This window comes from Theropithecus gelada, chromosome 6 (assembly GCF_003255815.1).
Source record: "Theropithecus gelada isolate Dixy chromosome 6, Tgel_1.0, whole genome shotgun sequence".
Classification (NCBI taxonomy): Eukaryota; Metazoa; Chordata; class Mammalia; order Primates; family Cercopithecidae; genus Theropithecus; species Theropithecus gelada.
Window position 1 is genome coordinate 53,724,096 of NC_037673.1, and position 144,179 is coordinate 53,868,274.

Here is a 144,179-nt window from a genome sequence, read left to right on the forward strand (position 1 = left end):
TGTCATATCAGTCATATAAAAGCCAGAACTTTACATATAATATTCAATTTTGTCTTTATAAAACTATACTTATCAAAGTGGAACTCTAGAACATATTTTACTTACTGTTGGCTTACAGTTTAACTTGTAAATAATTAAAAATGTTGTAAGGGGCCTCCATCTGTATTCTCACCCTGCCCCTGCAAATGTTAGGAAAAGGATTGGCCCAGGGGTGGTGTAGTGAGGGTTTTAGGGGTGAAGTGGATTTAAGGAAGTGTTTTCAGGAGAAGAGGAAAGACAGCACAATATATTCCTAACTAGGGGGAACAGATATTTGTGGCTGGAGCCCAGCCCTCAGGATAGAATGTACTATGGTGAGAACTGAACTGTCAATGGTGGAAAGTAAGGGAGGTGATAGACTGGGAGTTCCATGAGGGTAAATGTCATACCTACTTTGATCTCTAGGGTATGCACAGTGTATAGCACATAGGAGAAAATGCACTTGATGTTTGTTTAATGAATCAAAGAATGTAGATTCCATACAGTGTGGAACCATTAAAGGGTTTGAGGAGAGAGGACAGAATCAGAACTGTAATTGAGAAAGGTAACTCCAACAGCAGTGGCTAAAATGTATTTGAAAAGGTAGCTAGTAGAGGTGGAAAGACTAATTTTCTTAGTTATGTGTTACTACAGTCATGCATCACTTAATGACTGGGATACATTCGATACATTATGAGAATGCATCATTAGGTGATTTTGTCATTGTGTGAACATCATAGAGTGTATGTACACAAATCTAGATAGTATAGCCTACTACACACATAAGCTATATGGTATAGCTTATTGCTCCGAGGCTACAAACCTATATAGCATGTGACTGTACTGAAGACTGTAGGCAGTGTAACACAATGGTAGGTATTTGGGCATCCAAATATATCTAAACATAGAAAATGTACAGTAAAAATATGGCATTATAATCTTCTGGGACCACCATCATATATGTGTCCATCATTATGCAGTACATGACTATAATTTATATCTAATGCATTTCTTCTTTATTTCCTGAACATATACATGTGGATTATTTTTCTTATATGTTAATCCTGACCTAATAAAGCATTTAACAATTCATAAAACTCATTGGTGTTAGGTACTATAGTTCTAGGTCTGCACTGTCCAATATGCCAGCTACCTGCAGCCTTTGAACATTCAAAATGTGGCTAGTCTGAATTAAGATGTTAGAAATGTCCTGTCAGTGTAAAACACACACCATATTTCAAAGATCTAGCACCAAAAAAGAGAAACTATCTCATTCGTAATACGTTATACACTGATTGATTACTCATGAAAATAATTTTTTGGATATGTTACGTAAAATAAAATACATTATTGAAATTAATTTCACCTGGTTTTAAACGTGTCTACTAGAAAATTTAAAATTATATACTTGGATTGCACTATATTTTGTTAGACAGCATTCCTCTAGTGCATGACAATTTTTGAAAATTTGTATTTATTGATTTATTTTTAGGGGCAGGGTGTTGCTCTGTGGCCCAGGCTGGAGTGCAGTGGTGTGATTCTGCAGTCTGGATCTCCTGGGCATAGTCCATCTTCCCATCTCAGCCTCCTGAGTATCTGGGAATATAAGCGTGTGCCACCATGCCCAGTTACTTTTTTTTTTTTTTATTTTTGTAGAGATGAGGGTCTCACTATGTCACCCAGGCTGGCCTGAAACTCCAGGTCTCAAGTAATCCTACTGTCTCGGTCTTCCAAAGTGCTGGGATTTCAGGCGTGACCCACTGTGCCCAACCCCATGCCAACTTTGTATACCTCTTTATAGCAGCTTTGGCCACAAAACAATGGAAATCAATTGCAAAGTGAAGGTGCAAACGTTGCAAAAGATGCAGAAGTGAACAGAGTCGATGAAAGTGGTCCTGAACTGCTCAGGTCACATGCAAAGCCTTGTGAATGCAGGATTCAGCAGAGTTGTACCAGGAAGTTGGTAAAAGGAAGAAAAAACTGACAAGGACACTAGTCTAAAGAAAGCAATTGAGTATTACAGGAGGATCTTGGGAAAATGTATGAACCCTTCAAATATTGTTTGCAAAAATGATAGCCCTGATTAAGCCACAAAGGTCAAATGGAAAAAGAATATCTCAGTATGCATCAAAAAATAGCAACCACGATGGCCATTCAAAGAATTCAATCAGTGCAGGATTGTAAAGTGAGAAGAATTTTGCTTACTCTGAGGCAAATTAAATTTAATAAGTTACAGTTGTATTCTTAAATATAAAATTCCAATTCAAGTACTTTTCATTATTTATCACGAAAATTAATTTCTAATTTTAAGAACATGCAAATACATGCAAAATGTTTAGAAAGTTTATTAATAAAAGGGAATCATATATATCTCTTAAGTATTTTACTTTAGCTTAAAACATATAAACAACAGTGTTTTGTTTTGGTTGGTTTGGGGTTTTTTTGGTCAATATTTGGCTGTAGGGCTTTAGTCTTTAGAATGTGGGTCCACCGTTTAGAGTTCCATGTATCTTTCACGTTGTCTACAATTTTCAGTTTTAGTTTCTTTAAAGCAAAGTGACTCTTGATAGATACCTGCAAAGTAAATTCTAGGCTTGAATGCTTTCTTCCCAATCTTTCACAATGGTCATACCCACAACTAATTTGACAAAGATTTTTTCAGTGCCTCGCCTCCAATACTTCCTACTAACATATGGTAAAGGAAGAACACCCTTTCAATTAAGTATGTCGTCTCATTATTTTTCTCTTAAAAAATCAGTGTGTCCATATGCAAATGCACAATGATAACCTGAATATTCACATAAGTGATTAAAATAAAAATGACTACAAGCATCAAAAACTATTGGAAAGACCGGCACTTAGGTTTCGCCATGGTGATATGTGGTGGCTGGGAAGAAGTTAGAGAATTGTTAAATTGACAGTGTTGCACTGGGTACCGCCTCACTTTGATCCCCAGTTTCAATCATTTTCTCTCAAAGCATTTCACTTCATTTTCACTGGAACTTTTTTTTTTGCACACACATACTCATGTTTTATTAATTTAATAATCAATTGTGTATTATTTAATTAAATTTCACAAGGAACATTGTAATAGGCGGAATCGAGTTTGGGAACAAGTACAATGGATTCTCACGGGACCCATAACTCACCTAGTGGGAACAGAAGTATGCAGGTGCACACCAGCCACTGGCCTGAGCATTTATTGTGCTGTGTCATCTGCATGTTGTACACCACACAGTAATGGCTGGTATCTGTTACTGGATGAGTCAGCTAAATGGAGGCTGGTTAAGAGACCTTCTACTATAATGTCATTTACAGTGCCCTTGTAGGGAACCAATTATCCCACTGATGACAGGATTTTCTGACTTAGAACATCTGAAAACACCTGGGAAGTATGTTGTCTGGAAAGAGCATGCAGAAACCAAATCCTAGGCCCAGCACTCCTGCAAGTATTCCATAACAAATATTTGTAAGCTTGAAAGAACACCAGCTTTTACCCTATTCTCAAGGTTACATTATTCTTTTATGTTTATCTGAGGTAAGAACTCACAAACAGCCATGAATATGTGAATACACTCACATACTGATGGATCTGGAATTCTACCAGTCAGCCTGATAAATACCCACTAATAAAAATATGTGTAGATCGGAATATTTTGTTTATTCATTTTTGTAGAAATTAAAAACAACAAACAATATCCTCAGAGGAGAAAAATTCCTGCATGTGCACAGTAGGTGCTTACTAAATATATGATGAATCATGTACAGGCTGAAATAATTCTCCCAATGTATATTATGTCTGCTCATTCTAATATTTGTGATATTTATGCACAGTGAGGAAATGCCCAGTGTCAAAAGCGATCCTCAACGTGAATATGGTGTAGGAACTGAAGTGTGATGTAGTTTCCAGCAGCACTATGTGGAGGCAGTGATCTGTAATGCAACGGTATAAAGGTTACTGAAATTGACATGAAATTGCATGCGTGAAATCATTGCAAGGTTTACGTCCCAGTGAGGATGGAAATGAAGAGCTTTGAAATAGGAACCGGAGCTTTCAGTCTAGAAACAACCTTGGAAGAAATACAAGTCTCCTGAATGTCATTAAAGAAATCATATTAAGAGAATTCAGAGCCTACAGTACTTGATATTTGACATCCACCTCTCTGCAGTAACATAGAGCAGGATTGAACAGCACCAAAACCAGAGCTAGAGTCTTCATCATGCATAAGACTCAGAAACTTTGGTAGCAATCCCATACAGTTAAACACTCCTCAAAACTTCTATTAACATACGGCGGAGGGAGAACACCCTTTTCAGTTAAGCATGCCCTTTGGTTCTCTCTTTAAGAAATCAGTGTGTCCATATGCAGACGCATAATGACAACCTGAATATTTACGTAAAAAATTAAAGAAAAAAAATGACTCAAAGCACCAAAAACTGTGGGAAAAGGTCAACACTGAGGTTTCTCCATAGTAATATGTGGTGGCTGGAGGAAGTTAGAGAATTGGGTCTAGTTGATAGCGCTGCGCTGGGTAGCCCTCTCCCTTTGATCCCCCCCCAGTTTCAACCACTGTACAGAGAGTCAAAAATCAAAGTTTTGCTGGAAACTCCTTTTTACTTTGCTACTCTGGCTAAAGTCTTCCACTTACTTTTCTGACTTACAGGTACCTGAATATGTGCGTGCAAATTTAAAAGTCTTTAGATCAAAATAGGAACAAGGAAAGTTTATCTGTTTCAGTTTAGGATTTGGTGGGTGTGACAATCCGGGAAAACCTAGGAAATAACTACTGTTTGGTTTGAATGATACATTTGAGTGCCATTAAAAGAGCATATAATTATAGCCTAACTGTAGACTTAATTTTTAACAGATTTATCTGAACTTTCAAAATTTGTACCGTTGAGTATAACGATCTGAAACTATCTTACGGGAGATGTTACAGCAGTTTTCAAAACATTGAGCTAATATGAAATCCGGACTTTTTAAAACCTCTCTGATCTAACCTGCTTACGCAGTTAACATTATATCTGGGAAAGGGGCTTTCATTTTACCTAGTCTCAAGAAGTCAATGGAATTTTTCTGTAAATAGTTCAGGCTTTTGTCTAAATATGTGAAGACTGACAAGATTACCTCCGTGAGAATCCGTACTCCCCACCCCTAACTTCCCCCCTCCTTAATCATGTTTCACAAAGTAAATCTATAGACGCTCCTCCTGGGTTTTGGGAGATTCCCCATCCTAAACAAACCAGCGGGAGGAAAGGCAAGGAAGGAAGAAATATACGCAACACAGAAGCTCTCCTCAGTTGACAAAAGGTCAAAAATCATTGACGTGTAAATGTTGCTTTTTCCATCCCAAAGCACCTTCTCACGTAGAGTCCAGGAACTAGGGGCAGCCCGGCCCTGCAGTGGTGGGGACAGAGGGAACCTAGCCTGTGGCCCGACCCTGCAGGGAAGAAGGACGTGCGGCGAGAAGCATCGGATTCGGGGAGGGCCGACCTGGCCGAGGGTGACATTGCCGAGCACTTCCTGGCACAGCGCTGGTCCCCTCCCCAAACGCGCTCTATGTGGTCCTGTACGCGACTGTCTTTCCCAAAGACAGCCAAGGAAAAACTACTAAAGATCGACCAGGACACCCCCTTCCTTTCCTCCCCACCACAGTTTCTCAGAGGCTGTGGGGACTTGGTGCGGGAAGGGGGTAGTTGTCCCAAATCAGCAGCTTCAGGATGTAACGTATTACAGAAAACTTTGAAGTTTTGTTATTTGTAGCACAGGGATAGGAGTGGGACAATAGAGGAGTGTTTTCTTTTCAAAATAAAACAAAAACAGAACTTTTATTTTTCTGGTCCGCGGCAGCCTGCCTGCTAAACGTTGACTTGCTTTCGCTTTGCAGCAGGCGACGGTCCCGGGCGCCACCTGCGCGTCGGTGGGAGGCTGGTCCGCGCCCTGGTCCCTCGACGCCCACTGCAAAGGGCAGTGCGAATGACAGACTGTAAACCCTCTGGCCTGCGTCCTTTTCAAGCACCAGAAACCCAAGTCGGAACTAATTCTTTCTTTCGGAAGCCGCAACTCCCCCCCGGCGAGCTCCCGCGGAGCCGGGCCGAGATTGCGGAGGAAGCGGCGCGGCGCCGCCGCCAAGGCTCCTCCTGTCGCCGGTGAGGCCGGGACTACCTGGCGGCGCGGCGCTCGCAGCGCTGAGTCCAGGGCGCCCCCACCCCCTCCCTCTCCCGGTCCACCTCGTCCGCCCGCCCTCTCGCCCGGCCGAGAGCACAGCCCACTCCCTCCCACCTGCGGCCGCCGGGCCGCCCTCCGCCCGCACCTCTGCCGCAGGCCGGACACAGCGCGCCCGCCCGTCGGTCAGTCCAGGCCAGGCGCCCGGCGGGCCGCACTCACGCAGTTGGCGCAGGAGGCCTTACGCTGGCGGCGCAGTGCCCGCCCCCTGCGCTCTCCCCGCCCCCTCCCTCCCTCGCAGGGGCCGAGCGAATGTAGCCCGCGAGAGAAAATGGCGGCGGCGGCGGGGAATCGCGCCTCGTCGTCTGGATTCCCGGGCGCCGGGGCTGCAAGCCCTGAGGCGGGCGGCGGCGGAGGGGCCCTCAAGGCGAGCAGCGCGCCCGCGGCGGCCGCGGGACTGCTGCGGGAGGCGGGCAGCGGGGGCCGCGAGCGGGCCGACTGGCGGCGGCGGCAGCTGCGCAAAGTGCGGAGTGTGGAGCTGGACCAGCTGCCTGAGCCGCCGCTCTTCCTTGCCGCCTCACCGCCGTCCTCCTCGACTTCCCCGTCGCCGGAGCCCGCGGACGCAGCGGGGAGTGGGACCGGCTTCCAGCCAGTGGCGGTGCCGCCGCCCCACGGAGCCGCGAGCCGCGGCGGCGCTCACCCTGCCGAGCCGGTGGCCGCGCCGGACAGCGGCGCCTCGAGTCCCGCAGCGGCCGAGCCCGGGGAGAAGCGGGCGCCCGCCGCCGAGCCACCTCCTGCAGCGGCCCCCGCCGGGTGAGCAGCGCGGCCGGGGCACGGCGGGGACTTGGGAGCGGGCGGAGGGCAATGAATGAACCTTGGGCACCATGCACGGCGTCCCGGGGCTCAGCGCAGTGAGGCTACGCGCCGCTCGCCGGGACCCGCGCCCCTGAGCACCCCCCGACCCCTCCGGAGTCGGGCGGCGCCCCGGACCCAGAGCCTGGGGGACCGGACGGGGACGTGCGGAAGAGTTTGTTATTGTTTGCAGACATGTGACAGGCGTGCGAGCCTCTCTGCGGGGAACCGTTGCGAAAAGGTGTAGGGGGCCACGGCTGGCTTTGTGGGACTCCTGGAATCGGGGCTCTCCGAGGAGTCCGGGGCCGGGGCATGGCCCTGCGGCGGCGCCCCCGAACGGGTGTCCCCGGGGTAAAGGCATTGGGGGCGAGGCCCGAGCCTGCGGCGGGCGGTGGTCGGAAAAGGGGCGGGGTGGGTGGGAAGCCCGAGGTCGGGTGGGGGACTGAGAGGGCCGAAGAGAAAGTAGCAGGTCCCAGCGGCCGTGACAGGCAGAGCCCCTCGGCCCGCCCGGGACTCGAGACCCTAGGCAGGTATCGCGGGCCAGGCCCGGACGCAGGCGGCGCGCCCCCAGCGCCGGCCGCAGGGTTGGAGGAGGACGGCTTGGTAACGCCTGTCAAAGCGGTGCGGCGGGAGGCTGCACACTCGCAGGGGCTTGCAGTCTTTTAGGAAGTGCGGTTTGTCTAATTGCGGCCCCCAAGGGGCTCTGAGTGTTCCTGGGAATGCGAACTGCACTGCTAAGTCACTTGAGTGACTTCTGTTTGGAGTTTGAATTTGGCCTTTGAAGTTTGCATTTGGCGGAGTGGTGTAAGAGCCAGGACCGGATGTGTCAGCCATTCAGTTTCAAAGCAGTGGTGACTGCTCCCCGCAGCCCCTCCGGCTTGGTCCGCGGACCACGTCGCGGGTGCGGTGCTTCCTGCTCGGGGTCCCGGCGCGGGCCGCCCGCTGAATTCCAGGGGCCACAGTGCGGTGGGCTTCGGTTCAGATGCGTCTTCTGGTGCATATGAAGTACAGTATGTGTAAGGTAATTTAGACCAGCGGTTTATTGGCCTCTCCCATTTTTGGCTACTGGAAATTTTTATGTTAAAGGAAATTATTTTAAGTGTGACAGCTACGTCCTTGTTTGCTTTTTAAAAATCTGATTAACGTATGCAAAGCACAAAGTCTTGATGGGTATTTTGAGTTGCTGGAAATGTTTTTGTGATAGTCCCTCGTTGCCCTGTAGAATTCCCTGACCTTTATTATGAGAATAAAGCGTGTCATTTTGTGAGACGAATTTGACAGTAGGAGTCCTTGGTTTGGATTAATTATCTAAAGTGCTCTGGCATTTTTTGTGCACTTGATTATTTGCTTAAAATCACGATCCATTTAATATTTAGATGTCCTCTTCCACCCCCCCAAGAACTAAAAAACATGCTCCGCAGTGTGCCATGGCACTACTGAGACGAAAGGAGATTTGTGACTGATAACAGTTTTCTGTGCACTTGTACATGTAATTTATTCTTACAAGAGTTATGAACCTCTATAGTTTTTCCGTTTCTGTGCAGATTGTATTAAAACTTAACTAGAATAATTCTTTGAAGGCAACTTTTACTTTAAATGAACTCCAGATAAAAATTTTTAACCCCAAATTTAAGAAAATTGTATCTAAGGAGACCTAACTTTTTGGATACAATAAATAATTTAGCAAACGTCAGCATTCTACTCCTCTTAATGAGCTGTGAATATAGTAGAAGAGCATCCATTGTAAAAATAATGTACTGAAATTGCTTAGTGTTGTCTCGACACAAAACAAGAGGTCTAAGGTGGAGGCAGATAGAATTTAGGGACTAAGTAATCCATGCTTAGTATTTGCGTTTTATAACCGAGGTTTTTTCAAACCCTTTGCTTAAGGTGTAGGTTATAATTGCACAGTATAAGAAAATAATGGGCTAGTAAGAATAATCTTTTTTAAAAAAAATTATTTTTACTAGTCAGAATGCTGTTGTTTTATCCCAAATGTCATATGTAAAGATTTCATTTATAGTAAAATGTTGATTCCCTAACCTTATGAAATATTATAGTGAATTTTTTTTCCTTAACAATTGGGTTGAAATTCATTTGAATCTGTTGGTGTAAGACTTTGTGGGGAGACGGCTTGTATCTTATTTGTGTGTGTATATTTTGTGTTGCATGTTGGTTATGATACATGATTACTTACCATTTAAATTAAAGCTTTAGAAAAAAACCCCTTGATTATAGCCAACTCAATAAAATGTCAGTTGAACTTTATGTTTTACTTTTTTTTTTTTTGACAGTTGTTAAGTTACATTCATACTTCCAAGAGGAAAATCTAAGATTTTGAAATATTTGAGAGTTCTGTAGTTTTTTTTTTTTAATTTTAGAATTTCCTTCTGATCTTTGGATGTAGAAAATACACTTTGAATTAGAAGTTATATAAATAATACTCATATTTAAATAGAAGATTTTAAGTTTGTTCCTCTTTTTCAGGGTTAATAGCTGAAATCAGTGAAAGCGCCTGTAAGTGGCGCCCAAGGGTTTGGAATTTTTCCTTATATTACAGAATTTAGGGGCTTTTTCTTCCTATTTACTGTCTTTGAAGAAAAATTACAGTGTTACTCTCCATTGAACAGGCTATTGTGAGTTTGGTAGATATAATTACCCCATCCTATTTTTGTAACTTAAAAAACCAAACTATCAATTTGCTGGCCCCGTGAAAGAACAAGATATGCTGTACTTGTTAATGTTAGTTTTTGTTTAAAACTAAAGATATTTCACAGGCTGCTTTTATATCCTCATATAGCCCTCAGATTTCACTTCCTTTTTAAAGCTGTTAGGCTAAAAATATAATTTAGTGATCTTTTAGTGAAGAGGAGTTATAAGAGCGTTACTACCGAAAAATTACTCTTAAAATATTAAGTTGGTGACTTTATAAAAATAAAGGTAGTCACATAAGTTAGTATTCCATGAATTTGTAAGGTTTTAGTTAAGCATGGTCTCAATTTCATTTTAAATCAGGTAAGAAAATTAATGCATTCTTCAAAGATGAACCTTATTAAATAAAATTCTGGAAGAGAAATATCAGAGCTAGAATTGTTGCCAACTTTTATTTTCTTTTCATATCTGATTTTGGCAAGAATGACTGGTTAACCAACATTCCTTAATATATGATTTCCAATGCACTATAATAACTCCATTTTGTTAGATATGAAAAACAGGAAGTAGCCCTGTTCATTGGTATTCTTTTACGACTTCCATAGCACCTCGAGCATAATATGTTGCATGTTTTAGAAATGGCCACTGAGTTGTCAACTTGCAGATTTCAAAATGTAGGAAGAAAGGAGTGTTCTTTTGCTTTCAACAAGAGCAAAAAAAAAAAAAAAAAAACTAGCTACAGCTTGCCTAGGCTGAGTCGGCTAATCAGTCCTTGACACTGCCTGTGTGCATCCCAAAGGAAGAAATGATGGAGTGGCAAGTTAGTTAATGGGGAATGGATTACCATGAGGAAAAATATGGGACATTCAGAAATGCTCTAGAAAGCACCACTTTTGCATTTTGTACTCTAGTCATCTTCTTGGGTTGAGGGCTATCTCTTACACAGAAGGCAATGGGAAAATGTGTCATGGAAAAGTAGTAGTCTCTAGAGGCTGCTTAGGAACTCCTTGTATATTACACCTTTAATCTTGGAATTCTTTGCTTCTATCAAATATGTCAAGTATAGACGTGGTTGTTTCCTTAGTCCTAGCCTCTTTTCATATCCTAAGTTAAAAGCTTAAGCAACTTAAAGATGTAAATGGTAGAATATTAATGTGAGGAAATGTGTAAGATTAGGAGTAACCCAAAGTTGTCTTTAAGAAATTATTTAAGAACATGTTTAATCATGAAAGAAATAATCAGGGCCAGAATTAGTAGATGGTTCATTGCAAAGTGTGAGATTAGTCAGGTACTCTTTTCAGATTGCAAAAATATATTAGGATTTTATCTGTGGCTTAAAACATATTCATTGAGCATATAGATATGCCTAGATACCTTTTATATAATCACCTTTTTTGCCTTCTCTGTGTGTATATAATATCTATTATATGTATTATATATATGTTTTTATATAATCTCATTTAATCATCACTGCAGTCCCCTAAGATAGTGTAATTTCTGTTTTCTGAAGGTGCAAACTCATCTGAAATGGTAAAGCCTTATGATCACACAACTAGAAGAAAGCTAGGATTCAATCCCAAGTCAGTCTGACTGCACAGTCTGTTTCTTTCCACTACTCTGCTTCTTCTATTTTCTTTTTCAAATTAATAATCAAATTAATTATTTTTAAGGAGAAATTTGTTTTGCAGGAATTCTAATAGATAATGAGCTAGATCTCTACCCTCTGCTAAGTTTGCCAATAGGTATGTTTCTGTAACCTGGCCTTGTATATGTAATACAAGTAAACTGTATTTAGATCACCCTATCATGTCTGCCAGAGAGGATTAGTCATTAGTGTTGAATGTTTCTTAGATTTATTGATTTGTGCTGTATTAAATCATAAATGAAAGGAGATAAAGAAGCTGAAATTAATGTGATTCATTCATGATAATCACACAGGAAGAGAAACTTTTAGTATTGCTATACCCTACCCCTTTGTTATTGTTTTAGACTGCATCCGTTTAACATTTATGAACTTCTGCAAGGTAGTGGTCTTGGGTGGTGGAGAAGAAGATTATGAGTGCACAAGCTGTTTCTGTCGGTAGGTTGTAGTATGAACATGTTTCACAATACTGTGTTAAGTGCTATAAGAGAGATGGGGGATACAGAGGGGATACAACACACTGGTTTCAAACTATTTCTGCCTACTCTCGTAAGAGGAATATATACAAAACTGCATGTTCAGGCATGATTTTTTTTTTTCTTGCAAGAGAAAATTAAAAAGGAGATATGGGGAGCAAGAAATTCAACATCTGCTGATGCTAGTTCTGAAATTCAGTCTTTATTATTAGTAACAGCAACTCTACTAGTTATGAAAACAACATGGAGAAATGTAAAATAATGCTCTAGGGCGTAAGATGATCAAGAAGGTAGCCTTGTCTTTATTTACTCTATGGCATGCCATAGGTGATTTAGTTATGTTTGGTACGGAAGGGAGTTCTGTATTGTTAGTGACTGAGTCCTTTGGAATACGAGGCTGGTTTGATACAGATGTTAATTTGATCGAGATGTTGTAGACTTCTAAGGGGAATTGTTAAAACTCACCAAGTGTATAATTCTGCAAGTACACATCAGTCACCTGGGAATTAACTAACCCATCAGACCTCTTGAAGACTGGAAAAAGTGCCTGGAGCCACATGGTACAGCCTACACAGTACTGTAGTTAGTGCGTTAAATAAGTTTATCACCTGTAAGCATAATGATGATGGATAGGTGTGTAGTGAGAAGAGAGTCAATACTGGGGTGTAGGTGGAAGCTTGCTCTTGACAGATGTTATCATTACTTTTTTTATTTTTAAATTAGAAATGGGTTCTCACTATGTTGCCGAGGCTGGAATCGAACTCCTGGGCCCAGGTGATCTTTCCATATAGCTGGAACTACAGTTGCAAGCCACTGTGTCCGGCTTTACTTTTCTTCATTGCCTAAACAATAATTTAAGTGATATGTTATCACATAATCTTCAAACTGGTCTTATGGCATTCTGAATACTAAATATCAGTTGTTAACAGAACAGGAGTTTTATCTGATTCTTTGCACCATCTCCCAACATCTAGACTAGTGTCTGGCGCCCATGAATATTAGGTGCCCAGAAATGTTAACATGAATTAATTTTCCCAAAGTGGTTAAATTAGTGTTATCTGAAGATTAAAATAATGTAGTGTGATTTTAATCATGTTCTAGCTTAAGACAAGTTTTGAAGGCAAGAACTGTTTTTTATGAGTTTTTGTACAACGTTTGGTATTTATTTATTTATTTTTGAGACAGAGTCTTGCTCTGTTACCCAGCTTGGAGTGCAGTGGCGCAATCTCTGCTCACTGCAACCTCTTCCTCCTAGGTTCAAGCAGTTCTGCCTAGCCTCTCGAGTAACTAGCTGGGATTATAGGCATGCCCCACCATGCCCAGTTAATTTTTGTATTTTTTTGTAGAGATAGTATTTCACCATGTTGGCCAGGCTGGTCTTGAACTCCTGACCTCGAGTGATCCGCCCACCTTGGCCTCCCAAAGTGCTGGGGTTACAGGAATGAGCCACTGTGCCCAGACCATTGCTTGATGTTTGATAGCAGTAGTTGGCATTTAACAAGCAGTCATTGATAATATTGACCAATTTTATATTATGTGAGTCTTCTAATAATTAGTGTAGTTACAAAATAATAGGAGCCATGCTCAAACTGTCAAATATTGAGAAAATTGAATTCCTGGTATTTGAAAGTGTCTGGTTACTTGAGTTAATTGGTAAGCCCTCCTGATTTTCCTCTTAACTATGACACTTCTTCCGTGGCGCCCATCTTCATCCTCTTGAACGTTGATACTAGAAGATCCCCAGGGTGGTCCTAGGCCTTCTCTCATTCTGTCTTGTCCATCCCCACCCCAGTCTTATTAATACCCTTAGATCAGTTATGGACCATTTACAAATGATTGCAGAGTTTATTGTCCTAACCATGACCTCTCCTCAAGTGCAGACCTACACCTGGCTACGTGACACCTGTGCAGTCAGATGTCTAAAACCAAATTCAAGGTCTTCCCTAAACCTCCTAACATGTTCCCTGCTCGTTAAATGGCAGAACCAGAACCGAGAAGTCACCCTTGACACCTCCTCCTCTCACCTCCTCAGATTCAGTCCATCCTTAGGTGCTGGCAGTTTGACCTATTATCACACCCCTAGCCAGGTGCCCATTGTCTCTCATTTCCACTAACTTAGTAGCCTCCTTGCCTGATTCTGTGTCCTTTCTCCTTTGCAGTCTGTTCCAATCTGTTCTCTGTATTAGGTGGCCAGAGTGATCATTTCAAAATGTAAATCTGATCATAACTTTCTTCCTCCAGAAAAGTAAATGTAATTTAATTTTAAGATGTTCAGATGCCTTCCATTTGGATAAAGACCAGGAAATCTTTAACGTGCCTTACTGAGTCCCTGCCTGGTCGGGCCCCTGCGTGCTTCTCCAGGCCCATCTCAGCTCACACTTGCCCTTGTTCCATGGCAGGGTTGCCTGCTTTCATTTCCTCAGACTCACTGCCTTCTGCTATAGGGCCCTCACATGCTCCCTCTGCCAGGAACACTGTTTCTCCATAAAGTCAGCTCCTCATTGTTAAGTCATTGACACTTCCTCAGGGAAGCTTTCCCTGATCCGCCCGGACTGGCTTTGTAGCAGGGTGTCCCTACTGTCAGTGTTGTGCTTGTACATTTGTTATCTCATTTGATGAATGACTACCTTCCCCAGAAGACTGAAGACTGAGTGGGCAGGGCCTGGACCTAGCACCTAGCAAGATGCCTGGCATAGGGTAGACACTGTGTAAATATTTGTTGAATAAATGAATGAGAGGGATAATGGCATGGCATGTTCAAATTAGTGGATCCACTGTTTTTCCTGTTTAGTCAGATGTAATTTAGGACATAACTAAAAAGGTGTTAAATGACAAAAGTCTAGACTATTGGTGTTTCCACATTGTAGATTTGTGATAGACTCATTGAGAGGTATCTGGACTTGCAGACATGCCTAGTGCCTCGAGTGAAATAGGACAGCTTAATGTAGTAGAGAGCAAATAGCTATACTGCATGACAACTTTATAGGTAAGAAGAGTCTGCTATGTATGTATAATTATTCTGTACTTAGTAGGGAGTTAAGAATGTGTGTGTGTGTATATATATGCATTTATATATTCACACATACATCTGTGTGAATGAATATACACATAAAGGTGTCATGCATTAATATAATTCTTATTTTTTAAGTTCTCAGGATGTCATCTAAACTCAAGATACCATTTTTAGAATTCTTGTCTTGATAACCCTACTTCATCCAAAATTCATTAATTTGATCATAATTCAACTTGGGATAAATAAAAGTTCACATTTGCATTTCAGATAGTATTTGTTAGGCAGGTACTCCACGAGATTGCAGAAGCCAAGAACCTATATAACAGAAAACATTTTAAAGTTTACTGTTGGTAAGTAAACCCAGCAGCCTCTCTTATCTAGAACGTGAGTTAGCACTAAGAAGTAAGAAAAAATGCTCAAAGCAGCCAAACGACCTGTAACAAAATATGTGCTTTGAAGCACTTTGATTTTACACTTAGAAGAGTTCCCAGGGCATATGCTCAGGATTGATACTTATTTCAGAGGTTGTTCATGCAATCTTGTTAATGTGGTGTTCCTAACATGCAGCAATTAGAAGCAGCCAGTTAGAGGCGGTGGCAGTGTGAGTCCTGCAGGAGGCAGGTTCCCCAAAGGCAGCAGTGTTGGCACACCTGACAGAAGAGAGGGAGAAGAGGATGTCAAAACATTGCAGTCGGGGCCACCTGGCATTGGTACAGTTAGTTCCACGTGGGTAGCCTCTACCGTTTAAAAATATACTCAGTGAAGTTGGGCAGCTTGTAATATAGATTAAGGAAAGTTACTATCCAAGATAGTTATAGAAAGTGTCTTGACCTTTCAGTGGTAAGCCTCTAACTTTTCTGTAAGATGTAGTTCTCTAGCCTTGATGATACTGAATAAATATGTACTTTAGAATTATATAAAATTGGATGCTGCTCACCAAATGTCTTAACGATTATCTGTGTGGAAAAATCTTTTTTGTTACTGTTGACCTGAGTCATTTTATACCCTACAGTTTCTTTAAAATGCTTAATAATCACCACTATCACTAATATACTGATCTTTTCCTTTTTTTTTTTTTTTTTTTTGAGACAGAGTCTTAAAGATATTGTTCTTGTTCCAAGGGTATAGATTCTTCTTCTTCTCTTTTTTTTTTTTTTTTTTTTGTTTGAGATGGAGTTTCGCTCTTGTTGCCCAGGCTGGAGTGCAATGGCACGATCTCGGCTCACCACAACCTCCGCCTCCCGGATTCAGGTGATTCTCCTGCCTCAGCCTCCCGAATAGCTGGGATTACAGGCGCCTGCCACCAAGCCCAGCTAATTTTTGTATTTTTAATAGAGACAGGGTTTCACCATGTTGGCCAGGCTGGTCTTGAACTCCCAACCTCCGGTGATCCACCCGCCTCAGCTTCCCAAAGTGCTGGGATTACAGGTGTGAGCCACTGCGCCCGGCTGGGTCTAGATTCTTAAATAACCAGATTTCAAGTTTTGTACAAAGATTGAAGAAAAGCTAGTCTTTAACCAGAAAGAAAGGGTTTGTCGGGAGATTATCAGCTGTATCTTTGCTGACTCACTGATATTGTGGTGCCTAAGACATCTTGGCTTTTATGACGGAATCCTGCTTACAACTTTCTCCAGGATAGTTCCTCCAGGAGGGACCCCTCTGCCAGGGACTGTGGCAGTCACATGTCCAGGCTGCGTCCCTGCCCTGCTCAGCCTCTTCATCCTTGCATTCAGATCTCCATGTGATTTAGGGTGCCCATCAGGGTAAACACTGCTACTGTCACTTTAAATGCTGTGCTCTTACTCTTCTGGCTTTCACACCTTCAGCTTCCAATCAGTCACCAGTTCTTGTTGTTACCACTCTCCTACTAGACTGAGAATCCACCCAACTTTCTTCACTGCCATGGCTGCTAACCCAGGGTCAGGCCACTGTCAACTCACTGTCAACCTTTTCTTCACCCTCAGAATAAAGTTCAGACTCTGTAACGCAGTTCAGAAACCCCTAGCTCTCAGGCCTCTGCTCAATCTCAGCAGTCCCTCAGAACAGTCTGCTGCAGTCATTGGGCACCATGCTCATAGTTTTAGTCCCTCAACTGACCCTTCTTTTTTTTTTTTTTTTTTTGTTTTAGAAAACAATTTTTATTTAAACATTTATTTTATAAAAAGTGTTGGCATGAATACATAGATAAGGCATTTGAAATGGCTTCTCTGGTTGGACTGTTAACCAGCTGAATTCCAGCTCTGTCCTGCAGCTGATCACCCTTTCTCGGCATGCCCAATGCTGTAACCTCTATCTAGAATACTCCTTCCAGCTCTGTGGTGAGGTTTTTTGTTTGTTTGTTTTGTTTTTATTCTCTTTGCAATAAAGAATTACTGGTATTCCACTAAAAAACAGACGTGGCTTTGTAGAAATCAGTGCTATACTGTGAATTCTGCTGAACTCTGGTTTTAACGTTCCTCGATACCTGAGGTAGATTTGCTACTTTTAAGCCTTTTTAGTGTTTTTCTCTATCATTGTACATGTAGTCAGGTCTTTCTGAATGACAGTTTACAAAGAGATGTTTGTAAAGCACACAGTATTGTAAAGTGAATCAGATTTTCTTATTTTGAGGTAAAAGCTTAGAGGTGTGGTCTCAGGGAAAAAATGTTGCTGCCAACCTACATATTGCCGTCCTTGAGAACAAACCGAGGCCTTCACAGTTCAGACAACAGATATACTTAAATACTTCAAGCAGAGAGCTTGATGACGATGTAGGCATCACAAGGTTTATGTCAGCTGCTGGACCTGCACAGACAGGGTCCCAGCAAGCTGACAGGTTGTAGGTGAGCAAGCATGTTAGATGTGCAGGTCACTCACATCCCTTTTTGTCAGATCTGTGGATGTTCTTTCTTGAGAAAGGAAAGGTCAGAGTAGTAAGCATGCTAGAGCGAGTGTCTTCAGTCCTGCTATCACTTCTGAGAAGGAGATGTCCATGCCCCCAGGAAACACTCCCAGAGCTGTGAGCCAGGCACCAAGGTGCTGGGGACACAGCAGGAGGGACGTCTCCATCCTGTAGTCACTTGCCTGTGGAGGAGCTTACCTGATGACAAAGACAGTGCAGGCCCCAGTCCACTGGGAGTCAGGGAGGCATTGGGGGCTTTTTTGGGAAATGTGAGGTGGAGCACCAAGCCAAGTCCTGATGAATGTGGAGGAGTGAACCAGGTGAAGGGAACTTACAAGGAGGTTTTGTGGCCTAGGGGTGGGTGGAGAACACACAGACCCAGAAATCCGCAGTCTTAGGATGGCATGGAGGACTGCAAGTATAGTTCTGGTAACTCGGTCAGAGTGGAGGCAGGGTGCAGAGACCCAGCTGGGACACAATGTCTGGCTCTGGCCAGAGAGAGAGCCACGCAGAGCTCTCTGCCTTGTATTGCCACTACTGACCAATCCTTGGATCTCAGCACTTAGGACCAAATAAAAAAGCCTTTGTAATTTGACAGGTAACCACAGAGTGTTAGGAAGTGGGTCAGGAGGCCCCAGGAAGGATTTACATCAGAGCTGGGACAAGACAGTCTGGGGTCACAAATCTGGGAGCTGTGGCTTTTGCACTTCAGTAGCGCCACATAGTTTCAGAGGTTCACAGATTGGGAAGTGTTCTCATGGCAAAATGAATTCCATCCACCGTGGTCCTGAATTTGGTTTTGGAACTACATGTTGACATTTCAGAGACCATATACTGTAGTGATTAAGAACCTGGGTCCGGCCAGGCACAGTGGCTCACACCCGTAATCCCAACACTTTGGGAGGCCGAGGCGGGTGGATCACCTGAAGTCAGGAATTCGAGACCAGCCTGGCCAACATGATGAAACCCCATCTCTACTAAAAATACAAAAAAAGAACCTGGGCCCTAGGAATTAGACCTGTTAGCTACTTGGACCCCAGGGAAGTCACTTCTCTGAACCTTGAATTTCTTATCTCTAAAATGGGATCGTTGGTACCATTTTAGTGGTGCTTTTCTGGATCAAGCACCATTCTTGATCCAGAAAAGTATTCAGTTAATACTAACTATAGATAGTACTTTTGCACATAACTATCTATTCTCACTACTTAAACCTTTAACTGTACAGATGAGGATGAGGTTAAGAGCCTCCCCCAAGGTTGCCGTGCTACTTACCACTAGGTCAGCAAAGGCAGTTTGTGTAGGTAATGCATCATCTTGATAACAATACATTTTCCCGTTATTTTGAAATGATTTACTAGAAAAATAGAAAATGACAACTTTCAAAATTCTGTGATATGGGATAAAGCATCTCAGGGTTCTCATCTCTGTGACCTAATGCAGGTTTATTCGTCTTGTTTTCTCATCTGTGAAAAGAAAAGGTTGGTTTACATAATCTCTCAGTTCCCTTCAAGCTCTAGCAACTCTCCAAAAATTTAACTTGGAAATTACTTCTTGTGGCTAAATTTAGCTGTAATTATTGAAACAACAATTAGTTTTTTGAACTTATAAACTCTTGGAATTTTAAACCTGGGTAACAACTATAAAGAGAAATGCAAATGAAAAGCAACAAAGGCTTAGAAAAAAGAAATCATATTTGTTAAGCAACATTAAGTGATGAGAAAATATGTTTTTAAAAAAGCTTATAACTGCTAGGAGAATATTGTTTTACAAATTGGAAAAAATAAATTAGGTCAGAGTTATTAACATGTTTGTGTTTAGCAAATACTACCTTACTAAGGGGACAGTTTTGAAAATAACTTTAATTTTTTGACAACCTTGCTATTAAAAGCTATCTTTTTCTTCTCAATGTTAATTGTATAAAGAAGGGACATTCTTGGATATAACCTCTAAAAAAGCCTCTTCTTTGACTTCTTCCTATGTTTATAAAGACCTTTTTGTAAGTAATATGTATGCATCTTTTTTTAGGTTAAAAATGCATCGCTTGGTAACAATCATATTGCTTCCTAATTGTCAAAATTCACACTTAATTATATTTTGGGAGCTCTTTTCATGTAATTTGGATAAAGTTGACAGCTACTAGAAAATGCAAATGCATTTCACTGTTAATCCTATTATTTTGGGCTCAAGTTCTAAAAAATTACGACTTTCAAATAGACTTGGAATAAGACTGTTTAACTGATTTAATCATTGTAATTGCACCAACTTGAAGCGTATTCACACAAACCACCTTGCCTATTGCTGTTTTTCTTTTCTTTTTTTTTTTTTTTTTTTGAGATAGGGTCTCACTCCTTAACCCAGGCTGAAGTGCAGTGACACGATCATGACTCACTGCAGCTTCAACTGTCCCGGACTCCGTTGATCCTCCCACTTCAGCCTCCCAAGTAGCTGGGACCACAGGCGCATGCTGCCATGTCCTGCTAATTTTTTGTTTGTTTGTTTTGTTTTGTTTTGTTTTTTAGGGACGGGGTTTTACCATGTTGCATAGGCCGGTCTCCAACTCCTGGGCTCAAGCAATCCGCCCACCTTGGCCTCCCAGAATGCCAGGATTACAGGCGTGAGCCACCATGCCAAGCCCGCATTGCTGTTTTTTATACACAGAACTGAAACTGCTCATAATTCATTGCAGAGCACACGGACATTCAGCAGTAATTACTTTTTGTCTTGGATTCCTGGCAGTAAAGAATGCTTGAGCCTTCCTGCTTCTACCCCAACCCATGCTAGTTCTTATTGTTGTGATCAGTTATTAGATATTTATTTGGGGCACTTACTCTGTGCTGCTAGCATGTGATTTCCAGATAAGGCTGTGATCAGGAATAGAGCAAAGTCTTTTGAATCTTGGTCACCTCAGCACCATTCTCTAGCTAGTTGTGGCTGATGGTGATACCTGACTGTACATTTTGTTACTAGTAAATAAGGCAGCTAAGCTGTCATCTGCACAATGCAAACTGAAATCATCCTGCAGTTTTTTAAGTGGATAGTAGGACATTCCCTCCACTGCAAGATGATTTGCTGGGAGAGTTTTAAATAGTGCTGAAGACACATGAGAAGGAAGCCTTCCCTTTTTGGGCTCAGGTCCAAAAAAAGCAGTTTTGGCATTAAAGAGAAAAGGTTTATGCTCAAGAACTTCTTGCTTTTTCTTCTCCCTCTTACTTCTTGGACCAAGTTTTGGTGATAAGACACAAAACCGTTAGTGTCTGAAGTACCTCTGAATCCAGCAGCCTTCTAAAGAAATGTGGTCAGAGTTATATTGTGTAATATAATGTTTTCTTCTTGTTGAAGATGCCCCCAGAATACTAATAGATGTCACAGATTTTGCAGATTTTAGTTGTAAATTTAAAATTTTAAAGTCATAGATTTTAATTACTAAAAACAAATTAGTAGACATTTCTTATCTGAGTAGAAGATACTGTTGGCCATACCCTAATCCAAAATGAAATTTTTTTCCCCAAGTTCTGTTTCCGTTTCATGTTTCACCTTCCCTCTCTCTTTCTTAAACACATACATTTACTACCTCCCCCACCCCCATACATATACAGATCTTGCTAAATTATTGCCTTTTCACTCTACATGGCCAAGTTGTTTTGGGACTTGGTGTTCCGGGATCTTCAGTAAGCCTCTTACACTGGGTTCTGTGCTATAGAAAAGTTGCTATAGTGCTGGTATACACACATTTTCCTGTAAATTTCTCAGTTCTTTATTTAAAAATCAATATTTTATAAACCATTTATTGAGCATTGATAGGGTTTGTGTTTGTAATCAAATACTACCCATCTGCTTTATACTTTGGATTACCTGTACTGTACTTTTTTACTCCTAGTCTGACTTCCTGTCCTTACACTATTGGGTTACTTCTGCCCCAGCTATATCATTTTGTGTGTATTTAGAGCGCATGAGCTAAATCTTATATTGGTTAAAGAGTTTAAAAATCTGTCACAAAATTTAGCCCAAAGACACAAAATTTTATGTTGTCATTTACTGTTTGTTTTTTTAAAAATACCTAATCTAGGTTTGATTTTTTTTTTTTTTTTTTTTTTTTTTTTTGGTAACGCACTATGAAAGATTGCCTACATTAAAACCATTGGTAACAGCACTTAAATGTTTTGTAAGAAGTTTCTGCGTAAGGAATATAATATATTGAAAATGTTAATTCATTCTTTCCCATATGCTTATTAGCAGTAGCCATGTGTGTCAGGTCTTTTCAAGTACAGTATTCTTGCATTAAAATAGCCTAGAAATTTTATCATTTTTGCATTCCAGTTCTGTCTTCTATAACTTTTTTTTTTAACCCGTGAAAATGGGATAAAATGTTGGGTTTTTTTAGGATCATGTGTGTGAATTTGAGGTTCAGAGACTGCAGTCACTGCAGAAACCTGAAAGCCATTACTCTCGCTCCTCTGTGATTATATGTGTCCCCTGTGATTCCCACCTGCAGGATTAGGAATGGGAGGGAGAGCAGGGGGTAGAAAAGGGAAGGTGGCAGAATCCATCGCAAACCGGTGAACTCCAAAACCTAATCAGGCTTCTTTCTAGGCAGAGTCTATGAGAGTGGAAGATAGACCACAAAAAAACTAGCCCTAATTTTTTTTTAACCCATGATTTCTAATTATCTATGTGTTCATTTTGTAATTCGAGTTTAAGCAGACCAACTATCAGGCAGGCATTTAGTTTGCACTTTCAAAAATTGAAATTTATGCCTTTATTAAATGATATCCAGTGTCATTTACTTTTTCTTTTAGAACATTAAACGTTAATCCTTTTGAATATTCACGTGTATTTCAAGATACTTACGATTGCTTATGTAGGACTAATGCAAAAATTAAATAAGTTCCATGAGAATTCTTTTTTGACCTCACAAGAGTTAAGGAGACCTACTTTATGTGAAGGTGAGATTTTTGTAGATAATACTTTGAAAACCAAAATTACTTTGATACTAAACAGTTTATTGTGTCTGTTAAAGTAAAAAACCTAATTGAATTGCAGTTGAAATTCAAGAGTCTAGACATTCCTTGTGGGCATATTTGATTTCCTCTTTCCGCTTTTAGCTGTTGGAGAGGGAATTGCCAGGTGTCTTTAGTGGAAAGATATTTAACCTGCTGTCTGACTGCTTATTGTGGTAGATGAAGTGTTAGCACTGGCTCAGGCTTGTGAGACTGTTCCCCATTACTGTCCTAACACTTTGGCAGGATTTTGAGTAAAGTTACTTTATTTGACCTCTTTTGAGTTTGACCTCATCTATAAATTAGAAATAATGATACCCTTCATACTTACAGAATTTGGGAAGAGCAAATGAGATGATGAATATAAAAACCTACCCTTTCAGAAGGGTAAAAATAAAATACTACGATTTATGATCATAGCATTTTGGAATTCAGAAGGACAACCTCCTGACTCTAAGCAGTAAAAGTGGCAAGGATAAGGGGTTCCGCCATTGTTGAGAGGTTTCCTGCTTCAGTACAGTGCTGGGTCTGGGACCCAACCTCAATCATCCTAGTTCATTGTCACTCTCCTACTGTACTTATCTGAAATGGCAATAATAGTTAACTTCCTCTGTGCTTGGTACACTGGATGCCTTATGTAGTTTGTCTCATTTAAGTCTTACATCATCCTTGTGAATTTTGATTCCCATTTTACATATCAGAGACTGTGAGAGGTGAGGTATCCTGGCAAGGTGGTAGCAGAGCTAGTGGGCGGCGAAACCTGAAACTGAACCTTAGCAGTTTGACTTCAAGCCTGCGTTCTTAACCTTTATGATTATCTTTGCATTTTTTTTTTTAAATCAAGAGATAAGTTTGTTTAATCAAAACACAGGTTTTATTGTATTGGAAAAATTATTCATTTACTTGTCTTAGCTTTTATTCATCACATAGTGTATTATGAAGTCAAAATCGTATGTAGTGATGACTTTTTAAATTATCTGTTTAGGTCTTCCAAAAATACAGAAAACATTAGTGAAGCATTTTAAGGTTTTTTTTTTTTTTTTTTTTTTTGAGACGGAGTCTCGCTCTGTCACAAGGCTGGAGTGCAGTGGCGCTATCTCAGCCCACTGAAACCTCCACCTCCCGGGTTCAAGTGATCCTCCTGCCTCAGCCTCCCTAATAGCTGGAATTATAGGTGCATGCCACCACACCCAGATAAGTTTTGTATTTTTAGTAGAGACGGGGTTTCACCATGTTGGCCAGGATGGTCTTGATCTCCTGACCTCATGATCCGCCTGCCTTGGCCTCCCAAAGTGCTGGGATTACAGGTATGAGCCCCTGCACTTTGCCATCATTTTTTTGTTTTTATATGAAGTTCTTATAACATAAGGCAAGTTATAAACACAAATACATTTAGATTTCAGTGTTTTTACCATGCCAGGGAAGAGACGAGGCTTCAGGGAAAAGTATGGTTGAACTTTGTTAATATATATGTTTTTTGCCAGCAGAATTGGAGATATGCTTGGTGTGCCCATGCATTAAAAGCCGTAATTGTTAACACTTTTGGAGTACTTCACAGAGTGCCTGCCCAGAGTGTCTCACATGCTTCACACTTGGTGCCTACGCAGCCTTGCAGAGTGGTAAGGGGAGAGTGAACGCTCATGACCTACTGCTGTCTATGCACACACTCCCTCCCCCACAGTGCCTCAGCTCACACCTGCGTATCTCTGTGCATGCTCCCAGGGAGCTTCCTGCATTGCCTCAGGCATTCTGAAATGTACATCTTTACAACAAGACACACTTGTTAAAGCTCTTTACAAATGGGCCTTGGCGGGGCAGGGAAAGCTGGTTTTCATTTCCAGTTATTTTAAATTTAGGCTTATTTCACACTTCAGCATTCTTTTAATTAATGTGTTTTAATTAAGAGAATTAATTATTCTTGGTAGGTAATGCCCTTTTATTAATTTGAGTAAAGATGATATCTAAGGCCAGCATCTAGTGTTAAGTTATGCCTAGATGGACTTCTGTTCATTTATTCTGTTACTAGTAGTTGTTCTTCACTAGTGAAGTAAGTTAACGAATGCCTGCCTGTCACATGTGGGGCCTTTATTTTGTGTTCAGCAGGCACCTTCTTTGATAATTATAAAAGAGCTTAGTGGCTCTGAGAGAATTCAGTAATCTTCCTGATCCCTATGCCTTCCCAACAAAGGAGATTATCTTTTAGTTTATAGAAAGGTCACTCAGGTAAAACTGAAATCTCCTTCGAGGCAAGATAAATATCTTTATCCTTAACTGTGTCTCTGACATGCCATTATTTTTTCTTCAATAATAATAGTTTGCTGGCCCGTAAGTCTTTTATGTGAACTGCTTATGGATGGAAACTTAAACACTGTCACTTCAGCTCGATACGTGTTTATTGACATACTTTCCTATGTGTGCATACTGTGCTGGGAACTGAGTAAGCCCCAGGTGTAAATGCTGGAGCCAGGGAAGATAAAAAGAGAGTTTAATTTTTGTGTTCTCTAGCTAGTTATTGATTACTTGTAGCTAATTTCATAAGAAACTCTTGGAGGAAGCTGAAAGGGTAGTTGAGGTTCTACCTGGATTTGACAGGATTCTGTGTGTATGCTGAATATGAGGACAACTTGGTGAATACTGCCTATTAATTTGCTTTTGGGCAGATCACAAGGTCAGGAGTTCGAGACCAGCCTGGCCAACATGCTGAAACCCTGCCTGTACTATACAAAAAATTAGCTGGGCATGGTGGTAGGTGCCTGTAATCCCAGCTACTCAAGAGGCTGAGGCAGGATAATCACTTGAACCCAGGAGGTGGAGGTTGCAGTGAGTTGAGATGATGCCACTGCACTCCAGCCTGGGCAACAGAGCAAGACTCCGTCTCAAAAAAAAGAAAGAAAAAAGATGAGAGAAATATTGTTGTGCTTTAAGGAAGCCTTTTAAATTAAAATGTGAGTTGACACCCCAGCCAGAATAAGGGTGATGGTGTCAGGCTCCTGAAAATTATTTTATTATGTGTATATTATTTATATACAGCTTTTAAGAGAATAACTTGTATAAAATAAGATACTTAATTTTAGATATTGTGATAATAAGTCTTATAAGTAATAAGATATAAAATTAAGTATATCTTAATTTTATAATTAAGGACGTGCATTAGTGGAGTGATGGGAGTGGGACATACTTTACTGAGGGATAAAGGAGGTGCGGAAGCATAGGCTACTCTGGAGAAACCTGGAGAAGGAGGGAGATGGGAGAGAAGTAGAAGCCAGAATGTTTGCAAAGATGAAGCATTTTAGGGTTTGGTGGTTTTTTGTTTTAAGATAAAAAGGGGGGGAATTTTTACAAGTTGAGATGGCACAGAGAGGAAAAAGTTTAATTTGTGGTTAAAGTAGTGAGCATGCTTTTCTGAAACATCATCATTTCTCAAGGAGATGGCGGCTTGGAGGGGGTCAGCTGATGGTTAATAGGAAGCCAGTCTGTAATGAAAAGCTTGCTCTACCTTTGAAATAGGAAATTTGTAGATAGAAATGTTTGTGTTTTCTTTGTTTAAATTATTGTAGCTTGTAGTATAACAAAACATTCACTCAACAAATTTTGTGAAGAATTGGCTGTATGCAGATACTGGGAAGATGGCAGTGATGAAACAGACACAAATGCCTGCTCTCAGAGAGATAACATTCTAACAAAAATGTGTTTATAAGTGTGCTCAGAACCCATTTCATGATTTCTGCTTGGTTTGTGGACTCGACTGAGGTTGATGTGAGCAGTTCCTGTAAAGGACCATCTCTGTCCCAGGTTGTTGAGAGAATTGTTTTCTGTCCGAGCCCTCTGAGTGGCTCTTGTGTTTGTCTACCGTCTTCCTAATAGTCGCTTTTAAATACCTCATAGAAATACTCTGTCTCCAGTTTTCAACTTGGTCAGTATGTGTACCTGACTAGCAGCCAGTCAAATTTTGATGTTGATGACATGGGTGTGGCAGTGCACCTGGGAAGGTAATTAAGGAGTACTTTTTTGGCAATAATGAAATGTCAGAGTGTTAAAGTGATTAGTTTTTAGAGAAATAATTTCGGACCTATTTAGAAATACCCATATAGATATTACTTATTCTCTTGCATACTGGTAGGCTTTCTTGGATAGGGAAAGTGGTAGAGATGTGATTAACACTTTGGCATTTGTGTGGTTTATCTTATCTCTGCTTCGGGTCGGGGGTGACTTGTTACTATTTATTTATGGCTAGTTGTGTGGCACTCCCTAAACAGTTTATTGAAGTTTTGTCTTGTATATGTGACTGTCATATTATGATGGCAGAGTTGTTGAGAACAGCTGCTTCAGCCTATTGTCAAACATTTTGGCCCCATCCACCCAGCACACTTCTTTTAGAGGACTGAAGAAAAGGGACCCGGAGTGTCCGTGCAGACGGTCATCCTAGTAATGCTTACTTCAAACAGTGAACAAAATCGATTCACGTCTCAGGTCTTTTGATTTATCTTAATCCATTTGAATTTTGTATTTTAGCCACCTTTGTATCTTTAACATAAAACCATGACAGGGTACTCCTTTCAGAAATCTGGGAATAAAATTGACACTCTAGAAAATAGATGCTCCATTTTTCATGCTTATGCTGTGATTTCAAATGTGTCCTGCCAGCAGTATCCCCCTACCTTAAGCTAGGAGAATCTAGGTTTGAGGAATATGGATTCGGGAGTTCCAGGACTGCCCCCCAGACATGTCCGTTCACTGACCCCCTGAGCTAGTTCCCTTTCTTCCTCTCAGGTTGCTTCCCTAATAGGATGCAGCTCATGGCTTTTGCATCTCCCCTCCCAGCCACAAGATCTTTGAATCTCTGAGGGTTTTCTTCAAGGCATTTTATTCCTGCTAACCACAGGAAAAATCAACAGCCATTAACAAAATTATAGACATGGATAAGGTCCTAAGTTAGGTTTTCACTGAAATATAGATGAATCTAGACTCACGGTTCTTAGCTTCTTTACTTAGTTTCTTAGTCTTTTCCTGGGGTTGAAAGCTGTCGTTTTTCCCAAGAGTGGTGTGGGAGCTCTTTTCTCTTTCTGCAGTGCCCCAGGACTAACAGTGGATACTTGGCATACACAAAGACCTCAGTGAAGCTTATTTACATCTCGGAGATTTTTCTGGTGTAGAACCTCATATTGGAAAGGCATTGCTTCCTCACAGCCTGCTATGTACAAATACTGGGCATTTGGGAGTCAGCACAGCTGGATGAAAGATGAGTAAGACAAAGGCCTTGTTCTCAAGTAAAAGTCCAAGGGGAAAAGATCACTTCATTATTTTATTCAGTGCATATTTATTGATTACCACCCTTGTGCCAAGCTTTTTGCTAGGGCAGGAGACATAAACATGAGACCCATTTCTGTCCTCAAGGACCTCAAAGTCAAGAATGGGAAACAGATAAGAGGCCTTTGTAGCAGTGCTCCTTGCTGAGTGAGGACTGAGGAAGATTTCTTCACACTGAGTTTTAGGGGACATGGCCAGTCGGAGAGGCTGAAGGCAGGACCTGGGATGGTTTCTCCAAGGGGGACCCTAGAGCTTCAGTAATGAAGTGGACCCTACAGAGTACTGACACCAGGAAATATTCCTAAGGAAAACTGGATAAACTGGGGGTTTTGTTTTTATTTTTTGCTGCTTCTGTATGCTAGGCAAACTCACATTTTATTAGCTGTCAGACTGCTTTCATTTTTCAGTTTAAAAGTTTTCAGGTTGATAACTTTGGTCCAGTATCAGAGTGATGATGAGTCAAAGCTGTTCTTTTAAAAAGAATATTCATATGCGTGCTTATGAAAAATAGCTGTCTTGTTTTGAAATGGAGTAATACAATTTCTGTATTACAAGTACAGTTCTTTGCCCCATTTCCATTCAGATTGTCATTTATATCTGAAATCATTAAAATTAGAAAACAGTTATGATGAATGTCTTTTGAAGCATATAGCAGGAAAAGTCATAAGTCAAAACCTGCCAGTTTAAAGTAAATGCAATTATTTGGTTCTATGAAATTGTAGCTTTTGCTATAGTGAAAAGAAATTGGCATATTTATGAACAACTCCAGGATCTCATTGAAATGAGGCAGACATCATTTAGGAAGACAGTAATGATTCAGACTATATTTAGGACAGGATGTTGGAGTTAATGTGCCTTCTCTTTTAAATGATTAGTGGGCAGATGACATCTTTGATATTAATAGTTGCCTGGGTTAACATTTATAAGGAAAGAGTGCCACCTACTGAATGAAAAGCTTTTGTTTTCTCCCATTCAATTCCAAGAATCTTGTTTCACTTTGAATTCTTAGTGGGTGGCATTTGCTGGGCAGTGATCCCATCTTCCAGTGGATTGACTCAGGTAGCTAGGATTCTTAGAGGGAGTTTATGCCCCCCAAACCAGGTGTAGAAACAAAAACCTAAGCATCAACATGATTCAGCACTTGGCAAGTCTCAAAACCTTACCATCATGTTAATGTACTCACTGGCCAAGAAGGTTTTTTTGTTTTGTTTTGTTTTGAGCTAGGAGCAAATGGCTGGGAGGAAATGAACTATTCCAAAAAATAATTGAAGGGGATTGAAGAGCATATGACATTGGTCGAGATCTTCTGGGGAGACTTCATTTTCCTAGAGGATAATATTAGTACAGAGATTGCTTGATCACAACTTGGCCATAGGTCAGTGGAGGGATTCCTGAGGTCAAGTTGCGAATCCAAAGGCCTACTTCAGAGTAATCCATATGGTGCTCTTTTGGTAGTTCCTAACAGTAATACATTATATCATCAGTGAAAGGTTGACAACATGAACAGCAGCAAACACACCAGTATCAGAATTAAAGGACATCATTTGAGAATTTCACATGGTCATCATTTTAGTATATTGGCACATTTTTGATGCTGTGGCTTGACTGCTAGACATCAGCCATCTCCAGGTTTTTCCACTTGTCGATTGGATTATGCAAGTAATGAGTGATATTTAAAGGAGGTGGACTGTATGCTAAATTGATTTATTCTTGCTTATGTGTACAGATTAATTGTATAGTCCATGAGGGGTGATATATTAATATCCTGAAGTGAAAATATATATATATAGTATCAGGTATTAGCATTTATTCCACATAAAATATTTTATGCTTTCTAAGCCAAATATGTCAAGTTTGTGTCCTGAACGCTAGATGTTATTAACCAATGCTTAGTTGCCTTTTATTTTTCCAGTTTAAAGTATAGCAGATCCTTCAATAATGTCATTTAGTTCAACATTTTGGACAATTTTGGTAAAAAGTTGATGAGGGAAAAAAAAAATCTCTTCTGGCAGAGGCTACTGTCTGTATGGAGTTTGTATATCCCCCCCATCTCTGGGTGGATTTTCTCTGAGTACTCTGGTTTCCCCCTGACAGGCCAAAGATGTGCTCGTTATGTTCGTTGGCATGTCTGCAAGGACCCAGACTGAGAGAATGTGGGTGTTTGTTAGTGCACCCTGCAACAGGATGACATCCTACCCAGGGCTAGTTCAAGTCTGGCACCCTGAATTGTGGGGACAGGCTCTGGCCACCTGTGACCCTGAACTGAAATAAGTGGGTAAATAATTATCTTGTTAATGTTTCTTAAATGTATGTTATAGCTCACATTTTTTCAGTGTTTAGTGTTAGAAGTGTTTGGGGTCTCTAGAAGTTTGGTGATATTTTTTGTGACCAGAAATACGCCATGGGAACTGTCCCACTTGTTTACATCAATTGGCCTATGGTAAAGTTGGTTTTAAAGTCGAAGTTTCTCTTATTGTGTAACATGCCATTGACATCTACTCATGTTACTTAAATAAGGGTTTTGTTTTGTTTTGTTTTGTTTTGTTTGTTTTTTGTTTCTTTGAGATGGAGTCTTGCTCTGTCACCCAGGTTGGAGTGCAGTGGCCTGATCTCGGCTCACTGCAGTCTCTGCCTCCCAAGTTGAAACGATTCTCCTGCCTCAGCCTCCCAGGTAGCTGGGATTACAGGCACGTGTCACCACGCCTGGCTAATTTTTGTATTTTTAGTAGAGGCAGGGTTTCAGCATGTTGGGCACGCTGGTCTCAAACTCCTGACTTGAGGTATTCTGCCCGCCTCGGCCTCCTAAAGTGCTGGGATTACAGGCGTGAGTCGCCGCGCCTGGCCAAATAATGAGTATTAATTGGCCGAATACCAAGTATTCTCTGAAAACATTATAGCTTTTAATAATACAAAAGCAAAAATATTTTAGCAATAACTGTGTTTTCAGATTTGCACTCAAAAAACTAGTATGATTTTTAATATTGTGTCCCAGCTTTTCTCCTTTTTAAAAACAGAAAACCCTAACTTGTGTAACTTGACCCAGATTAAGCATATCTGATACCATTATTCCAGATTATGAGAAAAGTCAGCTGTGTGGCTACAGAGAGCTCTGGCCTGAAGTAGTTATTAATAGAATTCACACTGGGACGTAAGAACAACTGGAACTGAAACTTGGTCTGCGAGCCGCCACGTTTCATGTCTCATTTCAGGCTACTGCTTTGCATCTTTTTGACTTATAGCACTTAAATATGCAAAATTGTTAAGTTTTTTTGTTTTTTTGTTTGTTTGATTGTTTAAGATGGAGTCTCGCTCTGTCACCAGGCTGGAGTGCATGGCGCATTCTCAGCTCACTGTAACCTCCGCCTCCTGAGTTCAAGCAATTCTCCTGCCTCAGCCTCCCGAGTAGCTGGGATTACAGGCGTGCACCACCACATCCAGCTAATTTTTGTGTGTTTAGTAGAGACGGGTTTTGCCATGGTGGCTGGGCACGGTGTTTCACACCTGTAATCCCAGCCCTTTGGGAGGCCGAGGCAGGTGGATCATCTGAGGTCAAAATTGTTAAGCCTTTTAAGGAAGATAAATGTGTGGCTTATTCATTTAAAAAAAGCTAGAGGGGTTAATACTTTTCATGTAAAACAATCTTAAAATCTTTGTGCTCTCTACTTTCTCGAATGTTCTACTTGACAGTTGTCTGAACTTTCTGAGAGCTTTGATAGAGTCTTATACATAATCCCTGCCTCCCTTAGTAATAAAGTTTGAATTGCTATGATAGTGAATATTGGAGGAGTCTGAAAGTTCGTAACAGTGTGTCCCCCATACTGATATACTGCCTGAGTTAGTACAAGGAGTCTCCAGATCCACATAGCTACCACGTAGATGGTGATGATACCTTAAGAAAGGATTTTCACATTTGAAAACATGGAGAGCCACTGGATTATAGAATGACAAAGAATATTTTACTCAAAAAAATGTTGGGAAGTACTCTCCAGATTTAACAGTTAAAAGGAATTTGTTGTGCTATTGAGCTTTCTATCTTCTGATGGTGTCTATCTGCCTGACAGGAATAATATTGATGTAGCAGTGGTGATAAATGAATTGTATGTTCACACTGCATGATCCTAAGCTGTCATCTTGTAGTCTGATCTGATTTCATAGGTTCTTAAGTTCCAAAAAGATTGTGAATTTCTTAAGAGCGTGTCATGGCTAATGGCACAATCAGGACTTGATTATGAATTTCCAGACCCCTGAATCTTGTCATTTTCTTTAGTTCCGTGAAGCTTCCCACAGTGTGGAGTAGTAGTTGAGTGGTGCGTGTTTATTTTTAAGGAAATATTTCAAACATACAGAAAAATACAGAGGGAATATATGAGATAATAGTATAATAAACAGCCAGAAAACCTTCACCTGTATTTCATAAATGTTAATATTTTGTTGTACTTGCGGCAGTGTGGTTGAATGTGTATTTTTTAAAGGAACTAATATTAAAGAAACAGTTGAAGCCTTCTTTGTCTTCTGGCTAGACCTTCTTCCCTCCCTCCCTACTAGCAGAAGCAGCCTTGTACAGCAGTCTTCATATTCTAGATGTTGCTAGTCAACATTGTTACCTTCTGAAACCAGAAAAAATAGTTTTATTTTGCTACTCTCATCTGTTTTTCAAATAACTTGTTAAAAGAAGTTATAACAACAGCATAGTGGAGGAGGAGGAGGAGGAGGACAGGACTTCGAAGTCGTAGAGAGCTGGTTTTGAAACTCAGAATTGTCACTTACTGTGGAGAGTTAATCAAACTACTTAATCTTTCTGCAGGTTTCTTTATCTGCCCAGTGAAGATGAGGAGTCTCACCTTGTAGCTTTGGTGAGATGTAAAGCCACCGTATGGACAATACCTAGCATAGTATTTACAACAGAGGAGGCACTGCAGAGGCTAGCTTTAATAGTAGTAGTAGTAATAGTAGTAGTTCAGTTTATCGTGTGCTACCGTGCCCTCGGTGCCATTGTAAGTACTTCATCCATATTCATTTAAAAAGTGAGGTAAGAATTAATTATATGTAAAAGACTTAGAACAGGGTATGGCAGATAGTAGGTGGATCATAAGTATTAGCTATTATTGTTATCCCCATTTTATAGGACAATAAATTATTGGGAGGAACTCTAAGAAGCTAACTTTCTTCTAAGTACTTTACATATATATTAATTTATTTAATCCTGATAGCCACTTTATGTGGTAGATACTATTATCCCTATTTTATAGTGAGGAAATTGAGGCAAAAAGAAGCACTTCTACCAAGATTGCACAGCTAGTATCAGAGCTTATATCTCAACCCAGGCAGTCTCGCTCCAGAACTCATGCCCTTGATCACTGTGCCATACTTCTTGTGTATGTGGTATGGCTTCTTACCTTATCTGTCCAATCCTAGGAACATATCTTTCAGGTGGTATGATCTCTGTTGACTAAGAAGTCCTTCCTGGTTTTGTTGTAGATGCAACGCGTTTCCTCATGGTGACCCCAGCCTGTTAAAATGGGGTCATTTTGATAGAAGCTACCCAGATTTGATTGATTTGGGTGACTGTTGCTCCATAAGTACCTTTAACAGTCTCCTCACCTCCCACCCACCAATTCTTCCTGAAGTGTCCCCAGTGTGGGTCTTACATGTACTGAATTTGGCCAGTGACCCAGTAGCCGTCTCTGGTCAGCACTGCTTTCTGGCCATTGCCATCACCTCCTTCAGCCACATTGGCCTCGCCCCCTTGGACCTGCTTCACCCACGAGTCCTGCCAGTAACACCACCATGAGTGCTGAAGATGTACAATGTTCCCACTATGCAGAGCTCCAGGGTCTTTGCAATGAAATGAGAACCATTCCCCAGACCCGTTTATTTTATTTTGTATTCTGGGACTGACTTGTAACCATACAGAGACCTTTAGAGAAGATAAATTATCAAGGTTTTTTGGTTGTTTTTATTTGTTTTGTTTTGTTTCTCACGGCTTTTTTGCTTTCACCCCAGCCCTAAGAGCTTGGCAGAGAATGAGTGGACTGGACCAGGGGCAAATCTTTGTGACAGACTATGGCCTCTGCTAGTGGTTGAATTGGGCCAGGCTTGACTGTCTGATGCCCCCTTCTCTTAGGGTGGGTTCATACAATGAGACTATACATCTCGCTGGCTGTCTAAATAATATTTTCTCCCTGTTTTCATTTTAAATTATTGGAGCCTTAATTGCGCTACAGACATGCTAAATTTTGTAATAGCTTAAGATGTATTAAGACATTAAGATTCCTGGTGTGGCCGGGCGCAGTGGCTCAAGCCTGTAATCCCAGCACTTTGGGAGGCCGAGACGGGTGGATCACGAGGTCAGGAGATCAAGACCATCCTGGCTAACACGAGGAAACCCCGTCTCTACTGAAAAATACAAAAAACTAGCCGGGCGAGGTGGTGGGCGCCTGTAGTCCCAGCTACTGGGGAGGCTGAGGCAGGAGAATGACGTGAACCCCGGAGGCGGAGCTTGCGGTGAGCTGAGATCCGGCCACTGCACTCCAGCCTGGGCGGCAGAGCGAGACTCTGTCTCAAAAAAAAGAAAAAAAGATTCCTGGTGTTAGTTTTTTCTCTGCAATTTTCTTCTTAGAAATATTTACTTACTGGAGCCAGAGGGTCTGTAGAGATGAGCCCGTACAGGTTTTTTAGAGTAAGTTCCGAGAAACATCGCACTATCAAAGATGCTCTGCTAAAAAGGACTTCCATGCCAAGTGAATGTGAGGAATGCTGCATACCTTTTTCCCCTTGGAGATTCATGACACATGGAGGTCTTATTAGAGGCTCTGTGCTGTCCTGTGATAAATAAAGCCAACTAACTTCTTTTTATCAAGTGTTCCCTAATCTGCAGAATCATTAGATGTTTAGTATTATAGGATATTATTTTTGCCAAAGCTGTGTCTTCTGTTTAGAACATCTTTTGGCCTTCATCAACTCTTGTCTGCCAGTTCTGTTCTTTAGGATTATTCGGACATCACCTCCTCTGTGGATCTTTTCAGGACTCTCCTAGATAAAATTAAGAATGGAGATCACTCCACCTTTGCAACTATTTATGGGATGTTAAATTACAGCAGAGATGACGTTGTGTTTTCTTGCTTCTGCAAGACAGAATGATTGGAGGAACACAGACCCTGTTTTATTTATCTTTCGTTTTTTAATTTTTCTTCTCTGCTGCCTGGCCAGTGCTTATCTGTGGTAGGTGTGCCAGCATTCATTGAATGGAGTGGGTTTGCTAGCATTCAGAGCATAAAGAAGAAAAGCTGCATTTGTCAGGAAGTCATTCTTCCTCATTCTGAGCATCCCAGTTAACATGCCTTTCCACCAGCTGGAAGGAAGTAGTATAGTACTAGCTGTTCTGTAGAATTTGTAAAGAAATCCTTCTCCCAGCAAAGACTGTAAGAGGGCTTTGTGTGCTAATTCGGGGTTATCCCCTCTTCATCTCAGAGCATTAAAAACAAGGGCTTTTTAAAAATAGGAAGTATTCACTCAAAATATCACATATCTAAAACTTCTTAAAATACAGAAGCTATAAAGTTTGTTAGTGGGCTAAGAATTATAGTAAGTTGTATTATGCCATAATCTACATATACTAACAGACCACTTTCGTAAGTATGTACTAGCCCTGTTGAGTTGACCACTTAGAAGTATACTCAAACTGCACTGCCACGTTTCCCCAAAGATAACGAGTAAACACAGGAGAAACGTACACTGCAGCCTTCATGTAACACTGTCTTGGGATCTTTTTGATGAAAACCCAAGTGGTGAAAGAACAGAGGTTTTCATTTCACTGTGTCATGCATTCTGTACCAGTGCCCCCGAATTAGGGCAGGATGTACTGCCTTGCTGAGAACACCCCCTTCCCCCACAGTAGTAGCATAGGAAGTTCCAGCCTACTTCTGTAGTGTAACATCTCCCTTGGTTTATGCATCACTTGTCTTGTAGACATTCCCAGCCCTAGATTTGTCAAGTAGCAAGGGGGGATTCTTAAAAAGAAATACACGTTTAGCCAAAAACCGTTTTGTTTTGTTTTTAAAAACATCCTTCTTTCTTACTGATCTGTGTTCAACAATTAGGGAAGAGGATACTCTCAATGTTTCATTTCTCCCCCAAGGTTTCTAAAAGTTTTTCCTCAAGTACCAAGGACACAACAAAGGAAAGAATGAACAGTGGAATTTTTAGCACAGAATATCAAAATAATACAAGCTTTTGTGGGTTTTTGTTGGAAAGGAACAAGTGGGAAATGGGACCGTATTAATCTTAAACTCCCTCTATTGGGTGCTCAGAAAATAGTTTACATTAAGCCTGATGGATGTTCTGAGTTCCTCCCCCCAGGAAGATGGGTGAAAGAGTCCTCGTATTTAGAAGTACGGTTACAAAGCTGATTACTCTGATGAGTGATAGAAGTGTTTTAAAGCAATATTTAGTCTGAGTAGTAAATATTCCTAAGACAGACAGTAATTTTACAATTCATCTGTTTTGTCTTTTTTTTTTTTTTTTTTTTTGAGACAGAGTTTCTCTATTTTTGCCCAGGCTGGAGTGCAATGGCGCAATCTCGGCTCACTGCAACCTCCGCCTCCCGGGTTCAAGCGATTCTCCTGCCTCAGCCTCCCGAGTAGCTGGGATTACAGGCATGTGCCACCACCCCGGCTAATTTTGTATTTTTAGTAGAGACGGGGTTTCTCCATGTTGGTCAGGCTGGTCTTGAACTCCTGACCTCAGGTGATCCACCTGCCTCGGCCTCCCAAAGTGCTGGGATTACAAGCGTGAGCCACCACGCCCGGCTTGTCTGTCTTAAATAGCAGAACAATGTTGTTTTTCTGTCGCTAACGTTTTTATATATTTTCTAAGATGATGAATCGTACAGAATCACCAAACTCATATTTCTGTTCAGGTCTGATCATTTTTACAGTTTTCACTTGCCTATGTAAATATTACCTACACATTATAGTTCATAATTTGTGATATGTCATCAGATTTCATTGAACTTGAGTCTTAGGTCACAACAGAACTAACTAACAACATACTGGCTTCATTCTAGTCTGATTTGTTTTCTTTTATGCCTATACACCAAGAGTGTTCGCTTGAAAACATGTCTTCCTTGACCTCCTACCTTTTCTCCTCATCTGCTCTTTAATTGTACCAGACTCAAATTGATAGTCTTCTAGGATTTTCATTCGCTAACTCAAATTGCTAGTCTTCTAGAATTTTCATTCACTACCAAGTTAACTTGCTTACTAACTTGAATTGTCTTATCTCTTTTAGATTTATTTTAAAACCCTACCAATTTTAAGAGTCATTGCATTTTCTGGATTGTCTGCATGGCTGTTTCTCCACTGTCCCCCTCTCCGAATTCTGATGTATATTTGACTTGTCTGGATTATATTTCCTCCTGGCAAGTTTTGACTTCTGTTGCAGTTTGACATTTTCTTGACCTGTCGTGCTCATGATTGTTTCCATGGCTTAACAAAGTCTACATATTTAGTTTCATTCTCGTAGAAATTTGTTGATTTCTCTGTTCATATATTAACACATTTAGAAGAAAGAACTCTTCTTTTTCCAGATTTGGACAGAACATCTCAATTCTGTTATTGAGTGATGATGTGCTCAGTAATGTGTATTGGATTGATTTATTGTGGTACGTTAGTAATTTGAATGTGGTAGTTTTTAATAGAATCTGCAGCTACATTTCTGAGAGACATGAGTGTGCCAAAGAAACACTATAACCAAGCTTTTGCACTGCTGCCTTACTTTCTTTCTGGGACTAGGCAAGTGTAAAGAGATGATGTAGAAAACCTTTTCGCATTTTATCTTTTTCTTAGTGTTTTGATGATATTTACCCATATATAGACATGGCCACCTGAAAGTTTAGCCTTAGTGTTTTACCTTAAATATGTCAGTGACTTCAGAAACTGTTGAAGTACATCCATAATGTTTGTATGTTAGTTTAAAAGTAAAAAAGACTTGCCTGGGTATGGTGGCTCACACCTGTATTCCCAGCACTTCAGGAGGCCGAGGTGGGCAGATCACTTGAGGTCAGGAGTTTGAGACCAACCTGGCCAACATGGTGAAACCCCATCTCTACTAAAAATACAAAAATTAGCTGGGCATGGTGTTGGGCGTCTGTAATCCCAGCTACTAGGAAGGCTGAGGCCGCAGAATCGCTTGAACCTGGGAGGTGGAGGCTGCAGTGAGCTGAGATCCTGCCACTGCACTCCAGCCCGGGTGACCGAGTGACACTGAATCTCAACAATCAAAAAAAGTAAAAACACTTTTCCTGCAAGGCAGTTTTCTCAAATTCATATTTGAGAAGTCATATTCTTGTGACTATTTGTGGTCAAGAAAGATGCCTTTTAATCATAAAATAATCTTGAATTGAGTTTTTAAAAATGTACTTCCTGTAAGAAGACAAATGAGAATCTTTTCCTTCACTTAATAATGTATTCTCTGCTCATAATAATGCCCTGGTCTACATTTGTCAGTATTTTATGCAGACATTGTTTTATATGTTCCAGTGGTGTCTGAAATTTATAGCACACTGAGTCTGAGTAATAATTTACTTAGAAATCCCTTCAGGTTTATTCAGTATTCAGTAGAGGATCAGTTGCTTTAACTATATTCATACATTTTGAGCATATAAGAACACTTAGTGTAGGAGAACTGTACAGTTAATACACATTTTTTGATTCACTTTTCTTCTCTAAAGGGAGATTTGGGCTTGTACTTTATTTCATAGACAGTTTCAAAGGTAACTGACTGCAAAAAAAATTCATACAGAGTTGCCATTTTTAAGAATAATTTGATACTGACTAGTAGCTCTCTGCCTTTTGTAAATTCCCTCTTATTATAGTTGCCTCATGATTGTTAAACCAATCTCTTACAAATTTACTAATTTGGAAGTAATAAAACCTTTTGAATATTCTTCCTTTCCTCATTGAAGTTCTTTACCTTTTCTCTTTGAAGTTATTTGCATGTCTCTAGAGGCACTAATTTATGGTAGAAGTTGTTAAGGGCTATTTTGTCCATTAGGAATGATGGTGTAACATCTGCATGGTGTTACTTCTTAGATCTTTGTTGATTAGAAGTGATAACCAGCTACTCTGACTCTGACTCTGAATCAGGGAGTGTTTCTCAAGCCTGTGACATCTGTTGTTCTGGGTGCTTTGTTCCTAGCTGCAGGACAGAGAAAAGGCCCTGCCCTCAAAGAAGTTACCCTTTCCTTTTCTAGTTCAGCCAGTGATTGTGTGTTTATAATATGATTATCTATTAATACATTGTCTTATTTTAATTTTGGTTAATTTTATGTATATTTTATATATATTTTATGTTTCTATACTGTGTTCTAGTTTTCAACATCCTATGATTGTGCTGGATAATACTTTTAATTTTAAAACTCAAATGGAGTGGTGTTTTAATGGAAACTAATCCATGATTTAGGGTAGATGGATTTATTGTGCATGATCATGTGGATATATGATAAATATGAGTCGATCAGAATCACTAAGGTGGTATTAAACTGCTTATATGTATTGTTTATAATTAGTTGTGTTATTGTCTTTGTTACTTGTCTTCCATATTACTTAACTGTTGATGTGGTTAATCAGAACATGAGCTTTTTGAGGGTGAATTCTGTGCCCATATCTCTCAAAGGCCTAAATAGGAAGGTTTGCACACAATGCTTAAAATAGTTTTTCCGCCAATAAAGATTTCTGATACAGATTCAACATACTATAAAACTGATTTTAGCCGGGTGTGGTAGCTCATGCCTGTAATTCTAGCACTTTGGGAGGCCAAGGCGGGTGGATTGCTTTGAGCTCAGGAGTTCAAGACCAGCCTGGACAACATGGAGAAACCCCATCTGTACAAAAAGTACAAAAAAATGAGCCAGGTATGGTGGCTCGCGCCTGTGGTCCCAGCTACTCAGGAGGCTGACGCTGGAGGATTGCTTGAGCTGGAAAGTGGAGGTTGCAGTGAGCCAAGATTGCGCCACTGCACTCCAGCCTAGGCGTCAGAGCCAAACTGTCTCTGTCTTAAAAAGAACGAATCAATCCTGTGTTCTGCTAAAGAGAGGATATTTACCCTGTGGGGAGATGAAAGTAGTAGTACCTGTTTCTTGTTATAAATAAATAGAAGTTGTGCCGTCTTTAGTTCTCAGGGTCAAACTTTACTGAATAGAACCTGGAATGAAATCTTGTGGGAACTAATTTTCAGAATGTGAGCCATTTTTATACATTGTTACTTCTTATGTAAACCTACCTGTGTTATAAATGTTGCATCATATAAAGATGGAAGATTCCCCCTTCCAATGGTTTATTTAATCCTCCTTGCTTAGAAGAAGGAATAGGCCAACAGTTGGCAAAGACTGTATAGTCTCTGGAAAAACTGTCTTACTGGAAAATAGAATTGTCTTAGTATTGAGATAAAAGATGGTTTGGTTTTGGTTTTGGTTTTGTTTGCAATCTAGGTCAACAGATTAAAAGTACTTGTACATATTCATTTTCCTTTTGTTCTTAGAAGACACAGTCTGTGAAGTCACTCATCTGAGTGTAAGTCATAGTGTTTTTTTTCATACAGACTTTATCACCTTGAACATGTAACTGAACCTCCTGTATCCTTTGTCTCATCTGTAAAATGGAGTAGTAAGAGCCGTGTCTCAAGAGAATTGACTGAGTAGCCCATGTGGCTGTTAGCCCTGTCCGTGGAAAGGAATCGTCAGTCTTCCTGTTTCATTATGCTCTCCCTATCCTCAGTTACTCAGGAGAATTGACTGAGTAGCCCATGTGGCTGTTAGCCTTGTCCATGGGAAGGAACTGTCAGTCTTCCTGTTTCATTATGATCTCCTACCCTCAGTTAAGTCATTCCTGCTCCTGCCCTTTACCTGGAACCTTACACTTTAAGGGTTCCACAGTGGGCTACGATTGTTTCGGAAGCTGGGTCCTCCGTTGCTCTCCTCTTTCCTCAGTAATATGGCTTATGAGTTTGGTAGCGTGTGAATTTCTTCTGCTATGAAGGCTTCATGAGTAGACTTTAGTTAGCTCTGAATTGTGCCTGTCCCAAATGATCTAATGTATTTTCTAGGGTTCCTTGAAGTTCCTTGGACACTAAGAGAATCAAGATATGGAAATCTTTATTTATACTAAGGTTGAATCTCATTGACTTCCAGAAGGGCTTTCTACGAAAGATCATTACAGTCTTAGTTGCCTCTATTGTGGTGAAATGCTCTAATAATGAAGAGAATTAATATGCTTTTTAAATTATTATAATCAAATAGTCATTGTTGTAAAAACTTACAAAACTTCTTTGTATTATCATCATATAGGTATCAGCACAAGTGCTGACTTCTTGTAAAAACAAACTCAGATTGGACAGTGAACACTCATAGCAGCAAAGAGCACAGGCTCTTCAATCAAACCTGTGAGAGTTTGAATCTAGCCCTGCCCTTCACTTATAAACTGTATTACCCTGCGCATAAGCTAGCCTCCCCAAGCCTCTGATAGAAAAGACTTCACAGGGTTGCTGGAAGGGTGCAGTAAATTCATACATGTAAAGCACCTAATCCATTGTCTGGCATGTAATATAATTTTTCTGTGATGACACTCTGGCAGTTATTTCTCCGTTATCACTAGTTGTTGACAAACAGTATTTCCTTCCTAAAGATGAGCCATTTAATAACTTAAAAATTACATTAGACTGGTAGGATTCTTTTTGTTTATTTTTTTGGAGATAGAGTTTTGCTCTTGTTGCCCAGGCTGGAGTGCAATGGTGCAATCCCGGCTCACCACAACCTCCCCCTCCTGGGTTCAAACGATTCTCCTGCCTCAGCCTCCCGAATAGCTGGTATTACAGGCATGTGCCACCACACCCGGCTAATTTTGTATTTTTAGTAGAGATGGGGTTTCTCCATATTGGTCAGGCCGGTCTTGAACTCCCAAACTCAGGTGATCTGCCTGCCTCGGCCTCTCAAAGTGCTGGGATTACAGGCGTGAGCCACTGCGCCCGGCCAGGATTCTTATTTTTAAGTGTTTATTAAACGTCCCCTGTGTGCCAGGCATTGTGTAGAACTAATGTTTTAGTCAGACTCTTTGAGGTTGCAGGGAACAGAGATGGGTTAAAATTTATTTCATTCCAAATTAAAGAATCCACCAAGAAGTTTCCTCCATTGTACACTTGGCTCCTGGAGAACTAGTCATTCATTATCCAGGGTGGTACAAAAGTGGCTGTCGTCATCTAACAGCTTATCAAGGGACCCAGGTACAAGTGTTAGGTTGGCTTTTGTTACTTCTTCATCCCTGTCTTTCTTCTAATTTCTCTCTCTTCTCCCTTATTTCTGTCTCAGTGTTTCTACTTATTACCTTGCTCTGTTTCCCTGTTAAACGCCACTCTTCCTGCAGTGACACTATTTGTGTGTTTTACTTTCAAACTCTCAGAAAGGGAGATCTGACTCAGGCATACAGTACCATTCAGTATAGAAGGTCATTGGACCAAGGAACATTCCTGGACCAGGCAGCTATAGACGGTGGGTTGGATTCAGATGTTTAAAGCACCTTAAGCATTAGCCACCACCCTTAGGACTGGGCAGACCCTCTGGCTTCCCAGAAGGGGGCAGTGTGTCAGGTACCTTTTTTGGCCCATCCAGGACCCTGGGCAGTGTGATAGAACAATGAATGAGAGGTAACTTATCCTGAAAGAGCTCACAATGTGGACAAGGAAGCAGATACTTAAACATATACTTAATTTTATGATATAGTTAATATTTACCATGCAGGGAGAGAGCGGCTAACTGCCTTAGAATGGTGGTAGGAAATTCTTCATTGAAGCCATATTGAGATGGCAAAGGATATTCCTGGCAGGAAAAAAAAAAAGTCTTCTGCAGAGATGGGTGCAAAATATCATAGTATATTTATGAAGTTTTTTTGTGCTATGAGAAGAGGGCCGTAGTTGGTATTTAAGGGGCTCCAGGAAGAAGGTCTAATTTATGGTACTGATGAAGATGATTAGACACAGAACTAGGAAAAAAAGTCCTCATAGAAGAGTAGAGGAGAGACCTACAAGAGAGTTAGCACAATCAACAGTGGCTGACACCACATTATAAAGGGAAGACTGACTACAGTTTCCCTGAGAAGGGACCCTGAAGCATCTTGAGTTTTAGCTGGTGAGTTTTGTAGGTCTAGGAAGAGTCTAGGACTAGAAACCTAACCTCAGGGAGTAAGCGTTCTTGAAGTTCTATGTCAGTCACAAATTCATTCTTAGGAATGTCTGGAAGCCAAAACCAAGAAACCTCATGTTTCCTAAATAAACAGGAAATGAAGATAAAGCTTGATCTGTAACAGTTCTTAAGTTTCTCATATTTTTCTAACCACAATTTTGTTTATTTTTAAGTCCTCAAAGTAGTTTCTCAAAACACATTGTTTTGCTAAAAAATCTGTTATTTTTTTTAAGGTCAGAAGTATATATGCTATTATTTAAAATAGGTATGTTTCTTGGTAATGTGTGGCAAAAATAACTCCCTGAAACATGCATGTTTAACCAACATGAATTGGAGATGGCTCTCATCTCCCAGTGACTTTACAGCTATCTGTTTAGATTAGCTTTGGTTAAAAAAAGGTTTTTTTTCCTGCTATGGCTGTGATATATTAATTGGATGGCAAATCACTGCTATATCCATACATACACATACACACTCATCTGGTAAAAATAACCCTATATATGCCTGGTTTAATGGAAGATTATATGTTAGGATTATAACAAAAACAATACAAGTATGTAAAAAAAAAATTTCAGAGTTTGGTTCCATTTCAGAGAGAAATTAAATAGAGTAGATATGATTTATTCCTGACAAATATAATAGGATTTACTGTATATTTCATTGATTCAAAGATCCCAGTGGTTGTAAGTTGTACCATTATTCTATTTACCATGAAGGAAAAAAAAAAAACCTGTCAGTTAAATTACAGTAACATTTGATTGCAAGAGGCATTCAGATTTCAGATATTAAAATGTGAAAAAATACAAATTTTAGAATTAATGACATATAATTATTACAAAGAGACTAGGAAAAACACTGGTTTATATTTGCAGATTAACTTAGGAACAGTGAAAATTGTTCTGAATAACATCTAAATTGTAAATTTAGTCTTAATTAAATACAGAATTATTTAAAAAGTTAATAAGAATAGTCATTAAAATTTAAAACTAGGAAGGCTGTAGGACTGCCAGAGTTAATAGGTGAACATTCACTTAATATATGTTCATACCTATTATGAGCCAGACGTGTTTAGATGTTAGATGTATAGATGGATATAACACGTGGTCCCCTCACTCATGGAGCTTACAATTCATAAGAGAGGAACATTTTGCAAACTGCATTAACCATGTTAAAGGAAAAATACAAGTGCTGTGAAAGAATGGAACTGGGAGTTCTTAATTGAAATTGGGAAAGTCTGAGGAGTTGAGGAAAATCTAGAGAGTGGGTAGAAATTAGGTAAAAAGTAGGCAGAAAAGGAAGCAGCCTGTCCAGAAGCCCTGAGTAGGAAAGATGATTGTGGGGTTATTGAGGCAGTGAAGAAGCGGGGGCGGGGGGCAGGTCTGGTGACAGGAATTGAGGTGAGACCACATGGTGCAGGGCTACTTAGGTTGGGCTGAACATTTTGGATTTTAGTCTAAGCCCGGGGCAAGCCACTAGAGGATTTTAATGGAGGAGGTAACCCTGGCTGCACTGTGAAATCTGGGTAAGATTCAAAGTTAAAGAAGCCTTGTTAGGAGCCTGTTGCTAATTCAAACCAGGTAAGAGCAGCTTGACCTGGGTGGACGTGTGAATGGAAGACATGTTTTTTAGAAGATTATTTGCCCATATTATCAAAAATCTTCATTTGTGTACATTTTTTACCCAGCATTTCCATTTCTGGGTGTTTATTCTAAAGAAATAATTTAGGCCAAACGTGGTGTAATCCCAGCACTTTGGGAGGCTGAGGTGGGTGGATCACCTGATCTCAGGAGTTCGAGACCAGCCTGACCAACATGGTGAAACCCCCGTCTCTACTAAGAACACAAAATTAGCCGGGCGTGGTGGCACAGGCCTGTAATACCAGCTACTTGGAAGGGTGAGGCAGGAGAATCACTTGAACCTGGGAGGAGTAGGTTGCAGTGAGCCAGTTGCGCCATTGCACTCCAGTCTCGGCAACAAGAGCTAAACTCCATCTCAAAATAATAATAATCTCATAGCCCTTAAACATAAATAAGGTAAAACAAAATTTAAAAAAGAATCTCAGATGTTTGTAAAAGTTCAGCTACTAGAATGCTTATCCCTATTATTTATAATAAAAGAAATTGGTCTAAAAGATTATAGTATTTTCAAACAAATGGAAAGGAAGGAGACAAATTAGACTTTAAGGAGGCCACGCCATCCAGGAAGATTTGTTTAGACAAGGAATGTCCTTTGTGTGTTTGACTGGGGGCCAGGAACAGAAACTGAAAATCCGTAACAGAGAAGAGATACTCCTGAAACAGATTTGTGGGAAGAGAGATAGCTAGGACCAGAGGAAAGACGATCGAGCACCTTGGTCCAGGAGCGCAGGAGTTTCTGGTATAAAAATGCACTGCAGTTCCACTATGAGGCTTATTTTTTGGGAACTAGCCTAGGAACCAAACCACCTCTTGCAACATTGTTAACTGGAGGGAGAAAGTGCTTTTAATACTAAAGACTTGAAAGTGAATTTTTGGTATGCAGTCACCACATAAATTCAGTTGCCTACAAATCTGAGCCTCCTGGAATAAGTACCAACTGAGCAGGATGGATTTTTTGGAAGACACTTTATCCCCTGTGTTCCTCACCCCTACCTTCCTTTCTCTCCCTTCTTCTCCCTCCTTTTCCTCCTCCTCCTCCTTTCTTCTCTGCTTTCTTCCCTTCTGTCCATCCCCCCTTCCTCTTTCCTTCTTCTCCTCCCTCCCTCTCTTACATTCTTCCACACATCCCCTAACATTTATATTTTATAATCAGCATAAAAAGCAGCCAAGCACGTATAAGTAAATGAGATAATCCTCCTTTTTTCATACTTTTTGAAAATCTCATATTGTTTCTATATAACAGTATTTGTGTGTGTGTGTGTGTGTGTGTGTGTGTGTGTCTGTAAGGAAATATTTTACTGTGTGGTCCTAATGCCCATTTGCAAGTTTCAAACCAAATGTTATGTATTCTTTGTATTTCTAAAAATATCTAGGCCAGTCGCTGATACAGAGGTGTTTAATATTTTGGCTTTTACTTTCCTCACAGTCTTGATGCTTCAGTGAGACCAGTTAACTGTTTCCTTTCTAGTGAATATTTATTTTTAAGTAGTTTCTTCTTTTTTTTCTTTGGCTGATTCTCTGAAGATTGTACTTCATAGTTGTGATTAGCTGGAAAATTCCTAGAGGAGTTTGAATTTGTCTTTTTAGTAAACTTGAGGTTCTTGTCTTGGGTATTTCCTTGAGTATTTCCTTTTCATATCAGTGTAGAAAAACTGTTGTCTAGCTTTATAAACTTTTCAAAATAGTTACTGAAATTAGCTTAGTATTTGTAAAGTTGTTACTAATCCCAAGGTGCAGTTGCTTTAACTACATGCTTATGAATCAGGTTTTCAAATCTGTGCATATCGTGTATGCGTGTATGCTCATGGGGATGTGGGTATATTTTTAAATTAGTGATTTTCGTGAGCTTGATGCTTTGCCTATTAGGCTTCGTAGAGTTAATTCTCAAACGGTTCTTAGTTTAGAGATTGTTTTATTCTGGTAAATCTACACCATTTAATGGAGTAAAGATCAAATGTTTGTACTGATAATTTTTATTCTTTTTAGAGTACCCCAAGTGCTTGTCAGAAATCACTGTTCTCTGAAAATAAAAATTTAATCATGTAGGCTATGAAAAATTGTTTTGGGATCATAGATGATGTAGTTAAGTTTCACTTCACTTATTAAATATTTATTGAGCTTATTTCAGATAAATGAGCATATCCACCAGATTCTGTCTGTATTGACTTAATGTATTGGAAATCCTGGGATAAAAGCGTAATAATACACCCTTCTAAATATTTGTTATATACTTGGGTGGTAGAATTGAAAACAATGCAGTCTTAGTGAATGTATTTGTTAATACAGTGCTTAATGTCTTGGGATTCATTTTGTTAACTACAGTGGAACAAAGGTCTGCATGATATATGTCAGTAGTATATAATTCAGAATCATTTCAACCTTTAAGTCATTTGGGGTTTTTAGCAGTTAGCTTTTTTATTACATGTCCATTGGAAGTATAAAATGGAACCATTTGTTCTTGGAAATTATCTTTCATATATAAATTTCTCATTTTCTTTGTTTCTCCATCCATTTTAGTCGTGAGATGGAGAATAAAGAAACTCTCAAAGGGTTGCACAAGATGGACGATCGTCCAGAGGAACGAATGATCAGGGAGAAACTGAAGGCAACCTGTATGCCAGCGTGGAAGCACGAATGGTTGGAAAGGAGAAATAGGCGAGGGCCTGTGGTAAGTGGCTATGGGTTACCAGCTGTAAGGAAGAAAGCATAGGAGGAAATGGAAAAGTAAGCATAAATAGATCCTCTCGTAAGCTTTTCTTCTTCATTTTAAATGTAGTAGTTTTAATTACTTGATATTGCGGTCATTTGGAAGAAACCGTAATTAAAACTACGCTCATTAAACAACTTAAACTGTTCTGGGAACTTAACTGTTGTGTTTGGTGGAGGGGTAAATGCTTCAACCAAGACTACCCTCTCATGTCAGTATCTAAAATCCTTTCATTGGAGTTTTATACTGTACTTTCTAAATTTTAAAAAGAATTTTTCCAATTTGTTTTAGATGTTTTATCTCTAAGACAGGATCCAAGGATCTTAATTTCAGAAATCTTCTAGGAAAGAAAATATTTAATTGCAGTAATTCGTAAGTGTAATAATTGGGTTTTTACATGCATGCGTAAGATGTGCATTTCTCCAACTTTGTTACAATGTCAGCATGTTACCCTCATTTGACTTGAAAAAAAAAAAGTTTAATAGACCCATGGAGATTAAGATAAATTAAAAATGTATGGGGTTTGGTGAAAGAAAATCTAGAGTCCTAGATTTTAAAAAGCAGGGATACTCCATCCTTTGCTATAGGTATAAGAATATATATTCTTACAAGAATACCATCATGAAATGTGTGTCTTCATTCTTACAAAGGAAGAAGTATTACAGTATCCTGGCACTTACCTGTATCAGCAAGTTTGTGTTTATTTTGTTCTTTTAAAACAGATACGGCAACTTAAAATTTATCTAAACTTTGACAAGGGTCTAAAGTACACCCCTGCCAAATGATTGTCTGCCCTGCATTCATCCCATATGCCTATTTAAGTTTAGATTTAAATTAATTAGATGTAAATAAAAGTAAAAATGTAGTTCCTCAGTCTCACCAACCACATTTCAAATGCTTAGTAACCACATGTGGCCAACGGCTACCCTTTGGGGAGTGCAGTTTTAGCACATTACCATTGCCTCAGAAAGCTCTCTTAGATGTGTAGTACTGACTCGTGTCTGACTTAACTCCATAATCCCTGCGGCTTTCGGTATCCTCATTACTGAGCTGCAGTCTGTCAGGAATATTTTACCCGTTGGTTCTCATTCTAACCCATGGAATTCTACAGAATAAATCTAATTGTTCCTTTCCATACCAGCACTTTAAGTTACTATGGGCTCATGAGTCTTTGTCTTTACAGCTAAGTTTCTACATTTCTTCCATTTATTACTCATGTGAGGTGGTGTGGTGGGAACCCCTCACCATTTTAGCTATTTGTGCCAGAAGATGAATATGAAGAAATTAAGGATTTATCTTAGAGAAGAGAAAGTGCTGTTGAAACATCTTGTAGAAGGTTGGCAGTTAAAAGGGCGTATTACTACTCAGTTAATATAAAGAACTTTTAAACAAACAGAGCCATCTGAAGTTTCAATGTGCTGCTTTCTGAGCTCCTTTAGATGGAGGCGTTCAAACAGAGCCTAAATCTTTTGAGAATACCGTAGGGCATAAATCACAACTTTTTAAAAACGAGCCAGCCGTTTGTTTTTTATTACGTATGAACTAAGAATATCCATTTCTCTAAGACAGAATTTTAGTTTTTATACTGTTCACTTTCTAGCAAATACGTACCTTGTCTGTATATAAGACATGCATGAAGAGGGAGGAGATGTGTGGAATAAGATGCATAACACAGTCCTTAAGCTTAATTATGCCACTCTACATTTTATGGTTTACAGATTTCATATTATCCTTAAGAAGTTTACTGTTTACTTGGGAGGTCTGATTCTGTTTTTATACTTTAAGTAAGTTGTGTCAAATCATTCTTGAAACATAAAGTGTAAATATCTCCAAATGGGAAAATTAGACTTACATGTAATAAATAGAGTAGTACATGAAATATCACAAAGCAACTTGTGACTAGGTGCCAAATGTGTGGGATGGGCAGAAGAGCAATAGGGACTTAGGAAAGAGAAAGAATGTCATGCTGGTAGACTTCAGGGAAGTTTCATAAAAGGAAGAATTTTAACTGAGTCTAAAAAAATGGGTAAATTTTCCTCTTGTGAAGGTGTACTCCTGGGGTGCTGCAGGCTGGAGATGAGTATTAAATTAGGAGGAGAGTAAGTGGAAAGCACAGGAGGAGGAAGGGTCAGGCAAGTTTGGTGAACACAGCAACTGGCTATAGAACAGGAGCAGTGGGAGAAAGTCCAGAAAGGTCTGCAGTTGTACAAGGCTGTGGAGTTTGGCCTTTGGTCATGGCTAGATTAGGTCTGAAAGCCTTAATTTAAAAAAAAAAAAAAAAAAAAAAAAGCAGGTCTTCTAAACTGCATTTCTGCCTGAGAAATTGATCTTTAAAATTCTAACCTCTTTTGGTTTTCTGAGATACATATCTAACCTATTGTAGTAATATAACGTAAAAAACCACACACACACAAAAGCAGGGCAAAATGATTGCATAGTCATCAAACTATTTGAAATTATGCCCAGTGTTGTTTCAAGGTTCTACATTTTGTCGAAACAAATAAAAACATACCGAGGTCTTTGATCTAGTAGTTGAATGAGTTGACTATAGAAGTTATGAGTGCTTATTTTTCACATTTGTTTAATAACCTTTGATTGTTACTTTTGAGTGTTAAATGAGTTAGGGTATATAATAACAAATAATACCATTTCTGCAGTTTTGTATGCATTACAAAATTGTAAGGGAAGAGGTTGCATTTTAACTAGTGTTAAATCCTAAATGACTGAAATTTGTGTAGGTAAAAATAGTCTTTTACATTAATAGCTTAAAGTAATAATAAAAGTTGATATGTTGTCTGGTATACTGGTATATTTCATAACAAAAGCTCATTAAGTTTATTTCCTAGTCTATGATATTTACATTTACTTACCTTTTATATTTTTAAGTAATCAAAATACTGGAATACTTTGATTCAGGTGGTAAAACCAATCCCAGTTAAAGGAGATGGATCTGAAATGAATCACTTGGCAGCTGAGTCTCCAGGAGAGGCCCAGGCGAGTGCGGCTTCACCAGCTTCCAAAGGCCGACGCAGTCCTTCTCCTGGCAACTCCCCATCAGGTCGCACAGTGAAATCAGAATCTCCAGGAGTAAGGAGAAAAAGAGTTTCCCCAGTGCCTGTAAGTTAATGTTACAACGGATATGTTAGTTTTTATAATTTTTAGATTCATTTATAACAGAGAAAAGACTGGCCAGCCATCTGTTAGAACATCAGTTTTCAAAATATGATCTGCAGACCCCTGAGGATGGAGGGAGGGAGGCAGTTCCTGAGACCCTTTCTGGGGTCTATTAGGTCAAAACTAATTTTGTGATAAAACTGTGATGTTGTTTGCCTCTTTCCCTGCATTGATATTTGCAGTGGTGGGTAAAACTATTGGTGCCTTTTCCCAATTTAAGGCTACAGCTGTAGAAACTATATTCATTATTGCTATGTATCAGCCATTAAAGAAAAAAAAAATGGCAATTACACTTGATAATGCCTTTGACAAGGAAATAGAAATTAATTTTATTAAATCTTGACTCTTAGTAAATACATGCCTTTGTAATATTGTGTGTGATGAAATGGGATGCATGCATAAAGCACTTCTACATACCAAAATACAATAGTTTCTCAAGGAGAAGTATTTGTGTGGTTGTTAGAGTTGCAAGCTGAACTAGTTCTTTCATGGAACATTAAATGAGTGACCAACAAACTATGATTATTTAGATTTGGGTATTTGGAAGATATTTTTCTTAAGATGAATTAGACTGTCACTTCAAGAAAAGCAACTTAAGGCCAGGAGCGGTGGCTATAATCCTACCTCTTTGGGAGACTGAGGTGGGCGGATCACCTGAGGTCAGGAGTTCGAGAGCAGCCTGGCCAACATGGTGAAACCTCATCTCTACTGAAAATACAAAAATTAGCCAGGCATGGTGACAGATGCCTGTAATCCCAGCTACTCGGGGGGCTGAGGCAGGAGAATCGCTTGAACCCAGGAGGCAGAGGTTGCAGTGAGCCTAGATTGCACCATTGCATTCCAGCCTGGGCGACAACAGCGAAACTCCATCTCAAAAAAAAAGAAAAACAACTTAAATATTTTTTCACCAGTGTTAAAAGATGAGATGTCAAAACAAAAATTAGAATTTTAGAAAGCTGTTATCCACCACTATGAGCTTGACAGCTTCCCAGTGCTTAGACTTTTCTGATAAGATTGGTGATAGCAAATGTGATTCTTTTCATGCTATATAATGAAATATGTGAACATTTGGAAGATCTGCTTAACTTAACCAGTATTTTCCACATGATCAGTGTATTATAACAACAAAATCATTCATAGGTAAAAGATACATTCAAAATGTAAAATAACACCATTTGGATTTTTAATGTGCCAGTAGGAAAAGTTTGTTGATGTGGTTTCAGATTCCACATTAAGAAACTGTGTTTTGAGCTTTGGTATAGTACCAAAGAATATTCATTATTTGAACAGGCGGCCAAGTGCAGTTGCTTACACCTATAATCCTATCACTTTGGGAGGCCACGGTGGGCGGATCACTTGAGGTCAGGAATTCAAGACCAGCCTGGCCAACATGGTGAAACCCCGTCTCTACTAAAAATACAAAAATTAGCCAGGCGTGGTGGCAGGCACTTGTAATCTCAGCTACTTAAAGAGGCTGAGGCAGAGAGAATTGCTTGAACCCGGGAGGCAGAAGTTGCATTGAGCCGAGATCACACCACTGCTCTTCAGCCTGGGCGACAGAGTGAGACTCCAAAAAAAAAAAAAAAAAGCTATTAAAATACTCCTTCCTTTTACATCTGCGTATCTGTGTGAGGCCAAATTTTCTTTCATATACTTTAATCAAAACATCATATCACAGCATATTGAATGCAGAAGCAGCTATGAAAATCTTAGCTGTCTTCTATATTAAGCTAAACATCAAAGAAATTTGCAAAAAGATAGGTGGTAAATTCATGTGAGAGAGAGACTTCTAGTGGTGGAAATGCATGTTAAGACTCCTGTCTCCACTAAAAAATACAAAACAGTTAGCCGGGCATGGTGGCGGCCGCCTGTAGTCCCAGCTACTTCAGAGGCTGAGGCAGGAGAATGGCATGAACCTAGGAGGTGGAGCTTGCAGTGAGCTGAGATGGCGCCACTGTACCCCAGCCTGGGTGACAGAGTGAGACTTCGTCTCAAAATAAAATAAAATAAAATAAAAAACACTCACTTTCTAACTTTGAAGAACAAATGATTGATTGGAAAAATGGTTGAGATAGTGACCACAAGAGGAATTTGGGTTTTTGTTAAGATCTGGAGTTATTAAGGTACATCAGTTCATTAAAAAATACATTTAAAGCAAAAACATTTTATAGTAAAACCTGATGCCCAACAGTGGTTGTTGGCTATATGTTAAAACACCTTTAAATTAGTTATTAATTTTTTTTAACTTAAAACTAATCAGTTATTAGCTCATGAATCTGCAGATTGGGCAGGGCTCAGCAGGCTCAGCTTCTTCACTCACATGCCTGTTGCTTCAGCTGGGATACTAGAACACTTGGGAGGCTGTTGGCATCTCTTCATCCTAGCATGAAGACTTTTAAAATCTCGGTCATCCCCATAAATGTTGATAAATATCTGGCTGAGAGAGACAACTATGTGGTAATTTTATAAATTATTCTATAAACATTTGAGTTCTTTGAAACATCTAATATGAACCAAAACAAAAAGCATAAAAAGTATATATCATAAGCAGGCAGAATGCTGTGTCTAGTAGTAAAAATTAAACATCCAGCTTTCTGGGATCTATTGAAGGCTTTATTAATCTTCTTTAACTGGAAATTTACAAACGCTGCCGTGGAATGCCTCCCAACATACACTCTGCAGACTCTTAATAAAAACAAATTTGTGGAAGCTGACAAAAACTCTCCTATGGTGAGGGTAATATATAACACTCTCACTGTACTAATTTTCTTAGGACTTGGTCTTTACATCAATGTCCAGTGGAAATTCCAGTTTTTTTGGATACCTAATTAAATAATTAAGGGTAATAAATGTTCAAGTGATTCTCCTGCCTCAGCCTCCCGAGTAGCTGGGATTACAGGCGTGTGCCATCACACCCGGCTGATTTTTTGTATTTTTAGTAGAAACGGGTTTCACTGTGTTAGCCAGGATGATCTGAATCTCCTGACCTCGTGATCCGCCTGCCTCGGCCTCCCAAAGTGCTGGGATTACAGGCATGAGCCACCACGCCCAGCTGGATAATAGTTTCTTAATTAAGAAATGAGAAACATACCTAATAAAAAAAAAAATGTTGTGAAGTTTCAGAGTGGCAGAATCACACCACCCCGAAGAGCCCCTTCACCAGATGGCTTCTCACCATATAGCCCTGAGGAAACAAATCGCCGTGTTAACAAAGTGATGCGGGCCAGACTGTACTTACTGCAGCAGATAGGGCCCAACTCTTTCCTGATTGGAGGAGACAGCCCAGACAATAAATACCGGGTGTTTATTGGGCCTCAGGTAGGATTTGTCACCATTTTATTTTATTAGTTGTAGTATATGGTACTACCTCAAATTTATATACTATAATGTTCTTAAATTTGGATCACTTAATTCCCTTTAGTAGACAAAAGTAAACTTAAAATGTATTTTAGGCTAATATTTTTCTTTAATGTATTTATGAGGTTTTTACTATCTTAATATACCATAGAATAGAAATTTGATCTATTTAATAAATTCAATGGAAATGAGAGATTAAATCATGGAAATAGTTGTAGATTTTTCTTATATACAAAGATAATGAAGAATATGAATTAATAGAAACTTTAGTATAAAAAGTTGGAAATATTATAAAGTGATGAATTTAGAAGTTCTAATGAACCACGGATGTATTAACCTATAGGTTTTCTTTTTAACTCTTCAGAACTGCAGCTGTGGACGTGGAACATTCTGTATTCATCTGCTGTTTGTAATGCTCCGGGTGTTTCAACTAGAACCTTCAGACCCAATGTTGTGGAGAAAAACTTTAAAGAATTTTGAGGTAGTTTTTAATAAATGCTTAGAGTAAAATTGTCAGCATATTCTTATGATATATTCTTAAAATTTCTCCTTCTTTAAGTTTAGGCAGTGACCTTTTGAAAGGTGTGAAGGTATGTAAGAATTAGTTGATGCTTATAAATAGTTCTCATGAGATATTTACTAAACTTTTTCTTCTAGCTTGAAAAAAACAACACTGACCTGCCGTATGAATGTTGTCCTTAGTAAACTATAATGTGTTTTTATTTTTGAAGCTCTTAAATCAACTTTAGGAAAAACATGCAAATAAAAGATAAATAGCTCAGTCTCTAGAACTCTTCATATGTATAATTATGGCACAAATATCACTGTTACTGTCTTTTTCCAATGTTAGGTTGAGAGTTTGTTCCAGAAATATCACAGTAGGCGTAGCTCAAGGATCAAAGCTCCATCTCGTAACACCATCCAGAAGTTTGTTTCACGCATGTCAAATTCTCATACATTGTCATCATCTAGTACTTCTACATCTAGTTCAGAAAACAGGTTAGTACTTTTTAAGGATTTCAAAGCATTAATCCAGTGTTACTTTTAATTTTAGGGGTAATTTTTTATATCTACTTGTTAAGTTGCTCTAAAATGATTTAATTATTGAATCTTGGCTTTCAAGTTAAAATCAAGGGTGAAGATATTAAAGGTTCTCTGGGCATGGTGGCTTGTGCCTATAATCCCAGCATGTTGGGAGACTGAGGCAGAAGGATCGCTTGAGCCCAGGAGTTCAAGACCAGCCTGGGCAACATAGGGATACCCTGTCTCTACAGAAGTAAAATAATTAGCTGGGAGTGGTGATACCTGTAGTCCCAATTATTCAAGAGGCCAAGGCAGGAGGATCGCTTGAACCCAGGAGTTCAAGGCTCCGGTGACCTATGATTGCACTACTGCACTCCAGCCTAGGTGACAGAACAAGACCCTGTTTCTTAAAAAATATGTGGGTGTGTGTATGTGTGTGTGTATATATATATGTTGTTAAAGGTCATGTGAGTGTGTGTGTATATAGACATTTTGTGCTAAAAACTGCAGTATTCATGTGAATCTTATTTCTGTTCTGTATATCGCTTTATTGGTTTTAGTGTAAAAATTAGATTTTTAAAAATTACTCCACAAAGGAAGTGCTGCTTCTCTTACCAGGGCACCTTCTGTGTTATTCCCGAAGTGCCCAGTTTGAGAAGCACTGTTCTGAGCGGTTAAATCCTGTCTTTATCCTATCAATCTGTTAAGTATTGTAACTACCTCAAAATTAATGAAGAATGAAAAAGTGACAGGGTCGCAACAAGAGTGCAGTGAAGAGAAGAGAGGTTTTCTTCATCTGTGGAAAAAGTAAATGTTTGGATTTTCTTAATTTTGATTAAATGAAATAATTTTAGAATCCTAGAGTTTTAGGAGTTTTTGGACATTGAAGATTTTCTAGTTGGCATGGTTCAGTGACAGCGGTAAGTGAAGCCAGGAGGTTATGCAGTTCATTTGAGGAAAGGTATAACCAGAACCTGGGTATCTTTGTTTTACCCCTCATCTCTTCTAAATAAAATGAAAAAAATTAGCTGTATTTCTCCAGCCTACTGAACTCCTAGCCCCAAGCATTCCTCCCACCTCAGCGTCCCAAAGTGCTGGGATGACAGGTGTGAGCCACCACACCCAGCTCCTTTTTCCTTTTGAGTGACATTTCTGTAACTTTTTATTGTGGGGAAAAATAACAGATGCTTAAAACCAAGTAGCCAAAGTTAAAATAGAAAGTTTCTCTCTGAGGTTAAAAAAAAAAAATTATTTGGATTCACATATCCATGGGGGGGAGCCACAAAAGTTATCTTGATTACTGAGATTGTACTATGTAGATGGGTAGATTTTTGTTTCGTGTAACCACTATTTTTGTATCTAAAATCAATAAAAAGAAAATACAGAGGAAGCGTATCTGGAGATCTGATTACATACGATTTTAAATGGTATGCCACAAACAATAATAAAACAATTAGGATAAACAAATTTAAAATTCAATTGAAAATGAAGGGCATAAAGAGAATATGCACCAAAAAAGAATTCTAAGGGGCTAAGAAACACAAAAACTGTTCATTCAACCTGATAACTAAAGAAATGTTCATTTTTTAAAAAAAGATACCAGTTTTTACTGAAATAATGGAAGACTTTTTAAATGATGTCATTTAGTTATTGTAAGGATGTGCTTGATTGTATATAAAGCAGTGTAGCCTTTGAAGAAAAAAAGTAATATGGGTTTTAAAAACATTTCATTGATCCAGTAAATGTTCTTCTTAAGTAAAAGTTTAATCTGAGAAATGCACAAGCCTTACATATATCATATATGACTGTTTCTCATAGTATTATGGTGAAAAATTAGAAACAATTTAAATATCCAGTAGCAATTGAATGATTAAATTAGTGTATGCCCATGTTACGAATGTCATGTAGGCATTAAAATTATGCTTTTGGAGAACATTGAATGACCTGGGAAAATGTCAATAAGTAAAACCAAATCTAGGTTATAATAATATATTATGCATGAACCCAGTTTTATATAGGAAAGGTATTACAGGTATGTAAAAATCGGAAGAATAAGAACTTCACTGGTTATTTATAGGAGGGGTTATTGTAGGTAACTTTTTTTAAACTTTAAATATTTTTTTAATAGTATTTTAAATTTAAATATTTTTTAAGTATTAGTTTAAAAACTACTCAGCTCTGCCCTTATAGTCTGAAAATAGCCGAAGACGATATATAAATGGGGATGGCTATGTTCAGTCAAACTGTATTTACACAAGTAGTCCACAGGCTAATTTGTTTTCCTTATAAGTTTGTTACTCCCTGCTCTATACTCATGTAATTTTGCTTCAGAAAAAACTATGCTAAAAAAAATCTGAAATGTCAAAAAAAATGTGTACAAAGATGTTTGTAATGGTTTCTTAAAATGTAAAAATATGGAAACAGCTTATATGTCCAACATTAATGGATACTTAAAACAGGATCTTTCTAGTCAGTGGAAAATTATGGCGGCATTAAAAATTATGTGGTGGAAGCAACCCAAGTGTCCATCAATGGATGAGTGGATAATGTGGGATATACACATAGTGGAATATTACTCAGCTTTACAAAGGAAGGAAGTATGCTACAACATGGATGAACCTTTAGGACATTATGCTAAGCAAAATAAGCCAGTCACAAAAAGACAAATACTGTATAATTTCACTTACATGAGATACTTAGTCAAAACCATAGAGACAGAAAGTAGAGTGACCCTAGGTGGGAGGATTACTTGATCCCAGGAGTTCCTGACTAGCCTGGGCAACATAGTGTGACCCTGTCTCTACCAAAAAAAAAAAAAGGGAGAAAAGAAAAGAAAAATTAGCCAGGCATGGGTGGCATGCACCTGTGGTCCCAGCTACTCAGGAGGCTGAGGCAGGGGGATCTCTTGAGCCCCGGAGTTCGAGACTGCAGCGAGCTATACTTGTGCCGCTGTACTACAGTCTGGGAGACAGAGCAAGATCCTGTCTCAGAAAAAACATAGAATGGTGGTTGCCAGAGGCTGGAGGAAGGAGATCGTGAAGAATCGTGTTTAATGGGTATAGGGTTTCAGTTTTACAAGATGAATACTGGAGACACATAGTGGTGATGGTTGCACAGCATGAAGGCATTTAATACCACTGACCTGTACACTTACAAATGGTTAAGATGGTAGATTTTATGTTATGCATATGTTGCCACAACAACAAAAAAAAAGAATTATGTATATGAAGAGTTGAAGTGCAATTTTATAATAAAAATTTTTTAAATATGAAATAGTGCATATATATATATACATAAATGATCTGAACAATGCTTACAAAATATGTACTTGGAAAAAAGATGGACAGGAAATACCCCAGAATGGTATTCTTTTTGTTGTCAGAGAAGTATTTAGTAAGTTGCACTTGTGATTTGACTAAATTTTGAAACTTTATTTTCCTCTTATGAATAAGCTTAATTTTGGTGTAATTATATGAAGAGTTAGTTGACCTTGGATTATTTTTGCCATGAATATTTTTATTATAGATAGTTGTATACATCATTTCTGTAATGCTACTGTTAATTCTTCATTACTAATGCATGCATATTCTGACAGTTTTTCCGCATCCTAAGTAGCTCTACAATTAGGAAAAGAGAGGGGGCAGGTACATCAGGAGGGAGAGACTAGTAAGTGTGCCTTCATCTCAGGAATCACCCATGATGACTTTGCTGACTTGTTTGATTAGCTTTTTTGGAAAGCTTTTTGTGCATTTGGGGAACTGGTTATTTTGCTGCTAGTTACTCAGATCTGTTTTTTCAGGGAAAAGTAATTGCCGTTTTTGCCATTACTTCTAATGGCAAAATTAGGATTCAAAAAATTAGAAGTAATGGCCAAAACCGCAATTACTTTTGCACCAACCTAATAGTTGAAGATAGTAGAAGTGCAATATTGGGCCTAGCTTAGCAGACTCTAAAATTTAGACGTTGTAAGTTTATGGCATGTTCTTCTCAGATAAAAGTGTAATGATAGATCTGCCACAAACTGATTTTGATTTGAGGCAACTTATTTAACATCCCAGAGCCTTGTCTTTATTTTATAATGGAAATACGGCTATTGATTTTTAAAAGTCATCCCTCACATCATGAAGATTTAATTAAAAACATTTATGAAATAGAGAACTAAAGTCCTCTTTCTCTAGCCTGGGTGCACACAAAATAACTACTGTTAACTATTTAATACAACTTTTAAAAATTACATAAATCAAGGAGTGAAACTCTTCTTTGCACACTCCGTACTTCGGCCGACAAACAGATGCATGCACGTTCCCCCATCCATATTTCTCTCAGCTGTCTTACTGTTTTTAAACAAAGTCATGCCATATATTCTGGTGTGCAATTTTCGTTTGCTTTTACTTTATATATAAAGAATATTTTTCCACGTCATTACCAGATTACATACTTTTTTCTTTTCATGGCTGTATAAGGTTCTGTTGGTACACCATAATTTATTTAGCCATTGCCTTAATTAATGTACATTAAGTACACCTCCAGTTGTTTGTTTACATACTTAAAATATGTAGGGATAGCATCCTAGGAAATAGGATTTTTAGGTCATGAATATATACATGTAGTATTTTAAGAAATACTAACAAAATTTCCTTCCATAGATTTTAGTTTTTACTTCTACCAGATATGAGAACCTGGTTTTCTATGCCATTATGGGGGCTAGATGTTACCAATCTATTATTTATTCCAATTGCCTTTTTATTTCCTTTGTCCATTTTACTATTAGTATTTTTCTTACTGATTTTTTAAAATACTTTGTATATTAGAGATAATCAAGTATATGCAATATAATTACCCATTATGCTGCAATTTTGCCATAAATGGAATCATTCTATACATGGTAGTTTTATTTTGACCTCATTTATGGATCTCTCTGTTCCTTTTTAAAGGCTTCAAGGTGCCTGGGTTTGCTGTAATTTGTTTAACCTCCTTTTGGCATTCATTTGGTTGTTTTGATTTCTTTTCGTTATTCTAAATAATACTGCAGTGGACATTTTCATACATACATTTCTGTATATTTGTCTTTTTATTTTCTTACGATACATTCCTAGAAGTCTAGGTGAAAGATTGTGTACCCTTAAAATGTGACGTGTTCCTAGATTCATTTCTAGGAAAGTTGGACCAGTTCATACTGCCACCAGAAATTTCTGAAATAGGCATTTAAATTTAGGATGTGGAATCTTTGAGCTCTAAGGTCCGCCAGCACTTAAAATCTTGAAACTAGTACCATGTAGTATATTTTTGTACGTACTCAAACCTGTTGGTTTATTCAAAAGCTACAGTAGCAGAATTTGGGAGATACAAATGTTCTTTCTAAGATTACAGTCTGTATTGTTTTCATCACAAAGAAAGTTAACTCACACCTACAGTCTATAAGTACTGGTGTGTTAATCTGATTTTAAATTACTGTATATTAATAGCATAAATATGTATCTCTTAGTATATAAGATGCTCTTAAACAAGAATTTCTACTGTATTTATATTCTAAGCAAGCAGAAAGTGTTTTTAGCATATCAGTTCTGCTTTATATTCTTTTATGTTTAATACTTTTTCTTCCCCTTTTCTATAGTATAAAGGATGAAGAGGAGCAGATGTGTCCTATTTGCTTATTGGGCATGCTTGATGAAGAAAGTCTTACAGTGTGTGAAGACGGCTGCAGGAACAAGCTGCACCACCACTGCATGTCAATTTGTATGTGGCTCTTTTTCTCTCTATGCTTATTCAGCACAGTTGCTCTCTGAGCTAACTATGTTTTATTTAAGAGTGTAACATGGCTTGAAGGGAGATTGGTGAGAGAATAAAAACAGTATATCTAAGTCCTCTCTGAAGAGTTTTCAGCAAGTGGGAATGTAGGATCTTTAGGAGATGACCTATGTGAGCAAAGAAACGCAATAAAGTGTGACATAGGTGGTAATGGAAGAAGTGCATAGAATTAGAAACAGTTTCAATCTGGAAGGTATACATGAAGGGAAGGAGGTGGAAGAAGACCTGGGCAGGCATTACAGAAAGGCTAGCATCAAAGTAAGGTTTGGAAGGACTTTACCTGGTAGTCAAACAGGGCAGAACGTTTGGAAAAATAGTAATATTAACATTGGAAAAATACTAATATTAACTATTAATGTTAATAGTAACATTATCAGAATGAATAAAATAGCATTTGCAAATCAAAATCATTTAACCTGCTGTGTGTACTTGCTTTCAGATAAATGTTTAGATTATTTTTGAGGTTCCTTCTATATAAATCCTGTAAACTAATTATTATAAACAGTTATGAAATATAAATAATGAGGCCGGGCGCGGTGGCTCAAGCCTGTAATCCCAGCACTTTGGGAGGCCGAGACAGGCGGATCACGAGGTCAGGAGATTGAGACCATCCTGGCTAACACGGTGAAACCCCGTCTCTACTAAAAATACAAAAAAAACTAGCCGGGCGAGGTGACGGGCGCCTGTAGTCCCAGCTACTCGGGAGGCTGAGGCAGGAGAATGGCGGGAACCCGGGAGGCGGAGCTTGCAGTGAACTGAGATCCGGCCACTGCACTCCAGCCTGGGTGACAGAGCAAGACTCCGTCTCAAAAAAAAAAAAAAAAAAAAGAAATATAAATAATGTTAAGCATTTACATTTTTGTAAGATTTTGTTTCTGTAATTTTTCAGGGGCAGAAGAGTGTAGAAGAAATAGAGAACCTTTAATATGTCCCCTTTGTAGATCTAAGTGGAGGTCTCATGATTTCTACAGGTAATAATTTTGAAATAATGATATGTATATGTTTAATTTTTTTTAATTTCTCAAAGTGTGCTTTAAATCTGTTAATTTTTTTAAAGCAAGTTTTGTTATTTTTCATTTTAGCCATGAATTGTCAAGTCCTGTGGATTCCCCTTCTTCCCTCAGAGCTGCACAGCAGCAAACCGTACAGCAGCAGCCTTTGGCTGGATCACAAAGAAGGAATCAAGAGAGCAATTTTAACCTTACTCATTATGGAACTCAGCAAATCCCTCCTGCTTACAAAGATTTAGCTGAGCCATGGATTCAGGTAAGTAGTTCTTTGTTTTTCATTTCTCAAAGAAATATTTATAGATCAGTTAATGTGTTTGTCTCCTTCCCTCAGTTGTTTATAATTTAAAAAATACTTTTGCTTGCCTTCATCATGACGTTTATTCCTTTGGAAATTTTAATGTTACTTTTGGTATTAATACTATACTGCTTTTTATACAGCTTCAACTTCAAAACTTCCTTGTGGTTTCGCTTCACGTATCTAGAAACATCTTTTCCTGAACTAACAGATATACAGGGTTATTCAAGGATAGAAGGATAGAAACCAGAACCCTTCAGTGCTAACTTTTCCCAATGTTTAATCCCCATTCCTGCCAAGAATTTTTATCATGTTTCTTATTTGCTGCCATTTAAAATTAATTTCTCCTTTCATATCCTAATGGCATACAGTGGGTGCTTAATAATTGCAGAGCAGATGAATAAGAAAAAATATGTGATAGTTACCTTGAGTTCATCATTTTGATTTGTAAGAACGGTTTTCCATCCCTTTACCATCTCTTCTGATTGAATGCTTTTTCATCCTCAGTAAGTAGGGCTTTTTTGTCAGTTGGTTTGTAATGATTTTCTTGGTTGTTGAATGCTTAGTCTATTATTTTTTAAATGTAGGATCTAAAACCAGTCAGGTCTGTACCAGACAATAATGAAGTAAAATAGTTATTTTCAGTAATCTGTTAAATTCTGTTGAATTAAATTTGTGAACAGATGTATTAACACATTGAGCTTATATATCATTAGGATTTGTTTCATTTTTCTTTTGTGACCATTACAGTCCTGCACCTTTGGAATTCTCTTAGCATATTAGCAACCCATTTATGAATCTAATAAAATCTGCAAAAATATTAAACACATATTCTTGTATCTAGTCCATTAATGAAATTTAATGAAATATTAATGAACATAGGTCCTCACCTGCCCTTTCATGACCCATCAAAGAACTCTCAAGTTGATTCTGAGCTGTTAGATTTCATTCTTTCAAGGATATGGTCTAGTTTGTTTTGCCTAAGCTTTAGGTCAGACTAGGCTCTATATACCTAGCTTTTTATTAAGCATATTAGGTAAGACAATTAAAACATAGGTAGTGGTACACTACTTAACAGTACCAGAAGCTCACTATATTCTAGTTGGTTCATTCTCCCATAATATCCTTTTATAACAAAACACATGTAAATAAATATGTCATGATCCATTTTTCCAAAAGTTGTGTTTATTCATCTTTAATATTTAGACATTTTTCACATGATGAATTATCTTAGGTATTAAGCTTGCTTTTAGCTAATTGGCCCATAAAGCGTGAAGGGAAAGACCCTTCACGCTTTCCTCACTGTAGGGACTCTGGCTTCTGGGGCATGGGATTGACGACGGTAACGGCATGTACTATAACTCTGTGTCTACCGTTTTCCTTTGCTTACTCGAACACAAGCATTTTTTCTTCAGTTTGATTTGTCCACTCCGTTCGTTTTACAGTCCTACCTGTTTTGTCTAGTTTTTTAAACCTTTTTGTACAGACAAAAACTAATTAAATGTGTTTTACTTACTGCTCTTGTCTGTAAGAGAAATACTCTGTATCTCTTGAAACCTTCTCCTGGTGCCTTTTTTGATCTTTTTTTTTTCTTAATCTTGCTCCAGTTTTTCTCTTTAAACTACCTTAATATGAATACAGAGTTGAGGTTTTCCCTTTTTTTTGGCGTTTTGGTAAGCATGGGGGACAGTAGAGGCATAGGATGTATGTATAGCCATCTAATGATTTAATGGAGTTTATTATTAATTTTACCTGAACTAATAAATATTAATGACTTTGGATAATTACCAGTTAAACCTGAGTATAAAATTCTTCCTTATGATGTTTAAGTGGCTGGATATATTTGAAGTTCTGAAGGATGATGAAGATTTAAGAAATGCTCAGTTTTTATGTAGTAATCAAAAATGATGCTAAACTCAAAATACTCTGGGTCCATAAGCTTTTCTTTACATTGAATTCATTGTGTGTGTTTGATCCAGGTATTTGGAATGGAACTCGTTGGCTGCTTATTTTCTAGAAACTGGAATGTGAGAGAGATGGCCCTCAGGCGTCTTTCCCATGATGTCAGTGGGGCCCTGCTGTTGGCAAATGGGGAGAGCACTGGAAATTCCGGGGGCAGCAGTGGAAGCAGCCCGAGTGGGGGAGCTGCCAGTGGGTCTTCCCAGACGAGTATCTCAGGAGATGTGGTGGAGGCATGCTGCAACGTTCTGTCAATGGTCTGTGCTGACCCTGTCTACAAAGTGTACGTTGCTGCTTTAGTAAGTAGCTTTATTCCATAATCATATCATTATGAGTTTGGGGTTTTTTGATGGTTCGTAGTGTTTTTAAGATACAATAAAGCTACTTTACCTAATTTTGGAAAATCCAAATTTTTTTTTTGTTACATAATTCCAGGAAATTACAATTTTTCTTTTATTCTGTTTATTTGAATTTTACTGGTTTTATGATGTATGTCCAAGTTTTCTTATATGCTATTTCACTGTTTAGTTTCATTGTTTTAAAGACTTCCCAGGGGTATCCGAGGGAGAGAATACAGTTACGATTTCTTAGTTTCTGTTTCTGGTTGGGACAGTAAAGCTCCTTCGTCATCCTCCTTTTCCGCTTATCCCTAGAGACAGACTAAACACCATGGCTTCAGGCTGCTAAAGCCTAAAACAAATCAAAACAGAACAACAACAAATAGGACGAGCTAGACAAGCTTGCTAATTTTTAAAGACTTTTTTAGTGTCTTGCTGTTCATATCTTTATGTTTTTCTGAGCAGATATCTTATACATGACCAAATTAAAAATGCTTTTTGGGATAGCAAAGTCATCAATGTTACTCTGATTTTTTAAAAAATTTATCAGATATTAAGGAAGATATGTTTTTAATAAACATTTTGATTTTTAATAAACACTGTCATGTGGAGATTCAAAAGCCTTTTCAAAGAAAAGGGTTCCATGACATAGATCATTGAATTGCTTTTTCAGTTTAACTTGTTAAAAGTTCTTTCATGAGTGGAATAGAGTGACAAGGAGGTAATTTAGGAGTATCTGTCTCTTTAGAATAGGGTTTCTCAACCTCAGTACTATTAACATTTGTTAGATAGTTATTTGTTGCAGGGTGGGGGGAGAGCCAGGAATGTTGTCCTGTGTGTACTGTGGCAACATCCCTGGCCTCTACCCATTTAGATACCAGGAGCAAACCCACCCCCACCCAGTCATGCCCACAGTCATAACAACCAAGAATGTCTCCAGGCATTGCCAAATGTCTCCAGGGGTCAAAACTGCCCCCAATTCAGAACCACTACTTTAATTCTTATCTGGTCTGTTTTTAAAATTCATGAGTAGTCTGTAGGCTTCCCCGGAACCTCAGTCTTTTTCTAATCCATCCTCTAACGATTAGGCCTAATGAATCTTCTTGACAGGTAATACAGCATGACAGTTATGAACATGGGTTTGGAGTCACAATTGAGTGATCTCATAATTTATCATTCCAGCCACAGTGCTTGCATAATGTGCTGGTTAAAGTTGGACTAGCCTAGGTAATCTGAACACATGATCAAGATCATAGAGACAGACCTGGATTCAAATTCTGGTTCTCCCTTTTGCTAGCATGGTGACTTTACGAAGGTTACTTAACCTCTCTTAAATAAACTTCCGTTTTCTCACCCATAAAATAATGAAAATACCTCTTAGATTTGAAATTAGATTATGTAGAAACTTTCAACTGTATGCCTGGCACATTGTAAGAACATGAATAGTCATCATTATTTCTTAAACACAAGTTTGATTATCCCCCAACTCGTTTAGAAACCTTTAGAGGTTTCTGTTTTTTCAACGACATTCCTAAAGCATATTCTGTGGAAGTTTGGCAGGGTTGTGAAAAGTTTCCTGAAGAAAGAATCCTGTATTCAGTTAAGATTGGTGAACACTGGATTACACAAGGATAACTAGGTCTGTTGACTGAAAGACTTCTAGGATCCTTCAGTAAGCTAGTGTACATTGTGAACCTAAAGGATCAAAGGGTAGAATGCATTGTTTCCCAGAGTTATTTTGCTACAGCCTGTTTCTTCACGTAGCATCTGGAGGGACCAGCATACTGTAGAATAAACACCAATTGGCCCAACATTTTGCCGCTTTCTTACTATTTTCCAACACAAACCTTCAGGCATACTTGACTAAATAAAATCCTCTTTTTGCCAGTTCCTTTTCTGCAAAGCCTTTGCCGTGTTACTCTTTTTGTGCGCAGTGTAACTGCCTGACTGTCATGGTTGTTTCTTCTTAAGTTAAGACTGTTTCCCAACTAGCTTATGAGTTCTTAGAGCACAAAGATTGTATAAAGGATACCAGGCTCCATGAAGGCAGAAATGGCTTCTGCTCTTAAAGCTCACCCTTTCCCTTTCCCTTATGTCCCCTTCCTCTGTCTCTTCCTTTTTTTCTTCTCCCTCCCTCTCCATGTATAATTTTTTTTTTTTTTTTTTTTTTTGCTGAACCATTTGAGAGTTTTTTGCAGGCATCATGACACTTTCTCCTCAAATACTTAAATATGTGTCTCTTAAAACCAAATACATAATTCCATTTGTTCTTCCATATACAGTCAGCACATTAACATTAATCATAATACTGTTTTGTACTATAAAGTTTATACTGAAATCTCTCCTGTTGCCCAACAGTGCCCTTCATAGCTAAACTGCAGACTTTATTCAGATTTTACCAGCTTTTCTGCTGTTGTCTTTTTTCTGTCCCAGGATCCAATCCAGGATCCCACAGTGCATTTAGTCACCATGTCCCCTTAATGTCTTCTCATCCATGACAGTTCCTCACCCTTTCCTAGTTTTTAATGACCTTGACAGATACTTTCAAAGTATACTGGCCAGTTATTTTGTAGAATGTCCCTCCATTTGGGTTTCTCTGATGTTTTCTCATGATTAGATGGAAGTTACATATTTTTCACAAGAATGCCACAGAGGTGATAGGCCTTTCTCATTGCATCATGTCAGTGGGTACATACGTCCATGGCTTTTATTATTGGTGATGCTGTCAGTTAAGGTAATATCTACCAAGTTGCCCTGCTGTAAAATTAATATTCATAGATATCTTGTGAGAGTTACTTTGAGATTATGCAAATATCCTATTTCACCTCAAAATTTTGTCCACTGATTTTAAAAACATTTGTGGATCTTGCCTATAGCAGTTATTACTACACCATTAAAAATGGTGCTCTCATGGGCACAGGGAGGGGAGCACCACACACCAGGACCTGTCGAGGGTCAGGGGCTAGGGGCGGGATAGCATTACAAGAAATACCTAATGTAGATGATGGGACGATAGATGCAGCAAACTACCATGGCATGTGTATACCTATATAACAAACCTGCACGTTCTGCACATGTGCCCCAGAACTTAAAGTATAATTTTTTTAAAAAATGGTGTTCTAATGGTGATTTTCTGTTTTTCTCATTCCTTCTACATTAATTGGAATTATTCTATAAAGTAGAGCTTCTCCGTTTATGTACCTACTCAATTTTTAATTTATATCAGTGTAGGCTCCTGGGTATTCCTTTTGTTCTATGGGTTGCAACCCAGTACTACCATCATTTGTTTTGTTGCTCTAATTATTCCAGCGTTGACCATTGAGAGCCTTTTCAGGTTGGCTCCTGTTCTTTTTCTTTTTAAAAATAATTTTTTTTAACTTTACGTCTTGAAATGAATTCAGACTTCTAAAAATTGCAGAGAAAAGAGTTCAGAAAATTCCTTTCTACCCCATTCATTTATTTTGTTAGTTGTTTGTATCATTACAGACGCATGGGATTCTTACTTTATTCTATGGGTTATAATCTATTCCTATCTTATTTTGTTGCTCATATTGTCTCAAATTAGGCCATTATCTCTGATGCTTTTTAAGTGTACATAAACTGACCTTCAGATTTTTTTCCTCAGAAAACACTGAGAGCCATGCTGGTATATACTCCTTGCCACAGTTTAGCGGAAAGAATCAAACTTCAGAGACTTCTCCGGCCAGTTGTAGACACCATCCTAGTCAAATGTGCAGATGCCAATAGGTAAGGCTTCATTGATGAACCACTTCAAACCCTCTTGTCTTAAAAGTGCCTCGCAGCAAGCCTTACACCTAGTGAATATCTGATACATTTTATTAAATGAGTCTTTGAACATTGTCTTTTAATGTGAGATTTAAAATGGAAATGCAGTACTTGAAGCTCTTAAGGACTGGGGGAAAGAACTACTGGCAAGTAAAAGCCAGGCAAACAAACTGCATGGATCTCCACATTATTGTATTGTGATTTATTCTCTTAAATAACATTCATAATCTGAAGTACAGTTGGTAAGAACTGTAGTTGACATTTATATCCATAAGGTATAATCTCATGGGTTACACAGGATAGGAACCAGTAAGATCATTACACCTGTATATGCCTTATTATCAGGATAAAAAATTAACAAATCCATCTCATTATTTTCAGTGTAATGGAATTTTACTCTAATTATGACAGTTTTAGTCAAAAAAATTTTAGATTTTATATATTCCTGCAATATCCTTGAAAATTGACAGGGAACAAGAATAACCCTGACTGGAAAGAAAAATATGAAGTAGAGAATTGAGGTGCAGTGACAGTAAAGATGAGTACAAGCCATGCTTTTTTCAGACCAGTGGTTCTCTTTTATTTTCCCCTTCCATAAAATAGGAGGAAAAATTTTCATTTAATAATCACAGCTACTGTGAACAGTTATTTGGTAGTTCCTATTTCTTTCTATTCCAGCAGATCTTGATTAGCAACAAGTGTTGAATCTCCCTTGTGTTGCCTCTTCCATTTCACCCATTTAGAGCTCTCTCAGTACCACTTTTCTCTTCCTCTGCAAGTCATAATGACTGTTTGCACAGGGTCTCAAAAATTAGGTACCTACCTTTAACGAATTTCTCATCTCATGAAGTCTGTCTTTTGCCTCTGTTGTTTTCTCTATAGATTGAAAATACTGGATGTTTTCTTGTTTCTTAGAGAAAACATTGTATATCTGTAAAATATGCAAATTAAAAAGTAATTTGCAAAATGCATAGGAAAAGTGTCATTTTTTAGTATTAGAATAGGTATATTTCTGAGACTTCAGTGTTCTCATGGTATTTGTTGTGCTGCTCGCTTTTTGAAACTTTAAAGTTAGGTTGTTTACCTGGTCACCTGAATGACTGAACATAAGAAATACTGTAGAGAGATTTTAAAATATTCAGACCTCATTCTGCCTATGTAAGGAAATGGAGGGTTTTTGGATGGGAAGGTTTTGTTTTTAATTCAAGAGCTTCTTAGTAAAAGTTCAGAAATCAAAATGTCAAGGTCTTTGTTTTTTCTTTTAACAAAATGTAAGACTTTTATCTAATTTGGTATTTAAATCAATACTTGCTAAGAGCCATTGTTGAAGATTCTGTGCTTAACATAGAGGATATGTTAAATTTACAAAATTAGACCTAATAAATGAGTATTACTATTTATGGTGACATTGTTCATGTGATTTTAGTGGTGGAAAAGTAAACACTCCTGAAAACATCATTTCTCCACTTTTTCACAAGGCCTTGCATTACGCCTCTAATATTGTATAGTATTTTAGCCAAGATCCAGGATTGATGTTGCTTTTCCTTTGCTTTTTAGCCGCACAAGTCAGCTGTCCATATCAACACTGTTGGAACTGTGCAAAGGCCAAGCAGGAGAGTTGGCAGTTGGCAGAGAAATACTTAAAGCTGGTAATAACTTTTCACTTAAAATGAATATAGCATATTTTATCATGTTCCTCGGCAGCCTTGTCTAATCTCATAATCTCTCATGAGGCAGTTTACAGGATTTTGAAGTAATTTTATAAATTGATTCACTGTGTTACAGTTAGAAATGTGAATTAATCTGAGAGAGAAATTCTTGAAAATAGTTCAGAATATTTTTGTTGGCCTTATACCATTTAATCATGTCTTATTTTAGATTTTAATATCACTATTTTTTAATCACTTATTTTTACTTTCCTTTTTGTAGGATCCATTGGTATTGGTGGTGTTGATTATGTCTTAAACTGTATTCTTGGAAACCAAACTGAATCAAACAATTGGCAAGAAATTCTTGGCCGCCTTTGTCTTATAGATAGACTGTTGTTGGAATTTCCTGCTGAATTTTATCCTCATATTGTCAGTACTGATGTTTCACAAGCTGAGCCTGTTGAAATCAGGTGATTTTTCTCTGAAAATATATTACATGTATCTTTCTGCCCTCCCTACACCCTCCTCAGGAATGACACATTTTAGATTTATGAAAGACTCAGAAAATACAGAGCATAAATAGGTTGCTGATACCTTAATATTTGATTGACATATGAAAACCCAAAGTCTAGGATGTTTAATTTAAAATTTATAGATACTTTATGCTGAAATGGTTTTTGAAGTATACATGCTGTAAATTACTACCATTTTTTAAGTTTCCATATGTTTTTCGGTAATTGGAACTTATTATTGTAATGAATGTTTTTTCTTTCAGGTATAAGAAGCTGCTGTCCCTCTTAACCTTTGCTTTGCAGTCCATTGATAATTCCCACTCAATGGTTGGCAAACTTTCCAGAAGGATCTACTTGAGTTCTGCAAGAATGGTTACTACAGTACCCCATGTGTTTTCAAAACTGTTAGAAATGCTGAGTGTTTCCAGTTCCACTCACTTCACCAGGATGCGTCGCCGTTTGATGGCTATTGCAGATGAGGTAGAAATTGCTGAAGCCATCCAGTTGGGCGTAGAAGACACTTTGGATGGTCAACAGGACAGCTTTTTGCAGGCATCTGTTCCCAGTGACTATCCGGAAACCACAGAGAAGAGTTCCCCTGAGTGCACAATCCATTTAGAGAAAACTGGAAAAGGATTATGTGCTACAAAATTGAGTTCCAGTTCAGAGGACATTTCTGAGAGACTGCCCAGCATTTCAGTAGGACCTTCTAGTTCAACAACAACAGAGCAACCAAAGCCAATGGTTCAAACAAAAGGCAGGCCCCATAGTCAGTGTTTGAACTCCTCTCCTTTATCTCATCATTCCCAATTAATGTTTCCAGCCTTGTCAAGCCCTTCTTCTTCGGCCCCATCTGTACCAGCTGGCACTGCAACAGATGTCTCTAAGCATAGACTTCAGGGATTTGTTCCCTGCAAAATACCTTCTGCATCTCCTCAAACACAGCGCAAGTTTTCTCTACAATTCCACAGAAACTGTCCTGAAAACAGAGACTCAGATAAACTTTCCCCAGTCTTTACTCAGTCAAGACCCTTGCCCTCCAGTAATATACACAGGCCAAAGCCATCTCGACCTACCCCAGGTAATACAAGTAAACAGGGAGAGCCCTCAAAAAATAGCATGACACTTGATCTGAACAGTAGTTCCAAATGTGATGACAACTTTGGCTGTAGCAGCAGTAGTAGTAATGCTCTTATACCCAGTGATGAGACAGTGTTCACCCCAGTAGAGGAGAAATGCAGATTAGATGTCAATACAGAGCTCAACTCCAGTATTGAGGACCTTCTTGAAGCATCTATGCCTTCAAGTGATACAACAGTCACTTTCAAGTCAGAAGTTGCTGTCCTCTCTCCTGAAAAGGCTGAAAATGATGATACCTACAAAGATGATGTGAATCATAATCAAAAGTGCAAAGAAAAGATGGAAGCTGAAGAAGAAGAAGCTTTAGCAATTGCCATGGCAATGTCAGCGTCTCAGGATGCCCTCCCCATAGTTCCTCAGCTGCAGGTTGAAAATGGAGAAGATATCATCATTATTCAACAGGATGTAAGTATAGATTCTTTAAGAGGTTAGAAAACTTCCTTGGGGCTAGGCAGTGACTCATACCTGTAATTCCAGCACTTTGGGAGGCTGAGGCCGAAGGATTGCTTGAGCACAGGAGTTCGAAACCAGCCTGGTCAACAAAGCAAGACCCTGTCTCTACAAAAAATTAGCCAGGCGTGATAGTGCACACCTGGGGTCCCAGCTACTCAGGAGGCTGTGGTGGGGAGGGTCACTTGAACCTGGAAGTTTGAGGCTGCAGTGAGCTGTGATTACACCATTGCACTCTAGCCTGAATAACAGAGCAAGACACGGTCTCACAGAGAGCTTCCTTAGACCATTCGAAAATAAACCTAATTCAGAAATGTTGCTTCTAACATTTAGAAGCAGATTTTTCCACATAAAATTATTACTTACACAACAATAATGTTTGTACTGTTTAAACAGCAATAATTCTTGTCTGTGGGCATTTCTGGTTAATTCTATAATGGTGATCACTTTTGCATTTGATGTTAGTCACAAATGCCTTCCATTCAGAGGTCACATTTATAGGTGGTTTGGGAAGCCAGACTGAACAAGAATAATATCTTGCCGACTAATTTCACAAAATCTTACTCCTTTAACAGTAAAAAGATTGCTTTCATTTAATATGTAGACACCAGAGACTCTACCGGGACATACCAAAGCAAAACAACCGTATAGAGAAGACACTGAATGGCTGAAAGGTCAACAGATAGGCCTTGGAGCATTTTCTTCTTGTTACCAGGCTCAAGATGTGGGAACTGGAACTTTAATGGCTGTTAAACAGGTAAATATCTAGTGAGCATATAAATGAAATGATTCAAATCACAAAATGAAGCATGTTCAGTAAAAAGAATAAAGGATATGTCCACATGTTTGTGCTTTAGCTCTTTAAACTTTGAGAAACTTAGATTTCAAAGTAGATGTTTCCAAAGCACCAGAAATATCATGAATTCTGTTATTATTAAAAGTTGAGGCCGCACGTGGTGGCTCATGCCTGTAATCCCAGCACTTTGGGAGGCTAAGGTGGTTGGATCATTTGAGGTCAGGAGTTCGAGACCAGCCTGGCCAGTGTGATGAAACCCTGCCTCTACTAAAAATACAAAAATTGGCCAGGCGTGGTGGTAGGCACCTGTAGTCCCAGCTACTCAGGAGGCTGAGACAGAAGAATTGCTTGAACCCAGGAGGTAGAGGTTGCAGTGAGCCGAGATCGCACCATTGAACTTAAGCCTGAGCGACAGAGCAAGACTGTCTCAAAAAAAATAAAAGTTGAAGTATGATTATCATAAGACTACAATATCAAGATGGGCCTTACAAAGGTTTTTTTGGTTTTGCTTTTTGTAGGTAGTAGAGGTGTGGTTTTCAGGTACTTTCAACAGTGTACTGGTGCAGTGCCATCTTGGAGTTTCAGTGGATTTACTTTTTATAATGAGTATACTTAGGATAGGAAAGTTATTAAACTTTCATTTTTAAATCATGTTGATTATTTTCCCATATTTGGACTTTTCTCATTTTTACTCTGAGACTATTGGAATATTGACTATATCCGGATATTTTTGTCATTTCTGATGTTCACTGCTGCTTACGCTAGATTCTTAGTGTTTAAAAGAGTTTGACTTGGGTTTTTTTAAAGTACATTGCATCCATGAACATAAATGCCATCTGTTGCTAATATATATGCTGGTTTGCATTTGTTCGTTTTAGATCAGATTGCTAGAGAAAATATGCAAAACTCTGTGAACATGTTTATTTGAAACAGGTGACTTATGTCAGAAACACATCATCTGAGCAAGAAGAAGTAGTAGAAGCATTAAGAGAAGAGATAAGAATGATGAGCCATCTGAATCATCCAAACATCATTAGGATGTTGGGAGCCACGTGTGAGAAGAGCAATTACAATCTCTTCATTGAATGGATGGCAGGTATGTTAATGTTTTAAATTACAAATAGTAGTACATGGATTTAACTTTCTGTGATTAAATTTAGGAAAAACCAGTTTAATTAAAATTTATTTTTATCAAAGAGTTTGGGTTTCTAAAACCAAATCACCCGAATATATTAGTATGAACCACAGATACTTCATTTTGTATTTCATTTAATATAAATGAAATATTGACTATCTCTACCTTTTAAACTTTTCCAGTGTGTTTTTCAATGATTGTGTAGCATTGTTGTTTTTAATACTTGATATGTATAAGATCTGTATATTTCCAGGTAGCCATGATAAACTGGACAGATGAGGAGGTGTTTTAACATAACAATATAAAAACAAAATTAACATATAACTTGAAAACTTACTACAAGTAAACTAGCACTGAAGCATAAAGTTGAACCTTGTCATCTGCTGAAATAAATGAAGACTGAGTTTTATTTTGTATTATACAATGTATACAATAAAATTAATGACCTGATGTGATGAACGGGTTAAGTGTTTGGTTTAACTTCTTAGATTTGCGTGTGTATTTAAGAGTGCATTTCTATTTACCAATCAGTTCTTAAGTGCGTTATGTGTTGTTGGTCTTAATAAAGATTTACGCTACAGTAGATAGGTTGACTACTATAAACACTTTTAAAAGCAGCTAAACTTGAGACATGTTCCAGGGCAGAGCTAGTAAATGGTAGGATATGAAGCCTAACTCTGGGTCTTCTGTTCCTCCTCCCATTCATTTCACCTTTTACTAAATAATTGTTAACATTGTTTACTTTAGTCATTAATAAAGTTGTTTTGTGTTATTTTGAGAAGACAGAGAAGTGAATTGTACATTTCAGAAATAGTTTCATCCAAAATGGTTAACTTTTACAGCTTTCTGAAATCTTGACCCTCCAATAAACTGGTTCCCTGTGGGTTCCATGAAAGTGTCTCCTAATTAGTAGTTTTTGAGATGATACAGGAATATGTTAGTTTTGAAATGTTTTTCTTCTATTTCATATATGAATGTGAGTTCATGCAGTGAAAAACCTTAGAAATCAAAGTGTAATAAATACTTTTAATTCCGTCTTTAAGTTTATGATAATTATTTCTATTGTCTTATAGGGGGATCTGTGGCTCATTTGCTGAGTAAATATGGAGCTTTCAAAGAATCAGTAGTTATTAACTACACTGAACAATTACTTCGTGGCCTTTCGTATCTCCATGAAAACCAAATCATTCACAGAGATGTCAAAGGTAGGAATTCTTTTAATTATTATCTAGTGACAAAATAAAAAAAATTAATGTAATTTTAAAATTCGGGGCTAGGTGCAGTGGCTCACACCTGTAATCCCAGTACTTTGGGAGGTGAAGGCAGGTGGATCACTTGAGGTCAGGAGTTCGAGACCAGCCTGGCCAACATGGTGAAACCCCATCTCTACTAAAAATACAAAAATTAACAGGGTGAGGTGGCGCATGCCTGGAATCCTGGCTATTTGGGAGGCTGAGACAGGAGAGTCGCTTGAACCCAGAAGGCAGAGGTTGCAGTGAGCCAAAATCACACCACTGCACTCCAGCCTGGGTGACAGAGCAAGACTCTGTCTCAAAGAAGGAAAAAAAAAATGAACCTTTGTTGATGGTTTCTAACTATGGGATTTTTTTCTTCTGAGTAATTCAGAATATTAGAACCGAAAGAAGTCTTAGGGGTCATTTAATCTGCCTTCCTCATTTAATAGAAAAATATATTGAATACAAGAGAGGCTGTGCCTTTTCTACAGTTTTATTGCTAGTTAATGGCAGAAAGTATACAATACATGTCTCCAGATTCCCTGTCTTGGCCTCATGATACACAGGCTCCCAGAAAGTTCCTTTACCTGGTTTTATTTAGAATAATGGGATATTGGGATATCATAAACTTCTTTTAAGAAAAATTCCTTCAAATCTTTTGTGGTTCCTGTTCTTTTTTTTTTTTTTTTTTTTTTTTTTGAGACAGGGTCTCTGTCACTCAGGCTGGAGTGTAGTGTTGCAAACATGGCACACTGCAACCTTCGCTTCCTGGACTCAAGTGATCCTCCCACCTCAGCCTCCCAAGTAGCTGGGACAACAGGTGTGCGCCACCATGCCTGGCTAATTTTTTATATTTTTTGTAGGGATGGAGTTTTGCCATGTTGCCCCCAGGCTGGTCTTGAACTCCTGGGCTCAAGCGATGCGCTTGCATCAGCCTCCCACAGTGCTGAGATTACAGGCATGAGCCACCGTGCCTGGCCTCAGTTTATTTTTCTCAAGAGCAAATTTGGTTTTCTGTCATCATTCTTTTTAGCTAGTATTTGACATAATGTATTGAAGTAATTTTATAACTTTTTAAATTAAGCTCTAATTATGAATTTAGCACATATACTTTGAATTGGTCTAGATCAGTATGTTTCAACAAAATTGTCTTCAAATGTAAATTAGGCTAAAATGTGAATTTTGGAAAAAGATTTTGTTGGAAAGCATATTAAAGGTTTTCAACACTTACTCTTTCAAGTTTCACTAAATCGCCTTTTTGATCTCCTTGTGCTTTATAATATTTGTTTTTCAGACTTTGCTTTCAAGGTTTTAGATTTTCCTTATGCTAGAGAGAGCTGTGTGCCTTTAGCAAGAATGAAGTGAAAGGAAAAGAGAGTAACTGTCTGAACCTCTGAAATGTTCACTTCTTTCTTTTGTAGTTGTCCTATTTCATTAGTATTTTTACTGGGTTTTTAATCTGTCCTTATTTTTCTTTTTTTAACGTACAAGGTCATTTGCTGTGTTTGTTGACAGGTGCCAATTTGCTAATTGACAGCACTGGTCAGAGACTAAGAATTGCAGATTTTGGAGCTGCAGCCAGGTTGGCATCAAAAGGAACTGGTGCAGGAGAGTTTCAGGGACAATTACTGGGGACAATTGCATTTATGGCACCTGAGGTGAGAAGCATCTTTGAGTGTGATGAAAGAAAATATTTTTGAGTTCTGTGTAACAGCATTATACTAAACCATCTTGCAGTGATATCCAGTATGTACTTACCAATTAGAAGTCCATGGCCCTTAAAATACGGTTTTAATAGTATCTTTCATTGAGACCCTTCTTCCCAACCTTTCTGTCTTTGCCTTGACACAATTCAAAAAATAGGTTCTAATAGATTTGCTTAAGGGCTGTTACTAATAAAGAATTTTGGGGTAATTTATAGCAGTTGTTTCGTAGTAAACTCAAAGTGCACATAACAAATTTTAAAAAATATTCCCTCTCTATTCTAAAAGGAGATGAGCATACAGAGGCAGGTTCTGTCAGTAGTGGAAGGAGTTTAAGCATTGTTATTCTGATTCAGCCTCTTCTGTCGTGTTCGTAATTTTTCATGTTCATATGTAGTAATGTTTGTTGTCCTCTTGCCACTTAGTTTGCTAAGAGCAAAATTCTGTGATGTGACTCTGCTTCAGAATCTCACAATTCTCCAAAATATTTTTGTATACCTGGAAAATTAAGCTATTAATGAAATAAATTAGATTTAGGTAGTCCACATAATTGCTGTTTGTACCAGTTTTCTCCCTAAGGTAAGAAAGTAGAATCTATAACTACAAATTGGCCTTCTCTTTTTTCAAATGAGTCATATTTCCAAATTAACTCTGATTTATTTTAGGTACTAAGAGGTCAACAGTATGGAAGGAGCTGTGATGTATGGAGTGTTGGCTGTGCTATTATAGAAATGGCTTGTGCAAAACCACCATGGAATGCAGAAAAACACTCCAATCATCTTGCTTTGATATTTAAGGTAATTGTGAGATAAAAATTACTTCTTGGTGCTAAAAGGAGTACAGCAGAATTTGGCAGGAGGCAAATTTTGATGGGTTCTCCCTAACAATCTAGCATGAAGGTAAATAAATAAATTGTATATTTATTCAGAGAGGATCTGATACACAATTTTTTTTACTTTAAGATGATGTAAAAGCAATACAAATTCAGTAAAAACCATACTTTGAATTTTGATTTTTTTCTGAGCTAGCAATATGTGGTACAATATAATCTGATGATGCCAGGCAGTGTCAGCGAGTCACAGCTCCCAGTCAGCCACACAGTCACGAGAGTAAACAACCAATACTCTATAGTGGACTGTGTTGTCAGATGATTTTGCTGAACAGTAGGCTAATATAGGTATTACAAGCACATTCAAGGTAAACCAGACTAAGCTACAGTATTTGGTGGGTTAGGTGTATTAACTGCATTTTTCAGCTTACAATATCATCAACTTAAAAGGGTTTATCATGACATAACCTCAGCGTAAGTCGAAGAGCGTCTGTGTATATTTCCAGTAGTTGGTATTGTCAGTGGTGTTGTCAATGTTAGTGACATATATAGTCACTGCTTGTTATTTGAGGTAGTTATGCTCTGTTAAGTTGCTACGAATATTGAATTAGCAAATAGTAAAACACTGCTCCTAGAAGAAATTAGAAGAAATATGTACTGCATTTATATATATGTGTATCTATATCCATCCATCACTTTTAAAACGTGAAATTCCTCATGCATTTTATTTACATAATTCAAAATTTTTTAAATCTAATTTACCATTTTCTTTTGTTTGTTTTTTGTTTTTGTTTTTGAGACAGTCTCGCTGCAGTGCCCAGGCTGGAGTGCGATGGCGCGAACTCAGCTCACTGCAACCTCTGCTTCCCAGGTTCAGGCGATTCTCCTGCCTCAGCCTCCTGGGTAGCTGGGACTACAGGCACGTGCCACCATACCCAGCTAATTTTTGTATATTTAGTAGAGTTGGAGTTTCACTATATTGGCCAGGCAGGTCTTGAACTCCTGACCTCAAGCCCGCCTTGGCCTCCCAAAGTACTGGGATTACAAGTGTGAGCCACTACATCTGGCCTAATTTACTATTTTGTATATTTTTAAAATTCACACCCAAGTCAGTTCAGTCCTGTCTACCTTTCGTACCTTTTTATAACTCACAAATCAGTTATTTCCTTTTCCACCATAGAATAGGTAATGGTTGAGATTTTTAGCTTTTCAGTAGATGTGATGGTTGAAATCATGGGCTTTGGAGTCACACTGACCTAGTTTTAAACCCTGGCTCTACCCCTTATTGGCCATGTGATCACAGGAAAATTATTTTTTGTGTCTACCCTCTATTTTCTCATATGTAAAATTGGTGCAAGAACCCCATGCAGCACATACTTCGTGGGATTACTCTGAAGATAAACAAAATTACACCTAGGCCTTAGTCAAGCACTCAGCCCACACAGTCAACTCCACCTGCCGTAACCTCCTCCAGTGCTCCCCACACTTACTATATAACCTCCTCAGTCACCTCTCTGACAATACCTGTTTTGTATTACCACCTCATTTCCTCTATTCTTTCAGACGTCCAATGTTCCTTCCCTACGTGGTTCAGATTCTTACTCTCTTTAAGGCCCACATTTTGTGCTTCTCCTGCTTAGGGCACCCGCTTTTAACTCCTTCCACAGATTCTCCTAGCATTTTAGTACATACTTGTTTCTGACACTTTGTTTCTTGTCTCCTAGTTATGTTCCTGTCTTGCCTCCTTTTTCAAACTACCTCACGTCTGATTCATTTTTTTCTTTTCAGAGTCTTATACAGAAGTTGCTCAATAAATACTCATGGCTAGGATCAATTTGAAAGTTTGATGTTATTTTAAGAGTTTTGGTGAGACCCTGGAAACAATTGTAAATAATTTTCAAATTGGCACAGTTCATATTTTAACAGATTTCATGGCATTCTCCTTCCTAGGTAAAGTTTAAAGAAAATTGTACTATAACATTTTCAGTTTCCTTAACTTGAAGTAAATACTTTGAGGCCTTTGGAATCACCCCAGAGCTTTCTCAAACACTTCCATACCCTGTTTATGATAGTATTAATTGCTGTAGCATGTTTTTTTAGAGAGTGATTTGGCAATATCCGCCAGAATTTTTAATGCACTTATTCTTTGACTCAGCTATGCCCATTGTTAGGAATTTACTCAAGATTACGTCTAGAAGTACCAAGTGTCAAGTTCAAGATTATTCAGTGTACTCAAGAAAGTAATTAAATTATCCACACTATACAGAAATTAAACAAGTGTAAAGCTGTTGATGTTGATTTACAAAGTGCTACAAGATTATATTATTAAGTGAAAAGAGCAAGGTATATAAAGTGATCCTGGCCAAGCACAGTGGCTCATGCCTGTAATCTCAGCATTTTGGGAGGCTGAGGCGGGAACAGAGCTTGAACCCAGGAGTTGGAGAGCAGACTGAGCATAGTGAGACCCCATCTCTATTAAAAAAAAAAAAATTAGCTGGGCATAGTGGCACCACCTGTGCTCCGAGGTACTCAGGAGGCTGAGGTGGGAGGATCGCTTGGGCCCAGGAGGTCAAAGCTGCAGTGAGCCGTGTTCAAACCACTGCACTTCAGCCTGGGTGGCAGAGTGAGAGAGAGACCCTGTCTCTAAATTAAGTTTTCTCTTTTGTAGACATTTTAGAAAATCTTAAGTCTGTGAATGTATTGGCCTTTTTTCTCCACAAACACACACACACACACACAAATCGTCAACAGTAAGTTACATTTGGGGAGAAGGAAGAGGGACTTTAATTTTTTGTTTTGTATTTTTCCTTTTTGTGGTGTGTAAGATGTGTATATATCAGCTGAGTATATTGTGATACAGGATCACAGACCTTAGAGGAATTTTCTTTATATTATTTTGCATTTTTTTAACCCAAAGCATTTATGAAATTACTGGGATAGGGAAAAGAAAGAGTTTTCTTGTGATTAGGAGTGGGTAGGTGAGTTTAAAGTAGTCAGACTTAAAACTTTTTTATAAAATCATTCTTCATAGTGTATTTGATACTAAGAATCAGAATTTGTCCAACATGGAAGGAAAAAAACAATGCAGTTGTGTTTTCTATGTATTAAATTGACTCTTCAGTTTTAGTCTTTCTTAATCTAAATAGCTCTCTCTGCTGAAGAAATAGAAAACGTGCAGTAAGAACAAACCATCTTGGAGACTGACTATGAGGACAGCAGAATCCATTTGAGTGAATACTTTACCTGAACATTTTGATGTACTTAGCCTTGTTGATTTAAATAATAAGGAATAGGATAGATTTGATCAAATCCTAAAATCCTAAAAGTTGAAAGACTGTTAGAGAAAACCTCCCATCCGGTGGATGAATCTTTTTATAGACTTTTTGATAACAGAAAATCCTCCCACTTCTGCTTCATTTCTCTCTGTTCAGGATGTAAATGTAAGGGTTATGAGGTCGATGCACATGTGCTTGTGTATCAGAAGTTCCAGTCGTGCAAAGCTTCAACACTCTGGCTTTTTCTCCACAGATTGCTAGTGCAACGACTGCTCCATCGATCCCTTCACATTTGTCTCCCGGCTTACGAGATGTGGCTCTTCGTTGTTTAGAACTTCAACCTCAGGACAGACCTCCATCAAGAGAGCTACTAAAGCATCCAGTCTTTCGTACTACGTGGTAGCCAGTTATGCAGATCAACTACAATAGAAACAGGATGCTCAACAAGAGAAAAAAACTTTTGGGGAACCACATTGATATTCTACTGGCCATGATGCCACTGAACAGCTATGAACGAGGCCAGTGGGGAACCCTAACCTAAGTATGTGATTGACAAATCATGATCTTTACCTAAGCTCAGTATGCAAAAGCCCATAACTAGTGCAGAAATTGTAAACCGTGCCTTTCAAAGAACTGGCCTAGGTGAACAGGAAGACAGTGAAGTTTGCATGACTAAATTGCAGAAGCATAATTTTATTTTTTTGGGGCACTTTTTCAGCAATATTAGCGGCTGAGGGGCTCAGAATCTATTTTAATATTTGAATTATTCTTCCATTTCATATAGTGATCACAAGCGGGGGTTCTACAATTCCGTTCAAATTTTTTGTCACTGGCTATAAAATCAGTATCTGCCTCTTTTAGGTCAGAATATGCTATGAGTAGCATTACATACATATATTTTTAAAAGTTGATACTTCTTTATGACCCACAGTTGGCCTTTATTTTCTTAAACACCTGGGCAATTGTGGCTCATTGTGCATTTTACTGTTGGCCCATTCATTTCGTTTTTAGAAATTATGGTTTTGTATTTTCATTTTTATTTACATTCATTTTTGTTTATTCAGGGAAAGGTGATCTTTTTTTCAAACCAGAAAAAAAAAAAAAAAAAAAAAAACTAGATATGAACAAGAGTTCATTAAATATCTTGCTATTGTAAAAGTTTTTAAAATACAGACTTAATTTTGTTTTTTATATTGGAATACAATAAAGTACTACCTACATTTGAGTCAGTCACCACTCTTATTGTGCAGGTTAAATATAAACTAAAAATTAACTGTCCTCTGTGATGCAACTCACAACGAAGATCAAGATTACCTTAAAATTTATTTGAATTTTTTAGATGTTTTGGTTGTCAAACTGTAGGAAACTTCACAACATTTAAGTCTTATTCTGTATGTAACAATCCATCATTCACCTTCACTACTGGTAATAACATATGACTGCCATTTTCCTTTTACCATGCATCATCTCTTTACAGTAGGCCTGGCAGATCATTTTTAAAAAAGATTATTCAACTACCAATCAGTAATGTTTTTAAAGAATACATTTGCTTTGAACTTGCTTGGAAAATGTGTTCAGAAAGAAAAGTGGAATTGAATTTCATTTATACACTAATTCCTTGGATTTTGCACAGTTTACCTAATGGTTTTAGTCTGGAGTTAAATTCAGATGCATGGAATCCTGAAGGAAAATGGTAGCTTTTTAATCTTTTTGTGTGTGTGTGAGTCTTTTAAATCAAATACTGATTAACTATTAAATACAACTTTTGAGATTTTAGTTTTAACTCTTCAGAAGCCAGTGTGAAATAGAATTGGTTATTCTCAAAGACTCAGGATAAACTAAATAAGCTATATAGAGTACATTTAAAATGTACAACACAAATTGGAAATACAGTAAGTTACAAGATAAGTTTACAGGGATATATTGCTTATAATTTTTAAAAGGCAGTTTGTTTTTTATGTGAATATGTTTCTTAGTGAAATTTTACATTCCTTTGTTTTGGAAGATTGGCGATATTTGAAGAGTTAAAAATAGTACAGAAATGTGAAGTTTGGTAGCTCTAAATGTGTTGTACTTGACTTTCTGTTTTATTTTGGGTTTTTGTTTTTTTTTTTTTTTTTTTTTTTTTGACTACTTAGAATTTTCACAATTCTAATAAGATTGTTTCCAAGTCTCTCATGTGCAAGCTTTAAAGGATGCACTCTTGCCATTTTATGTACTGGAAGATCATTGGTCAGATGAATACTGTGTCTGACAAAAATGTAAACTGTATAAACTGAGGAACCTCAGCTAATCAGTATTACTTTGTAGATCACCATGCCCACCACATTTCAAACTCAAACTATCTGTAGATTTCAAAATCCATTGTGTTTGAGTTTGTTTGCAGTTCCCTCAGCTTGCTGGTAATTGTGGCGTTTTGTTTTTTGTTTTGTTTTCAATGCAAATGTGATGTAATATTCTTATTTTCTTTGGATCAAAGCTGGACTGGAAATTGTATCGTGTAATTATTTTTGTGTTCTTAATGTTATTTGGTACTCAAGTTGTAAATAACGTCTACTACTGTTTATTCCAGTTTCTACTACCTCAGGTGTCCTATAGATTTTTCTTCTACCAAAGTTCACTTTCACAATGAAATTATATTTGCTGTGTGACTATGATTCCTAAGATTTCCAGGGCTTAAGGGCTAACTTCTATTAGCACCTTACTGTGTAAGCAAATGTTACAAAAAAAAAAAAAAAATCTCTGGGTTAAGAAAATTTGGCTTAAATGTATCCTTTGTTATTTTAAATATATTGAGATATTTTAATTAAAATTTTTACCCCATTGAACCGATTTTATAGTATTTGTACCTATTTTGGTGTTTTTGTCTTTATAGTAAATAAAAGTTTTTGAACAAATGTTAATTGTTACTTTTATTTATTTTGAAATAATTTCATACTTATATAAAAGTTGCAAGAATACCACAGAGAACTTCTGTATACCCTTCACTCAAAGACCCTAGTCAGGTTTCGCCAGCTGCCCATTTATGTCCTTTATAGCAAGAGGATCCAAACCAGGATCACAAGTTGCTCTCAGTTGTCATGTTTCTTCAGTCTCATTGAATCCAGGGCCATTCTTAGTTCTTCCTTGACCTTAATGGCCTTAATTTTTTAAAGATTTCAGATTATTATTTTATAGAAGCCCCTCAAATGGAGTTTGTCTGGTGCTGCTTCTTAATTAGATTCAGAGTACACACTTTTGGCAGGAACATCACAGGTGATGCTGTGCTCCTCTCGGTGTGTCATGTCAGGATGCAGACAGGTCATTTGCCCCGTCACTAGTGATAACTGATAGTAACACTGTATAGTTACTCTTTCCTTTTATAATTAAAATCCACCTTTATAATTGAAAGTATTCTTTAGGGGCGATATTTGAGACTACATAAATATCATGTTTCTTGCCCAGTTTTAACTCTCTGCTCTTAGCTTTTTTGCCTGAATATATTACTCTGATGGTTGCCAAATGGTGATCTAGTTCCTTCACTTCTTCTTTGCAGCATTTTGCATTTTGCTGCAAAGAAGAGCTTTCCCTTCTCCCATTTATTTATCATGTATCATATATTTGCTCAAGTTGCGGTTTGCCCAGTGGGAATGTCTGAAAGCTAGCTTCTCTATCCTTGGCAAGCCACCATTATTCTTTAAACACTTCCATACTTTCAGCCCCATCTTATGCCAAAGTGTCTCCTTTGGCACTGGGATCAGCCATTTTCCCAGAGCTCTGATTCCTTTGATGGAGAACAGTATTTTTAAAACCAAGATCTGGGTGCTAGATAGGCTCAATTCTACTGTGTGTCACCGCTCATTGGCTCTCTTGGTAGAGCTAGAATATATATATGAATATATACAGTTCTGCACACACTTGTAAAATATGCATACATATACCTACATACATACACATAAAAACCATGAGCTCACACTAACCTTCCAATTGCAATCCAACGCCAACAGGATTCACTCAAGCTTTCCCTTTTTCCAGATTTGTAACTTCCTTTTCAGGCAGTGAGAATCGTGACTCCGATTATTCCCAACATACTGACTGACTTGCTTAATTCTTCCCCTCCCCCATGTAACCAATCTCCATGCAGGATGGTTAATGTCAGAGTTCAGAAGCCATTTTGTTTCTCTACATTGGTTTCAAGTTTCTGTATGATTTGATTTTTTTTTTTTTTGGCGGGGGGACAGTCTCGCTGTTGCCCAGGTTGAAGTCCAGTGGCACAATAGCTCACTAAAGGCTCTGCCTCCCAGGTTCAAAGGATTCTCCTGCCTCCCGAGTAGCTGGGATTATAGGTGGACACCACCATACCTGGTTAATTTTTGTATTTTTAGTAGAGACAGGGTTTCACCATGTTGGCCAGGCTGGTCTCGAAATCTTGACCTCAGGTGAACCACCTGCCTCAGCCTCCCAAAGTATAATTTGATTTTAAATGTACATCTTTTAAATAGGTTTTGGGTATTTTTGCAAAAGGGTATATTTCTGTCACTTAAGAAAAATATTAAGTTGGAGAAAACTTTTTGTTCCAGATGAATAGAATCAATTCTATTGCTCCTTAATTCTTTTTAAATGATACTAATAATTTTATAAAATGGGTGACAGTCTTCATGTCAGAAACCAGAAAAATGTTGGGCTATTATGCTCATATCATATGGAAATGCCGATGATTGTATTTATGAGCTGATGTAAGTCATTTGTTATAAAACAATGCATGAAATAACTACAGTCAGGGAAAACAGTGACTAATGAAAACTTACACAAATTGCTGTCTTTCTATGTCATGACATGGTTTGGCCGTTTTAAATTATACTGTAAGCATAAATGCCAGGTTGAGCTGTGATGATAAAGGAAAGGACTGGCCTCTTGAAGTAGGTAATGACGGATTTGGTGACTACAGGACCTGAGATACAACCTGGGTTAAATCTGATTCTGCCACTTACCTGCTACGTGACCCCCATTTTGACTTTCCGAACCTCCATTTCTGCATCTATAAAATGAAAGTGACAGTGTTGTGAGAAGTAAGAGAGCCTATATAAATGGTGTCGAATAGTACCTGGCATGTAGTGAATGTACAATATGTGTTTTTATGAATGACTCAAAGGTCACAGACTCAAAACACCCACTGGACTAGATTCCCAGCAAGGCTTGTGGCAGACCTAAGAGTTTGCGTCAAGTTCATGTCCAAGGTAGGCCACTGTTACCATGTCAGAATGAAAGCCCAGTGTTGTCAAATGCTCTAAATTTTCAAGAGAAACTGGAAATCTGGATTTTAGGTGCAATTCCCTGTGTTTAAACATTAAAAACTAATTTAAATCCTTATTAAGAACTATAAAAACTATTTGGGCTAGACTACTGGCCTGTGGCTGACTACCTTTGACCTCTGACCTGTGCCCAGACTTAGAAAACAAAAGAGGTAGAAAATTAGAGGGGAATCTCAGCTTTGGGAAATTGGATCTAAGACTTTTGTCTTTTTTTTGTTTGTTTTTTGTTTGAGACAGAGTCTCGCTCTGTGACCTGGCTGGAGTTCAGTGGCATGATCTCAGCTCACTGCAACCTCTAACTCCCTGGTTTAAGCGATTTTCCTGCCTCAGCCTCCCAAGTAGCTGGGATTACAGGCACTCGCCACCACGCCTAGCTAATTTTTTTGTATTTTTAGTAGAGACGGGGTTTCACCATGTTGGCCAGGATGGTCTCGATCTCCTGACGTCATGATCTGCCTGCCTCAGCCTCCCACAGTGCTGGGGTTACAGGCGTGAGCCACCATGCCCAGCCAAGACTTTTGTCTTCTAAGATGTGAGATGAACAAAAGTGGAGATGCTGATTATAGATGCTAGAGAGCTTACCTCTGAAGAGAAAATTAATGTCTTAACTATACACACTAATGTGAAGTGCTTACCACTATAGCTCAAGTATCATGTTACAAAATATTAATATGCATATGTAACATTCAAATATGTTGTCAATGTTAGAGTTAACTTTGTAGGTTTTATTTTGCAATAGCTAACTGTCTGCACAATCTGTTACCAAAAGAACTCCATCGATGACTGAAGCCAATCTCATTAGTTGGTATGCAACCTGACATCTCTATACCCCATGCCTCATGGCCCTCAGTTTGTAGCTTATCAAATCTGTAGAGGTAAAACCAGCCTAAGCTGATGTGGTGAGGGATAAATCCTTCATGCCCCAAAATTCTTTTTCCCACAATGCTGAGATTCCTGTTAGAGTTTATTTTTGAGATAACTAAGTGATAGCTTCCCTTAAAGTCAATTTGCTTAATAAGATTTCTCAACATCTATGTAGACATAGTGAGAGGATGAGGATTGTAACCAGGGTGAAATGGAGAGAAAGGATAGGAGGAGAAATAAAAAGATGGGAGAGAGTGGCATGACGATATTTGTGCGTTAGAGCACCCTTGCAGTATCTTGAAGAAAGAATCACATGGGCCAATACAAAAGGCAGGGAGAAAGAAGGCAATTGCAGTATCCTGAGCCTAGGTAAAGGTAGCATCATAGGAATGAGGAGGAAGAGACAAATCTGAGTGATATTAAACAGCAGAATTGAAAGATTGTAGAAATGACCTTGGGGGAAGGGTATGAGGAAGATGGAGAATGACATCGAGGATGCGTCTGCTATCCAGGCTTGGTCACCTGTGTGAACGCTGGTGCCGTTATTGATACAAGGAAATGACAGGGGAGTAGATTGGAGGACAAGATGTGCTTTGGACATGTTAAATTCGAGTTGTCTGGAGGATATTCAAGTAGAAGTTTCCAGTAATACTGTATATGCACATCAGTACCTCCAGAGATAGTTTGGTTGCAAATAATAAATGTGAAAGCTATTGACATATAAATGGTCACTGAAGCGATTGATAGATCATGTAGGGTTGTACTCAGCTGCATGTAAAAGTGACTGGACACATAGCCTACGAACGAGAGAGGGTAAGCAGGTCAGGGCCGGTGTATTAGGCCTAGGATGTCATCGATGTTGCCATGCTTTATCTTTCCGCTCCACTCTTCTTGGCATGAGGCTTTCATCCTCAGGCTCCAACTCTGGTCTCCAATCTACAATCAGAGAAAGAAAAAGGAAAATAAAAAGGTAGTGCCTGTGTCAGGAAGACACAAACTTTCCTAAAAATACTTCTGAGATTTTCAGTCATTTGACTAGAACTCCCCAGCTGTAAGGAAGTCGGAGAAGAATGGGCATCAAGCAGGTAACTTTACAGCATCTACCACAATGAGTGACAAGGGAAATGGGGGAGAATACTCAGGAGAATATGTTCAGTGAGGAAAAACCAACACCAGAACCCCGATGAAGACCAAGATTTAAGGCATAGACAGAAGCAGAATAGATAAAGGAGACAAGAGCTCATCTTCAGAAACTAGAAATGCACAGGGTCAGGGAAATCAAGAGAGGAGAATGTTTTAAAGAAAGGTCAGTAATTTCAAAAGCCACAGACGTCAGGTAAGATAAGAACTTCAGTCTCACAAGGGGAATGGCAAGGACCATTCCAGTGAAGCCAACTGGAAGGAAACATGATCATATCTGGGCAAGCATGGTCATGGAGATGACGTGCATAACCTACTTTGTCCAGAAGTCTGTCTAGGAGCAAAAGTGAAGGGAACAACGTGGAAGAATTAGTTGGCCAATTATGCAACATCCAGAAGAGGGCAGCAGAGTAAAACTTTTCTTTAATTTGCACTGACTGCCAGATACCTGAAAATCAAACGTTATCTCACCCCTTTCTCAGGAATAGAGCAGAAATCTCAGTGCTCCCCTTAGAATGCTGAAAAAACTCAAAACAATCACTGAGAGTTGCATTTTTCCATTCTAAAACCTAGATTCAATGCTTATCTATTGCATAACAGGGTGTTCCTAGTCCCTCTACCTCCTTCCAACAGTCTACTTAACAACAAAAGGAGAGGCTGTAGCAAGATACTTGATGCCCTTTCCTGGTCTCTTGTTCTCAGAACCACTCTGCTGACAGCTGGCAGGGTCATCTATCCATCCATGCATCCATCTATATCCATCCATGCATCTATCCATCCATGCATCCTGCCAACCACTCTTCCTCTGAGCTTTTCAAACTCTATTTCCAGCTAGTACTCTGCTACTAGAACATTCAATGACTATCTACTGCTGACTACCTCAAATGTCCATGTTTTTTAATGGTCTGAACTTACTCTGCCTAAATCTTTATTTCCTACTATCCCTAATGCAAAATTTCTGTTCTACTCCTTTCATTATATTCCTGCTCTCCGAATCCACTGTGTTCCACCCCACCTCTGCACCTTCCCTCACACCAGTGGTTTTCAAACTTTTTGTTCTCAGAGCAGTCAACAAGTGCTGCCACAGAATATTCCAGTTGATTCCCAAGACTGCCAAAACTAGCTGTGTACTACACACCTGTATGTGGCATGCTGTACAGTATAGTCCTAATAGATTTGTGTATTTATTACATTTTTTTACAGTCGATGGCAGTAAAGTGGCCAGAGGAAAAGATGCCTTTTGCTAATTCATACAAAGAACTAGCAGAGACCATTTTCTCCTCCTTTTTATGCAATATTTTAGGTCCTGCAGCACAAAATTATTTTAAAATACTTCCTAATTTCATCAATATGTAACATACTACTATAATTCACAGAATTGGTATTAACTACAACATTCAATGAAATGTCACATACTTTCCTTCTCAAAATTTTGAATCACAATATGTGGTTCTAACACTCAATTTCCCAAATATTTTTGTCTTCAGACCCCATTACACTTTTAAAAATTGTCAGAAGCCCCCAAGGACCTTTTGTTCATGTGGTTAATAGCTGCTGATATTTACTATGTCAATATTAAAATTGATAAATGCATAAAATGCATTAATTCACAAGAAATAACTATTAAAACTTATTACATGTTAAATCAGATAACATATCTTTATGAAAAATCGCTATATCTCACCCCCAAAAAAGTAGGAGAGTGACATGTTTTATATTTTTTCAAATCTATATAATTTTTTTTTTTTTTTGAGAGGGAGTCTTGCTCTGTCACTCAGATTAGAGTGCAGTGGCGCCATCTCAGCTCACTGCAACCTCTGCCTCCCGGGTTCAAGCAATTCTCCTGCCTCAGCCTCCCGAGTAGGTGGGATTACAGGCGCCCACCACCACGCCCAGCTAATTTTTGTATTTTCAATAGAGACAGGTTTTCACCATGTTAGCCAGGCTGGTCTCGAACTCCTGACCTCAAGTGATTCACCCGTCTTGGCCTCCCAAAGTGCTGGGATTACAGGCATGAGCCACTGTGCCTGGCCAAATCTATGTAATTTCTAACTTAATAAATGGCAGTTGGATCCTCATATCTGCTTGTGCATTCAATCTGTTGTTTTATCACACATGTAACCTCTGGAAACTCCACTGTACCCTCAAGAAAGAATGAGAGTAAAGACAAATACATCTCAGTACAATTAAGAAAATAATTTTGACCTCATAGAGCCCAGAAAAGATCCTAGGGACCTCCAGGGTCCCCAGACCACATTTGAGAATTGCTGGCTTCTATTAATCCCTTCTACTTCTCTTCTACTTATTTCTCCTTGAAGCACTCCCCAACTCCGGTAGCTCACACTGAAATTCTATGGTAATTAATATTTAATTTTTAGAAATTATATGTTTTCCCAAATAGACTGTAATCTTTTAAAGTTGTACCTAGGCATACAGTTTTCAGTGAATAAATATTTGCCAGTTATGTTACCCACATTAGGCTACATAGCTATTCAAATAGTCTACAGAATATCTGCTATCTCTAATTATCATCTCTCTTCCAGCACCGAATTTTGAAATCAAAGTTGTGCCTGCTACTTCCTCTGTCCCCCGACACCCAATACACACACACACACACACACACACACACACACACACACTACAATTTCCTTCTCTGTGTTGGATCATTCCCATCAACACACAAATATGCTATAAGATCTTTTATCTTACCAAATTATTCTCTGCCTTTAGCTCCATTTTTCTTCCTCTCTTTCCATAAAATTTACCGAAAGAGACACACACACTTCTTCCCATTCCTCACCTCACATTAGGTTCTCAATGCACTCAAACACACTCAAACCTATCACTAAAACTGCTTTTGACCATCTTATGAGGGGTCTGCATTTATTGACAGGTGACTTCATAGTCACTGCTCAATCTATGTTCTTTGCCATCCCCTTTTTCTTCCTGGGTGATCTCATCCAGTGCTCTGGCTAAAAACTCTCACCAGCTATGGCTTTGGAGCTCCAGATGTGAGAATATTCAACTAGTTACTTGACATTTCTTGGAGGCATTTCAAAACTTCACCTTCCCATATCCAATCCATTGGCAAGTCCTGTGAGTTTCTCCAAAATAGAACCCCAATCCATCCACCCTCTCCATCTCCACAGTTACCACCCTAGTCTAAGCTACCATCGTCTCTGCCATAACTACTGTATTCCCCTCCTAACTGGCCTTACCGGTGTGGTGATTGCCACCTTTTCACCACATAATATCCAAAGTATTCTTTTTAAAACATGAATCAGATCCTATCACCCTCCTGCTTAAAACCCTCCAGTGGCTTCCCATTACACTAAGAATCCCAACTCCTCATCAGGACCTACAGGACTTGGCCTCTTCTCTTTCTCCCTGACTTCATCTTTCCCTTTTTCTTACTTACCCTCTTCCATAACCTTATTTTCCTTGCTTGAACATGTCAAGCTCCTCCCCATCTGTGCTTGTCCATTTGCATTGCAATAAGGAATACTTGAGGCTGAGTAATTTATAAAGAAAAGAGGTTTATTTTGCCTCACAGTTCTGCCAGCTGTATGAGAAGTGTGGTGCTGGAGCATCTGCTCCTGGTGAGGCCTCAGGAAGCTTCCAATCACAGCTGAAGGCAAAGGGGAGCTGGTGTATCACATACAGAGAGAAAGAACATGGGAGAGAGGAGATGCCAGGCTCTTTTCAACAACCAGCTCTTGCATGAACTCACACAGCAAGAACTCACTCAATGAGGTGAGGACAGCACCAAGCCATAGGTGAGGGATCTGCCCTCATGACCCAAACACCTCCCACTAGGCCCATCTCCAACACAGAAGGTCACATTTTAACATGAGATTTGGAGGGAAAAAAACATCCAAACCATATCACTACCTCAGTGCCTTTGCATTTCCCATTGGGAGAATCTCCCCATGAATATTTTCAAGTTTGTTGCATTCTTGTCATTTAGGTCTCAGTCATTTGTGTCATCAGCCTATCAAAAATTGCTACCCCTAATCCCACACCATGTGACTCACATAAAGAGAGTGGGGTCCCAGCAGGAAACAGATAACACATGCAAAATAAGACATTTGAAAATAATTGTGTAACAGCATGGACAGAATGAAGGGAAACCACAGGGAGATTGTATAGAACCATGGAGTTGGCAATTAATAGAGTGCTGTTACCATCCATAGGCCTGAATGAAACCCGGAAACACAGAAGACTACATGGAGAGGACCTTAGGTTGGGATACAGCCAGTACACAGAGACCAGCACCTCACTCTCCTCTATTCTTGAAGTTCTCTGCCAGTGCTCTCCACTGGTCAAATCCACTTGGAAGCAGGAAGACAAGGGACCTTGTTGTTGTGCAAGCCAGTCAATCCCCCAGGGTGTGGACAGTGGCTCTGGAAAGGCTACATAAGATATCCAGCCCACTCTCTTCTCATTATCCTGCCTTATTTTCTTCACAGCATTAATCACTGTCTGACATTATTTATGTGTTTAGTATCTGTCTCCTGCACTAGAGCTCGGGACATAGTAGGAGTTCAATAAATTATTTAAAAATCAAGTTAATCTCATTTTGAGCTCTGGAAGTTACAATCTGTGCAGGCATACATGCCCTATTTATAGATATTTAGGACACTGATGTTAAAGATGATTTTACCAGCCAGGTGCTGTGCCTCACGCCTGTAATCTCAGCACTTTGGGAGGCCGAGGCAGAAGGACTGATTGAGCTCAGGAGTTCAAGACAAGCCTGGGCAACATAATGAGACGCCATCTCTACAAAATTAAAAATTAAAAAATTAGCCAGGCATGGTGGTGTGTGCCTGTAATCCTGGCTACTTGGGGAGGATAAGGAGGAAGGATTGCTTGAACCCAAGAGTTGGAGGCTGCAGTGAGCTATACCTTTTCTCAAAAAAGAACATTTTTCCTACACAGTATTTTTGTAATTTATAGCATAAATGGGCTTTAAATGGAAAAACACAGCACATACATTCTTATCTTCAATTGGGTAAAGTATTTGGGGAAACTGGAAACAACAGGAAGTGGGAAAAAGAGTCAGAAGAAGAGAGTAATTTTGGATAGCAGCACATCTCCATGCCCATCATGGCCAATCTTTTGCTTGCTATCTATGATATATTATAAAACTGTCAATTTGTCATTCTTCATTCATCTGTATTTAAAATGTTATGTAAATCAATAAAGACACAGATGATTTAAAAGACACTATGAACCAATGACCTACTTGATATTTATAGAACACTAAACCCAACAACTACAGAATACACATTCCTTTTACCTGAACACGGTATATTCACCAAGATAGAGTGCATGCTGGGACATAAAACAAGTCAATAAATTTAAAAGAATTGAACTCATTCATGTTTTCGGACACAACAGAATTAAACTAAACACCAGTTACAATAAGATATCTAGAAATCCCAAATATTTGGAAATTAAAAACACATTTCTAAATATTTCATGGATTAAAAACATAAATCACAAAGAAATTTTAAAAATATTTTGTACTGAATGATAATGAAAATACAACATATCAAAATTCCTGAGATTTGGCTACAGTAATGCTTGGAAAGATAGTTATAACTTTAGATGCTTCTATAGAAATGAAAGAAGGAAAGACCAAAATCAGTTACCTAATATTTTATTCTGACAAACTAGAAAAAGAAGAGAAAAATAAACCCACTGTAAGTAGAAAACATAAAATACTAAAGATAAGAATATGACTGGTCACAGTGACTTATGCTTGTAATTCCAATGATTTGGGAGGCATAGGCAGGTGGGTCACTTGAGGACCAGTTCAGGCAACATAGTGAGACCCCATCACTAAAAATAAAAAAAGAAAGAAAAAAGACAAGAACAGAGGTCAACAAAATAAAAATTAAGCAGGGAAAAGTAATAAAGCCAAAAGCTGTTTCTTTGAAGACTGACAAACCCTCAATTACACTGATGAAGAAGGGAACACAAACCACCAAAATCAGGAACGAAAATGGGCTATTACAACAGATCATACAGACATTAAAAGGCTAGTAAGACAGTATTTATAAACAACTTTATACCAAGATATTTGACAATTTAGACGAAATGAACAAATTCCATAAAAATATAACTTACCAAACAACACAAGATGAAACAGACATTATGAATAGTCCCGTACCTTTAAAATAAGTTGAATTCATTATGAAAGAAAATTACAAGCCCAGATGTTTTCACAGGCAAATGCTATCTAAAAAATTTTAAAACATACTTCAAAATAATGTGGGATGACAATAGCATATGTTAAAACCTACAGGATCTGACCAAAGAGGTACTCATAACTCAGTAGTTATGTCAGAAATCCAAGGACAGATCAACATTTGACAATGTGTCATCATTCACTACATGAATAAAGGAATAAAAACTATATGATCATCTCAATAAACAGAGAAAAGTATTTGATATTTATCATTCATTTAAAATTTAAAACAATAAAAAATTTTTGGAAAGTCAAAAATAGAACTTTAAAAAACTTCATAAAGTATACCTACCAGAAAATTACAGTAAATACTAAACTTGAAGGCAAAACCTCAAAACTAGAAGAATGCAGTAGACTTACACAAACCAATAAGGGTAGATCTTCAAGAAGTATTTTTGAGTAAATCAAAGAAGTTGTGGATCCTTATAGTATTTTAACAATACTCACAAAATACTATGTATTTTCTATAAAAACATACGCAAGTATGTAAATACATAAAAATAAAACTGGCAGAAAACACACTAGTCTGATCATTTCTGAGAAGCGCCAAGGACCAGGATTGGTGGAAGCACAAGGTATAGAGTTTGGTTAAGGGTGACTTGAGCTTTAGCTACCATGTTTCTATTTGTACAACTTTAGATGCTTCCGTCAGAAAAGAAGAAAAGATTAAAATTAGTGACCTAATAACCTACTTTAAGAAACTAGAAAAAGGTTTTCATTAATTACTTACCTAACCAAAATTTAATTTTAATACCATAAATACAAAAAACACTGTAAAAATACACAAAAACTGATTTATTTTCTTTTTTGAGACAAGTACATTACCATAGGTAAAGATTAAAGTAGTTCTTTTGGGTTCTTTATTAAGTTTGGAGACTATAAAGAAACTTTCTTGTATGCCACTTATTAATACATCCTGGAACTGAATTGACTCCATTTATCAAGTCAGGTAAATCTAGATTATGCCAAATTATCAAACACAGAGTCTGATAGAAAAGCCTCTAGAGTTTGCTAACATTCTATACGATATGAATGAAATAGAGACACTGGTGGATACTTTTTCTCTTTATTTCTTTCAGAATAGAACAAATTAGTCCCGCAGCTACTGACAATTGGCTTTTTTTTTTTCTTCTTTCTTTCTTTTTTGAGACGGAGTCTTGCTCTGTCACCCAGGCTGGAGTGCAGTGGCGGATCTCGGCTCACTGCCACCTCCGTCTCCCGGGTTCAAGCGATTCTCCTGCCTCACAATCCTGAGTAGCTGGGACTACAGGCACGTGCCACCAAGCCCCCGGCTAATTTTTTTGTTTGTTTGTTTTGTTTTGTTTTTTTTTTTAGTAAAGACGGAGTTTCGCCATGTTTGCCAGATTGGTCCTGAACTCCTGACCTCAGGTGATCCACCTGCCTCGGCCTCCCAAAATGCTGGGATTACAGGCGTAAGCCACTGCGCCCGGCCTTGGCTGAGTTTTTATTAGATCTGAGCCGTTCAATTTCAACTTCTGTTTAGGATCCAACCTCGCTCTCAGGCAAAGAATAGAGGAAATGATACCAACGTATTTATCTGTCAATAAACACTTGGTGATTTGAATATGGTTAAGGGATTCCTGTAGTTTGCCCCCCTTAAAAGTGAACTTTGTCCAAACATGTTCTAAATATGTGTGTGCGTGTGTATGCATCTTGCCTTGGCGAGGAGCAGTCGTAAAAGTCCTCTTAAATTTCACCTAGAGACAGACTACTTCCCACCTCATCCTCTGAGGACAACATTAGCCTAAATACCAAAGCCAGATTAAGACGCTGCAAGAAAACTACGGAACAATATCTCTCATGAACCCAGATGCAACACTTCTAGACAAAACTTTTCCAAATTGAATCCAAGACCATATTAAAAGGACAAAAGCATCTCAGTGGTTGCTTGGGGACTGGGGGAGGGGCTGGATCCCTATCTTGGTTTTGGTGTCGAAAACCTATCAAATTGTTCACTTTAAATACGTGCAGTTTATTGTATCCCAACCATACCTCAATAAAGCTGTTTTTCAGAAACATTTGCCCACGTAGTTTTGCCTTTTGGGTGAATGAAGAGAAAAACGAGTGAAAACAGGGCATCATGACATTTTGTTCTTTTACGTGTATATATTCGCAAAACGCCCAAACTGGTAACTTTGGGAACACGGGTTCACGCAGGAGAAGGGCTGCTGTCGGGGGAGGGCTGAAACTCGGGTTCCCGAAGTCGGACTGCTCGGGGGCCACGAAGAGTGGGGGAGAGAACGTCGAGGAAGAGGCAGAGCTCAGGCGGACGGAGGATGGAACACAGAGCGCGGCCGGGACAAAGGGCAGGCCAGACCGCCGTGACAGAGAAACCAGGCGGTCCGCTCCCGGGATGCGGTCTCGGGGGCGAGTTGGCCCCTGAGGCCCGGTGACCCTTCGCTCGCAACCAGGGCTAGCGCCTGTGTGCGCCCACGGAAACACCCGACCGACTGGAGAAAGAAAAAGGGGTCAGGGGACCTCCTTCCAGCTCTACGCGCCTCTCATTCAGAGGTAGAGGTCAGGAAAGGGGAAGGACGGAGCCCCAGAGCAACAGAAGTCAGGCGGTGCCAGGGACACTGAGGGCGGAGCCAGGGGAAGGCTGCCGAGCGCGGTCCTCGCTCCTCCCAGTCCGGGACGGGCCCGAGGCCTCGATCCGCCTTCCCCGCAACGTCCTGGTCAGGGCCCCGCGGGGCAGCCATGCCGGGACGTCTGCTGCGGGGCCTGTGGCAGCGATGGGGCCGTTACAAGTACCGCTTCGTTCCCTGGATCGCGCTGAACCTAAGCCACAACCCGAGGTGAGAGGGCGGGACGGCAGAACGAGGTGCGCCTGCCTTCAGTTCCCAGACGCCACCACGGCCGCGGGACGCGAGGCGGACTGCCTGAAGCGGACTGCCGGTCTGCTATGGGCAGGCCAGGGAGGGCAGGGACTGAGGTGGGCGGGCCGGGTGGGCGGGGACTGAGGCCGCGGAGGGGTTTAAGGACCCTGGGCCAGAGGCGGGCGGGGCCGAGGCTGGTGGAGTCCGAGGCGAGCTGGAAGCCTGAAGTGGGCGGTGGCTTCAGGTGGGCGGGGCCTATGTCCTGTTTCCCAGTGTCCGCCGCGCTGCCGGGCCCGCGAGGCAGGGCTGGCCAGCCGGAGGTGTCTCGTGTTTTGTATTGCGTTCCGCACTGACTAGGGACCTTGTATCTGGGGAAAAAATGGAAACTTTTTAAAAAGACCGCTCTTACCGCGTGGGAGTGCGTGGCTTTTTCTCCACCAAGCCTTAATTAGGTGCTTGAATTTCCTCAGAAAAGCCAAACCAGGGTTTATTTTCATAGTTCATACAAGTACTTCACGTGGTTAAAGAAGCCGGTCCCGGCTGTGAGAATAGCGTGGAGTAGCTCGCGCGTTAAGAACGGGCAGAACGCCACTCAAAAGCAAGTCGGGATGGTGGGTTTCGGATTGGGGTGCGTCCCGCAGGCGTTATTAAGGGCTCACCAGTGATCATCTCAACACCGTGCTCACCAAAGAGGCCGACCGGGCCTCCCTGAAGTCAGTGTCCGAAAAATAGGGAAACAAAGCCCTTTCCCGAAGGTTGCATACTAGGGAAACAGGAGATCAGTTGTATCATGACTACGGAACCGTGAGGCGGGAATTACAACTTTTTTGTTCAAGTAAAAATAATGCAGTTAGTACAAAAAGATAATGATTATGGAAATAAGAGATGCAGTCATTGAAGACGTTAGTACTCCTGGAGAGAGTGTCACAAAGTATACGATGTTGAATTTGTCTTTGAATCTACAAGGCCATTTCTAAAAAGCAATTTAATGTGAGGTCATTCATTCTCATTGTGATGACATTCAGCTTGGCTGTTGGGTGTAGTACGGGAAAGAGCTGAACTTACTTTCTGCCTCTGGCTCTCCCACTTACTGGCTTTGGGACCTTGGGCAAGTTCCTTAACAACTTTGCTTTCCTTGTCTGCAAAAATGGAATAATGTAAGGACCCCACAGCGTATGGTATAGAATGGGTCTTTCATAATTACTGGCTGCTTGGGTGGGAAGTGTTGGGAGTTAGCTAACTAGAACTCCCCCAAACAATTCTTTTCTGAACTTAGTTCCCAGCCCTTCACACACATGAGAATAAGCTTATAGTTCCTTAAGGCCAAGAACCCAAAAAGTATGCAGATAAGTTTGGCTTTTACCAGTTGAAGGGTAGTGAATAGAAACTTTTCCCATTTTCAGGACCCTCCGGTATGTTCCAGAGGAATCCAAAGACAAAGTTATCTCAGATGAAGATGTCCTAGGAACGTTACTGAAAGTTTTCCAGGCTCTATTCTTAAATGATTTCAATAAACAATCAGAAATCTTGACTATGCTTCCAGAATCTGTTAAATCAAAATATCAAGACCTACTGGCAGTTGAACATCAAAGGGTCAAACTGCTTGAAAACAGACATCAACAGCAAAGTACCTTTAAGCCAGAAGAAATTCTTTACAAGACTCTGGGTTTCAGTGTTGCCCAAGCAACTAGCTCATTGATTTCTGCTGGAAAAGGTGTCTTCGTTACGAAAGGATTGGTACCAAAAGGCGCAGTCGTATCTATGTATCCTGGTAACAGCACGATTACTATTATACTTTGCCAAGCGTCTTATGTATTGATAAATATAAGTTCAATAAAATACCCAGCCTTGCAATCCTTAGAGTAAGGTATTAAATTGGAAACTTGAGTTTCCATAGATTTTTATAATTCTAATTCGGAAATTAACTGTTTGTAAATTGTTACATGTTAGAAAGTATCCTGGAGTATTCGTTGGGATAAATGCACTTTTTCTTTCAAGGAAAGCTTTCCTGTCAGTGTTTAAATTTAGAACATAGTATGACCCACTTTGACAAATTACTTAAAAAGCACTAGAGAAACATGTCAGTTTGGTTAGTTGATAGCTAAAAATAAAAATGGTATGGATAGGCTAACGCCTGTAATCCCAGCACTTTGGGAGGCCGAGGCGGGCAGATCGCGAGGTCAGGAGTTCAAGACCAGTCTGGCCAACATAGTGAAACCCTGTCTCTACTGAAAATACAAAAAATTAGCCGAGTGTGGTGGTGTGCGCCTGTAATCCCAGCTAATTGGTAGGCTGAGGCAGGTGAATCACCTAAACCCGGGAGGCCGAGGTTGCCGAGACTGTGGCATTGCGCTCCAGCCCGGGCAACAGTGTTAGGCTCTATCTCAAAAAAAAAAAAAAAAAAGGTACAGATCAAAACGTAAAAGATAGCGTTTAAACCCATAAATCACTGAATAAAGACCTTCCTGCCCTTTCTACACTTGAAAAGTAGGCAATTTCTTGGCACAAGATCATTTATTAGATGCTAAATAGACTACATTATGTGTTAAACTAACATTATATTATTTGGTATAGTGGAAAGTGTGTGTGTGAATATTTGAGTCAGATAGACCCAGGTTTTTAAAAATTCATTCTCCTGTTTTCTAATTTTACATCTCCAAGCAAGGGAGTTTCAGTTTCCTGCTGTACAAATAACCTGATTTTGTAAAAACTAAATAGAATAAATTAATTAATAATAAAACAAGTTTAATAAATAGATTAACATGCCTGGAACATAGAACACACAAGGTAAATATTTTCTCATTTCCTCTTCTGCCAGTGAAAGGAGAAACAGCCTTAATGTCAGACTCATCTATTCCCATATGTGTCTACATTATTTAATTATTAGCAAAATAAATTTCTTCAAACTCTTTAGATGTTAAATCACATTCTACTTAAAAATATATATGTTCGTGTGTGTGTGTGTGTGTGTATATATATGACTTTTTAAAACTGAGCCTAAAATGTGTTGTTCATATTATCATTAATCAAGATAGCCAAATTCTATTTTGCTGTGTGGATGACCAGGTTCTGTGCTCCATCTGCTATTGGGCATTCACTCTTTAGAAGGGGGAAAGTAACTAAACAGAATGTGATTGTGTTCCAAAGAAGGGTTCTTACCGCAGTGTTTATGATTTTTCATGTTGCTGTAATATTTCTTTGTCTTGTTGTATAATAGGTACAGTATATCAGAAGTATGAGCCGATCTTTTTCCAGTCCATTGGAAATCCATTTATTTTTAGATGCCTGGATGGCGTACTCATTGATGGGAATGACAAAGGAATATCAAAAGTTGTGTACAGGTAAGTGATGTCCATGTTCATATTTAATTAAATGAGACAGAACCACACTTATCACAATGATTATGACTAACAGCATTTGTGCTTTATTTATTTTTTATAAAAAGAGATGGGGTCTTGCTATGTTGTCCAGGCTGGTTTCAAACTCCTGGCCTCAAGCGACACTCTCATCTTGGCCTCCCAAAGTGTTGGGATTATAGGCTTGAGCCACCGCATCCAGCTCAGCATTTATACTTTATTTTATTTTATTTTTACTTTTTTACCTTTTTTTTTTTTTTTTGAGACGGTCTCACTCTGTTGCCCAGGCTGGAGTGCAATGGTGTGATCTCTGCTCACTGCAACCTCTGCCTCCCGGGTTCAAGCAATTCTTCTGCCTCAGCCTCCCAAGTAGGTATGACTACAGGCATGTGCCACCAGGCCCAGATAATTTTTGTATTTTTAGTAGAGATGGGGTTTCATCATATTTGCCAGGCTTGTCTCGAACTCCGGACCTCAAGTAATCTGCCCGCCTCGTCCTCCCAAAGGGCTGGGATTACAGGTGTGAGCCACTGCGCCTGGCCAGCATTTATACTTTAAATAAAATTCTGTTTAGATAGCTGCTGTGTAACAACTCAATTGCCCTACTGATTATACAAAAGCCTTTTTTTTTTTTTAAAGAAAAAAAGCACTTGTGTAATTATAGGGTTAATTCTGTATTTTGGAATTCTATTTTAAGATACAGATCCATTAGCTAATGCTTTCACCTGTTTCAGATCTTGCAATGGGAGGGATCGACTCGGCCCTTTAAAAATGAGTGATAGTACATGGCTAACGTCAGAAATTCATAACCCTCTGGCTGTGGGACAGTATGTCAACAATTGTTCCAATGGTAAGAAGGCATTATGGGGCTGTGAGACGCGATATAGCAATGGCTAATTCTACTCCTTTATCAGATGACTGAGTGCCAAGGGCTGTTGAGTGTAACATATAATAAGCTAGTCAAGTCCTTAAGCAACTGTCACTTTTGGACAGACAATATCAGAGAATTAGGGGAAATAATGATATACATTATTTAGAATTGTTTACTATTTTTCTTCTGATTTTGCAGTGAATATAGGCAATTGATAACTGTCCTTTGATCATTATTATTTTAGCATTTTAAAAATAGAAATTATTATGTCAGTGCTTCAATATAGCCTTGTAGATTAATGGCTAGACTAGTATCTGCTTTCTTTTGCTAAGTTTGTGAGTCACTATATCTTCTTTAGGAGTTGACTTTCCCATAGGTAAAAGTTTGATTGTTTGACTACATTTAACATGGCCTTTGTCGTTAGTGAGAAATGAAGTCCAAGCCTGACTTGTTTATTAATATTTAACCTTTAACATTTCTGAACCTCTATTTCCTGACATATAAAAAGTAAACAAGAAAACATACATATATATTATGTATGTTGGTATATATTATCTAAACATATATGTTTATTATATATGTTGTTTATGCAAAAAGTAAATAAAAAGTGTTATATATGCCTTATTTGCTTTTTGAATATTTGATATATTTATGATTTACCATATATGTATCTGCAAATATATATAAGTAAAGAAAATCTAACAGTGCCTGGAACATGGTAGTAATTATTTTGAGCATGTTTTGATAATTTAGAAAAACAGACATCAAGTGTCATAATTCAGTTCTGTTTTCCATGACCTTGTATAATGGCTCTTTTTCTAAAAATTCTGTGCTTGTTCCTAGACAGAGCAGCTAATGTCTGTTATCAGGAATTTGATGTGCCTGCAGTTTTCCCTGTAGAACTGAAGCAGTATCTTCCAAACATTGCCTACAGCTATGACAAACAAAGGTTCGTTTGCTAAAAGAGCATTTCATATCTTCTGCTTATGCTGTACTTAAAAAAATATAGAAGAAAAAGCTATATAGAATTTGGGGTAAGATTTTTTTTTAGTGAAAAATTATAACTTAGATTTTTATGTTCACACCTTAACCTGTTAATGTAGGCTTATTTGAAATTTAAAATTTTCATTTAACTTAGGTCAGTCTGCTTATTTTTACCCATTTTTATTCTATGGCAATACTTCATAAGTATCCACCTTAAAGTTTTTCCAGATAATTCTGTTGTTTTCCCTACCTACAAAATCTTCAAATATATTTTTACTTTATTCATTTATAATATCATGTTCTCTACCTTATAAGAAAGCATCCAAAAGAGGCCACCAAATTACATTATGATTTCTTTGCCAATTTCACTATTAGGTTCTTAATAATGAAAAAAAGGACTATATTCAGAAGACACATATTTTAACATAGCATTTATTTTCTGTTCATTCAGTGGAAAGTCTACCGAGAATATTCAAATAGAAATTTTAAAATATAGGTAATTCTGGAGAGCTAACAGTTCTTTCTTAACAGTGCTATAGGAAGATATAATCTTTGTATTATTTCGCTGAGTTGCTAGCAAACTTTATTTTATATAGGACCTATTAAATTGTCCTTCTAAGATGAATAACATTGAAAACATGAACTATTCTTTATATTTAAAACTTGAGGTCAGACATGGTGACTCAAGCCTGTAATCTCAGCACTTTGGGAGGCCAAGGTGGGCGGATTGCTTGAGCACAGGAATTTGAAACCAGCCCAAACAACATGGCAAAACCCCTTCTCTACAAAAAATACAAAAATTAGCTGGGTGTGGTGGTGAGCACCTGTAGTCTCAGCTACTTGGGAAGCTGAGGTGGGAGGATCCTTGACCTTGGGAGGTGTAGGTTGCAGTGAGCCGAGATGGCACCACTGCACTCCAGCCTGGGTAACAGAGCCAGATCCTGTCCCAAAACAAGAAAAAAACAAAAACAAAAAACTTGATAATTTTTGCTTCTCTGCATGTGTATGTTTGTGTGTTTAACAATTAGCTTTTCTTAGCCATATTCTCCGGGGGATGATGTTATTAGAACGTTGAATGTGTATATATAACAATATCTGGGCTGGGTACGGTGGCTCATGCCTGTAATCCCAGCACTTTGGGAAGCCGAGACGGGTGGATCACAAGGTCAGGAGTTTGAGACTAGCCTGACCAACATGGTGAAACCTTATCTCTACTAAAAATACAAAAATTAGTCAGGCATGGTGGGACACACCTGTAATCTCAGCTACTCAGGAGGCTGAGGTAGGAGAATCGCTTGAATCTGGGAGGCTTGAATCCGGGAGGTTGCAGTGAACCAAGATCACGCCACTGCACTCCAGCCTGGGGGACACAGTGAGACTCCATCTCAAAAAAAACCAAACAATATCTTATGATGTCTAGGAAAAAGCATTTTTTAAAACTCCAACTAATTTTAAGTAATGTTTTCATTTTTCAGAATATAAGATACAAATGAACACAAGAAAAACTATCATTTTAAAATCCTTTTTGTGATACTAGTTTTGGGGGCCTAAACTTAGAAACAGTGTTTTCAGAAGAAGTAGTAAGTTGTATAAACATTGATTTGTGATTTTTTAATGATATAGATATACTCTTTAGAATACCTGCACCAGGAATAAGAACAATTTCCTCGTGGAAATCAAATGCATAAACTAAAATGTAAGAAACCTGAGTAAAGTCACATCTGTAAAAGCCATGTTGGTTATATTAAAAATATGAGCTTATATTTGTCAATGCTCTACCTTTTGTATATCTTTCTTTTTGTTTTCAGCCCACTTCGATGTGTTGTTCTTGTCGCACTTAGGGACATCAGTCAAGGAGAAGAGCTTTTTTCAAACTACTACACAATTGTCAGCTAACTGTGAATCAGAAATTATTAGGTTTTCTACTCATCTATTAATTCTAAGTGTTTATTGTTAATCACTTCTCTGAGTTATACCTGTAAAACAAATATTTTGAGACTTAATTGGAATAGGAATTTTTTATGTTTTTGTTCATATTATATTTATGTTCCAATTTCATGATAAAAGCTACTTGCTTCATTACAATTTCAAATTTGTAATGCAATTCCAATTTTAATTGGTTTTCACCTAAATACACAATAGCTTATTAAATTAAAACCTACTCTTTGAAATTATAATTTCAATTTTTCTTTTGTTTATTTTGTAAGCTCTGTGGTGGTTTATAAAATTGTAGCCAGGCATCAGCAGTTCTTGTAGTACTGCTGATGTGTACAAACTTCTGTAAAAACTTTATTTTTACAGAATTGAGTAAAAAATATCTATTGTGTTGCCATGAGTAAATTGGTATATGTATGTATAATGTAAAGATTGCTGTAGCTGGGTAAGGGGAAAATGTGAGGTCATTATACTGTTTTCTTTACTCTTTGAACATTTTCACACCAAGGAAAAGGTGAAAAAAAAGTGCAAGATAGTGTTGGTGGGAGGAACACGTATTCCCCGTGTCTCATATCTTCATGTGGAGGCTTCCACTAGTAATGTTCCTAGCCTCTCTCTCCACCCACTGGAGGAAGAGTGACATCCTGATTATGTTTGGAAAATAACTAAGCACCCATGTCCTATACCCTCCTAGTTCCTTCCCTGTGGACTCTGGCTGCCAGCAGAAAAAATGTGTCCTGGCAGTTCTCTGCCTTGTGCAGACAGTAGCCTGTAGCCAGCCCAGCCAGTGACAGAGTGAGTCTAGAGGTGTGATACATTGGTAGGCCAACCTGGCTGCAGCCCTGAAGCTGCCTTCCCCAGTTTTATTAGCAATAGTTACTTTGACCTCCATCGACCTGACTCCAGCGCTCTCAGTTCCAAACTTGGATAGGAAGGAGGGTGTTCTTCACTGGGCCCCTCAGAAATTCGTGGAACCTATATAACCAGATTCTGACCACCTTCACTTCCTTACCACCAGCTTTACTCACCTCGTTTATTGCTATTTCAGTAGCCTCTCAATTGCCTTCCTTGTTTCCACTCCTGTCCCCCTTACAGAACATATCACCAAGTGTGATTCTTTTAAATGAAAGTCAGGTACTGACATACCTCTGCTCAAAACCCTCCCCCTATGAAGTCCTTCACATGCATGATCTGCTCAGGATCTCAGAGCTCCTCTCCTGTTCTCCTCTTGCTCACTCCACCCCAACCCACACCTGCCTCCTGGCCACTCTTCAAACCTGCCAGGCATATATTCCCACCCCAGGACTTTTGCACTTAGTTCTCTCTGCCTGTAAACATCTTCCCCCAGATAGCCACATAGCTTGTTCTCTCCCTTCCTGTCACCTCAGTGAGGAGCGTTGCTTCATCGCCCTATTGAAATTTACAATCCCTCACTGCCACCACCCCTGATATATTCCTCATTCTCTTTAGCACTTACCACCAGCAAACATACCATAGATGGAAATTATGGCCAAAATGACTTCCAGTAACACAGATGTAACTAGAGATTATCCTGCTTCCACAGGCTTTTCCGTCTCCTAAAGCCTGAAATACTATGAGCTCTCACATGGCACTTTGTTGCATTCTTGATGTATTCAGAATATGTGTGCACTCTGAAGGCACTTCTGTGCATGTGTCCACCACAGAGCCCTATGCGCTAAGCTCCTTTGGTGTCTGAGAAGGAAGGAATGTGGTTTTAGTCAAGTAACCAAAGCAGAGGAGTCAAGGTTTTTACTTTCCTTTTATCCCCTTCTTGGCCTTGTACAAACTTTGGATATCTGATCACTGCATCTTAAAAATGGAACTACATGAAGTTCTGGTCTGAGCAAATGAAATATGGGGACAAACTTGTGAAATAAGGCCAAGATAGGAACGTTATCTTAAAAAGATGTTTAGGAAAGATATGACTAGGGTCAATCAAACTATGAATTGTATGGATAAGAAAGACTAGTTGACCATAAATGTAGTCTATCAAGTAATATTTGATCAAATTTCAGATCTGTCTTCCTAAAAGACAGTTACCTAGAACAGTGTTTGAAACATGTTTCCTGAATTAAGCTAAAAGTATAATCCTTCCTTTGGGATTTTTTTTTTTTTTTTTTTTTTTTTGAGATGGAGTCTCGCTCTGTTGCCTAAGCTGGAGTGCAATGGTGGGATCTCAGCTCACTGCAACCACCGCCCCCAGGGCGCAAGCAGTTCTCCTGCCTCAGCCTCCTGAGTAGCTGGGATTACAGGCACGCGCTACGTCGCTCAGCTAATTTTTGTATTTTTAGTAGAGACAGGGTTTCACTATGTTGGTCAGGCTGGTCTTGAACTCGTGACCTCACGATCCACCCGCCTCGGCCTCCCAAAGTGCTGGAATTACAGGGGGACTTTCATTATAGATGGAAAACTATTATAGAGGATTTAAGGAAAACATTTAATCTACCAACTTCACTATATCTTATTTACTGCATCTAAAACCAATTTAACAGTGGTATAATATCTACCTATTTGCTATAGCTTAAGATTCATTAAATAAAATGTCTACTTTTGGCAAATATTCACACAAACCAAGAAAAAAAGATTCCCAGATTTTTATTTCTGGAACTGTACACCAGGTATTAAAGTACAACAAATACAAAATAATGCTCAAAAAAATCAGTGTTTATGTACAAATATTAAAATCAATGCAACAATAGCAACTTCCTCTTGAACATCTGATACTGAAACTTGTTCTGATTGTCACTAATTTATCTCATACTCACAGGGTACTTATTTCAAACTGGGACAATTGGAATCACTGGTCATCTAAGAGGAATATTAATATCTACCATGTTTAACAATAAAACTAATAGTTTCCTCCATTTAGTGAAAAAATTAGGAACTTTTTTAAAAAACATAGTAACGTCAATATTTTATAAATTATTTCAATTTCCATTTGTAGACAATGTGCTTTGAAACTCTGGGCAAACAATCTCCTTGGTGGTCAGGTTTATTCGTTAGTTTACATTCAAAGTTGAAATATTCACTAGAGACTTTGCTTAAATTAAATAGTATCACTAAGCTCTATTAGATCTGATGTTCTCAAATATTTATGACCCTCAACATTTTAAAAATTAAAAAGGAAACGATTGCACAATTCTTTGACCTAATTGTACAGATTTTAGTATTTTTTAAACAGTAATCTACATCCTTCAAGTAAATTCAGCAGCTGATCATGACAAGAGGAAAACTAAACATTTAAAAAGCTAGCATGAAAAAGATGAAGTACAACTAACAAATGTATTGCTATAATCACAGCACCAGTTACACTTCTAAATGAATCCACTGTCCTCTTCAAATTCCCTGTACATAAAAGATATATCAGCCAACACTGCAACTGCTCACCATGAATTTTTGGTTTGTTCATAAGAAAATAATGTGGCAAAGGAAAAAAAAAAAAAAAGAATTTATCACAGTTTGTTATAAGAATTGTGCTTAACACTTGATAATAAAGGCATTATTGTTTCTTCATGTGATTGCAAATCAGGTTGTTTTCTTGCTTCCAAATGCAATTCTTTTAATAAACAGTAACAAATTCTCTGTTAAGATGTTTAAACTGAGAGAAAAAAACAGTAAATCCAGCTTTTAAAATTCAATAAATAGCTATTTTACATGGATAAAGTCATAGTGGTACAATTTATGAATGTCACATCAAGCATGCACAAAAATGGTATTATACATGGCTGAAGTAGTCAGAAAATATTGAATTAGATCTAAAAAGATATGAAGAATTTACACTTATATACAAAAATCTTGCAAATTATTGCCTCATTTTAACAAGGAATTAAAAGTAAACATTACCAGCTAGTTAGCACTCTCTAAGAGGCTAAAATCAGATTGGCATTTAAAAATCTCTTAAACTAGCTGGAATTTATTTTTCTCTCATATCATTTTCTGGATTTTGGTCAAAAATCTTTATTTAAATAACTAAAGTGTCCATTCAACTTGCTGATAATCAAAATTTTAGATAAGAAACACTGTTTCCATCTTATATCAAGACCCCAGCAATGCATAGATAAACTGAATATATTACTGCATCAGCTACTGAGAATGGGCATGTTCATTTAAGTGCAACTGGTATTAGCATTCAGTCATCTTTGTGTAAATTATTTATACAGACCAGCCACTGTAAACCCAGAGTGAAAATTAAAGTTATAACAATGGAAGATTATGGCCAGTATCTTACTAAATTATAGAAAGTGTACTGATTTTTAATAAAAGAAATAAGGTTCAAAGTTTAGCACAACAACACAGCAATAAGAAGCTAACAACTTGGATAAAAATATAAGAAAGTAACGCAGAGCCCAGGCTACCCATTATTTACTGTGTGCATACAGGAATGCTATACTTCAGATGTATAAATTAGAAATTGATTTTAAGTTATTAATTTAACTACTTTTTGTCCACTGTGCTAAACTAAATTTTATACTAATGTGCTACTGCGTAAACACTTCAAAGCAATCTTCATTAAAATGCTGCAAAGAAAAACAAGAATACACATCATCCAAAACTAAGGATGTCATTGCAGTTCACAGTTTGTATAATAAATACCCTCCCTTTCGATCACTAGTAAGATCACTACATCCTATCTACTCATCAGCACAACCTTGAAGCAACTTATACTTACAAATATTAGCAATGCAGCCAAACATTTAAGTTTTTTGCAAAGCAACTAGTAAAAATCAAAACTTTTAAGACGGTGCAAAAAAAGGTAATTCTCTATTTTAACAGTACTATAAAAGCAAAGATTACATCCTAATACTGTATTACATATTGTTTGATTCACCTTATAACTTAAAAATGCATGTTTATAGCGCAAAAATGGCCAAAGTTTAGGACAATGGCTTCTCATTCACAATATTTGGAATAAAAATAAAACTGAGTTTGAGATACATCTGAACATCTATCAGTTTTTAAAACTTAAAGTGGTAATGTACCATTCTATTTCAGATAGGAACTCACATTATTCTTGCCAACTGTTCAAGCTTAACAAAAAAACTTAAATATACTTCAAGGTTCTACTGCATTAGGTATAAAATCTAGAAGTCCCTCTAAATATTAACACTTTGAACTGCAGTGCTACAAACAAAAGGTGTCCCAAAATGTAAACCATTGAGTGGCAATATCCTAGGCTTTGTAGACTGTGCCTCCGCAAGTCGACTGCCTCAGGATAAACTAAATTATCAATGACTGGTATGATTTTTAAGATTACAATCTTGACAATGGTGGACAAAACCCCATCTGAGTACCACATCTTCAAATGCCAAATTTGTAGCCAATAAATGAAGTTACACAGAAATTTCCTGGCAGTAACATGACCAATTCTGTGTAAGGTAGCCCTGGTCTAGAATTTTGAAACGGGATCCAAGCAAGCGTCTTCATTATTTGCACACAGTTCCTCGTGCTGGCTTCCATAAAGATGGACTTGCTGTTTTGTAAACTGAAGTGCTCTAGTTGAATAACATGAGAGAAGTTTCCATTTTTAAAAAATCCTTGCATGTTTGTGCAGTTTAAAGAAACCTACCCCTGCTTTTATTAAGAAAATAAAACCAAAAAAATGCTACATTGAGCAGGGATCAGGATCGGTACCTGTAAACATTGTTATTCCACTGCATCCATTATGGCAAAAGGAATTTACACAAAAAGAGGCCACACCATTCAGTTCAGAACATCTGTGCTGGTTTTGAGCTGGTGGCCTCTGTCTACAGGTTTTAAAATTGGGAGTGAGGGCAGTGGGGAACAGAAAAGAATAGAAAAAGAAGGGAGTGGGGAAGAGGTATTGGGAGATGAGGAAGAGAGAAGCAGAGCTTAAAGCTGCACCACAGAGTTCAATCTTAGTTCCCAACTCTGCTGATCATAGTTCATTTCCACATTTATGGATTGAAAAATGAAAATACTCTTGATAAATCAAGATATAGTTCTATACATACTGACATCACTGATGTCATAGTGAGAAAGGTTCAAACTTCCAGTGAAAGACTATGCAAACCTGATAGCTCCCCTCAAGTTTACTGGTACTGCACACGCAGTTCCGGGCTCCTCACTCAGGTCACTCAGAGTGTAGGGCCGCGTGCTGATGCAGAGCATGGGCACTGATGAAACCATTGGTCTCGCTGGCAGAGAGACTGCCAAAGTCAGCCACAGAAACAGCCATTTTGGCACTGGTGATGTGATGTGTGTGATTTTCAAAGTCCACACCCAGGTTATTTACAGAAACTTCATTCATAAAGGATTCAGGGACGGCAATGCCCATTTTCAATCTTTTTGCTGGTCTCTCTGACTCTTCACTGCACATGTTCATAGGGTTTAGCTCCGAGTGATAAAATCCAGTCTCGAATAAATTAAAACAATCACTTTCCCCATTGCTGGGCAGGGTGAGTAACTCTTCTGTTACCACAGGCACATGATTAACTTGTCCACGGGGTGTGTTGCCCAGTGGAGGAAAGCTATCATCCAAACAATTCACATCTGTGGGGTCGCAGACAGTTGCTACACTGTTGGTCAAAGCTAAAAAGGAATGGAAAATTGTTTAAGTAAGTGGTCCTATGACACGAAACAGAGGACACAATTTTGCAACAAACTGTACTAAACACAAAAAGGTCTTCATTTTACCTGTCAAGTCACTGGCAGTGAATGAGTTGAGAATGTTTAGTTGTTGATCAGGAATAGGCTCAGGCCGGTTAGAAGTTAAGGCTGAAGCATTTACCGTCCCACCCAAAGCTTCTGTTTCATCTACTAAACGATCCATATAGTCCCTGAAAAACACACCCCAGTAATTCTATGACTGTATATCACAGTTAAAAAGAAGTCTTTGAAGTCAAGGCCACAGTACTTACGTAACTCCAGGGTGATGGTTATATCGTTTTTTCCCAAATCTTGTCTGTTGAGCAAAGTAATCATAACGTTCAGATTTCTTCCACATATAGTAGAATGCTACACATTCAGCAACTGTCCGAGTTCTCACCTAATGAAAAAGTTGAATTTTTAAAAAACCAACAAACTCAACCATTTTTTTAAGCAACTTTTTTTCCCGAAACTACAACTTCAATCCATGGGTCTTATTTTCCCATTATATAGTTCTGAACACTTTTAATAAATTATAAAGTTCTGAACACTTTTATTAGTGGAATGCCTTTACATTTAATAATGAGGCCATTTTCAAAAGTCCAAGGTTTTTTTTAAAAAAAAAAATCAGAATGTATTAGTTTATAAAACAAGTGTGTATCCAAAAATTATCTTACACCTTTACTGAAAATCTTAAACACTGGCATTCTTTACTTTTCTTCACTGAGCTCTATGATTTTGACTACAGTGAGGTTCTTAACTTTGGATTAACTAACCTCTGAGGGGTCCATAAATGGATTTCACTGAAATCTATTTAAATTCACAAAATTATATTTAGGTATACTTTTCTGGGGAGAAGGAATACAGCTTCATCAGATTGAGTTCCACTATCCAAAAGAGATTAAGAACCCTTGGCAAATGGATCAACAGTCTATAGCATCTGGAATTTAAGATGACTTGCTAGCTAAAGGCAGGGCTTTCTCCCTCCAGTATGTTTGGTTTTTAGATCCAACAGATTCTGCAAATAACAATAAAATTTGAGCCTCACCAACCTGGTTCCACACCCAAACCAGGGTTCCTCTAACCACATACAGCCACAGATATGAATTCAGATGTATGAACAAAATTTTTCATCCTTATCCAATAAACGCTTTCTCCCTTGCTTAATCAGTACCCAATAAAGAAGTTTCAGTATCTCTAACCTGACTCCTGAGCAAGTTGTGCTATAAGATTACTAATATACGAATAAGCTTTTTAAACCAAGAAATACAGTATACCTTTCAATAAACATCATTAACTGTAAGTCTTCTCAGAGAATGCAGGCTTTGTGGGGCCACAGACCTTTTCTGTCTTACTGTTGTATCTCTAGTGTCTAAAACCATGTCTGGTAAGTGAAGTGGAAGGACGTAACTGTTTACAGAATGAATGGATAGAGTAAATTTCGTAAGTCATTACAAAACTGATGGTTTTATTTTTACTTAAAAGGACAATCCAGACTTCTTTAAAAATGTCTTATCTATTCACTAAATTATATGCTTTATCTCATCTTTGAGACATTAGATTTTCAAACATATAGAAAGTGTGAAATTTTCAACATCAATACTGGAAGGTCTAGCTAATGCAGTAAGAAAAAAAGTATATAGGTTGGGAAGGAAGAAATAAAACTGTCTCTGTTCACAGGTGACATGACTGTCTATGTAGAAAACTCCAAAGAATCAACAAAAATTCTCCTATAACTAACAAGTACTTATAGCAAAGTTTTAGGAGACAAGGTTAATATACAAAAGTCAATTGCTTTCCTATATAACAGTAATGACAATTGAAATTCGAAATTTAAAACACAAGATCATTTACATTAGCACCCCAAAATTAAAATACTTGGGTATAAATCTAACAAAATATATGCAAAATCTGTATGAGAAAAACAACCAAACTCTGATTAAAGAAATCAAAGAAGAACTTAATGAAGAAATAGTCTATGTTCATGGATAGGAAGACACTTCATTGTTAAGACATCAGTTCTTCCCAGCGTGATCTACCGATTCAGCGCAAACCCAATCAAAATCCCAGCAAGTTATTTTGTGGGTATCAACAAACAAATTTTATATGGAGAGGCAAAATACCCAGAATAGCCAACATAATATTACAAAAAGATAAAACCAAAGTACTGACACTCCCCAACTTCAAGATTTACTATAAAGCTATAGTAATCAAGACAGTATGATATTGGCGGGGGGTGGGGAAGACAAACAGATTAAAGGAACAGAAGAGACAGCCCAGAAATATACCCCACAGATACAGTCAACTGATCTTTAACCAAAGAACAAAGGCAATTCCATGGAGGAAGAATGTCTTTTCCACAAACGCTAGCACAACTGGACATCCACATACAAAAAAAAAAAAAAAAAAAAAAGAAATGAATATAGACACAGGCCTTACTCCTTTCAAAAATTAACTCAAAATGGATTATAGACCTAAATGTAAATGCAAAACTATAAAGCTCTTAGAAGACAACAGAAGAAAATCTAGGTGACCTTAGGTTTGGCAATGGCAATGATTTTTTAAATAGAACGCTAAAAGCATGAACAATCAGATGAAATTCTAAGTTGGACTTCATTAAAATTAAAAACTTTTACTCTGGAAACACATTGGTAAGGGAATAAAAAGACAGGCCTCAAAATGGAAGAAAATATTTGCAAAACATGTATCTGATAAAGGACGAGAATCCAAAATATACAAATAACTCCTTAAACTCAACAAGAATACAAACCACCCAATTAAAATCTTGGCAAAAAATCCGAATGAACACCTGAAAAAATAACACAAATGGCAAATAAGCATAAGAAAAGATGGTCAACATCATCCTCATGAGGGAATTACAAATTAAAACAATAAAGAGATGGTATTAAAAACTACTACAGTGGTGAAATCCAAAACACTGACACCACCAAATGCTGGTGAGGATGTGGAGCAATAGAACTCATTCATTACTGCTGGAAATACTAAATGGTACAGCCACTTTGGAAGACAGTTTGGCAGTTTCATGCAAAATAAACATATTTTTACCATTCTATCCTGTAATCCTTACTCCTTCGTATTTAGCCAAATGAACTGAAAACTTACATCCACATAAAAACCTGCACATGAATATTTATAGTAGCTTTAATGATAATTGCCAAAACATGGAAGCAACCAAGATATCCTCTAATAGGTAAGTGAATAAATACGCTGGTACCTCCACATAATGGAATACTATTCAGTGATAAAAAAAAAAAAAAGAATGAGCTATCAAGCCTCAAAACAAACAAACAAAAAACCCCATGGTGAACACTTAAATGCATATTGCTAAGTCAAAGAAGCCAATCTGAAAAGGCTGCATACTATATAATTCCAACCATATGACATTCTGAAATGGCAACAGTAGAGACAATAAAAAGATCAATGGCTGCTAGAGGTTGTTAGGGAGGAGGGGGAAGGGACAGAGGGAAGAAAATAACATGGGATTTTTAAGTCAGTGACACTACTCTGTATGATACTGTACTGGTGGATATATATTATATATTTGCCAAAATCAATGGAATGTACAACATGAAGAGCAAAGCTTAATGGACTTTAATTAATAATAATGTACCAATATTGGCTCATTAATTTTGACAAATGTACCACACTAATGTAAGATATTAATAATAAAAGATAAAATAATAACTATGGGGTGGAAGGGACATACGGGAACTCAATACTTTCTGGTTAGCTTTGCTGTAAACCTAAAACTGCTCTAAAAACTAACGTCCATTAGTTTTGTAAAAGCATAAAATACTGATCTACCCCTGCCAAATGCTTCAGAACCCTGCCTTCCTTTAGGATGAAAAGAATAAACAAAACATATTTTAATGAGAATTATTCCAAACTATTCTAATGAACACAAATATGTATTTTGAATAGACTTTAGTTTTTAAGAACAGTTTTAGGTTCACAGCAGAACTGAGCAGAAAGTAGAGAGTTCCTATATATCCTGATGTTCTCCCACTTTCAACATCCTACATTGGAGTAGTACATCTGTTAAAAATCAATGTATCTACACTGACACATCAACACCCAAAGAGCATGGTTTACATTAGGGTTTACTTTTGATGATGTACATTCTATGGGTTTTGACAAATGTGTAATAACATGTCTCTATCACTACAGTATCATCATACAGGATAAGTTTCATTGCCCTGAAAATGGTCTGTGCTCTGCCTATTCACCTCTCCCTCCTGCCTCGGCCCTGGCACCAGTGATCTTTTTATTGTTTCCAGTTTTGCCTTTTTCAGAATACCATATATTTGGCAACCTACAGTATGGCGTCTTTTCAGATTGGCTTCCTTCACTTAATAATATGCATTTAGGATTTCACATGCCTCCTTGTGGCTTGTTAGCTCAATTTTTTTAGTGCTGAATAATAGTCCAGCTCTGGAGGTGCCACAGTTTATCCTTTCACCTCAAAGGACACACAGGTTCCTTCCAAGTTTTAGCAATTGTGATGAAAGCTGCTATAGACACTTTTGTGTGGACATAAGTTTTCAACGCATTTGGGTAAATACCAAGGAACAGGATTACTAAATTATATGGTAAGAGTATGGTTGGTATTATAAGAAACTTCCAAGCTATCTTCCAACTTGGCTGTACCACTTTGCATTCCTACAGGCAATGAATAAGAGTTCCTGTTGCTTCACATCCTTACCAGCATTTGGTGGTGTTAGAATATGTTTCTAGTTGTTTTAGCAAAAATGTTTCTTCCTTCAGCAACAGCTGTTCTCACTGCTGAAGAGAAATTATTTTGAGGCCACAAACCTCTGAATGGCTTGGTAAGAAAGGAAAGTCAAGGAGAAATGAGAGTGAGACTTCCTAAAAAATACAGTGAATCCACTTTCTATGTTAACTGTTCATGTGGAAAGATATGTGAATATACTACCAGCCATTCCATAAGCAGGCTGTGGCATCTCTGAGCAAATTAGTTATGTTAGAATGATATCTGAAATGCTAAGGGCAGGGGAACGTTAGTAAGTTGTTGCTTTTTCCCTACTTAACTGACTTATAAATTCGTTGCTTACATTCATTGTAACTAGTAATTTATCTGTACTAATCTGCCTAATTTACCTTATTCTTCTGTATAAGATGAAAATCTTTTCCAAAAAGCATGAGTGCATGTTCAAAGCTTCGGCATTCTTCTTCCGTCCATGCAGTCATTCCTTCTAAAAAAAAATTTTTAAATAAAATTCGTGGGCCCCCAAATTCTCTTACGTGAATCACTGATTTATTTTCAGTTAAGTTTTCCCTGTAAAGGTCATAAACTCTCTCACACACACACACACTCTCTCTCTCTCTCTCTCTCTGCATGCAGGAGATTTTAGAATTACCAAAAGTATGCATACTACAGATCAAGTCTAAGATACAAAAATATAAACACTGCTTTTCTCCACTACATTATAGGATGAGAATTTAACATTTTTCTATAACATGCCTGTTTTTCTGATTTAAAAAATTTTTTTAACAATGAGCGTATTTTTAATTAGAAAAAAAAAACTCTATCTCCTTTATTGAGGGAAAGCAGCTCTGTTTTGGTCTTACATCGAAACCACAAGTTCTAGCCAGGTGTGGTGGCTCATGCCTGTAATTTCAGCACTTTGGGAGGCCAAGGCAGGAGGATCGCTTGAGCCCAGGAATTTGAAATCAGCATGGGCAACATGGAGAAACCCTGTCTCTACAAAAAAACAAACTAGCCAGGCGTAGTGGCGGGCACCTATAGTTCCAGCTACTTAGGAAGCTGAGGTGGGGAGGATCACCTGAGCCCAAGAGATCAAAGATATACTAGGCTGTGATCATGCCACTGCCCTCCAGCCTGGGAGACAGAGTGAGACCCTGTCTCAAAAAAGACAAAAAACAAAACCATAAATTCTTTAATTAGAGACCATAATTAAAGTATAATCAATACATATTTATTTGAAATTGGTGTGTGGAGTGCTATACTCTGGAAATATAAAGGAAATAAGAAACGGTCCATGCTCTCAAAATAATAAATCCCATTCAATTTCCCAGCAGATGTTAATGTTGATGAATTCCGTATCTACTTGGGGCAGAGACCTGGAAGGTCTTCAAAGAGTCATAGCCTAGACTTAAGATTAGTTATTACTCATCTGTATCTATGAAGTGTCTCATTTGGTATTGGAGACCAGGTCCCCAAAGCCATTAATAATAGTCTGTAACAAAGGTGAAAAATAGTTTGAACTGAGGAAGAAACCTGTATTTTGAGAGTTTTGAGAGTCTAAAATACTTTTCAAAGAAGCAGCTTTTCTAAGGGAGACATTTTAATAGACTATCTCAATTCATAAGTTTAAATGTATTATTTTTAGTTTTCATACTTTTCCAAGTCATCTAGTAATATTACTAAGTATTATTTTCATTCTACACATATTTAATGAAAGCTATGGTGCATGCAATCCATTTATATAATGACAAAAAATACTGAAATAGAAGTTAACCATTTTCCTTGACAAAACGTAAGAACTATAAAATGTTATTACATGATTACTAAAAATATACTTCTTGAAATAAATTCAGTGGAATATATTATACATGTTTCCTTTTTAATCTTTAATCTTTTCATTTCCTGTCTGGCTAAAAAAAAAAAAAAAAAGAAAAAACCTTTTTTCAATGAAATCATAAAACTATTCTTTTTAATTACTTTGGACATATTGTCATCTCTGGGGTCTGCTTTGTTCTGTAACTATTTCTTCCAGAAAGTAGAGGTGGCAGGGGTGTGACTAATTTGTATTTGAACAATCTCTGATACATCTAAAAATAGAGCGCAAGAAAAGGAAAAATTATTTGCTATGGAGCTGAACCAGATCTTAAAAAAGTGTTACAGGATTGCTCTGTCCCTTAGGATACTTTGCTTATTCTGATCCCCAAATGACCATCCCTGTCATGTCCCTCTCTTAAACCCAAGTGTTTCTTACCTTGAGAGGCCTTTCCATTGCAGCAGTATCTTTCGATTGCTTCCTTTATATTGTGGTTACACTTGAGAAGTTCATATAATGCCTGGGGTGGATATTCAATAAAAAGTATTAAAAGTTCATACTTAACAGCATTTTAAAAAACAGGTATAAGGGTCTTGATAAATATTGGAGTCTTGATAAACACTGAAATCCTCTCTAATTTCAGGGCATTTGAAGGTATATCTGCCCAAGCATTTAGTCTATGTAACTATCGTGCAGATTGACTCTGGTACCATGTGAAATCATGTTCATCCTCACGCTACCTCTCAGAAATCACCTGCCTGTATCATTCTGACTTTTTTTTAAAACAAACAAACAAACAAACAAAAACACTAGGTCTAAGATTGAGTTTCCCCTATTTTAAATGCTTTTTTTTTCTAGTTTGGAAAAATTAGTTATAGTCTGTCCCTTGATGTCATTTCCTCCCTGTCTCTTTTAGTTTTAATATAAGGGAACAGCAGCAGGCCTGGAATAACAGGCATGGCACTTCAGACTAGGATTATAACGGTCTCAGTTATTTCCATCTACTATGAAAGGTGCCACTTTTTAAAATTAGAATATATTCCTATTAAATCTGCTTGGAATTATGAACATAATAAACAGGAATAACAGAATTCAGTTGAAAGTTAAATAATCCACCTTCCCAAGTAAGTTTTAAGGAAGTGAAGATGGTTCAATATTAGGAAAACTTTTAATATATCAATAGCCTACATTTTAAAAAGTCATCTCTAAGCTAATTACCCTGATCTGATCACTACACATTATGTGTATCAAGATATCACTGTGTACCTAAACATGTGTAATTAAATGTTAATTTAAAAAAAATCAAATCAACAGCTGCTTAAAAAGCATCTGATAAATATTCATTTCTAATTCTAAAAAGACAAAAACTACAATACTTATAAATAGATGGATATTATCTTGCTATAATAAAGACAGTAGAACCAAGGACCAGTATTATTCTTAATGTAAAAACCTTAGATGTATTACTTCCACCAAAAGCAGGCACCAAATCACTGTTATTACCAAGTATCTCAGAGTTACAGCTAATGCATTAAGATATAAAGCAGGAATAATAATGGTAAGGAAGGAACAAAAGTGTAATTTAATCATGAACCAAAAACCAAAAAACCACTCCATAAATGTATGCAATTATGATGTGTCAAACAGAAATGATATCACCCATAAATTTTTTAAAAGGCAAACTAGAAAACCTGAGAAACAACTGAGTCAGGTAGTTTCAACAGTTTAAGTTACATTTTAAAAAAAATTGGTATTTCTCAACATCAACAATATACAATTATAAATATTATAGAGGGCCAGGCGTGGTGGCTCACGCCTGTAATTCCAACACTTTGGGAGGCCGAGGCAGGCAGATTACGAGGTCAAGAGTCTGAGACCAGCCTGGCTACAAAAATTAGCTGGGCACAGTGGTGCATGCCTGTAATCCCAGTTATCAGGAGGGTGAGGCAGGAGAACTGCTTGAACCCGGGAGGCAGAGGTTGCAGTGAGTTGAGATCGCGCCACTGCATTCCAGCCTGGGTGACAGAGCAAGACTCCATCTCGGAAAAATAAATAAATAAATAAAATAGAGATCCCCTTTCCAATAGCATTGAATACACACACACATAAAAGATATTGAGGAATTAGTGAGATGCATGTGATATTCAAAAAAGCAAAACCATTTGAATTTCTAATGTTATAAAGGTTTTAATTCTTCTAAAATTAATATAGACTTCAAATATCAATACAAAAACCCAATGAGATTTCTTTCTGACAGCTAGTATGACTTCCCTATGTTACTTCAAAATTCAAGTTTGTGTCTGCCCACCTCTGAATACTCATTAGTCAAGGTTGGGGATTCTTAGTGATAAAGGCATATGAAAGAAGCAGAATGATGTCAGAGGGGCAAAACTTAGAGGCATTTGAAAAACTTAATAGGCAATGTTCCCATCCCCCATCCCACATGCACTCAGGACAGTATTCTGAATCTACAGGTACACAAGTGCTTAACAAATGCTCCTAAGTCAAATTTATACAGTCGTAATAGACATTACTTTTTAATCACTTCCTAAATAAAGTTGAGAACAATTCAAAGAATACACTTATAAAATCTAAAAGTCCAACCATAGAGAATGTTTAAATAAATGAATTGTAAGTATAGAATAGTACACAGTAAGTTGAAATTTAGGTGAAATTTTTTTTTTTTAAAAGTATAGGATAGACTATACAGACATCAAGAATGAAGTATTAAATAATTCTCAATGGCAAAGGAGAATAAGATTAATTAATTAAAAGGATATAAAATGGCATCTCAAGTAAGACATATGTAAAGGTATTTTTAAAAAGACCTGAAGAAAAGATATGAAACTACAGTGAAGTTATCTCTAGAACTCAAGGTTATGGTTTTTTAAACCAGTCTTTTGCAAATTATAAAACTCTATCAGAAAAGATACCTACTTCACATGTTAAAAATAACTGTATCAAATATAAGAAATCAAGAAGATACTGTAAACTGGCTGCTGTTTCCACAGAAGTTGAAGTATACCTGTTCATTGTCCCTTGTGTGTGTTCCTGCAGAAATCCTATCCATTATTTTTTCATTGCCAGTCCTTAATGAAGTCTCAACAAGGTATTCCTTAACTTTGCTCTCCAAAACCACATCAGGACACCAAAGTAACTGGTCTTCGTTTTCATATACTGATAAAGAAAATCCCATTAACACATTAAAAATCATGAACACACTCAAAGACGTACACAATTCTTTGTCTTCCTTGATAGGCTATCCAGTGGGACAAGTAAAGAACTTTGAAGACACCAGTAATCTGATTATCCGTTAAGTAGGGCCTTTCACACACAAGCAAAAATTTAACTTTATTATAGGCCAAGGATTCCAGTGGCCAAAGCAAGTAGCTTTTTTGGTGGCTGGATATACTGACCAATCTGAAGGCTCTCCATGCCTAGTAAAGTCTAATATAAAACCCCATAGTGGTTATTTTATACTCTTCTAATGAAGGGGCAAACAAAACCTGTGTAAATTCTCTAACAACCTCATTGGAATTTTCTCTTGAAATCCCTAAATTGCTCTATGAAATCTCTAGGGGTTAAAAATTGCAAATAAATAAAACCCAAAATATCTGGTAATAAGGAAATAGCTAAAAAAGGTATACTTTTTCTCCCAATAAGATAACTTTTATTTAAAGGAGAAAGTAGATTAACCAAACCTCCCTAGGGAGGTTTTTGGGAAGAGGAAGAAACAGTAAGAAAAGTAAACTTTCTACAATCTCTTAAACAGACTGATACATTAATGAACAAAATGTCATTAAAACAAGTTTGTTTTATTAATGCACTCTGCCACTTTACTCAAAGCTTCTACTTTACACAATAAAGTAATATGAACTGCCCAAGTATTTAGTCCAGTGCTTCAAGTGCAATCCATTCTTCAAGTGCATAGTACTGACTATAGCTAATAAAAATAATGTACTGAGAACACACTGCATGCCAGGGACCATGATAAGTGCATTATAATCCCAACTGTAGGAAGCAGGCATTGTCAGTCCCAGGTAGCAGGAAAGTTAAAAATAAAGTGTGCCTGTGAAGCAGTAACACTTGTCTTTTGAGAGAAGTTCCTAGAACTTACTTTATCTCTGGTCACAAGTGAAATAGGTAAAACAATTTGGGTTTATTCCCTCAAAAGATGAAGTACACCTTCCCTCCAATCTGCAGCACTGACAAAATTTCACCTCTACTATGTGTGACTTAAGGACCTACAGTTGCTGAGCATGTACTTGGCTCAAAGGGCCAAGTGTGGCATTTGGGTGGTGGGGTGAGAAGGCTGGCACATCTGAAGATTATTAGTTATGTTTTGTTTCCCCTGGGACAACTGTCTTTTAACACTTTGAAAGCAGTTTAGGAAAACAGTGTTCCTAGTGGCTGCCATGCCTAACAATCCCAGGGTAACCAGTCCTTCCCTCCTTTAAATGGAGGATGACCTGGCATGGAGGAAAGGAAAAAGAAGGACTCAGGAAGTATTGTGTTGGGTGCTGCTTTTGCCCTTTTGACTTCACAGGGATAAATCAACTTAGGAAAAAAGTCAAACACCCATGGAAATATTCCTAATGTACTTGGTTCCGGAGTTCAACTAAGAAGGTGTAACTGTATTTTTATATCCTACCACCTTATCCCCTCCGTATTTTGAAAACCAACTACCATTGGAATGCACCAAAAACGTAAGGAAAAATTGATTACACATAATTAGGAGTATACAAGCAAAAGCAGCAGATCCTTACATTTCACTTCCTGCTCTTCCAGGGCTGGGGAAGGAGAATTTCTTCCAGTCTCTTTTTCCCTCAAGAGTTTTCTTTCCAGAAGATTATATCCTTAACATTCTCATTATCTCAGGTGATGAGATCCTACCCACTTCTACTGAAGCAGGATGAAGGCCAAGGTACAGCACTGTGGGAGGCTCTCCACTATTCCAACAGGCACTGAGCGTACTGGCTAACAAGCACTATGTGTGCCTTGGGCGGGGCTGGGGGTTGGGGGAAACTGAGTCTAGTGATTAACTTTGATACATTTTTCCTAAGTCAGGCCTAAATATCCTAACTCTGCATGTTTCCCAAATCTATCTATATATTGCCAAGGCTGATATGAAACCAGGTATTTAAATAAACATATCAAGTGGTAACCTGATCTACCAAACATTATCAAAATCAAAAGCTTTCCTTACCTTTCTCATTACCAGCGTACTCTCCAAGATAAGGGGGTATCTCTGCCTGATATTGTAAACCAATCATTATTTCCTACAGGAAAATTGAGAGGTAAAAATAACTTACTATAAAAATAGATACTGAAAAAAAGCCCCAACTCATTAATCAGTTTCTACAGGTCAAAACAACAAAATTATCATAAATCATTTCAGAAATATTTTTAAAAGCCCATTTAGTCCACTATGTTAACTCAACTTACCTTCCTCAAATCTTCAGGTGAATTACCACTGTCTGTTTCAACATCTTCAACCTCTGATTCCTTATCACCATCACATGTAGTATTTGCTTAAAAGACAAAAATTTAAAAGGTTTTTACTGCCTATTTTTGCAGAACCTGGAAGAATGCCTGTTGTATTTTTTAAAATGTTGTTAAATAAGTGAGATCAGCATAAGTATACTAAACCACCGGCATGATTTTCACAATCGACATTGGTCAAAATGAGACACTGAAAATCCTAATAAAGGGTATAGTATCCTGGGCGGTGCAGTGGCTCTCATGGCTATAATCCTAGCACTTTGGGAGGCTGAGGTGGGTAGATCACTTGAGGTCAGGAGTTTAAGACCAGCCTGGCCAACAGGCTCTACTAAAAATACAAAAAAATTAGCCAGGCATGGTGGCAGGCGCCTGTCATCCCAGCTACTCGGGAGGCTGAGGCAGGAGAATTGCCTGAACCTGGGAGGCAGGGGTGGCAGTGAGCCAAGATCACGCCATTGTACTCCAGCCTGGGCGACAGAGTGAGACTCCATCTCAAAAAAAAAAGTGTATAGTATCCTGATAATTATTATGGTATACTATTAAATAGTTTGGGAGGTAAAAGGAAACCACTGTGGCCACCTTAAAAAGAAAGTAAAACACTGGAGTTCTGATTATACTAATCCAGAAGGAGATACACACACAGAGTTGCATATTAGGTCCACTGAAACTGTTTTTGTACACACACGAATGCATGGATATTTGAACTTATTAACCAAACAGTTCGTCTACCATAAAAATAGCAAAAAAAAAAAAAAAAAAAAGAGACTGCAGATTGCATCTAAGAAATTATTTTAGTCCAAAACATTTTATTTATTTATTTTTAGAAACAGGGTCTCACTCTGTCACCCAGGCTAGAGAGCAGTAGCCTGATCATGGCTCACTGTGACCTCAAAGTCCTGAGCTTGAGTGATCCTCCTACCTCAGCCTCCCAAATAGCTGGGACTACATGTGCATGCCACTATACCCAGCTAAGTTTTATATTTTAAATTTTTTTTGTAGAGACAGGGTCTTGCTATGTTACCCAGGGTGGTCTAGAAATCCTGGCCTAAAGTGATCCTCTCGCCTCAGCCTCCCAAAGTGTTGGGATCACACACCCAACCCCAAAACCTTTTAAGTATTACTGATAAACATTAAGAGGTAACACCAAGAACTAATAGGAAAAAGATTTATCATTAAAAGTGAAAATACCTTTTGAGCACTGGTAAGTATTCAAAACCAGGAGAGCAGGAGCCTTTTAATAGAAATTCAAAAAAGTCTAAAAAATTTTGTGGTGAAACTAGGAATGATTACCATAGCAACAGATGACTCTTGAGAAGGAAAATGGCCTTGTAAAAATAAAGTCAATATTTCCATTTTTATCTTATTATTATTATTTTTGAGACAGAGTCTCTCTCTGTGGCCCAGGCTGGAGTGCAGTAGCATGATCTCCAGCTGGCGGCAACCTTCACCCTCAAGGTTCAAGTGATTCTCATGCCTCAGCCTCCCAAGTAGCTGGGATTACAAGTGCATGCCCCCATGCCTGGCTAATTTTTTGTATTTTTAGTAAAGAATAGGTTCCACCATGTTGGCTAAGCTGGTCTCAAACTCCTGGCCTCAAGTGATCCGCCTGCCTCGGCCTCCCAAAGTGCTGGGATTACAGGCGTGAGACACTGCACCTGGCCAAATATTTCAATTTTTAAATGACATATTAGTTCACCTCTATCCCAAAAGAAAGGTTATAATCTTGTTTAAATTACAGATGTATTTTATCTCAACCACATAAAATATTTAGAATATTCTGACATAAATTACTGAACACAATAAAATGTACTAAAGCTACAGTATCAATGTTACTATTAATCAGTAATCCACTGGGTTTCTTACATCGTAAAGGCCTAGGGAAGAAATCAGAAGTTTCATGGGAAGTCACAGATGGCGTCAGATCATCCGCAGAAGACTGAGTTTCCTCGTCATCACCTGACAACAAGTCTTTCGCTATTTCCTCCTGGAAGAATAAGAAGGCAGTGCTAGAGTTAGAAATGATTACATCTCATTAATTAAGAAAACTATCTTTTTATAACATATAATTAAGAAGCAGTTGGAACCTTATGAAAGAAATATGAAATTCTCCTATTATGTACTTCACGTACAAAAATATTTAGTATTTGATATTATGTAATATTCAATACTATACTATTAAATGATAATTAGTGCAACTATATACTTGTAACAAACAATTGCCTAATTTGTGGGTATACAGAGAGCTTATCTAAAGCTGTAGGCTAATTTTTAGTGAATTTACAACAAAAATAGTCTGACTTTTAAGTGCTTAACAATTATATTCATTTTCTGTCAATAATAAAATAAAACTGAAAAAATGCCTCCAACCTCCACTCTTCCATAATTTAAAAACCCAACTAATGAACAGCTCTGACTACTGACATAATTTTAAAAGAAACACGTTTGAATTAATTTTTATGTAAGTATACAGTCATCCTTGTGCCTAGCACATAGTAGCCACTCAATAAATACTTGTTGAATGACTATGGTCATTAAAGTCTGTGGTACATTAATATCACATTGACTTAAAAGTGGGAACAATGTAACTCACAGGAAGAGGTTCCAAGATGTGGATTCCTCTCCCTGCCTGAGATCTGAAAGGCAAGGAAAGGTTCCCAGGGATCTGTTAGCAGAGGCCATGGCTGTGTGAATTTTCCTCAGTAGGGACTAGGCCTCCCCACAACCAGCCTATGTTAGAGATGGATCACCGTGGTCTTGGCTGCTGCGGCCGCTGTCACTCCCAGAGCCAAGAAAACAGAACTTCTCTCCAACCACTCCACGCCTAAGCCAGCTTGGTTTGAAGGCTTCTGGGGGATTTATTAATCAAGGCTTTTATGTGTTTATAGGATCAAAAGAAGTTAAGCCAAGATCTAAGTTTAGATACAATGTGTCTACACAGGAAAGATGAAAACATTACAGGAGAATATTCAGGCATGCAAAGTACCATGAAGCTGCTATTAATACTACTCTTAACATAGTGTGATCAAAGCCAAACAATGTTTATATCAGCCACCGAAATAAGCACAATGGGTCAACAAGAAGTTTACATTTAAGAATTATTAAATAATACTTTAAATGGAAAAAAAAACTCTAATAAAAGCAGTCAATGGTAACAGATCCTGAATTTTTCTTTCAAATACTCACACTTACTTTGTCTAGTGTCATGTCTGGTAGTTCGTCTGCCAGTTCACTTGGGGAACTATTTGCACTGGAATTTGCAACTGCTGGAATCGTAGGTTCATAGCCATAGAATGCCAGTAAGTCTTCTAGAGGCATGGTTCCTTCCTGTTCAAGCCAGGGCATAAACACAGACTTAGCAGATGTCACAATACTGAACTGCAGGTAAACTCTACTGTCCCCTTAGGTTCATAAAGCACATTATCACTACAGCAGAACAAATCAAAGGCAAGCTTCAGTTTTTCTTTTTCTGCTGTTGTCAGAAAACAGGACCAAACACCTAGACCTATAATTAATGTATAAAAAAAAGCCTAACAATTAACACCTTAGTTTTTATTTTCCAGAAGCATTTTACTATTTTAAAAATTCCTCAAATATTTGCTTTAGTGCTTTTTAGCTTTCAAGTTAACATAAAGATTTGCCCTGAAAACATTTCCAATTAATCAATCAATAACTTGTAATTCACAGCTTCTTTCCATGCATTTAACAGCTGACCGCTTGCTTTATTCTTCATGTTAATTAGAAGACACCTGGTAGAAAAACTTTTGCTGAATGTTTACTAACATCAGCAATATTTATGTTCAAAGCACAATTATCCTTTTATATTCTTACTACATCCCATATTTTTATACCAGTTTTTTTAAAACAACTGTCTGAGGAAGATTATACTATTATCACCATTTTACAGGTGAGAAAACTGAGGCTTAATTCCGGGTTTGAATCCCAGTTCCCCAGTTATCTTACTGGCTTCTTTAATAAAATTACATGCCCCGGCTACAGTGCTGCCTATGTTATGAATACCTATGCCATGCCTCAGAGTGACACCAAGTCACTGTTTCCCTCTCAGGAATCCATGTGAAAATAAGTGTTACGATATACTACATAACATTCAGTGCATGCAGACTGCATATACAGCCAGGCTGCATATACAACTGTGTTAGGAATGATATGCTACACCATATAGCCTAGGTGTATAGTAGGCTACATTAACTACTTTTGTCTAAGCATACTCTATGATGTTCACACAGCAATGAAACTGCCTAATGACGCCTTTCTCAGAATGTATTCCCTCGTTCAGCGACACATGACTATGTTTTAACTACTAAAGTGTAAAGAACTATTTATTATTCAAGGCCGGTCACAGTGGCTCACACTGTAGTCCTAGCACTTTGGAAGGCCAAGGCAGGCAGATCACTTGAGGTCAGGAGTTCGAGACCAGCCTGGCCAACATGGTGAAACCCCATCTCTAGTAAAAATACAAAAAAGAAAAAAAAGGAACTATTTATCATTCAAATAAATAACTTCAAAACAATATACTCATGAACTAGTTAATCTGTTAAATATTTTTAAGATTTCTGTATCCATCAATTAAAAGATTTTTAAAATTTGCTTATGGTTTAGTTTTCCCTTTAAAATAAAATAATCCATAAAGCAAACAGCATGAAAACGCTAAAGCAGAGTATGCAAAACATGCCCACAGTTGATCACAAAGTGACCTGAGAAGAGCCAGTGACGATTCCTTACAGGGCCAGCTGGCTGCCCACAGGGCCCACAGGGGATGCACCTTTGCAGGTATGGAACTTACATAATTCATTGTGTATAACTAAAACAGATTCATGCTAAATGAACTTACACAATCAGGTATATGATAGAACACTAATTTATAAATTTGCAGTAGTAGACATACACCTTTCTAATGACCATAAATGATCATGAAAATCTTTTTTAGCTTGGGATTTAAATCGACCAAAACTCCTTTGGGAGCATGGAGTCAGCATAAATTGAGTTGGATTGTCAGAACAGGGTGAAGTTCACTTACACCACAGGGAAACTTCCATGAATTATTTTTCTTCCAAACCAAAGAATCCCTTGAAGGTAACAAGACTCAGATTTAGAGTCTCTCTACAGTCCTATCTTGCTCCTTGCAGAGTCCACGTAGCCCATTCCCTTTGGCTCATATTGGTTCTAATTTAAGAGGTGCCTGGGTCGCAGCCTTTGCCAAGCACCTGTCAGTAGCATTTCTCCAGAACCTCACAGTTTCAGTCTTTCTTCCTGAAATGGGGAGTGGCAATTTTCAGCTCTTATGCACTGATGGTCCACCTTCCCATCATTTACTCAGTTCTAAGTACTTGGCTGAGGGCTACTAGCTACTGGCTACTGGACATAAAAATTAAATTTACTGAAGAATCCCTGCTCACAAGGAATTCAGTCTTAGTGGGGGAAACTGATGAGTTAGCCATTATAACACAATGTGATGACTTCAATATTCAATTGTGAGTATAGAGAAGGGCAGATCTACATCCCAAGAATACTCGTATGGAGTATGGAGGTATGCACAGAGGGTGAAGACTGAGCTAAGTCTTGAAAGATGACAAGGCTTCTGACAATACACAAATATAGGGCTGCCAAGTTTGATGAGTGTAACAAACAGAGCACTGAGATACAGAGTAACACTCGGGGCCCGCTTTCAGAGGGTAGCAGGGAGAGACAGTCAGCAATCTTCAGCAGAGGCCTGAAGTCTGAGAAGGCCAGTCCCGTGAAGAGTATTCCAGGCAAAAAAAATGACACATGTGAGGCCTGAAGGGCTGAAGGTGGTTTCCTACTAAGCCAAGTGGCCAAAGTTTGGTGAGTAGAATGAAGAATGGTTCAAGAGAATGGAAAGAGAGGCAGGGACAGATCACAAAGGGCCTCAGGGCCAAGGAAAGGAACCTGGACTTCATTCCCAGGGCAACGAGGAGCCATCGGAGACTCATAAAAAGGGAGTACCATGGCATTATTTCTTCTTAAAATACTGAACACCTGCATGAAGAAAAGTTGAGAAGGGTGGAGAGATACAGGAGAAGCAGGGAAACCACTTAAAAAGCCTCGTGCTAGGTGAGGGTAGTGATACACAAGAGGAGAGAAGTGAAGAGAAGAGACATATTCTGAGGTAGAACCAAATGGGTCACTGGACGTGGGAGGGAAAGGGAAGGAGGACTCCCCAGTTTTCTATTTGATCAATTGCCTAGATGGTGGTAACTTCTGCCAAGATAGAGAATACTAAAGGAATAAAAGGTTTTTGAAGGAAACAAAACAAAACAAAACAAAAACAAGAGTTCTGCAAAGGACACGGTTAAGTTTAAGAGGACTATGAAACACCAAGTAGAAAAGTCAGGTTGGCCAGGAGCCTGGAGCTCAGAGAACCAGGCTGGGCTAAAGATATAAATCTGGCATTCATTAGCATCTAGATGATATTTAAAACCACAGAAGTTGATGAGCTCACCCACGGAGAGGGTAGAGAGAAAAGAGGAGGGGATCTATGCTTATCAGAAGAACTTTCAAATATGTTACACTATGGGCAATGGGTATGTCTGAAAATTCTTAAACATGATTCGTATTTTGGAAATAATGTTCTAAGGGAAGTAGAATGAGAGCCTGAACTAAGAAGGGGGATTATTTGAGTGAAATTTAGGGAAAGATCCATTTCTTGAGTTACTTGATAGAAAGAATGAAAGCAACATAGGAGTTCAAATGGATTGCCAGATTTCTGGCCTGGGAAGTTAGGTAACTATAGCACCACTGAGACAGAAACACAAGATAAATTTAAGGATGGGACAGTAATGATCAGTTTAAGGTGAAAGCTAAAGCAGTGGTTTGAGTGAGATCACCCAGAAAAGGCACACAGAGTGAGAAGACAATAGCCAAAACCCCAGAGAATGTTAATGAAAATGTGGGCAAAGAAAGAAAAGATCATAAAATAAGGAGGGAGAAGTCAGACAATAGAACCAGGAAAAAGTAGGATTCCATAAATTAAGGCAGAAACAAGTATGGATAATCAGGAATGGTCACTTGGGTCAAATTCCAAAAAGAAATTAAGCAAGAAAAAGACAAGAAATCTTAGTATCTGGCAATCAGGAATTATTGGTGACCTGGGCCAGGCGCAGTGGCTGCTGCCTGTAATCCCAGCACTTTGGGAGGCCAAGGTAGGATAGCTTGAGCCCAGGAGTTGGAGACCAGCCTGGGCATAGAAAGACCCCTTCTCCATAAAAAACTTTTTTTTTTTTAATTAGCCAGGGTGGTGGGTGCACCTGTAATCCCTAGGCTTTGGAAGGCTGAGGTGGGAAAATTGCTTAAGCCCAGGGGGTCAAGGTTGCAGTGAGCTATGATCATATCACTGCACTCTAGCCTGGGTGACAGAGTGAGACCATCTCTACATAAGTAATTATTGGTGGCCTTATGGCACGGTGGAAGAAGCCAAGCTAAGGACTGAACGGGAGGGGAAGAAAGTACATATGTGACTTGAGATTTGGCTACAAAAGGGGAGTGACTGAGGGCAACACAAGATCAAAAGAGAATTTCTTCCAAATGTGGGATCTACATGAGTAGGATTTTATGTGGAAATTTTAAAAAAAGGGTAAAAGAATAAATTGAGGGCAGGAGGGATAGAATCTAGAGGTTAGCCTGGGATATCACAGATACTTCACAGGACAGGAGGGAAAAGAATAATATGAAAGTTTGTATATGTGAGGGAGACAGGAGGTTCCCAGCACTCACTCAAGAAAACCCCCACTTTTCTATAAAGACACAGGCATGACCATCTGTTGAGGGAGAAGGTGACCATCTTCATAGAAACCTCATTAATAAGTTCAAGTGATGACAGTGGTGGCCAGAGGGTTGATGCTAAAACACAAATCATTTGTACCAAAACTTTTAAAGCAAAACTGGAAAAGGTGACTCTAGTCTCTGAAGCACTTCACAAATGAGCTTTCTATGAGAGCCTATTAATAAAGCACTTAAGTCCTTTAAAACATAAAAACAATTTTTTCAAAATTGAATTAGTAAGTCTCAAAGTCTGTAAGGATCTGTGGTAGCTAAATCAGCTTAGAAGTGTGAACCAACACCTTATCCCAGGTATAAGGATTTTTCTCTTCCTTGTCTTGGGTATTTTGTTGAACCTATTTACATTTTAAGGAACACAGTAGAATGTAGTCACACTTATAAATGAACTGTTCTCTAAGTCAAAGGATTTATATCAGGAAGAGTACCATATTTAGGGCAGAAGACCCACTAATTGCTAACCATTATACTGGACAAATCACCTAATCCCTCTCACCTCCATTTCCTCACATACCATCATTTCCTTGATCCTATGATGCGCTCCCTCACGTATCAGAATCAGGATGTAGCCTGATACTAAAGTGCAAACTTCATATACAAGTGTTCCTCCCCCTACCCCTACACTGTTTAGAAATTAACAGTAGGCTGGGCGCGGTGGCTCACGCCTGTAATCCCAGCACTTTGGGAGGCCAAGGTGGGCAGATCACAAGGTCAGCAGATCGAGACCATCCTGGCTAACATGGTGAAACCCTGTCTCTACTAAAAACAAAACAAAAAAAATTAGCTAGCTGTGGTGGTGGGCACCTATAGTCCCAGCTACTTGCGAGACTGAGGCAGGAGAATGGCGTGAACCCAGGAGGCGGAGCTTGCAGTGAGCCAAGATGGCGCCACTGCACTCCAGTCTGGGCAACAGAGCAAGACTCCGTCTCAAAAAAAGAAAAAAAAAAGAAGAAAAGAAATCAACACTACGTCCTACAATCAACAAGGTCTCTGAGCCTAGAAAAATAATGCCAACGTTCATCTGACACAACTGATGGCATTGCTGGATGGACCAAATGAGACTGTCTGAGATGCATTTCATGTTAATAACTAACGCCTGTCTGATACCTTAAGGCACAGGCTGCTAAACAATACACATATAATTTGCTTAAATGTCTTGTGATCTTTTTTTTCCCAGACAGGGTCTCAGTCTGTCACATACTCTGGAATACAGTGGCACAATCATAGCTCACTGCAACCTTGAACTCCTGGGATGATCAAGTGATCCTCCCACCTCAGCCTCCCAAGAAGCTGGGGCTACAGGTATGCACCACCATGCCCAGCTAATTTTTAAATTTTTTGGTAGAAATGGGGTCTCACTATGTGGCCCAGGCTGGTCTCAAGACTCCTGGGCTCAAGCGATCGTTCCACTTTAGCCTCCCAAAGTGCTGAGATTACATGTGTGAGCCACCGCCCCCAGCCTAAATGCTTTTTCTTTTTTTCTTTTAACAAAAAAGAAAAAACCTATACTAAAGTCTAAGTGGTAGAAAAAATGATTTTTTACTTTCTCATTTGTGCTTTTCTGAATTTTTGAATTTTTCTCACAGTGAACACCAAGGGGATAATTATATATTAATAAAAGCAGAAATAAGTACTATTTAAAAAGTTCTACCAGCCAGGTGCGGTGGCTCACGCTATAATCCCAGTACTTTGGGAGGCCAAGGCGGGTGGATTGCCTGAGGTCAGGAGTTCAAGACCAGCCTGGTCAACATGGCAAAACCCCATCTCTACCAAAAATACAAAAAGTAGCCAGGTGTGATGGTGGATGCCTGTAATCCCAACTACTCGGGAGGCCGAGGCAGGAGAATCACTTGAACCCAGGTGGCACAGGCTGTAGTGAGCCAAGACTATGCCACTGCGCTCCAGCCTGCGCAATGGAGCAAGTCGGCTTCTCAAAAAAAAAAAAAAAGTTCTACCTATAAATCTAGGACTATTGAAAGCTCTCAGAAGGCAGTAATATGAATACATTAAAATATATAAAGATATTACATAAATCCTATTTTAGTATGTTTAATAACTAAAATCTAGCCACATATTCTATACTCAAAGAGCTACTAAAAGAAAATTACTTTTGTACTTACCTTATTTTCCATAACACATGATGTAATAAAAATTTGTGAACACTAAAATATGGGTCATATTACAGTCAACACACAACTGAGTTTATTTACTATGAACATAAAAACTTATAATTCTTGCAAATGAACATTAACATCAATCCCCTAAGACTATTAATACGCACCAATACCTAAATCACTATTCCACTAATCTTTCCACTAATAAAAGATTAATACACTATTTCAAGTTATATGGAAATAATTAAAACATAATTTCAAATTCCTTCTAAAAACTTGATCCTTACTCTTTATATTTGTGTCTCTACTGTTTTTTTAATTCATTTTCATGTTTCTTTAAACATCAATAAAAATAATAGAGACCACATGTATACAGTTGCACTTTACTACAGATAAAAACCACAGATCAGAGCAAGTGGGAGGGCAGTTAAGTCACTCTTCTGTTTCCCTGTGTATTAACATGAAGAAGGAAATAAAATAATACTCCACTCCTGCCTCACAAAGCTACTAAGCGGAGGAGATGATATATATATAAGAATGTGCTTGCCCTTTTTAAGAAAAAGAGGTGTAGGATAACTCAGAGGATAAGTATCATTTCTGAAATCTTTTGTTATTCTGGCTGATTAGAAATTTTCAAATATGGTTAAGTAAGCATAAATCCTACACGTTTTCAAGGTAACCCCTATAGGGACCTCTCTATATACAGTCCTGGTATAAATGCATGTTAAAAATACAGTTCATTTGAATTTATATTGACTTGGGGCTTAAAAAATTATAAATTACACTCACTCTTGCCAATCTTTTAAAAGATGACTTTTAAAGGAGCAGGGGATGGGATATTACCAATTTATATTTGAAAATACAGTAAACCTTTTTCAATTTTCTTAAAATATTCCACTAGATTATGAGTTATTTGAAGGAAAAGACTTCTCTCTGTATCTACTATAGTACTTAGCCAAATTCAAGTTTGACCCTTAGCAGAACAGTATGATATAATGGGAAGAGGGCTAGACTAGGATTCAGAACTAATCTTAGGGCCTATAGTTTTCCGTATCTCAATTTTCTCATCTGTAAAATGCCTATGTGTACCTACTTCACTGTGCTGATATAAGCTTAAAAATTAGGTTAAGAGATACAAAATAATTTTGAAAAATTAAATGAAAACACTTATTAGGCTATCCCCCAAAATAAAAGTGGAAACAAAAAAAAGGATTATGATCCTATTTTTATTTCGGGTAGATTATTTTAAAAATTACAACAGAATTTCAAACTCTTTATAAATGTGTATATTAAAGTAAATCTTATACCTTTTCTAAGTCTTCAATTTCAGAACTGAAGTTTTTACCCTCATCCATCATTTCCTCTTCTTCAAGAGTTCTTTCATCATCATAGTCATGGACCAACATCTCAGCAGTGGGGTCAAAATCATGATCTTCAGAAGACAAAGACCCAACTGGAATAAAACAAACTGAATCACTTTACACATTTACAAGGCTATTAACAAAATAAAATAAAAATTTGTGTTCTTCTGCCAGTTCCTTTTAATGTTTACATGAGGGTTTTACTAAATGAATTTACTATATACTTTATAGGTCATAAATTAAGACCCTATGATTCTGAAAATATGTCTAAACCAGCAAAATAACAAGGCAAAGTTATTCACAAACACTTTTATAAGGGGTCTAGTCCACAAGAAAACATCTTATAACAACAAAGTGATTTAAGCAGCAAGGTCTTAAAGAAACATTCTAATAGAAAAAGGAGTCAAACTTGCTTATCAGTTCATTTAATACAGCTGTCTAAACGCAAAGCAAAATGTCAGAAGAATTAAATTTCCATGAACGGAAGATTTCACAAGAATCTACTATACACTAAGACTCACACTTCAGGATTATATAAATTTTACTCAAATTCTAACCCTCAAATAAACACAAAAACACAACAAAAATCTGTTTTATAAAACAAATACAAGTTTCTGTGAAGCAGCTATATAGCCATTCAGCTTTTAAAAGCATTGTATCACTTTATATGTCTCTAACAGTACTTCAAGTTCCCTAGCATTAATCAGACAAGCATTAAACTGTAAGACTTTGCTTTACTTTGGATGATTAACAAAGTTCTTAGGATTATGTGTAGGGAATACAGAAAATCGCATCTGAAGGTTTTGGAAGATGTATCCATTGCAAGTTGTTTTGGATAATTCATACTTGTTTATAAAACTGTAATATCTTTTAATAGCAAATATGAAATCTACAGGAAACTCCAAAAACCAAGAGAAGAAATGACTAAAATCCACAATCCCAAAGAAATGAAATCAAATTTATAAGAAAACAGGACTTTCTCCACTTGTTTTACTCTAGTATCCAATTCAATTAGGCCAGTAACCCTCAGAGAAAGGAAGGAAAGTATCAGAAACTGAGGTTGGGGGAAGGAAGAAGTGGATGGAAGCATACTCAACATAAAAAGTTTAATCTGTTCTCAGTCAAGCTACTGAATATTTTAAAATTTCAAACATTTCAGGACAGTGTGAGATCACTACCAAAACACGGAACTAGACCAAAGATTGTTCACTACGGAAAAACCACACACATAATTCATTATTTTTGATTCTGGGTTCAGAGAACTCTAATTAGTTTTAAAAATACAATTTCTACAGGACTTAATTTTTTGGCAGGTTTACATTATGTTATCTTCCTTAACGTTGAAAAATATCTGCTCATTTAAAAACCTGTTGATTTACATGTGGTTTAATTTAAAAATAAATACGGGCCAGGGGCGGTGGCTCATGCATGTAATCCCAGCACTTTGGGAGGCCAAGGTGGGGCGATCACCTGAGGTTAGGAGTTCCAGACCAGCCTGGCCAACACAGCAAAACCCTGACTCTACTAAAAATACAAAAAAATTAGCTCGGCATGGTGGTGGGCACCTGTAATACCAGCTACTTGGGAGGTTGAGGCAGGAGAATCGCTTGAACCTGGGAGGTCGAGGCTGTAGTGAGCCAAGATCACACCATTGCACTCCAGCCTGAGCAACAGAGCAAGACTCCATCTCAAAAAACAAAAAACAAACAAAAAGACATACGAATATTAATTAGCTCACATCCACCATCACAAATTTTCTTTTTTTGAGGAATTCCTGGCAAGTTCCATGGTATGCCAAAGAGGCAGAAATGAAATAGATGCTGACTTTTCCACCTCTTTGGTAGCAGAGCTCCTCTGGGCTCTTCTGTTACTCCTCTATCACTTGGCACAACAGGCTTCCCCTTTAACATGGAAGGTATTCAATAAGGGCCAAAAATCGAAGGACCTGAGGGTCTACTCCCAGCTTTGTCCTTGGCTTTTTGGGACCTGAAGCAAGTCATTTAAACTTTCTAGGTCTAGCTCCTGTCTTCCATTTGCAAAATACATGGGGATGACTGAAAGGACCTCAAAAATCCCTTTCAACTCTAAAATTCTCTTTTTAAAAAACTGGTTAATTGGCTGGGCGTGGTGGCTCAAGCCTGTAATCCCAGCACTTTGGGAGGCCGAGACGGGCGGATTACGCGGTCAGGAGATCGAGACTATCCTGGCTAACACGGTGAAACCCCGTCTCTACTAAAAAATACAAAAAAAAAACTAGCCAGGCGAGGTGGTGGGCGCCTGAAGCCCCAGCTACTCGGGAGGCTGAGGCAGGAGAATGGCGTGAACCTGGGAGGCGGAGCTTGCAGTGAGCTGAGATCCGGCCACTGCACTCCAGACTGGGCCACAGAGCGAGACTCCGTCTCAAAAAAAAAAAAAACTGGTTAATTAATCTCAGTACTTTGGGAGGCTGAGGCGGGCGGATCACTTGAGGTCAGGAGTTCAAGATCAGCCTGGCCAGCATGATGAAACCCCATCTCTACTAAAAATACAGAAAAATTAGCCGGGTGTGGTGGCACATCCCTGTAGTACCAGCTACCTGGGAGGCTGAGGCAGTAGAATGGCTTGAACCTAGAAGGCGGAGGTTACAGTGAGATTGCGCCAATGCACTCCAGCCTGGCTGATGTCTCAAAAAAAAAAAAAAAACAAACAAACAACAACAACAACAAAACAGGCTAGTTGATTAAAAACAGGTTACACTGTCTTTTGGCTTTTTACTTAGATTGAAACTTCTTAAAAGAAGTCAGTGATGCCAAACGGAAAAATTCCATTAATCCAGCTGCTTGACATCGTGTATATATTTTCCTAAAATCAGTTATAACAAAAAAGTTCATCTCAAAATTAACAAAAATTTTTAGAATAAATTTTAAAGATGTAGCCTCAATGACAGTCAAGTGAGGCTCTGAAGGTCGAGTAGATACAAAAAGTAATACTGTAAGGAAACAGACTGTTCACTCTACGGAAACAAGTTGTAATGGAAGATTTAGGAGCTCATCTGTGCTCCACCACTACCTAAAGTTATTTAAAAGTCTCCTCAAGTGCAAAATAATGGAGTTGGACCAGTCCAGAGGTGCTTTTGCTGTAGACTATGAGAGGGAAGAGAGCGAAGAGGTAAACAGAAAGGGGATGAGAAACTGAAACAAAGATATCCTTACATGATTAGCATGAGGAAAGGTCCTTATTATGGACCTGCTTCAGGAATTCTACAAACCCCAGATTGTGTGTAATTGTGCATATGCGCAGAGTTCTGGGACGCATCCCTTGCTTTCACTAGATCCTCACAGGGGTTTCTGACCTCAAGAAAGTTAAGAAACACCGTACTAGATGACCTAAGATTGTCTCAGCTCAGAAGTCGAAATCATCATTTTTCTGTGACGAACTTGGAAGTTCTTTTTTTATTTTAAGGTAGCTTTACCTCTCAACTTCCAATTTTAACACAATTCATAGACATTTAATTATGAAAAAGAAACAAAGTAAGAGGAGATGAGGAGTTACGGTTAGTAAAGTAGTCCCAGAGTTCTGACAAATTAAGTCTCTCGAAGAAACCGAAATTAAAATCTAAATTGCTAAAGTTGGTGTCAAGTTAATTTGGGATTAACTGTTTCAGGCTCGGAGAAAAAATAAGATATGTAATAATTAAAGCCATATTACTTAAAAGAACGCTTGTCGTAGCAGCTTTGTAACAGTTACCTTTCCAACATGCAAGAGAAAACAACAAAGAACAGTGTAACTGTTCCTTCCCCAAACTTAACTACTAAATGCACATTGAAACTCTTTAAATCAATGAACAAAAACCTGCAAGATACATTTCTGTGGGGAATCATTTAGCAACAGATCTTTGAGCCCACATTACCCACTAGGAACCACTGAAGAGATAAGAAAATAGGACAAACCTGGGCTCGAACTTCCAAAAGAAGCCTAGGAGAGAGAGAAGAAAACGTGAGATTAGATCCCGCAGCCGGGGAAAGAGGCAGCGCCGGCAACAGGGCGCAGAGGAGGCGGAGTCGAGCGCTCCACCGCAGCTGCCAAAAGTGCAAGACGTAGCTTCGCTCCAATCTTTCCCGGCCCCTTTCGGGCCCCCTCTTGGCTGCCTCGCCTTCCTCCCCGAGTCCCCAGTGTACAAACTCACAGACCCGGGACTAAGCCCGGAGTCTGAGAGGCAACTCCAAGTCGCTTCTTGGAGCTTAGCAAGTTAAAAAGCGGAGAAGCAAAACCCAGAGCAGTCGGCTCGCACCATCAGTCCCCCATCCCTGGCATCTCCGGAGTCCCCCAAATCCCGCCCGGCTCTCCGAAGCCCCAAACAACTCGAAACGTAACACCCTTTTCTGGAAGGAACTCGCGTTCTGAGCACCCAGTCTGCCCCTGGGGCCCGGGAGCCCCAACTCCGAGGCCGATCTCTTCCCCTGGAGCATAGGCCAGCTCGAATCGGACACTCGCCCCCAAACCAAAGCGCGAGCCCCCCATCCTCTCTCCCGAGTCCAGAGATGCAGCTCCTCTCAGTTTCAGGGATGCTGGCTCCTTCCAGAGTGTTCAGTCCCTCCCTGGACCGCCAGCGCGCCTCCAGCCCCGGGGAGCTCCAGCCTAGGGACTCCTGCCACAACGCCCCCTCCCCCCAGCTCACCAGTCCCGGGGGACATGGCCGGGGCAGCTTCGCTTGCCCAGCCTTCTTTCCTCCAGCCCAGAGTAAACTGGGGCTATCAAGCATCTCTCCTGGAGAGGGCGTTGAGGGTCTCGGTCTGCCCTTTAACCCCAGGGGCGCCCGCACCTCCCGGGCTACGGGGCGGGGAGTCCCGCTCTTCAGCGAAGCCCGGTGGCCGCGCATCCCGCTCTTCTCCGCGCCCCCAGCAAAGTAAAGCGTGCGGCTCCTTCGCGCCGCAGCCCGGGCCCGGTGGGCCGGGGGCACAGCGCACGACTCCCGCAGGGCAGTGGCGCAGCCCGCTCCCCTCTTTGCGATCCGGCCGCGGAGGGGGGGCTCGGCCGGTTTACACCCACCCGGGCCCAGGGAAGAGGCGCGGAGGCGCCGGCGGCCCGCGTCAGCGGCCGGGGGCACGGCACTGCCCCGTCCCTGGGGCAGGGCTCGCTGCCGCCGGCCGCCACCTCCGTCCGGCTCCGTCGCCCGGCCCGACCGGGGCCGGAGCCGCCGCGGCCTAGTCCCGGAGGGAGACCGCTCCCGCGCCCGCTCCCGCCCCCCGGCCGGCCCCGCCGCGGCCAGTCGCCGCCCCGCGACCCCCGCGTTGCCACGCCGCCCTTCATGGGGCCGCGGAAAGAGCCCCGGATCCCCCAGGCTGGCTCGGGGGCCGCGGGGAGCCGCCGGGCGCCCGTTCCAGCCCGGCTGCTCCTGCCCGGTTTCCCTGCTCACCTCCGCCATATTGGTACCTTTAGGGCGAACGAGCAGCGCCGAGCCCAGTCCCCGGATGGGGCGCCTGAGCCAATCGCAGCCGCCGCCGCCGCCGCCGCCGCCGCGGTCCGCCCGGCACCCGCCCGGCGGCGGAGGCGGCACGGCCCCTTATAGGGCAGGGCGGCCCGCGACGCCCCCGGCCAGCTCGCACGCCCACACCGCCTGGCGCCCCTCGCCACCCCCGCGCCCGCCGCAGACGGCCAGACGCGCACCCGCTCTTACGGTCCTTCTCCCGGCTGGAGTAAAGTTCCTGCGGAATTGGAGGCAAGTGGGGGACGGACGGACGCACGGGCGCGGGACAGACCCACGTCCAGCCAGTGGAGGCCCAAGAGCCGGCGGGCGCTTTTGGGGACCGACCCACAGACACCGCGGCGCGGGAGGGCGTGCGGGCAGGAAATTTGGACTGGCAGGAGATGTGCAGGGGAACTCGACAGACTCAACTTCCCTAAGAGGAGGAGGTGATCGATGAAATAGACGTGGGAGGAAGCTCTGGGAAATGGGAGAAGAGGCTGGTGGATGGCAGAGTCAGTCCAGAATGAGAGGACAACAGTCAGGCACTTTGCCATTTCCACGAAGAGACCTGCAGGAATGGGAGATGGAGACCGGTGTACACTGGCTCACGGAGTGGACAATGGAAGTAGACATTTGCCAAACAGGTTATTGACAGCACAGAAGAAAAGACAAAAGATCGACAGGGCAGAGAAATGATGCTGAACATACTTGTACAGTTCAAGAAGATGCCCAAAAAATATAAACTGTCCTGTTACGAAAAAAAATTAGACCAGTTCTAGGAATTGTTCATCACCAGTGTGTCTTAGGGGATGACCCAGAGATACTTGATACATCTGTTGAAGGACGGGAACAGCATATCAAAGGCCCTGAACTGAGTCTCAAAAATTCTACCCCCGACTTCCCTCACCTCTCCAAAAAGGCCAAACATTTGGGTAGGATCATAAAAGGAAACTAGTCCCCTGTGCAAGTGGATGGGTGAAAGACGGAGCATAAGGCTTAACAGGAATGCCTGCTCCTACATGTGCCTTATGACCATTTGCTCTTCATTGGGGGAGATTACTCTCTGGAAGGGCCACATCCACGCTGAAAGCCTTTGAGCCAAGTACACAAAAATATACGCTAACGGCTGATTGGAGAGTTAGGTCCTGCAAGAAGTTAAAGTAAGGTATGGAGTTGCCCTAGCAATTTCAGAGGACACATTGTCCTGAAGTGGGAGGCCAGTTTTATCTGTGGAAAAGAAAGTCGGCTGTAAGGTACAGGATAAGTGAGATGCAAACTCAATCAGGAATTATAGCAGGACCCTACAGGAATTTGGAGAGAGTGATCTCAGACACCAGAGCTCTTCTCCCAGCTTTTTTCTAAAACATACATAATATTAAATGATAAAGACAAGTTTTTTTAGAAGCTAAAACTTTTCATACTTTATACTTTTAATCCAAACATGAAAGGGCTTGATTTTAACCTGGGGTCCCTCCAATTCCCTTATTGCTGGAGCGCCTACTGTGGATGAGGCTGGAGACTGGAGGTAGGGAGAGGGTTATTTTCAAATTTTTTGCCAAGGCATCTCAAAATCAAGCTTATACCACGGGTAAAAGTTATTTATTTATGGAAATTTTAGGGAAAATCACTCCAACTATTTCTAAACATCATAAAGACATGAAAAATTACACTTTCCCTGCTGTGAAAGATATCTTTCGACCTTTTGTCCAGTCAAATAACTCAAAAACAGCTGAACTTTGAAACCAGACCTTGGCACACATTGTATGTATTCTCCTCAATGAGGCGTTCAGAGTTTTCAAAGTAAAAAAAAAAAAAAAAAAAAAAAAGGCTTGAAATTAAGTACAAGTGAATAACTTTAGAAATGAGGCCGTGAGCACACCCTGTGGACAGAGCCATGAAACAGTGCTCTGAGCAGCTGGACCACAGTCTGAGCCACGTCAAGAAAGTGTCTCCAACAACCTGCCTCATACATTACATTGGGAAAAACATTTTCTTCCCAGCAAACTTGGCTAATCCAAACTATAAATGTAGTCTTAGATTATATGTTTTGCCGTAATTGAAATATACACAGATTTATTCACTGCCATAAATCTAGTAGTGTTTCTGTAGACTCTCTTTATATTCAATTGTAAAGATTTTGTATAGGCATTTGTAATTTCGATGCTTATGTGCTCCCTATTGTAGTACATAGTGTAGGGAGTCTGAGTCCATGGTATTAAATAAGGATTCAGACAAAGATAAATGAAGCTAAATTAATTAGCAGTTAAAGGAAGCAGAACTACTTTCCCCCACCTGATCACTAGAGAAAGTTTACCACCCAGTCTTACATAACACATTCTTTTATGATAAAGTGTGTAAAGTCTACTGTATGTAGATGGAGCTCTCATTTTTTCTGATTGACAAGACTTTCAGGAGTCAGTACAGATTAAAAATCCTTTTGTCCCAAGGAGTTGAAATTAAAATACTATTGCTTTTTACTTTTATTATCCTGTCACTATGCAACAGAGGGCATTATATAGAAAGTACTAGATGCTGGGCACTGTGGGACCACCATAAAAATGTCCTTGTCCTCCAAAAGCTTACAAGCTAAGTAATTTCTACAGGTGGTAAATGGATACATGAGCAAGGAAAACTAAAAACCATAGTAACCTCCTAAGGAGAACCAAAATGTCATAGATCCTCCCACCATCTTTAGAAAGGAAATAAGAAAGGTTTATTTATAAACATGTAATTTGAGAGGCTTCCAGTACATTCATACAATAAAATAAACAAGTATAAATATAAAAAATGAGGACCAACGAAACTAACTAGACTAGGAGGTTACCACCACAGAAAAAATAAGAATAAGGATATGCAAGTTATGAGGTGTGACACAATACAATAGTTAAGTCATAAATGTAGAGCTTTCTGGCAGCCAAAGCGAAAAAGGTGAATGTAATCAGTTGCTTGCTTCTCATTGGAGAAGCATACAAATGTAGAAAAAATATACAAATTCTTTGATGAAAACAAACTTTTTTCAGAACACTTTAAAAGAAATGTCTTGTCTGCACTGCATAGATACAGTAATGCAGAGGGAAACAGCCTCCACCAGGTCCCCAAATGCACTAGCAGCTTTTACAACATTGTTTCTTTTGGTAACTGTGTGTGAAAGTTGAGGGCACAATAAGAATGCATGACTTACTGAAAGCAGTTAATGTGGCCACAGTAATGCAACATAGATATTTAGGCTTCTGCAGATTCCATCTAACCCACTGGAAAATAATAAACTATCCAAAGTTAATGTCTCAAACTCAAATGCCCATAGTAGTCAGGAAGGCATAATGAATGAGTGAAGCAGGCTAGTGTAGACAAATGCTGAAGTAATAGCAAATTTGGAGACATGTGTCTTACTTAAACAGGGAAGCCACTATGTACTATGTGAGCCAGTTTCAGCTGATTGGCCCAATGTTTCCAGTTTCAATTTTCCAAGAACAGCTGGGAAACTGAATTTTTATGTGAAATCTCCTGGTTGTAAAATTTTGTCAACTGATTTTCAAAAAATTTAAACACAGTGTAGATTGAATAGATCATATTAAGTAAATCATGGTTAACCTAGGAGCTTCCAGGTTGCAAACTCTGATCTAGAACATCATCTTAGCATTACTTCTCAGCATAGCTTATAAGACTGTAATGCCAACAGTTAGACCCAGCATCAGACCAAACTACTTGCATTTTTCTGAATTTATCCATTTCTCCTGTGTGATATTCAATTAAATATTTTTTTGTTGGAATGAATGGCCACTCTCTGAGAAAGCTAATTGATCATAATAAGTTTTGCCTAAACAAAGATTGTTAACAAAAGAAAGATGATCTGCATGGTAACTTTAAAAAAAGGGAGAGTTCTCACAGTTCAAAAGAGATTTCAGTTCATTTCTAAGAAGGGAACTTGGTCCATAGACATGAACATTTATCCAGCCCATGAGTCAGGGCCATTCTTAAAATGAGATGGATCCATCAGGCTGACATACCTGTGCAAGCATACCCGATTGGAACTTCCAATTCAACGGCTTTAAAGGCAGGAACATCCTCAAAAGAATTTGTAATAACTGTATCCTTTCTCATGTTTTCTAATTGACTTCTAATTTTGTCATTATAAATTTAAATAGCTGCAAAGGATATACTTACCTTTTGTAATG

The 144,179-nt window shown here is 38.7% G+C and overlaps 3 protein-coding genes, 1 long non-coding RNA gene and 1 other non-coding gene across 9 annotated transcripts; 4 read left to right on the forward strand and 1 right to left on the reverse strand.

The window, feature by feature from the left end:
• Nucleotides 1–6,041: 6,041 nt before the first annotated feature.
• On the forward strand, nucleotides 6,042–83,948 carry MAP3K1 (mitogen-activated protein kinase kinase kinase 1). Its single transcript, XM_025387932.1, has 20 exons — nucleotides 6,042–6,997; nucleotides 47,388–47,538; nucleotides 50,494–50,694; nucleotides 53,869–54,069; nucleotides 54,473–54,589; nucleotides 54,959–55,107; nucleotides 60,746–60,867; nucleotides 61,829–61,910; nucleotides 62,022–62,205; nucleotides 64,224–64,502; nucleotides 68,167–68,288; nucleotides 69,885–69,976; nucleotides 70,257–70,446; nucleotides 70,752–72,033; nucleotides 72,683–72,835; nucleotides 73,808–73,970; nucleotides 75,083–75,214; nucleotides 76,760–76,902; nucleotides 77,613–77,744; nucleotides 81,305–83,948. Exons 1-20 carry the CDS (start codon nucleotides 6,516–6,518, stop codon nucleotides 81,452–81,454), a joined length of 4,527 nt encoding a protein of 1,508 aa, XP_025243717.1. The 5' UTR covers nucleotides 6,042–6,515; the 3' UTR covers nucleotides 81,455–83,948.
• On the forward strand, nucleotides 47,932–48,040 carry LOC112627302. The gene has a single exon (XR_003120141.1). It is a non-coding gene; the product is annotated as a small nucleolar RNA U13 (small nucleolar RNA).
• Nucleotides 83,949–96,933: 12,985 nt separating the features above from the next.
• SETD9 (SET domain containing 9) lies at nucleotides 96,934–116,483 on the forward strand. 3 transcript variants are annotated; one of them, XM_025389028.1, is made up of 6 exons: nucleotides 96,934–97,415; nucleotides 98,840–99,207; nucleotides 100,654–100,777; nucleotides 101,527–101,642; nucleotides 102,507–102,612; nucleotides 112,890–116,483. In XM_025389028.1, the coding sequence occupies exons 1-6, from the start codon at nucleotides 97,318–97,320 to the stop codon at nucleotides 112,891–112,893; spliced, it is 816 nt and encodes a 271-aa protein (XP_025244813.1). In that variant the 5' UTR covers nucleotides 96,934–97,317; the 3' UTR covers nucleotides 112,894–116,483. The 3 variants fall into 3 exon arrangements, with proteins under 3 accessions (XP_025244813.1, XP_025244811.1, XP_025244812.1); XM_025389026.1 differs by lacking the exon at nucleotides 112,890–116,483 and adding an exon at nucleotides 104,456–104,874; XM_025389027.1 differs by lacking the exons at nucleotides 96,934–97,415; nucleotides 112,890–116,483 and adding exons at nucleotides 97,734–98,064; nucleotides 104,456–104,874.
• Nucleotides 107,180–139,984, reverse strand: MIER3 (MIER family member 3). Of its 3 annotated transcripts, none has more exons than XM_025389023.1 (13): nucleotides 139,954–139,984; nucleotides 138,488–138,512; nucleotides 134,505–134,650; nucleotides 126,461–126,595; nucleotides 125,135–125,255; nucleotides 123,215–123,300; nucleotides 122,976–123,048; nucleotides 120,795–120,946; nucleotides 118,208–118,289; nucleotides 116,349–116,443; nucleotides 111,482–111,609; nucleotides 111,258–111,400; nucleotides 107,180–111,152 (listed from the first exon to the last, which is right to left on the reverse strand). In XM_025389023.1, exons 1-13 carry the CDS (start codon nucleotides 139,960–139,962, stop codon nucleotides 110,695–110,697), a joined length of 1,653 nt encoding a protein of 550 aa, XP_025244808.1. In that variant the 5' UTR covers nucleotides 139,963–139,984; the 3' UTR covers nucleotides 107,180–110,694. The 3 variants fall into 3 exon arrangements, with proteins under 3 accessions (XP_025244808.1, XP_025244807.1, XP_025244809.1); XM_025389022.1 differs by having other exon boundaries at nucleotides 134,505–134,665; XM_025389024.1 differs by having other exon boundaries at nucleotides 107,182–111,152; nucleotides 116,349–116,440.
• Nucleotides 128,714–134,731, forward strand: LOC112626727. The gene is made up of 2 exons (XR_003119952.1): nucleotides 128,714–129,112; nucleotides 134,571–134,731. It is a non-coding gene; the product is annotated as an uncharacterized LOC112626727 (long non-coding RNA).
• Nucleotides 139,985–144,179: the final 4,195 nt, after the last annotated feature.

Excerpts from the sequence above, each read along its gene's own strand:
- MAP3K1 (XM_025387932.1), top strand. The coding sequence starts at position 6,516 with ATGGCGGCGGCGGCGGGGAATCGCGCCTCGTCGTCTGGATTCCCGGGC. Across the intron at positions 54,590-54,958 it reads AAACTTTAAAGAATTTTGAG|GTTGAGAGTTTGTTCCAGAA; the intron begins GTAGTTTTTAAT and ends TTCCAATGTTAG. Across the intron at positions 64,503-68,166 it reads AAGTGTACGTTGCTGCTTTA|AAAACACTGAGAGCCATGCT; the intron begins GTAAGTAGCTTT and ends TTTTTTCCTCAG.
- SETD9 (XM_025389026.1), top strand. The coding sequence starts at position 97,318 with ATGCCGGGACGTCTGCTGCGGGGCCTGTGGCAGCGATGGGGCCGTTAC. Across the intron at positions 101,643-102,506 it reads TGTCAACAATTGTTCCAATG|ACAGAGCAGCTAATGTCTGT; the intron begins GTAAGAAGGCAT and ends GCTTGTTCCTAG. Across the intron at positions 102,613-104,455 it reads TACAGCTATGACAAACAAAG|CCCACTTCGATGTGTTGTTC; the intron begins GTTCGTTTGCTA and ends TTTTGTTTTCAG.
- MIER3 (XM_025389022.1), bottom strand. Across the intron at positions 125,256-126,460 it reads CAGACATGACACTAGACAAA|GAGGAAATAGCGAAAGACTT; the intron begins GTAAGTGTGAGT and ends TTATTCTTCCAG. Across the intron at positions 111,153-111,257 it reads CACTGCCAGTGACTTGACAG|CTTTGACCAACAGTGTAGCA; the intron begins GTAAAATGAAGA and ends ATTCCTTTTTAG.